Source organism: Calliopsis andreniformis, unplaced genomic scaffold (assembly GCF_051401765.1).
Source record: "Calliopsis andreniformis isolate RMS-2024a unplaced genomic scaffold, iyCalAndr_principal scaffold0001, whole genome shotgun sequence".
Taxonomy (NCBI): domain Eukaryota; kingdom Metazoa; phylum Arthropoda; class Insecta; order Hymenoptera; family Andrenidae; genus Calliopsis; species Calliopsis andreniformis.
Window position 1 is genome coordinate 15949935 of NW_027480422.1, and position 144179 is coordinate 16094113.

Here is a 144179-nt window from a genome sequence, read left to right on the forward strand (position 1 = left end):
CCCTAACTAATCGATCTGATGGAGCAACGCCCTAGAGTGAAGCCTAGGTTGCCCGGAACGTAGAAATGACCAGTACTTTCACACTGGTTGCAGTTATTCCTGTTATACAATGGAAAAACTGTTGCATTTTTATTGTATTTTATGCTTCTGGTGTAGTATTCAAAGTCCCTAACTATGCGATTTGGTGGAACAACGCCCTACAGTTAAGCCTAGGTTGCCCGGAACGTAGAAATGACCATTACCTTCAGACTGGTTTCAATTATTCGTTTTATACGATGGAAAAACTGTTGCATTTTTATTATATATTATGCTTCTGGCGTTGACTTCTTAGGTCCTAACTGTTCGATCTGGTGGAGCACCTCAATAGAGTGAAGCCTAGGTTGCCGGAACGTAGAAATGACCATTACCTCGCACTGTTTGCAAATATACATTATATACCATGGAAAAGCTGTTGTATCTATTTTGTATTTTATGCTTCTGGCGCTGGCTTTTTAGGTCCTACCTATTCTATCAGGTGGAGCAACGCCCTAGAGTGGAGTCTAGGTTACCCGGAACATAGAAATGTCCCGTACTTTCACACTGGTGGCAGCTTTCCTGTTATACGATGGATAAACTGTTGCATTTTTATTGTATTTTAAGCTTCTGGCGTTGTATTCAAAGTCCCTAAATATTCGATATGGTGGAGCAACGACCTGCAGTGAAGCCTAGCTTGCCCGGAACGTAGAAATGACCATTACCTTCACACTGTTTGCAAATATACATTATATACCATGGAAAAGCTGTTGTATCTATTTTGTATTTTATGCTTCTGGCGCTGACTTCTTAGGTCCTAACTATTGGATCTGGTGGAGTAACGCCCTGCAGTGAAGCCTAGGTTGTCCGGAACGTAGAAATGACCATTACCTTCACACTGTTTGCAAATATACATTATATACCATGGAAAAGCTGTTGCATCTATTTTGTATTTTATGCTTCTGGCGCTTACTTCTAAGGCCCTGTGTATTCGATCTCGTGGAGCAATGTCTCAGAGTTAAGTCTAGGATGCCCGGAACGTAGAAATGGTCACTACTTTCACACTGGTTGCAATTATTCGTTTTATACGATGGAAAAACTGTTGTATTTATATTGTATTTTATGTTTCTGGCGTTGACTTCTAAGGCCGCAGCTATTCGATGTGGTGGAACGACGCCCTAGAGTGAAGCCTAGGTTGCCCGGAACGTAGAAATGACCTTTACTTTCACACTGTTTGCAAATATACTTTATATACGATATAAAAGCTGTTGTATTTATATTGTATTTTCTGTTTCGGGCGCTGACATCTAAGGCCCTAACTATTCGATGTGGTGGAGCAACGCCCAAGAGTGATGCCTAGGTTGCCCGGAACGTAGAAATGACCATTACCTTCACACTGTTTGTGATTATTCATTTTATACGATGGTAAAACTGTTGTACTTATTTTGTATTTTATTCTTCTGGCGTTGAATTCTAAGTCCCGAGCTATTCGATCTGGTGGAGCGAAGCCCTAGAATGAAGCCTAGGTTACCCGAAACGTAGAAATGACCAGTACTTTCACACTGGTTGCAGTTGATCCTGTTATACAATGGAAAAACTCTTGCATTTTTATTGTATTTTATGCTTCTGGCGTTGTATTCACAGTCCCTAACTATGCGATCTGGTGGAGCAACGCCCTACAGTTAAGCCTAGGTTGCCCGGAACGTAGAAATGACCTTTACTTTCACGCTCTTTGCAAATATACATCATAGTCGATGGAAAAGCTGTTGTATTTATATTGTATTTTATGCTTATGGCGTTGACTTCTTAGGCGTTAACTATTAGATCTGGTGGAACAACGCCCTAGAGTGAAGCCTAGGTTGCTCGGAACGTAGAAATGACCTTTACCTTCACACTGTTTGCAAATATACATTATACACGATGGAAGAGCTGTTGTATTTATATTGTATTTTATGCTTCGGGCGTTGACTTCTAAGGCCCTAACTATTCGATCTGATGGAGCAACGCCCTAGAGTGAAGCCTAGGTTGCCCGGAACGTAGAAATGACCAGTACTTTCACACTGGTTGCAGTTATTCCTGTTATACAATGGAAAAACTGTTGCATTTTTATTGTATTTTATGCTTCTGGTGTAGTATTCAAAGTCCCTAACTATGCGATTTGGTGGAACAACGCCCTACAGTTAAGCCTAGGTTGCCTGGAACGTAGAAATGACCATTACCTTCAGACTGGTTTCAATTATTCGATTTATACGATGGAAAAACTGTTGCATTTTTATTATATATTATGCTTCTGGCGTTGACTTCTTAGGTCCTAACTATTCGATCTGGTGGAGCAATGCCTCAGAGTTAAGTCTAGGATGCCCGGAACGTAGAAATGGCCATTACTCTCCTACTGGTTGGAATTATTCGATTTATACGATGGAAAAACTGTTGTATTTGTATTGTATTTTATGCTTCTGGCGTTGACTTCTTAGGCCCTAACTATTCGATCTGGTGGAGCACCTCCCTACAGTGAAGCCTAGGTTGCCCGGAACGTAGAAATGACCATTACCTCGCACTGTTTGCAATCATTCATTTTATACGATGGAAATGCTGTTGTATTTATATTGTATTTTATGCTTCTGGAGTTGACTTCTAAGGCCGTAGCTATTCGATGTGATGGAGCAACGCCCAAGAGTGATGCCTAGGTTGCCCGGAACGTAGAAATGACCATTACCTTCACACTGTTTGCGATTATTCATTTTATACGATGGTAAAACTGTTGTACATATATCTTATTTTATGCTAGTGGCGTTGACTTCTTAGGCCCTAACTATTCGATCAGGTGGAGCAACGCCCTAGGGTGAAGCCTAAGTTGCCAGGAACGTATAAATGACCATAACTTTCATACTGGTTGCAATTATTCGTTTTATACGATGGAAAAGCTGTTGTATTTATTTTGTATTTGGTGCTTGTGGCATTTACTTCTTAGGCCCTAACTGTTGGATGTGGTGGATCAACGCCCAAGAGTGAAGCATAGGTTGCCCGGAACGTAGAAATGACCATCACCTTCACTCTGGTTGCAATTATTCCTTTTATACGATGGAAAAACTGTTGTATTTGTATTGTATTTTATGTTTCTGGCGTTGACTTCTAAGGCCACAGCTATTCGATGTGGTGGAGAAACGCCCTTGAGTGAAGCCTAGGTTGCCCGGAACGTAGAAATGGCCATTACTTCCACTCTGTTTGCAATTATTCACATTATACAGTGGAAAGACTGTTGTATGTTTGTTGTATTTTATGCTCCTGGCATTGACTTCTAAGGCCCTAACTATTCGATGTGGTGGAGCAATGCCCTAGAGCGAAGCCTAGATTGACCGGAACGTGGTAATGACCATCACTTTCACATTTGTTGCAATTATTCTAGTTATACGATGGATAAACTGTTGTATTTTTATTGTATTTTAGGTTTCGGGCGTTCACTTCTAAGGCCCTAGCTATTCCATCTGGTGGAGCAACGGCCAGTGGTGAAGCCTAGGTTGCTCGGAACGTAGAAATGACCATAACTTTCACACTGGTTTCAATTATTCGTTTTATACAATGGAAAAACTGTTCTATTTATTTTGTATTTTATGCTTCGGGCGTTGACTTCTAAGGCCCTAACTATTCGATCTGGTGGTGCAACGCGCTAGAGTGAAGCCTAGGTTGCCCGGAACGAAGAACTGACCATTACGTTCACACTGTTTGCGATTATTCATTTTATACGATGGTATAACTGTTGTATATATATCGTATTTTATGCTTCTGGCGTTGACTTCTTAGGCCCTAACTATTCGGACAGGTGGAGCAACGCACTAGGGTGAAGCCTAGGTTGCCCGGAACGTAGAAATGACCTGTACTTTCACACTGGTTGCAATTATTCCTGTTATACGATGGGAAAACTGTTGTACTTATGTTGTATTTTATGCTTCTGGCGTCGAATTCTAAGTCCCTAACTATTCGATCTGGTGGAGCAACGCCCTAGAGTGAAGCCTAGCTTGCCCGGAACGTAGAAATGACCGTTACTTTCACACTGTTTGCAAATATACATTATACACGATGGAAAAGCTGTTGTATTTATATTGCACATCATGCTTCTGGCGTTGACTTCTAAGTCCCTAGCTATTCGATGTGGTCCAAAAACGCCCTTGAGTGAAGCCTAGGTTGCCCGGAACGTAGAAATGACCATTACTTCCACACTGTTTGCAATTATTCGTTTTATACGACGGAAAATCTGTTGTATATATATTCTATTTTATGCTTCAGGCGTAGACTTCTAAGGTCCTATCTATTCGATCTGGTGGAGCAACGACATAGAGTGAAGCCTAGGATGCACGGAACGTAGAAATGACCATCACTTTCACACTGGTTGCTATTATACCTGTTGTACAATGGAAAAGCTGTAGCATTTATTTTGTATTTTATGCTTCTGGCTTTAACTTCTAATGCCGTAGCTATTCGATGTGGTGGAGCAACACTCTAGGGTGAAGCCTGGGTTGCCCGGAACGTAGAAATGACCATAACTTTCATACTGGTTGCAATAATTCGTTTTATACGATGGAAAAACTGTTGTATTTTTATTGTATTTTATGCTTCAGGCGTTGACTTCTAACGACCTAGCTATTCGACCTCTTGGAGCAACGTCCAAGTGTGAAGCCTATGTTGCCCGGAACGTAGAAATGACCAATTGCTTTCACACTGGCTGCAATTATTCCTTCTTTACGATGGAAAAACTGTTGTATTTATATTGTATTTTATGCTTCTGGCGTTGAATTCTTAGGCCCTAACTATTCGATCTGGTGGAGCAACGCCCTAGAGTGAAGCCTAGGTTGCCCGGAATGAAGAAATGACCATCGCCTTCACATTGGCGGCAATTATTCTTGTTATACAATGGAAAAACTGTTGTATTTATTTTGTATATTATGCTTCAGCCGTTGACTTCTAAGGCCGTAGCTATTCGATGTGGTGGAGCAATGCCCTAGAGTGAAGCCTAGGTTGCCCGGAAAGTGGAAATGACCATTACTTCCACACTGTTTGCAATTATTCATTTTATGCAATGGAAAAACTGTTGTATTTATATTGTGTTTTATGCTTCTGGCGTTGACATCCTGGGCCCTAACTATTCTATCTGGAGGAGCAACGCCCTATACTAAAGCCTAGGTTGCCAGGAATGCAGAAATGACCATCACTTTCACACTGGTGGCAATTATTCCTGTTATACGATGGAAAAACTTTTGTATTTTTATTTTTATTTTATGCTGCGGTCGTTGACTTCTAAGGTCCTAACTATTGGATCTGGTGGAGCAACGCCTTAGGGTGAAGCGTAGGTTGCCCGGAACGAAGAAATGACCATAACTTTCATACTGGTTGCAATTATTCCTGTTACACGGTGGAAAAGCTGTAGTATTTATATTGTATTTAATGCTTCTGGCGTTGACTTCTAAGGCCGTAGCTATTCGATGCGGTGTAGCAACGGCCTAGAGTGATGCCTAGGTTGCCCGAAACGTAGAAATGACCATTACTTTCACTCCGGTTGCAATTATTCATGCTATACGATGGAAAAACTGTTGTATTTTTATTGTATTTTATGCTTCTGGCGTTGACTTCTTAGGCCCTATATATTCGATCCGGTGGAGCATCGCCCTAGAGTGAAGCCTAGGTTGCCCGCAACGTAGAAATGGCCGTTACTTCCACAATGTTTGCAATCTTTAATTGTATACGATGGAAAAACTGTTGCATTTATATTGTATTTTATGCTTCTGGCGTTGACTTCTAAGGCCGTAGCTAATCGATGTGGTGGAGCAACACCCTAGAGTGCCGCCTATGTTGCAGGGAACGTTGAAATGACCATCACTTTCACTCTGGTTGCAATTATTCATTTTATACGATGGAAAAACTGTTGTATTTATATTGTATTTTATTCTTCTGGCATTGACTCTTAAGGCCCTGACTATTCGATGTGGTGGAGCAACGCCCTAGAGTGCAGCCTATGTTGCACGGAACGTAGAAATGACCACAAGATTCACTCTGGTTGCAATCATTCGTTTTATACAATGGAAAAATTGTTATACTAATTTTGTATTTTATGCCTCTGGCGTTGACTTCTAAGGCGCTAGCTATCCGATCTGGTGGAGCAACACCCTAGAGTGTAGCCTAGGTCGCCCGGAACGTAGAAATGACCATCACTTTCACTATGGTTGCAAGTATTCCTGTTATACGATAGAAAAACTGATCGATTTTTATTGTACTTTATGCTTCTGGCGTTGACTTCTAAGGCCCTATCTATTCGATCTGGCGGAGCAATGCCTCAGAGTTAAGTCTAGGATGCACGTAACGTTGAAATGGCCATTAGTTTCACACTGGTTGCAATTGTTGATTTTATACGATGGAAAAGCTGTTGTATTTATATTGTATTTTATGCTTCTGGCGTTGTCTTCTTAGGACCTAACTATTCCATCTGGTGGAGCAACGCCCTAGAGTGAAGTCTAGATTGCCCGGAACGTAGAAATGACCATAACTCTCACACTGGTTGCAATTATCCGTTTTATACGATGGAAAAGCTGTAGTATTTATATTGTATTTTATGCTTCTGGCGTTGACTTCTAAGGCCCTAACAATTCGATCTGGTAGGGCAACGCCCTGGAGTGATGCCCAGATTGCCCGGAACGTAGAAATGACCATTACCTTTACGCTTGTTGCAATTATTCCTGATATACGATGAAAAAACTGCTGTATTTTTATTGTATTCTATGCTTCTGGCGTTGACTTCTTAGGCCCTAAATATTCGATCCGGCGGAGTGTCGCCCTAGAGTGAAGCCTAGGTTGCCCGGAACGTAGAAATGACCGTTACTTTCACAATGTATGCAATCATTAATAGTATACGATGGAAAAACTGTTGTATTTTTATTGTATTTTATGCTTCTGGCGTTGACTTCTAAGGCCGTAGCTAATCGATGTGGTGGATCGACGCCCTAGAGTGCAGCCTATGTTGCACGGAACGTTGAAATGACCATAAGTTTCACTCTGGTTGCAATCATTCGTTTTATACAATGGAAGAACTGTTCTATTAATTTTATATTTTATGCTTCGGGCGTTGACTTCTAAGGCCATTACTATTCGATCCGGTGGAGCTACGACCTAGAGTGAAGTCTAGATTGCCCGGAACGTAGAAATGACCATTACTTTCACACTGTTTGCAATTATTCATTTTATACGATGGAAAATCTGTTGTATTTATATTGTATTTTATTCTTCTTGCATTGACCTTTAAGGCCCTAACTATTCGATCTGGTGGAGCAACGCCCTAGAGCGAAGCCTAGGTTGCCCGGAACGTAGAAATGACCATTAGTTTCACACTGGTTGCAATTATTCATTTTATACGATGGAGAAACTGTTGTATTTATGTTGTATTTCATGCTTCTGGCGTTGTCTTCTTAGGACCTAACTATTCCATCTGGTGGAGCAACGTCCTAGAGTGAAGCCTAGGTTGCCCGGAACGTAGAAATGACCATTACTTTCACACAGTTTGCAATTATTCATTTTATACAATGGAAAAACTGTTGTATTTGTATTGTATTTTATGCTTCTGGCGTTGTATTCTTAGGCCCTAACTGTTCGATCTGGTGGAACAACGCCCAAGAATGAAGCCTAGGTTGCCCGGAACGTAGAAATGACCATTACTTTTACACTGGTTGCTCTTATTCGTTTTATATGATGGAAAAACTGTTGTATTTTTATTGTATTTTATGCTTCTGGCGTTGACTTCTTAGGCCCTGAATATTCGATACGGTGGAGCGTCGCCCAAGAGTGAAGCCTAGGTTGCCCGGAACGTAGAAATGACCGTTACTATCACAATGTTTGCAATCATTAATAGTATACGATGGAAAAACTGTTGTATTCATATTGTATTTTATGCTTCTGGCTTTGACTTCTAAGGCCGTAACTAATCGATGTGGTGGAGCAACGCACTAGAGTGCAGCCTATGTTGCACGGAACGTTGAAATGACCATAAGTTTGACTCTGATTGCAATCATTCGTTTTATACAATGGAAAAACTGTTCTATTAATTTTATATCTTATGCTTCGGGCGTTAACTTCTAAGGCCCGAACTATTCGATCCGGTGGAGCAACGCCCTAGAGTGAAGTCTAGATTGCCCGGAACGTAGAAATGACCATTACTTTCACACTGTCTGCAATTATTCCTGTTATACTATGGAGGAACTGTTGTATTTTTATTGTATTTTATGCTTCTGGCGTTGACTTCTTAGGCCCTAAATATTCGGTCCGGTGGAGCATCGCCCTAGAGTGAAGCCTAGGTTGCCCGGAACGTAGAAATGACCGTTACTTTCACTATGTTTGCAATCATTAATTGTATGCGATGGAAAAAGTGTTGTATTTTTATTTTATTTTATGCTTCTGGCGTTGACGTCTAAGGCCCTAACTACTCGATCTGGTAGAGCAACGCCCTAGAGTGAAGCCAAAGTTTACCGGAGCGTAGAAATGACTATTACCTTCACACTGTTTGCAATTATTCCTGTTATGCGATGGAAAAACTGTTGGATTTTTATTGTATTTTATGCTTCTGGCGTTGACTTCTTAGGCCCTAAATATTCGATGTGGTGGAGCAACGCCCTAGAGTGAAGCCTAGGTTGCCCGGAACGTAGTAATGACTAATACTTTCACACTGTTTGCAATTATTCATTTTATACGATGGAAAAACTGTTGTGTTTGTATATTATTTTATTCTTCTGGCATTGACTTTTAAGGCCCTAGCTGTTCGATCTGGTGGAAGAACGCCCTAGAATGAAGCCAAGGTTGCCCGGAACGTAGAAATGGCCATCACTTTCACACTGTTTGCAACTATTCCTGTTATACGATGGAAAAACTGTTGTATTTATATTGTATTTTATGTCTCGGGCGTTGACTTCTAAGACCCTAGCTATTCGGTCTGGTGGAGCAACGGCCTAGAGAGAATCCTAGGTTGCCCGAAACGTAGAAATGACCATTACTTTCACTCCGGTTGCAATTATTCATGCTATACGATGGAAAAACTGTTGAATTTTTATTGTATTTTATGCTTCTGGCGTTGACTTCTTAGGCCCTATATATTCGATCCGGTGGAGCATCGCCCTAGAGAGAAGCCTAGGTTGCCCGGAACGTAGTAATGACAAATACTTTCACACTGTTTGCAATTATTCATTTTATACGATGGAAAAACTGTTGTATTTATATTTTATTTTATTCTTCTGGCATTGACTTTTAAGGTCCTAACTGTTCGATGTGGTGGAACAACGCCCTAGAATGAAGCCTAGGTTGCCCGGAACGTAGAAATGACCATTACCTTTACACTGGTTGCTATTATTCGTTTTATATGATGGAAAAACTGTTGTATTTATATTGTATTTTATGCTTCTGGCGTTGACTTCTTAGGCCCTAGCTGTTCGATCTGGTGGAAGAACGCCCTCGAATGAAGCCAAGGTTGCCCGGAACGTAGAAATGGCCATCACTTTCACACTGTTTGCAACTATTCCTGTTATACGATGGAAAAACTGTTGTATTTATATTGTATTTTATGTTTCGGGCGTTGACTTCTAAGACCCTAGCTATTCGGTCTGGTGGAGCAACGCCCTAGAGAGAATCCTAGGTCGCCCGAAACGTAGAAACGACCATTACTTTCACTCCGGTTGCAATTATTCATGCTATACGATGGAAAAACTGTTGTATTTTTATTGTATTTTATGCTTCTGGCGTTGACTTCTTAGGCCCTATATATTCGATCCGGTGGAGCATCGCCCTAGAGTGAAGCCTAGGTTGCCCGGAACGTAGAAATGGCCGTTACTTTCACAATGTTTGCAGTTATTCATTTCATACGATGGAAAAACTGTTGTATTTATATTGTATTTTATGCTTCTGGCGTTGACTTCTTAGGCCCTAACTGTTCCATCTGGTAGAACAACGACCTAGAATGAAGCCAAGGTTGCCCGGAGTGTAGAAATGGCCATCACTTTCACACTGGTTTCAATTATTCATGCTATACGATGGAAAAACTGTTGTATTTATATTGTATTTTATGCTTCTGACGTTGACTTCTAAGGCCCTAACAATTCGATCTGGTAGGGCAACGCCCTCGAGTGATGCCTAGATTGCCCGGAACGTAGAAATGACCATTACCTTTACGCTTGTTGCAATTATTCCTGATATACGATGAAAAAACTGCTGTATTTTTATTGTACTTTATGCTTGTGGCGTTGACTTCTTAGGCCCTAAATATTCGGTCCGGTGGAGCATCGCCCTAGAGTGAAGCCTAGGTTGCCCGGAACGTAGAAATGACCGTTACTTTCACAATGTTTGCAATCATTAATTGTATGCGATGGAAAAGTGTTGTATTTTTATTTTATTTTATGCTTCTGGCGTTGACGTCTAAGGCCCTAACTACTCGATCTGGTAGAGCAACGCCCTAGAGTGAAGCCTAGGTTTACCGGAGCGTAGAAATGACTATTATCTTCACACTGTTTGCAATTATTCCTGTTATGCGATGGAAAAACTGTTGGATTTTTATTGTACTTTATGCTTCTGGCGTTGACTTCTAAGGCCCTATCTATTCGATCTGGTGGAGCAATGCCTCAGAGTTAAGTCTAGGATGCCCGTAACGCTGAAGTGGCCATTACTTTCACACTGGTTGCAATTATTCGTTTTAGACGATGGAAAAGCTGTTGTATTTATATTGTATTTTATGCATCTGGCGTTGACTTCTAGGCCCTAAATATTCGATCCAGTGGAGCAACGCCCTAGAGTGAAGTCTAGATTGCCCGGAACGTAGAAATGACCATTACTTTCACACTGTTTGCAATTATTCATTTTATACGATGAAAAAACTGTTGCATTTATATTGTATTTTACTCTTCTGGCATTGACTTTTAAGGCCCTGACTATTCGATGTGGTGGCGCAACGCCCTAGAGTGAAGCCTAGGTTGCCCGGAACGTAGAAATGACCATTAGCTTCACACTGTTTGCAACTATTCCTGTTATACGATGGAAAAACTGTTGTATTTATATTGTATTTTATGTCTCGGGCGTTGACTTCTAAGACCCTAGCTATTCGGTCTGGTGGAGCAACGGCCTAGAGAGAATCCTAGGTTGCCCGAAACGTAGAAATGACCATTACTTTCACTCCGGTTGCAATTATTCATGCTATACGATGGAAAAACTGTTGAATTTTTATTGTATTTTATGCTTCTGGCGTTGACTTCTTAGGCCCTATATATTCGATCCGGTGGAGCATCGCCCTAGAGAGAAGCCTAGGTTGCCCGGAACGTAGTAATGACAAATACTTTCACACTGTTTGCAATTATTCATTTTATACGATGGAAAAACTGTTGTATTTATATTTTATTTTATTCTTCTGGCATTGACTTTTAAGGTCCTAACTGTTCGATGTGGTGGAACAACGCCCTAGAATGAAGCCTAGGTTGCCCGGAACGTAGAAATGACCATTACCTTTACACTGGTTGCTATTATTCGTTTTATATGATGGAAAAACTGTTGTATTTATATTGTATTTTATGCTTCTGGCGTTGACTTCTTAGGCCCTAGCTGTTCGATCTGGTGGAAGAACGCCCTCGAATGAAGCCAAGGTTGCCCGGAACGTAGAAATGGCCATCACTTTCACACTGTTTGCAACTATTCCTGTTATACGATGGAAAAACTGTTGTATTTATATTGTATTTTATGTTTCGGGCGTTGACTTCTAAGACCCTAGCTATTCGGTCTGGTGGAGCAACGCCCTAGAGAGAATCCTAGGTCGCCCGAAACGTAGAAACGACCATTACTTTCACTCCGGTTGCAATTATTCATGCTATACGATGGAAAAACTGTTGTATTTTTATTGTATTTTATGCTTCTGGCGTTGACTTCTTAGGCCCTATATATTCGATCCGGTGGAGCATCGCCCTAGAGTGAAGCCTAGGTTGCCCGGAACGTAGAAATGGCCGTTACTTTCACAATGTTTGCAGTTATTCATTTCATACGATGGAAAAACTGTTGTATTTATATTGTATTTTATGCTTCTGGCGTTGACTTCTTAGGCCCTAACTGTTCCATCTGGTAGAACAACGACCTAGAATGAAGCCAAGGTTGCCCGGAGTGTAGAAATGGCCATCACTTTCACACTGGTTTCAATTATTCATGCTATACGATGGAAAAACTGTTGTATTTATATTGTATTTTATGCTTCTGACGTTGACTTCTAAGGCCCTAACAATTCGATCTGGTAGGGCAACGCCCTCGAGTGATGCCTAGATTGCCCGGAACGTAGAAATGACCATTACCTTTACGCTTGTTGCAATTATTCCTGATATACGATGAAAAAACTGCTGTATTTTTATTGTACTTTATGCTTGTGGCGTTGACTTCTTAGGCCCTAAATATTCGGTCCGGTGGAGCATCGCCCTAGAGTGAAGCCTAGGTTGCCCGGAACGTAGAAATGACCGTTACTTTCACAATGTTTGCAATCATTAATTGTATGCGATGGAAAAGTGTTGTATTTTTATTTTATTTTATGCTTCTGGCGTTGACGTCTAAGGCCCTAACTACTCGATCTGGTAGAGCAACGCCCTAGAGTGAAGCCTAGGTTTACCGGAGCGTAGAAATGACTATTATCTTCACACTGTTTGCAATTATTCCTGTTATGCGATGGAAAAACTGTTGGATTTTTATTGTACTTTATGCTTCTGGCGTTGACTTCTAAGGCCCTATCTATTCGATCTGGTGGAGCAATGCCTCAGAGTTAAGTCTAGGATGCCCGTAACGCTGAAGTGGCCATTACTTTCACACTGGTTGCAATTATTCGTTTTAGACGATGGAAAAGCTGTTGTATTTATATTGTATTTTATGCATCTGGCGTTGACTTCTTAGGCCCTAAATATTCGATCCAGTGGAGCAACGCCCTAGAGTGAAGTCTAGATTGCCCGGAACGTAGAAATGACCATTACTTTCACACTGTTTGCAATTATTCATTTTATACGATGAAAAAACTGTTGCATTTATATTGTATTTTACTCTTCTGGCATTGACTTTTAAGGCCCTGACTATTCGATGTGGTGGCGCAACGCCCTAGAGTGAAGCCTAGGTTGCCCGGAACGTAGAAATGACCATTAGCTTCACACTGTTTGCAATTATTCATTTTATACGATGGAAAAACTGTTGTATTTGTATTGTATTTTATGCTTCTGGCGTTGACTTCTTAGGCCCGAACTGTTCGATCTGGTAGAACAACGACCTAGAATGAAGCCAAGGTTGCCCGGAATGTAGAAATGGCCATCACTTTCTCACTGGTTTCAATTATTCATGCTATACGATGGAAAAACTGTTGTATTTATATTGTATTTTATGCTTCTGGCGTTGACTTCTAAGGCCCTAACAATTCGATCTGGTAGGGCAACGCCCTGGAGTGATGCCCAGATTGCCCGAAACGTAGAAGTGACCATTACCTTTACGCTTGTTGCAATTATTCCTGATATACGATGAAAAAACTGCTGTATTTTTATTGTATTTTATGCATGTGGCGTTGACTTCTTAGGCCCTAACTATTCGATCCGGTGGAGCAACGCCCTAGAGTGAAGTCTAGATTGCCCGGAACGTAGAAATGACCATTACCTTCACACTGTTTGCAATTATTCATTTTATACGATCGAAATACTGTTGTATTTATATTGTATTTTATTCTTCTGGCATTGACTTTTAAGGCCCTAACTATTCGCTGTGGTGGAGCAACGCCCTAGAGTGAAGCCTAGGTTGCCCGGAACTTAGTAATGACTAATACTTTCACACTGTTTGCAATTATGCATTTTATATGATGGAAAAACTGTTGTATTTATATTGTATTTTATGCTTCTGGCGTTGACTTCTTAGGCCCTAGCTATCCGATCTGGTGGAGCAACACCCTAGAGTGTAGCCTAGGTCGCCCGGAACGTAGAAACGACCATCACTTTCACTCTGGTTGCAATTATTCCTGTTATACGATAGAAAAACTGATCGATTTTTATTGTACTTTATGCTTCTGGCGTTGACTTCTAACGCCCTATCTATTCGATCTGGTGGAGCAATGCCTCAGAGTTAAGTCTAGGATGCACGTAACGTTGAAATGGCCATTAGTTTCACACTGGTTGCAATTATTCATTTTATACGGTGGAAAAACTGTTGTATTTATATTGTATTTTATGCTTCTGGCGTTGTCTTCTTAGGACCTGACTATTCCATTTGGTGGAGCAACGTCCTAGAGTGAAGTCTAGGTTGCCCGGAACGTAGAAATGACCATTACTTTCACACAGTTTGCAATTATTCATTTTATACGATGGAAAAACTGTTGTATTTGTATTGTATTTTATGCTTCTGGCGTTGTCTTCTTAGGCCCTAACTGTTCGATCTGGTGGAACAACGCCCTAGAATGAAGCCTAGGTTGCCCGGAACGTAGAAATGACCATCACTTTCACACTGTTTGCAATTATTCCTGTTATACGATGGAAAAACTGTTGTTTTTATATTGTATTTTATGTTTCGGGCGTTGACTTCTAAGGCCCTAACTGTTCGATCTGGTGGAGCAACGCCCTAGAGTGTAGCCTAGGTCGCCCGGAACGTAGAAATGACCATCACTTTCACTCTGGTTGCAATTATTCCCGTTATACGATGGAAAAACTGATGCATTTTTATTGTATTTTATGCGTCTGGAGTTGTTTTCTAAGGCTCTAACTATCCGACCTGGTGGAGCAACGCCCTAGAGTGAAGCCTAGGTTGCACGGAACGTAGAAATGCCCATTACTTTCACACAGGTTGTAATTATTCCTGTTATACGATGGAACAACTGTTGTATTTTTATTTTATTTTATGCTTCTGGCGTTGACTTCTAAGGCCCTAACTATTCGATCTGGTGGAGCATCGCCCTAGAGTGAAGCCTAGGTTGCCCGGAACGTAGAAATGACCGTTACTTTCTCAATGTTTGCAATCATTAATTGTATGCGATGGAAAAAGTGTTGTATTTTTATTCTATTTTATGCTTCTGGCGTTGAAGTCTAAGGCCCTAACTATTCGATCTGGTGGAGTAACGCCCTAGAGTGAAGCCTGGGTTGACCGGAGCGTAGAAATGACCATAAGTTTCACTCTGGTTGCAATCATTCGTTTTATACAATGGAAAAGCTGTTTTATTAATTTTGTATTTTATGGTTCGGGCGTTGACTTCTAAGGCCCTAGCTATCCGATCTGGTGCAGCAACGCCCTAGAGTGTAGCCTAGGTCGCCCGGAACGTAGAAATGGCCATCACTTTCACTCTGGTTTCAATTATTCATGCTATACGATGGAAAAACTGTTGTATTTTTATTGTATTTTATGCTTCTGGCGTTGACTTCTTAGGCCCTAAATATTCGATCCGGTGGAGCATCGCCCTAGAGTGAGGCCTAGGTTGCCCGGAACGTAGAAATGACCGTTACTATCACAATGTTTGCAATCATTAATTGTATACGATGGAAGAACTGTTGTATTTATATTGTATTTTATGCTTCTGGCGTTGACTTCTATGGCCGTAGCTAATCGTTGTGGTGGAGCAATGCCCTAGAGTGCAGCCTGTGTTGCACGGAACGTATAAATGATCATAAGTTTCACTCTGGTTGCAATCATTCGTTTTATACAATGGAAAAACTGTTCTATTAATTTTGTATTTTATGCTTCGGGCGTTGACTTCTAAGGGCCTAGCTATTCGATCTGGTGGAGCAACGTCCTAGAGTGTAGCCTAGGTCGCCCGGAACGTAGAAATGGCCATCACTTTCAATCTGGTTGCAATTATTCCTGTTATACGATGGAAAAACTGTTGTATTTTTATTTTATTTTATGCTTCTGGCGTTGACTTCTAAGGCCCTAGCTATTCGATCTGGCGGAGCAACGCCCTAGAGTGAAGCCTAGGTTGCACGGAACGTAGAAATGCCCATTACTTTCACACAGGTTGTAATTATTCCTGTTATACGATGGCACAACTGTTGTATTTTTATTTTATTTTATGCTTCTGGCGTTGACTTCTAAGGCCCTAGCTATTCGATCTGGTGGAGCAAAGACATAGAGTGAAGCCTAGGTTGCCAGGAACTCAGAAATGACCGTCACTTTCACAATTTTTGCAATCGTTAATTGTATACGATGGAAAAACTGTTGTATTTATATTGTATTTTATGCTTCTGGCGTTGACTTCTAAGGCCGTAACTAATCGTTGTGGTGGAGCAATGCCCTAGAGTGCAGCCTATGTTGCACGGAACGTAGAAATGACCATAAGTTTCACTCTGGTTGCAATCATTCGTTTTATACAATGGAAAAACTGTTCTATTAATTTTGTATTTTATGCTTCGGGCGTTGACTTCTAAGGCCCTAGCTATCCGATCAGGTGCAGCAACGCCCTAGAGTGTAGCCTAGGTCGCCCGGAACGTAGAAATGACCATCACTTTCACTCTGGTTGCAATTATTCCTGTTATACGATGGAAAAACTGTTGTATTTTTATTGTATTTTATGCTTCTGGCGTTGGCTTCTTAGGCCCTAAATATTCGATCCGGTGGAGCATCGCCCTAGAGTGAGGCCTAGGTCGCCCGGAACGTAGAAATGGCCATCACTTTCACTCTGGTTGCAATTACTCCTGCTATTCGATGGAACAACTGTTGTATTTTTATTGTACTTTATGCTTCTGGCGTTGCCTTCTTAGGCCCTAAATATTCCATCCGGTGGAGCATCGCCCTAGAGTGAAGCCTAGGTTGCCCGGAACGCAGAAATGACCGTTACTTTCACAATGTTTGCAATCGTTAATTGTATACGATGGAAAAACTGTTGTATTTATATTGTATTTTATGCTTCTGGCGTTGACTTCTAAGGCCGTAACTAATCGATGTGGTGGAGCAACGCCCTAGAGTGCAGCCTATGTTGCACGGAACGTAGAAATGACCATAAGTTTCACTCTGGTTGCAATCATTCGTTTTATACAATGGAAAAACTGTTCTATTAATTGTGTATTTTATGCTTCGGGCGTTGACTTCTAAGGCCCTAGCTATCCGATCAGGTGCAGCAACGCCCTAGAGTGTAGCCTAGGTCGCCCGGAACGTAGAAATGACCATCACTTTCACTCTGGTTGCAATTATTCCTGTTATACGATGGAAAAACTGTTGTATTTTTATTGTATTTTATGCTTCTTGCGTTGGCTTCTTAGGCCCTAAATATTCGATCCGGTGGAGCATCGCCCTAGAGTGAGGCCTAGGTTGCCCGGAACGTAGAAATGACCGTTACATTCACAATGTTTGCAATCATTAATTGTATACGATGGAAGAACTGTTGTACTTATATTGTATTTTATGCTTCTGGCGTTGACTTCTATGGCCGTAGCTAATCGTTGTGGTGGAGCAATGCACTAGAGTGCAGCCTGTGTTGCACGGAACGTATAAATGACCATAAGTTTCACTCTGGTTGCAATCACTCGTTTTATACAATGGAAAAACTGTTCTATTAATTTTGTATTTTATGCTTCGGGCGTTGACTTCTAAGGCCCTAACTATTGGATATGGTGGACCAACGCCCTAGACTGAAGCGTAGGTTGCCAGGAACGTAGAAATGACCATCACTTGCACACTGTTTGCAGTTATTCCTGTTATACGATGGAAAAACTGTTGCACATATATCGGATTTTATGCTTCTGGCGTTGACTTCTTAGGCCCTAACTATTCGATCTGGTGGAGCAACACCCTAGAGTGAAGCCTAGCTTGCCCGGAACGTAGAAATGACCATAACTTTCTCACTGGTTGCAATTAATCGTTCTATACAATGGAAAAACTGTTCTATTTATTTTGTATTTTACGCTACGGGCGTTGACTTCTAAGGCCCTAAACATTGAATCTGGTGGACCAACGCCCTAGAAAGAAGCCTAGGTTACCCGGAACGTAGAAATGACCATTACTTTCACACTGGTTGCAATTGTACGTTTTATACGATGCAAAAACTGTTGTATTTATTTTGTATTTGGTGCTTCTGGCGTTGACTTCGTAGGCCCCAGCTATTGGATCTGGTGGACCAACGCCCTAGAATGAAGCCTAGGTAGCCCGGAACGTGAAATGACCATATCTTTCACACTGGTTGCAATTACTCCTGTTATACGATGGAAAAACTGTTGTATTTAAACTGTAATTTATGCTTCGGGCATTGACTTCTATGGCCCTACCTCTTCGATCTGGTGGAGCAACGCCCTAGAGTGAAGCCTAGGTTGCCCCGTACGTTGAAATGACCATAACTTTCGTACTGGTTGCAATTATTCGTTTTATACGATGGAAAAACTGTTGTATTTAAACTGTATTTTATGCTTCGGGCGTTGACTTCTAAGGCCCTAGCTATTCGATTTGTTGGAGCAACGCCCTAGAGTGTAGCCTAGGTTGCCCGGAACGTAGATATGACCATAACTTTCACATTGGTTGCAATTATTCGTTTTATGCAATGGAAAAACTGTTCTATTAATTTTGTATTTAATGCTTCGGGCGTTGACTTCTAAGGCCCTAACTATTCGATCTGGTGGAGAAACGCCCTATAGTGAAGCCTAGGTAGCCCGGAACGTAGAAATGGCGACCACTTTCGCACTGGTTGCAATTATTCGTTTTAGACGATGGAAAAACTATTGTATTTATTTTGTATTTTATGCCTCTGGCGTTGACTTCTATGGCCCTACCTCTTCGATCTGGTGGAGCAACGCCCTAGAGTGAAGCCTAGGTTGCCCCGTACGTTGAAATGACCATAACTTTCGTACTGGTTGCAATTATTCGTTTTATACGATGGAAAAACTGTTGTGTTTAAACTGTATTTTATGCTTCGGGCGTTGACTTCTAAGGCCCTAACTATTCGATCTGGTGGAGCAACGCCCTAGAGTCAAGCCTAGGTTGCCCGGAACGCAGAAATGACCGTTACTATCACAATGTTTGCAATTATTCATTGTGTACGATGGAAAAGCTGTTGTATTTATATAGTATTTTATGCTTCGGGCGCTGACTTCTAAGACCCTAAATATTCGATCTGGCGGAGCACCGCCCTAGAGTGAAGCCTAGGATGCGCGGAACATGGAAAAGACCATTACCTTCACACTGGTTGCAATTACTCCTGTTATACGATGTAAAAGCCGTTGCATCTTTGTTGTATTTTATGCTTCGGGCGCCGACGTCTAAGGACTTAGCTATTCGATCTGTTGGAGCAACGCCCCGGAGCGAAGACTAGGTTGCCCGGAACGTGGAAATGACCATTACCTTCACAGTAGATGCAATTATTCCTGTTATACGATGGAAAAACTGTGGTACTTTTCCTCTATTTTAGGCTTCAGGCGTTTACTTCTAAGGCCGTAGCCATTCGATGTGGTGGAGCTACGCCCTAGAGTGAAGCCTAGGTTGTCCAGAACGTAGAAATGGCCATTACTTTCCCACCGTAAGCAATTATTCATTTTATACGATGGCAAAGCTGATGTACTTATATTGTATTTAATGCTTCGGGCGTTGACTTCTAAGGCCCTAACTATTCGATCTGGTGGAGCAACTCCCTATAGTGAAGCCTAGGTAGCCCGGAACGTAGAAATGACCATCACTATCAATCTGGTTGCAATTATTCCTGTTATCCGATGGAAAAACAGATTTATCTTTATTGTATTTTATGCGTCGGGCGTTGACTTCTAAGGCCCTAGCTATTCGATTTGGTGGAGCAACGCCCTAGAGTGAAGCCTAGGTTGCACGGAACGTAGAAATGACCATCACTATCACACTTGTTGCAATTACTCCTGTTATACGATGGAAAAACTGTTATATCTTTAACGTATTTTATGCTTCGGGCATTGACTTCTATGGCCCTACCTCTTCGATCTGGTGGAGCAACGACCTAGATTCAAGCCTAGATTGCCCGTAACGTAGATATGACCATTACTTTCACACTGGTTGCAATTATTCGTCTTATACGATGGAAGAACTGTTGTATTTATATTGTATTTTATGTTTCGGGCGCTGACTTCTAAGGCCCTAGCTATTCGATCTGGTGGAGCAACGCCCTAGAGTCAAGACTAGGTTGCCCGGAACGCAGAAATGACCGTTACTATCACAATGTTTGCAATTATTCATTGTATACGATGGAAAAACTGTTGTATTTATATAGTATTTTATGCTTCGGGCGTTGACTTCTAAGGCCCTAGCTATTCCATTTGGTGGAGCAACGCCCTAGAGTGGAGCCTAGGTTGCCTGAAACGTAGAAATGTCCATTACTTTCACAGTGGTTGCAATTATTCATGCTATACGATGGAAAAGATGTTGTATTTTTTTTGTATTTTATGCTTCTGGCGTTGACTTCTAAGTTCCTAGCTATTCGATCTCGTGGGGCTACGTCCAAGAGTGAAGCTAGGTTGCCCGCAACGTAGAAATGACCATGACTTTCACACTTGTTGCAATTACTCCTGTTATACGATGGAAAAACTGTTATACTTTTATCGTATTTTATGCTTTGGGCGTTGACTTCTATGGCCGTACCTCTTCGATCTGGTGGAGCAACGCCCTAGATTCAAGCCTAGATTGCCCGGAACGTAGATGTGACCATTACTTTCACACTGGTTGCAATTATTCGTTTTATACGATGGAAAAGCTGTTGTATTTATTTTGTATTTAGTGCTTCTGGCGTTGACTTCTTAGGCCCTAACTATTGGATCTGGTGGACCAACGCCCTAGAGTGAAGCCTAGGTGGCCCGGAACGTGGAAATGACCATCACTTTCACACTGGTTGCAATTATTCCCGGTATACGATGGAAAAGTTGTTGCATTTATATTGTATTTTATGCTTCTGGCATTGACTTTTAAGGCCCTAACTATTGGATGTGGTGGAGCAACGCCCTAGAGTGAAGCCTAGGTTGACGGGAGCGTAGAAATGACCATTACCTTCACACTTGTTGCAGTTACTCATTTTATACGATGGAAAAACTGTTATATCTTTATCGAATTTTATGTTTCGGGCGTTGACTTCTATGGCCCTACCTCTTCGATCTGGTGGAGCAACGCCCTAGCGTCAAGCCTAGATTGCCCGGAACGTAGATATGGCCATTACTTTGACACTGGTTGCAATTATTCGTTTTATACGATGGAAAAACTGTTGTATTTATTTTGTATTTTATGCTTCGGGCGTTGACTTCTAAGGCCCTAACTATTCGATCTGGTGGAGCAACGCCCTAGAGTGAAGCCTAGGTTGCTTGGAACGTAGAAATGACCATCACTTTCACACTTGTTGCAATTACTCCTGTTATACGATGGAAAAACTGTTATACCTTTATCGTATTTTATGCTTCGGGCATTGACTTCTATGGCCCTACCTCTTCGATCTGGTGGAACAACGCCCTAGAGTGAAGCCTAGGTTGCCCGTAACGTAGAAATGACCATCACTTTCACACTTGTTGCAATTACTCCTGTTATACGATGGAAAAACTGTTATACTTTTATCGTATTTTATGGTTTGGGCGTTGACTTCTATGGCCCTACCTCTTCGATCTGGTGGAGCAACGCCCTAGATTCAAGCCTAGATTGCCCGGAACGTAGATATGACCATTACTTTCACACTGGTTGCAATTATTCGTTTTGTACGATGGAAAAACTGTTGTATTTATTTTGTATTTGGTGCTTCTGGCGTTGACTTCTTAGGCCCTAACTATTGGATCTGGTGGACCAACGCCCTAGAGTGAAGCCTAGGTGTCCCGGAACGTGGAAATGACCATCAGCTTCACACTAGTTGCAATTATTCCCGTTATACGATGGAAAAACTGTTGTATTTGTATTGTATTTTATGCTTATGGCGTTGACTTTTAAGGCCCTAACTATTCGATGTGGTGGAGCAACGCCCTAGAGTGAAGCCTAGGCTGACGGGAGCGTAGAAATGACCATTACCTTCACACTGTTTGGAATTATTCCTGTTATACGATGGAAAACTGTTGGATTTTTTTTGTATTTTATGCTTCTGGCGTTGACTTCTAAGGCCGCAGCTATTCGATGTGGTGGAGCAACGCCCTAGAGTGAAGCCTAGGTTGTCTGAAACGTAGAAATGTCCATTACTTTCACACTGGTTGCAATTATTCCTGTTATAAGATGAACAAACTGTTGCATTTTTATTGTAATTTATGCTTCTGGCGTTGACTTCTAAGGCCCTATGTATTCGATCTGGTGGAGCGATACCTCAGAGTTAAGTCTAGAATGGCCGGAACGTAGAAGTGGCCATTACTTTCACACTGGTTGCAATTATTCGTGATATACGATGGAAAAACTGTTGTACATATATCGTATTTTATGCTTCTGGCGTTGACTTCTTAGGCCCTAACAATTCGATCTGGAAGAGCAACGCCCTAGGGTGAAGCCTAGGTTGCACGGAACGTAGAAATGACCATCACTAACACACTTGTTGCAATTACTCCTGTTATACGATGGAAAAACTGTTATATCTTTAACGTATTTTATGCTTCGGGCATTGACTTCTATGGCCCCTACCTCTTCGATCTGGTGGAGCAACGCCCTAGAGTGAAGCCTAGATTGCCCCGTACGTTGAAATGACCATAACTTTCATACTGGTTGCAATTACTCCTGTTATACGATGGAAATACTGTTATATCTTTAACGTATTTTATGCTTCGGGCATTGACTTCTATGGCCCTACCTCTTCGACCTGGTGGAGCAACGCCCTAGTTTCAAGCCTAGATTGCCCGGAACGTAGATATGACCATAACTTTCACACTGATTGCAATTATTCGTTTTATACGATGGAAAAACTGTTGTATTTATTTTGTATTTGGTGCTTCTGGCGTTGACTTCCTAGGCCCTAACTGTTCGATCAGGTGGACCAACGCCCTAGAGTGAAGCCTAGGTGGCCTGGAACGTGGAAATGACCATCACTTTCACACTTGTTGCAATTACTCCTTTTATACGATGGAAAAACTGTTATATCTTTATCGTATTTTATGGTTCGGGCATTGACTTCTAAGGCCCTAACTATTCGATCTGGTGGAGCAACGCCCTAGAGTCAAGACTAGGTTGCCCGGAACGCAGAAATGACCGTTACTATCACAATGTTTGCAATTATTCATTGTATACGATGGAAAAACTGTTGTATTTATATAGTATTTTATGCTTCGGGCGTTAACTTCTTGGGCCCTAACTATTCGATCTGGTGGAGCAACGCCCTAGAGTGAAGCCTAGGTTGCCCGGAACGTAGAAGTGACCATTACTTTCACACTGGTTGCAATTATTCGTGATATACGATGGAAAAACTGTTGTACATATATCGTATCTTATGCTTCTGGCGTTAACTTTTTAGGCCCTAACTATTCGATCTTGTGGAACAGCGCCCTAGAGTGAAGCCTAGGTGGCCCGGAACGTGGAAATGACCATCACTTTCACAATTGTTGCAATTATTCCCGGTATACGATGGAAAAACTGTTGTATTTATATCGTATTTTATGCTTCGGGCATTGACTTCTATGGCCCTACCTCTTCGATCTGGTGGAGCAACGCCCTAGAGCCAAGCCTAGATTGCCCGGAACGTAGATACGACCATTACTTTCACACTGGTTGCAATTAATCCTGTTATACGATGGAAAAACTGTTATATCTTTAACGTATTTTATGCTTCGGGCATTGACTTCTATGGCCCTACCTCTTCGATCTGGTGGAGCAACGCCCTCGAGTGAAGCCTAGATTGCCCGGAACGTAGATGTGACCATTACTTTCACACTGGTTGAAATTATTCGTTTTATACGATGGAAAAAGTGTTGTATTTATTTTGTATTTGGTGCTTCTGGCGTTGACTTCTTAGGCCCTAACTATTGGATCAGGTGGACCAACGCCCTAGAGTGAAGCCTAGGTGGCCCGGAACGTGGAAATGACCATCACTTTCACACTGGTTGCAATTATTCCCGGTATACGATGGAAAAATTGTTGCATTTATATTGTATTTTATGCTTCTGGCGTTGACTTTTAAGGCCCTAACTATTCGATGTGGTGGAGCAACGCCCTAGAGTCAAGACTAGGTTGACGGGAGCGTAGAAATAACCATTACCTTCACAGTGTTTGGAATTATTCCTGTTATACAATAGAAAAACAGTTGGATTTTTATTGTATTTTATGTTTCTGGCGTTGACTTCTATGGCCCTACCTCTTCGATCTGGTGGAGCAACGTCCTAGAGTCAAGCCTAGATTGCCCGGAACGTAGGTATGACCATTACCTTCACACTGTTTGGAATTAATCCTGTTATACGATGGGAAACTGTTGGATTTTTTTTGTATTTTATGCTTCTGGCGTTGACTTCTAAGGCCGCAGCTATTCGATGTGGTGGAGCAACGCCCTAGAGTGAAGCCTAGGTTGCCTGAAACGTAGAAATGTCCATTACTTTCACACTGGTTGCAATTATTCGTTTTATACGATGGAAAAACTGTTGTATTTATTTCGTATTTGGTGCTTCTGGCGGTGACTTCTATGGCCCTACCTCTTCGATCTGGTGGTGCAACGCCCTAGAGTGAACCCTAGGTTGCCCCGTACGTTGAAATGACCATAACTTTCATACTGGTTGCAATTATTCGTCTTATACGATGGAAAAACTGTTGTATTTAAACTGTGTTTTATGCTTCTGGCGTTGACTTCTAAGGCCCTAATTATTCGATGTGGTGGAGCAACGCCCAGGAGCAAAACCTAGGTTGCACGGACCGTAGAAATGACCATAACCTTCACACTGGTTGCAATTATTCATTTTATACAATGGAAAAGCTGTTCTACTAATTTTGTATTTTATGCTTCGGGCGTTGACTTCTAAGGCCCTCACTATTGGATCTGGTGGACCAACGCCCTAGACTGAAGCGTAGGTTGCCAGGAACGTAGAAATGACCATCACTTTCACACTGTTTGCAATTATTCCTGTTATACGATGGAAGAACTGTTGTATTTATATTGTATTTTATGCTTCGGGGGTTGACTTCTATGGCCCTAACTATTCAATCTGGTGGAGCACCGCCCTAGAGTCAAGCCTAGGTTGCCCGGAACGCAGAAATGACCATTACTTTCACACTGGTTGCAATTATTCGTTCTATACAATGGAAAAACTGTTCTATTTATTTTGTATTTTATGCTTCGAGCGCTGACTTCTAAGGCCCTATGTATTCGATCTGGTGGAGCGATGCCTCAGAGTGAAGTCTAGGATGCCCGGAACGTAGAAGTGACCATTACTTTCACACTGGTTGCAATTATTCGTGATATACTATGGAAAAACTGTTGTACATATATCGTATTTTATGCTTCTGGCGTTGACTTCTCTGGCCCTAACTATTCGATCTGGTAGAGCAACGCCCTAGGGTGAAGCCTAGGTTGCCCGGAACGTAGAAGTGGCCATTACTTTCACACTGGTTGCAATTATTCGTTTTATACGATGGAAAAACTGTTGTACGTATATAGCATTTTATGCTTCTGGCGTTAACTTCTTAGGCCCTAACTATTCGATCTTGTGGAACAGCGCCCTAGAGTGAAGCCTAGGTTGCCCGGAACGTAGAACTGACCATTACCTTCACACTGGTTGCAATTACTCCAGTTATACGATGGAAAATCTGTTGTATTTATATTGTATTTTATGCTTCTTGCGTTCACTTCTTAGGCCCTAACTATTCGACCTGATGGAGCACCGCCCTAGAGTGAAGCCGAGGTTGCCTGGAACGTAGAAATGACCATTACCTTCACACTGGTTGCAATTGTTCGTTTTATACGATGGAAAAACTGTTGTACATATATCGTACTTTCTGCTTCTGGTGTTGACTTCTTAGGCCCTAACTATTCGATCTGGTGGAGCAACGCCCTAGAGTGAAGCCTAGGTTGCCCGGAACGTAGATGTGACCATAACTTTCACACTGGTTGCAATTATCCCTTTTATACGATGGAAAAGCTGTTGTATTTTTATTGTATTTTATGCTTCAGACGTTGACCTCTAAGGCCGCAGCTATTCGATGTGGTGGAGCAACGCCCTAGACTGAAGCCTAGGTTGCCCGGAACGTAGAAATGGCCATTACTTTCACACTGGTTGCAATTATTCGTTTTATACGATGGAAAAACTGTTGTACATATATCGTATTTTATGATTCGGGCGTTGACTTCTATGGCCCTACCTCTTCGATCTGGTGGAACAACGCCCTAGAGTGAAGCCTAGGTTGCCCGTAACGTAGAAATGACCATCACTTTCACACTTGTTGCAATTACTCCTGTTATACGATGGAAAAACTGTTATACTTTTATCGTGTTTTATGGTTTCGGCGTTGACTTCTATGGCCCTACCTCTTCGATCTGGTGGAGCAACGCCCTAGATTCAAGCCTAGATTGCCCGGAACGTAGATATGACCATTACCTTCACACTGTTTGGAATTATTCTTGTTATACGATGGAAAAACTGTGGTATTTATATTGTATTTTATGCTTCTGGCGTTGACTTCTAAGGCCCTATATATTCGATCTGGTGGAGCGATACCTCAGAGTTAAGTCTAGGATGGCCGGAACGTAGAAGTGGCCATTACTTTCACACTGGTTGCAATTATTCGTGATATACGATGGAAAAACTGTTGTACATATATCGTATTTTATGCTTCTGGCGTTGACTTCTTAGGCCCTAACTATTCGATCTGGTAGAGCAACGCCCTAGGCTGAAGCCTAGGTTGCCCGGAACGTAGAAGTGGCCATTACTTTCACACTGGTTGCAATTATTCGTTTTATACGATGGAAAAACTGTTGTATTTATTTTGTATTTGGTGCTTCTGGCGTTGACTTCTTAGGCCCTAACCATTGGATCTGGTGGACCAACGCCCTAGAGTGAAGCCTAGGTGACCCGGAACGTGGAAATGACCATGACTTTCACACTGGTTGCAATTATTCCCGTTATACGATGGAAAAACTGTTGTATTTATATTGTATTTTATGCTTCTGGCGTTGACTTTTAAGGCCCTAACTATTCGATGTGGTGGAGCAATGCCCTAGAGTGAAGCCTAGGTTGACGGGAGCGTAGAAATGACCGTCACTTTCACACTTGTTGCAATTACTCCTGTTATACGATGGAAAAACTGTTATATCTTTATCGTATTTTATGCTTCTGACGTTGACTTCTTAGGCCCTAACTATTGGATCTGGTGGACCAACGCCATAGAGTGAAGCCTAGGGGGCCCGGAACGTGGAAATGACCATCACTTTCACACTTGTTGCAATTATTCCCAGTATACGATGGAAAAACTGTTGTATTTATATCGTATTTTATGCTTCGGGCATTGACTTCTATGGCCCTACCTCTTCGATCTGGTGGAGCAACGCCCTAGAGTCAAGCCTAGATAGCCCGGTACGTAGATACGACCATTACTTTCACACTGGTTGCAATTACTCCTGTTATACGATGGAAAAACTGTTATATCTTTAACGTATTTTATGCTTCGGGCATTGACTTCTATGGCCCTACCTCTTCGATCTGGTGGAGCAACGCCTTCGAGTGAACCCTAGATTGCCCCGAACGTAGATGTGACCATTACTTTCACACTGGTTGAAATTATTCGTTTTATACGATGGAAAAACTGTTGTATTTATTTTGTATTTGGTGCTTCTGGCGTTGACTTCTTAGGCCCTAACTATTGGATCTGGTGGATCAACGCCATAGAGTGAAGCCTAGGAGGCCCGGAACGTGGAAATGACCATCACTTTCACACTGGTTGCAATTATTCCCGGTATACGATGGAAAAATTGTTGCATTTATATTGTATTTTATGCTTCTGGCGTTGACTTTTAAGGCCCTAACTATTCGATGTGGTGGATCAACGCCCTAGAGTGAAGCCTAGATTGCCCGGGACGTAGATATGACCATTACCTTCACACTGTTTGGAATTATTCCTGTTATACGATGGAAAACTGTTGGATTTTTTTTGTATTTTATGCTTCGGGCGTTGACTTCTAAGGCCCTAACTATTCGATCTGGTGGAACAACGCCCTATAGTGAAGCCTAGGATGCCCGGAACGTAGATATGACCATTACCTTCACACTGGTTGCAATTATCCGTTTTATACGATGGAAAAACTGTTGTATTTAAACCGTATTTTATGCTTCTGGCGTTGACTTCTAAGGCCCTACCTCTTCGATCTGGTGGTGCAACGCCCTAGCGTGAACCCTAGGTTGCCCCGTACGTTGAAATGACCATAACTTACATACTGGTTGCAATTATTCGTTTTATACGATGGAAAAATTGTTGTATTTAAACCGTATTTTATGCTTCTGGCGTTGACTTCTAAGGCCCTAATTATTCGATGTGGTGGAGCAACGCTCTGGAGCAAAACCTAGGTTGCACGGACCGTAGAAATGACCATAACTTTCACACTGGTTGCAATTATTCATTTTATACAATGGAAAAGCTGTTCCATTAATTTTGTATTTTATGCTTCGGGCGTTGACTTCTAAGGCCCTCACTATTGGATCTGGTGGACCAACGCCCTAGACTGAAGCGTAGGTTGCCAGGAACGTAGAAATGACCATCACTTTCACACTGTTTGCAATTATTCCTGTTATACGATGGAAGAACTGTTGTATTTATATTGTATTTTATGTTTCGGGGGTTGACTTCTAAGGCCCTAACTATTCAATCTGGTGGAGCACCGCCCTAGAGTCAAGCCTAGGTTGCCCGGAACGCAGAAATGACCATTACTTTCACACTGGTTGCAATTATTCGTTCTATACAATGGAAAAACTGTTCTATTTATTTTGTATCTTATGCTGCGGGCGTTGACTTCTAAGGCCCTAACTATTGGATCTGGTGGACCAACGCCCTAGAATGAAGCCTAGGTTGCCCGGAATGTGAAATGACCATATCTTTCACACTGGTTGCAATTATTCCTGTTATACGGTGGAAAAACTGTTGTATTTATGTTATATTTTATGCTTCTGGCGTTGACTTCTAAATCCCTAACAGTTCGATGTGGTGGAGCAACGACCTAGAGTGAAGCCTAAGTTTCCGGGAACGTAGAAATGACCATAACTTTCACACTGGTTGCAATTATTCGTTTTATACAATGGAAAAACTGTTCTATATATTTTCTATTTTATGCTTCGGGCGTTGACTTCTAAGGCACTAACTATTCGATCTGGACGAGCAACGCACTAGAGTGAAGCCTAGGTTGTCCGGAACATAGACAAGACCATATCCTTCACACTGGTTGCAATTATTCCTGTTATACGATGGAAAAGCTGTTGTATTTATATTGTATTTTATTCTTCTGGCGTTGACTTCTAAATCCCTAACTATTCGGTCTGGTGGAGCAGCGACCTAGAGTGAAGCCTAGGTTGCCCGGAACGTAGAAATGACCATAACTTTCACACTGGTTGCAATTATTCGTTTTATACAATGGAAAGATTGTCCTATTTATATTGTATTTTATGCATCTGGCATTCACTTCTAAGGCCCTAACTATTCGATGTGGTGGTGCAACGCCCAGTGCGAAACCTAGGTTCTCCGGAACGTAGAAATGACAATTACTTTCACACGGGTTGCAATTATTCCTGTTATACGATGAACAAACTGTTGGATTTTTATTGTACTTTATGCTTCGGGCATTGATTTCTATGGCCCTACCTCTTCGATCTGGTGGAGCAACGCCCTAGAGTGAAGCGTAGGTTGCCCCGTACGTTGAAATGACCATGACTTTCATACTGGTTGCAATTATTCCCGGTATACGATGGAAAAATTGTTGCATTTATATTGTATTTTATGCTTCAGGCGTTGACTTTTAAGGCCCTAACTATTCGATGTGGTGGAGCAACGCCCTAGAGTGAAGCCTAGATTGCCCGGAACGTAGATATGACCATTACCTTCACACTGTTTGGAATTATTCCTGTTATACGATGGAAAACTGTTGGATTTTTTTTGTATTTTATGCTTCGGGCGTTGACTTCTAAGGCCCTAACTATTCGATCTGGTGGAACAACGCCCTATAGTGAAGCCTAGGTTGCCCGGAACGTAGATATGACCATTACCTTCACACTGGTTGCAATTATCCATTTTATACGATGGAAAAACTGTTGTATTTAAACCGTATTTTATGCTTCTGGCGTTGACTTCTAATGCCCTACCTCTTCGATCTGGTGGTGCAACGCCCTAGAGTGAACCCTAGGTTGCCCCGTACGTTGAAATGACCATAACTTACATACTGGTTGCAATTATTCGTTTTATACGATGGAAAAATTGTTGTATTTAAACCGTATTTTATGCTTCTGGCGTTGACTTCTAAGGCCCTAATTATTCGATGTGGTGGAGCAACGCCCTGGAGCAAAACCTAGGTTGCACGGACCGTAGAAATGACCATAACTTTCACACTGGTTGCAATTATTCATTTTATACAATGGAAAAGCTGTTCTATTAATTTTGTATTTTATGCTTCGGGCGTTGACTTCTAAGGCCCTCACTATTGGATCTGGTGGACCAACGCCCTAGACTGAAGCGTAGGTTGCCAGGAACGTAGAAATGACCATCACTTTCACACTGTTTGCAATTATTCCTGTTACACGATGGAAGAACTGTTGTATTTATATTGTATTTTATGATTCGGGGGTTGACTTCTAAGGCCCTAACTATTCAATCTGGTGGAGCACCGCCCTAGAGTCAAGCCTAGGTTGCCCGGAACGCAGAAATGACCATTACTTTCACACTGGTTGCAATTATTCGTTTTATACGATGGAAAAACTGTTGTATTTATTTTGTATTTGGTGCTTCTGGCGTTGACTTCTTAGGCCCTATCTATTGGATCTGGTGGACCAACGCCCTAGAGTGAAGCCTAGGTGGCCCGGAACGTGGAAATGACCATCACTTTCACACTGGTTGCAATTATTCCCGTTATACGATGGAAAAACTGTTGTATTTATATTGTATTTTATGCTTCTGGCGTTGACTTTTAAGGCCCTAACTATTCGATGTGGTGGAGCAACGCCCTAGAGTCAAGACTAGGTTGACGGGAGCGTAGAAATAACCATTACCTTCACAGTGTTTGGAATTATTCCTGTTATACAATAGAAAAACAGTTGGATTTTTATTGTATTTTATGTTTCTGGCGTTGACTTCTATGGCCCTACCTCTTCGATCTGGTGGAGCAACGTCCTAGAGTCAAGCCTAGATTGCCCGGAACGTAGGTATGACCATTACCTTCACACTGTTTGGAATTAATCCTGTTATACGATGGGAAACTGTTGGATTTTTTTTGTATTTTATGCTTCTGGCGTTGACTTCTAAGGCCGCAGCTATTCGATGTGGTGGAGCAACGCCCTAGAGTGAAGCCTAGGTTGCCTGAAACGTAGAAATGTCCATTACTTTCACACTGGTTGCAATTATTCGTTTTATACGATGGAAAAACTGTTGTATTTATTTCGTATTTGGTGCTTCTGGCGGTGACTTCTATGGCCCTACCTCTTCGATCTGGTGGTGCAACGCCCTAGAGTGAACCCTAGGTTGCCCCGTACGTTGAAATGACCATAACTTTCATACTGGTTGCAATTATTCGTCTTATACGATGGAAAAACTGTTGTATTTAAACTGTGTTTTATGCTTCTGGCGTTGACTTCTAAGGCCCTAATTATTCGATGTGGTGGAGCAACGCCCAGGAGCAAAACCTAGGTTGCACGGACCGTAGAAATGACCATAACCTTCACACTGGTTGCAATTATTCATTTTATACAATGGAAAAGCTGTTCTACTAATTTTGTATTTTATGCTTCGGGCGTTGACTTCTAAGGCCCTCACTATTGGATCTGGTGGACCAACGCCCTAGACTGAAGCGTAGGTTGCCAGGAACGTAGAAATGACCATCACTTTCACACTGTTTGCAATTATTCCTGTTATACGATGGAAGAACTGTTGTATTTATATTGTATTTTATGCTTCGGGGGTTGACTTCTATGGCCCTAACTATTCAATCTGGTGGAGCACCGCCCTAGAGTCAAGCCTAGGTTGCCCGGAACGCAGAAATGACCATTACTTTCACACTGGTTGCAATTATTCGTTCTATACAATGGAAAAACTGTTCTATTTATTTTGTATTTTATGCTTCGAGCGCTGACTTCTAAGGCCCTATGTATTCGATCTGGTGGAGCGATGCCTCAGAGTGAAGTCTAGGATGCCCGGAACGTAGAAGTGACCATTACTTTCACACTGGTTGCAATTATTCGTGATATACTATGGAAAAACTGTTGTACATATATCGTATTTTATGCTTCTGGCGTTGACTTCTCTGGCCCTAACTATTCGATCTGGTAGAGCAACGCCCTAGGGTGAAGCCTAGGTTGCCCGGAACGTAGAAGTGGCCATTACTTTCACACTGGTTGCAATTATTCGTTTTATACGATGGAAAAACTGTTGTACGTATATAGCATTTTATGCTTCTGGCGTTAACTTCTTAGGCCCTAACTATTCGATCTTGTGGAACAGCGCCCTAGAGTGAAGCCTAGGTTGCCCGGAACGTAGAACTGACCATTACCTTCACACTGGTTGCAATTACTCCAGTTATACGATGGAAAATCTGTTGTATTTATATTGTATTTTATGCTTCTTGCGTTCACTTCTTAGGCCCTAACTATTCGACCTGATGGAGCACCGCCCTAGAGTGAAGCCGAGGTTGCCTGGAACGTAGAAATGACCATTACCTTCACACTGGTTGCAATTGTTCGTTTTATACGATGGAAAAACTGTTGTACATATATCGTACTTTCTGCTTCTGGCGTTGACTTCTTAGGCCCTAACTATTCGATCTGGTGGAGCAACGCCCTAGAGTGAAGCCTAGGTTGCCCGGAACGTAGATGTGACCATAACTTTCACACTGGTTGCAATTATCCCTTTTATACGATGGAAAAGCTGTTGTATTTTTATTGTATTTTATGCTTCAGACGTTGACCTCTAAGGCCGCAGCTATTCGATGTGGTGGAGCAACGCCCTAGACTGAAGCCTAGGTTGCCCGGAACGTAGAAATGGCCATTACTTTCACACTGGTTGCAATTATTCGTTTTATACGATGGAAAAACTGTTGTACATATATCGTATTTTATGATTCGGGCGTTGACTTCTATGGCCCTACCTCTTCGATCTGGTGGAACAACGCCCTAGAGTGAAGCCTAGGTTGCCCGTAACGTAGAAATGACCATCACTTTCACACTTGTTGCAATTACTCCTGTTATACGATGGAAAAACTGTTATACTTTTATCGTGTTTTATGGTTTCGGCGTTGACTTCTATGGCCCTACCTCTTCGATCTGGTGGAGCAACGCCCTAGATTCAAGCCTAGATTGCCCGGAACGTAGATATGACCATTACCTTCACACTGTTTGGAATTATTCTTGTTATACGATGGAAAAACTGTGGTATTTATATTGTATTTTATGCTTCTGGCGTTGACTTCTAAGGCCCTATATATTCGATCTGGTGGAGCGATACCTCAGAGTTAAGTCTAGGATGGCCGGAACGTAGAAGTGGCCATTACTTTCACACTGGTTGCAATTATTCGTGATATACGATGGAAAAACTGTTGTACATATATCGTATTTTATGCTTCTGGCGTTGACTTCTTAGGCCCTAACTATTCGATCTGGTAGAGCAACGCCCTAGGCTGAAGCCTAGGTTGCCCGGAACGTAGAAGTGGCCATTACTTTCACACTGGTTGCAATTATTCGTTTTATACGATGGAAAAACTGTTGTATTTATTTTGTATTTGGTGCTTCTGGCGTTGACTTCTTAGGCCCTAACCATTGGATCTGGTGGACCAACGCCCTAGAGTGAAGCCTAGGTGACCCGGAACGTGGAAATGACCATGACTTTCACACTGGTTGCAATTATTCCCGTTATACGATGGAAAAACTGTTGTATTTATATTGTATTTTATGCTTCTGGCGTTGACTTTTAAGGCCCTAACTATTCGATGTGGTGGAGCAATGCCCTAGAGTGAAGCCTAGGTTGACGGGAGCGTAGAAATGACCGTCACTTTCACACTTGTTGCAATTACTCCTGTTATACGATGGAAAAACTGTTATATCTTTATCGTATTTTATGCTTCTGACGTTGACTTCTTAGGCCCTAACTATTGGATCTGGTGGACCAACGCCATAGAGTGAAGCCTAGGGGGCCCGGAACGTGGAAATGACCATCACTTTCACACTTGTTGCAATTATTCCCAGTATACGATGGAAAAACTGTTGTATTTATATCGTATTTTATGCTTCGGGCATTGACTTCTATGGCCCTACCTCTTCGATCTGGTGGAGCAACGCCCTAGAGTCAAGCCTAGATAGCCCGGTACGTAGATACGACCATTACTTTCACACTGGTTGCAATTACTCCTGTTATACGATGGAAAAACTGTTATATCTTTAACGTATTTTATGCTTCGGGCATTGACTTCTATGGCCCTACCTCTTCGATCTGGTGGAGCAACGCCTTCGAGTGAACCCTAGATTGCCCCGAACGTAGATGTGACCATTACTTTCACACTGGTTGAAATTATTCGTTTTATACGATGGAAAAACTGTTGTATTTATTTTGTATTTGGTGCTTCTGGCGTTGACTTCTTAGGCCCTAACTATTGGATCTGGTGGATCAACGCCATAGAGTGAAGCCTAGGAGGCCCGGAACGTGGAAATGACCATCACTTTCACACTGGTTGCAATTATTCCCGGTATACGATGGAAAAATTGTTGCATTTATATTGTATTTTATGCTTCTGGCGTTGACTTTTAAGGCCCTAACTATTCGATGTGGTGGATCAACGCCCTAGAGTGAAGCCTAGATTGCCCGGGACGTAGATATGACCATTACCTTCACACTGTTTGGAATTATTCCTGTTATACGATGGAAAACTGTTGGATTTTTTTTGTATTTTATGCTTCGGGCGTTGACTTCTAAGGCCCTAACTATTCGATCTGGTGGAACAACGCCCTATAGTGAAGCCTAGGATGCCCGGAACGTAGATATGACCATTACCTTCACACTGGTTGCAATTATCCGTTTTATACGATGGAAAAACTGTTGTATTTAAACCGTATTTTATGCTTCTGGCGTTGACTTCTAAGGCCCTACCTCTTCGATCTGGTGGTGCAACGCCCTAGCGTGAACCCTAGGTTGCCCCGTACGTTGAAATGACCATAACTTACATACTGGTTGCAATTATTCGTTTTATACGATGGAAAAATTGTTGTATTTAAACCGTATTTTATGCTTCTGGCGTTGACTTCTAAGGCCCTAATTATTCGATGTGGTGGAGCAACGCTCTGGAGCAAAACCTAGGTTGCACGGACCGTAGAAATGACCATAACTTTCACACTGGTTGCAATTATTCATTTTATACAATGGAAAAGCTGTTCCATTAATTTTGTATTTTATGCTTCGGGCGTTGACTTCTAAGGCCCTCACTATTGGATCTGGTGGACCAACGCCCTAGACTGAAGCGTAGGTTGCCAGGAACGTAGAAATGACCATCACTTTCACACTGTTTGCAATTATTCCTGTTATACGATGGAAGAACTGTTGTATTTATATTGTATTTTATGTTTCGGGGGTTGACTTCTAAGGCCCTAACTATTCAATCTGGTGGAGCACCGCCCTAGAGTCAAGCCTAGGTTGCCCGGAACGCAGAAATGACCATTACTTTCACACTGGTTGCAATTATTCGTTCTATACAATGGAAAAACTGTTCTATTTATTTTGTATCTTATGCTGCGGGCGTTGACTTCTAAGGCCCTAACTATTGGATCTGGTGGACCAACGCCCTAGAATGAAGCCTAGGTTGCCCGGAATGTGAAATGACCATATCTTTCACACTGGTTGCAATTATTCCTGTTATACGGTGGAAAAACTGTTGTATTTATGTTATATTTTATGCTTCTGGCGTTGACTTCTAAATCCCTAACAGTTCGATGTGGTGGAGCAACGACCTAGAGTGAAGCCTAAGTTTCCGGGAACGTAGAAATGACCATAACTTTCACACTGGTTGCAATTATTCGTTTTATACAATGGAAAAACTGTTCTATATATTTTCTATTTTATGCTTCGGGCGTTGACTTCTAAGGCACTAACTATTCGATCTGGACGAGCAACGCACTAGAGTGAAGCCTAGGTTGTCCGGAACATAGACAAGACCATATCCTTCACACTGGTTGCAATTATTCCTGTTATACGATGGAAAAGCTGTTGTATTTATATTGTATTTTATTCTTCTGGCGTTGACTTCTAAATCCCTAACTATTCGGTCTGGTGGAGCAGCGACCTAGAGTGAAGCCTAGGTTGCCCGGAACGTAGAAATGACCATAACTTTCACACTGGTTGCAATTATTCGTTTTATACAATGGAAAGATTGTCCTATTTATATTGTATTTTATGCATCTGGCATTCACTTCTAAGGCCCTAACTATTCGATGTGGTGGTGCAACGCCCAGTGCGAAACCTAGGTTCTCCGGAACGTAGAAATGACAATTACTTTCACACGGGTTGCAATTATTCCTGTTATACGATGAACAAACTGTTGGATTTTTATTGTACTTTATGCTTCGGGCATTGATTTCTATGGCCCTACCTCTTCGATCTGGTGGAGCAACGCCCTAGAGTGAAGCGTAGGTTGCCCCGTACGTTGAAATGACCATGACTTTCATACTGGTTGCAATTATTCCCGGTATACGATGGAAAAATTGTTGCATTTATATTGTATTTTATGCTTCAGGCGTTGACTTTTAAGGCCCTAACTATTCGATGTGGTGGAGCAACGCCCTAGAGTGAAGCCTAGATTGCCCGGAACGTAGATATGACCATTACCTTCACACTGTTTGGAATTATTCCTGTTATACGATGGAAAACTGTTGGATTTTTTTTGTATTTTATGCTTCGGGCGTTGACTTCTAAGGCCCTAACTATTCGATCTGGTGGAACAACGCCCTATAGTGAAGCCTAGGTTGCCCGGAACGTAGATATGACCATTACCTTCACACTGGTTGCAATTATCCATTTTATACGATGGAAAAACTGTTGTATTTAAACCGTATTTTATGCTTCTGGCGTTGACTTCTAATGCCCTACCTCTTCGATCTGGTGGTGCAACGCCCTAGAGTGAACCCTAGGTTGCCCCGTACGTTGAAATGACCATAACTTACATACTGGTTGCAATTATTCGTTTTATACGATGGAAAAATTGTTGTATTTAAACCGTATTTTATGCTTCTGGCGTTGACTTCTAAGGCCCTAATTATTCGATGTGGTGGAGCAACGCCCTGGAGCAAAACCTAGGTTGCACGGACCGTAGAAATGACCATAACTTTCACACTGGTTGCAATTATTCATTTTATACAATGGAAAAGCTGTTCTATTAATTTTGTATTTTATGCTTCGGGCGTTGACTTCTAAGGCCCTCACTATTGGATCTGGTGGACCAACGCCCTAGACTGAAGCGTAGGTTGCCAGGAACGTAGAAATGACCATCACTTTCACACTGTTTGCAATTATTCCTGTTACACGATGGAAGAACTGTTGTATTTATATTGTATTTTATGATTCGGGGGTTGACTTCTAAGGCCCTAACTATTCAATCTGGTGGAGCACCGCCCTAGAGTCAAGCCTAGGTTGCCCGGAACGCAGAAATGACCATTACTTTCACACTGGTTGCAATTATTCGTTTTATACGATGGAAAAACTGTTGTATTTATTTTGTATTTGGTGCTTCTGGCGTTGACTTCTTAGGCCCTATCTATTGGATCTGGTGGACCAACGCCCTAGAGTGAAGCCTAGGTGGCCCGGAACGTGGAAATGACCATCACTTTCACACTGGTTGCAATTATTCCCGTTATACGATGGAAAAACTGTTGTATTTATATTGTATTTTATGCTTCTGGCGTTGACTTTTAAGGCCCTAACTATTCGATGTGGTGGAGCAACGCCCTAGAGTGAAGCCTAGGTTGACGGGAACGTAGAAATGACCATTACCTTCACACTGTTTGGAATTATTCCTGTTATACGATGAAACAACTGTTGTATTTTTATTTTATTTTATGCTTCTGGCGTTGACGTCTAAGGCCCTAACTATTCGATCTGGTGGAGCAACGCCCTAGAGTGAAGCCTAGGATTACCGGAGCGTAGAAATGACTATTACCTTCACACTGTTTGCAATTATTCCCGTCATGCGATGGAAAAACTGTTGGATTTTTATTGTACTTTATGCTTCTGGCGTTGACTTCTAAGGCCCTATCTATTCGATCTGGTGGAGCAATGCCTCAGAGTTAAGTCTAGGATGCCCGTAACGCTGAAATGGCCATTACTTTCACACTGGTTGCAATTATTCGTTTTAGACGATGGAAAAGCTGTTGTATTTATATTGTATTTTATGCATCTGGCGTTGACTTCTTAGGCCCTAACTATTCGATCCAGTGGAGCAACGCCCTAGAGTGAAGTCTAGATTGCCCGGAACGTAGAAATGACCATTACTTTCACACTGGTTGCAATTACTCCTGTTATACGATGGAAAAACTGTTATATCTTTAACGCATTTTATGCTTCGGGCATTGACTTCTATGGCCCTACCTCTTCGATCTGGTGGAGCAACGCCCTCGAGTGAAGCCTAGGTTGCCCCGTACGTTGAAATGACCATAACTTTCATACTGGTTGCAATTGCTCCTGTTATACGTTGGAAATACTGTTATACCTTTAACGTATTTTATGCTTCGGGCATTGACTTCTATGGCCCTACCTCTTCGATCTGGTGGAGCAACGACCTAGATTCAAGACTAGATTGCCCGGAACGTAGATATGACCATTACTTTCACACTGGTTGCAATTATTCGTTTTATACGATGGAAAAACTGTTGTATTTATTTTGTATTTGGTGCTTCTGGCGTTGACTTCTTAGGCCCTAACTATTGGATCTGGTGGACCAACGCCCTAGAGTGAAGCCTAGGTGGCCCGGAACGTGGAAATGACCATCACTTTCACACTGGTTGCAATTATTCCCGTTATACGATGGAAAAACTGTTGTATTTATATTGTATTTTATGCTTCTGGCGTTGACTTCTAAGGCCGCAGCTATTCGATGTGGTGGAGCAACGCCCTAGAGTGAAGCCTAGGTTGCCTGAAACGTAGAAATGTCCATTACTTTCACACTGGTTGCAATTATACCTGTTATACGATGAAACAACTGTTGTATTTTTATTTTATTTTATGCTTCTGGCGTTGACGTCTAAGGCCCTAACTATTCGATCTGGTGGAGCAACGCCCTAGAGTGAAGCCTAGGTTTACCAGAGCGTAGAAATGACTATTACCTTCACACTGTTTGCAATTATTCCCGTCATGCGATGGAAAAACTGTCGGATTTTTATTGTACTTTATGCTTCTGGCGTTGACTTCTAAGGACGTAGCTATTCGATCTGGTGGAACGACGACCTAGACTGAAGCCAAGGTTGCCCGGAACGTAGAAATGGCCATTACTTTCACACTGTTTGCAATTGTTCCTGTTATACTATGGAAAAACTGTTGTATTTTTATTGTATTTTATGCTTCTGGCGTTGACTTCTTAGGCCCTAACTATTCCATCCAGTGGAGCAACGCCCTAGAGTGAAGTCGAGATTGCCCGGAACGTAGAAATGACCATTACTTTCACACTGTTTGCAATTATTCATTTTATACGATGGAAATACTGTTGTATTTATATTGTATTTTATTCTTCTGGTGTTGACTTTTAAGGCCCTAACTATTCGATGTGGTGGCGCAACGCCCTAGAGTGAAGCCTAGGTTTCCCGGAACGTAGAAATGACCATTAGTTTCACACTGTTTGCAATTATTCCTGTTATACTATGGAAAAACTGTTGTATATTTATTGTATTTTATGCTTCTGGCGTTGACATCTTAGGCCCTAAATATTCGATCCGGTGGAGCATCGCCCTAGAGTGCAGCCTGTGTTGCACGGAACGTATAAATGACCATAAGTTTCTCTCTGGTTGCAATCATTCGTTTTATAAAATGGAAAAGCTGTTCTATTAGTTTTGTATTTTATGCTTCGGGCGTTGACTTCCAAGGACGTAGCTATTCGATCTGGTGGAACAACGCCATAGAGTGACGCCTAAGTTGCCCGGGCCGTAGAAATGACCATTCCTTTCACACTGGTTGCAATTATTCGTTTTTTACGATGGAAAAACTGTTGTATTTATTTTGTATTTGGTGCTTCTCGCGTGGACTTCTTAGGCCCCAACTATTGGATCTGGTGGACCAACGCCCTAGAGTGTTGCCTCGGTTGCCCGGAACGTAGAAATGACCATTACTTTCACACTGCTTGCAATTATTCATTTTATACGATGGTAAAACTGTTGTACTGATACTGTATTTTATTTTTCTGGCATTCACTTTTAAGGCCCTAACTATTCGATGTGGTGGAGCAACGCCCTAGAGTGAAGCATAGGTTGACCGGAACGCAGAAATGACCAGTACTTTCACACTGGTTGCAATTGTTCCTGTTATACGATGGAAAAACTGTTGCATTTATATTGTATTTTATGCTTCTGGCGTTGACTCCTAAGGCCCTAACTATTCAATCTGGTGGAGCAACGCCCTAGAGTGAAGAATAGGTTGCCCGGAATCGTGAAATGACCATTACATTTACACAGGTTGCTATTATTCGTTCTATATGATGGAAAAACTGTTGTATTTATATTGTATTTTATGCTTCTGGCGTTGACTTCTTAGGCCCTAACTGTTCGTTCTGGTAGAACAACGACCTAGAATGAAGCCAAGGTTGCCCGAAACGTAGAAATGGCCATCACTTTCACTCTGGTTTCAATTATTCATGCTATACGATGGAAAAACTGTTGTATTTTTATTGTATTTTATGCTTCTGGCGTTGACTTCTTAGGCCCTAAATATTCGATCCGGTGGAGCATCGCCCTAGAGTGAGGCCTAGGTTGCCCGGAACGTAGAAATGACCGTTACTTTCACAATGTTTACAATCATTAATTGTATACGATGGAAAAACTGTTGTATTTATATTGTATTTTATGCTTCTGGCGTTGACTTCTATGGCCGTAGCTAATCGCTGTGTTGGAGCAATGCCCTAGAGTGCAGCCTATGTTGCACGGAACGTATAAATGACCATAAGTTTCACTCTGGTTGCAATCATTCGTTTTATACAATGGAAAAACTGTTCTATTAATTTTGTATTTTATGCTTCGGGCGTTGACTTCTAAGGGCCTAGCTATTCGATCTGGTGGAGCAACGGCCTAGCGTGTAGCCTAGGTCGCCCGGAACGTAGAAATGACCATCACTTGCAATCTGGTTGCAATTATTCCTGTTATACGATGGAAAAACTGTTGTATTTTTATTTTATTTTATGCTTCTGGCGTTGACTTCTAAGGCCCTAGCTATTCGATCTGGTGGAGCAACGCCCTAGAGTCAAGCCTAGGTTGCACGGAAAGTAGAAAAGATACATTATTTTCGCACTGATTGCAACTATTCATTTTATACGATGGAAGATCTGTTGCATTTATATTGTATTTTATGCTTCTGGCGTTGACTTCTAAGGACGTAGCTATTCGATCTGGTGGAACAACGCCATAGAGTGAAGCCTAAGTTGCCCGGGCCGTAGAAATGACCATTACTTTCACACTGGTTGCAATTATTCGTTTTTTACGATGGAAAAACTGTTGTACTTATATTGTATTTTGTTCTTCGGGCGTTGAATTCTAAGTCCCTAGCTATTCGACCTGGTGGAGCAACGCCCTAGAGAGGTGCCTAGTTCGCCCGGAACGTGGAAGTGGCCATCACTTTCACACTGGTTGCAATTATTCGCTTTATGCAATGGAAAAACTGTTCTATTAATTTTGTATTTAATGCTTCGGGCGTTGACTTCTAAGGCCCTACCTCTCCGATCTGGTGGAGCAACGCCCTAGATTCAAGCCTAGATTGTTCGGAACATAGATATGACCATTACTTTCACACTGGTTGCAATTATTCGTTTTATACGATGGAAAAACTGTTGTATTTATTTTGTATTTGGTGCTTCTGGCGTTGACTTTTAAGGCCCTAACTATTCTATGTGGTGGAGCAACGCCCTAGAGTGAAGCCTAGGTTGACGGGAGCGTAGAAATGACCATTACCTTCACACTGTTTGGAATTAGTCCTGTTATGCGATGGAAAACTGTTGGATTTTTATCGTATTTTATGCTTCTGGCGTTGACTTCTAAGGCCGTAGCTATTCGATGTGGTGGAGCAACGCCCTAGAGTGAAGCCTAGGTTGCACGAAGCGTAGAAATGACTATAACTTTCACACTGGATGCAATTACTCCTGTTATACGATGGAAAAACTGTTACACTTTTATCGTATTTTATGCTTCGGGCATTGACTTCTATGGCCCTACCTCTTCGATCTGGTGGAGCAACGCCCTAGATGCAAGCCTAGATTGCCCGGAACGTAGATATGACCATTACTTTCACACTGGATGCAATTATTCGTGATATACGATGGAAAAACTGTTGCATTTATTTTGTATTTTATGCTTCGGGCGTTGACTTCTAAGGCCCTGGCTATTGGATTTGGTGGAGCAACGCCCTAGAGTGGAGCCTAGGTTGCCTGAAACGTAGAAATGTCCATTACTTTCACAGTGGTTGCAATTATTCATGCTATACGATGGAAAAGGTGTTGTATTTTTATTGTACTTTATGCTTCTGGCGTTAACTTCTCGTGCCCTAACTATTCGATCTGGTGGAGCAACGCCCTAGAGTGAAGCCTAGGTTGCCCGGAACGTAGAAATGACCATTACTTCCACACTATTTGCAATTATTCATTTTATACGATGAACAAACTGTTGGATCTTTATTGTACTTTATGCTTCTGGCGTTGACTTCTAAGGCCCTATGTATTCGATCTGGTGGAGCGATGCCACAGAGTTAAGTCTAGGATGCCCGGAACGTAGAAGTGACGATTACTTTCACACTGGTTGCAATTATTCGTGATATACGATGGAAAAACTGTTGTACATATATCCTATTTTATGCTTCTGGCGTTGACTTCTCAGGCCCTAACTATTCGATCTGGTAGAGCAACGCCCTAGGGTGAAGCCTAGGTTGCCCGGAACGTAAAAGTGGCCATTACTTTCACACTGGTTGCAATTATTCGTTTTATACGATGGAAAAACTGTTGTACGTATACCGTATTTTATGCTTCTGGCGTTAACTTCTTAGGCGCTAACTATTCGATCTTGTGGAACAGCGCCCTAGAGTGAAGCCTAGGTTGCCCGGAAAGTAGAAATGACCATTACTTTCACACTGGTTGCAATTACTCCAGTTATACGATGGAAAATCTGTTGTATTTATATTGTATTTTATGCTTCTTGCGTGCACTACTTAGGCCCTAACTATTCGACCTGATGGAGCACCGCCCTAGAGTGAAGCCGAGGTTGCCTGGAACGTGGAAATGACCATTACCTTCACACTGGTTGCAATTATTCGTTTTATACGATGGAAAAACTGTTGTACATATATCGTATTTTATGCTTCTGACGTTGACTTCTTAGGCCCTAACTATTCGATCTGGTGGAGCAACGCCCTAGAGTGAAGCCTAGGTTGCCCGGAACGTAGCAATGACCATAACTTTCACACTGGTTGCAATTATCCCTTTTATACGATGGAAAAGCTGTTGTATTTTTATTGTACTTTATGCTTCTGGCGTTTACTTCTAAGTCCCCCGCTATTCGATCTGGTGGAGCAACGCCCTAGAGTGAAGCCTAGGTTGCCCGGGACGTAGAAATGGCCGTTACTTTCACAATGTTTACAATCATTAATTGTATACGATGGAAAAACTGTTGTATTTATATTGTATTTTATGCTTCTGGCGTTGACTTCTATGGCCGTAGCTAATCGCTGTGTTGGAGCAATGCCCTAGAGTGCAGCCTATGTTGCACGGAACGTATAAATGACCATAAGTTTCACTCTGGTTGCAATCTTTCGTTTTATACAATGGAAAAACTGTTCTATTAATTTTGTATTTTATGTTTCGGGCGTTGACTTCTAAGGACGTAGCTATTCGATCTGGTGGAACGACGACCTAGAATGAAGCCAAGTTTGCCCGGAACGTAGAAATGGCCATTACTTTCACACTGTTTGCAATTGGTCCTGTTATACTATGGAAAAACTGTTGTATTTTTATTGTATTTTATGCTTCTGGCGTTGACTTCTTAGGCCCTAACTATTCCATCCAGTGGAGCAACGCCCTAGAGTGAAGTCGAGATTGCCCGGAACGTAGAAATGACCATTACTTTCACACTGTTTGCAATTATTCATTTTATACGATGGAAATACTGTTGTATTTATATTGTATTTTATTCTTCTGGTGTTAACTTTTAAGGCCCTAACTATTCGATGTGGTGGCGCAACGCCCTAGAGTGAAGCCTAGGTTTCCCGGAACGTAGAAATGACCATTAGTTTCACACTGTTTGCAATTATTCCTGTTATACTAAGGAAAAACTGTTGTATTTTTATTGTATTTTATGCTTCTGGCGTTGACATCTTAGGCCCTAAATATTCGATCCGGTGGAGCATCGCCCTAGAGTGCAGCCTGTGTTGCACGGAACGTATAAATGACCATAAGTTTCTCTCTGGTTGCAATCATTCGTTTTATAAAATGGAAAAGCTGTTCTATTAGTTTTGTATTTTATGCTTCGGGCGTTGACTTCCAAGGACGTAGCTATTCGATCTGGTGGAACAACGCCATAGAGTGAAGCCTAAGTTGCCCGGGCCGTAGAAATGACCATTCCTTTCACACTGGTTGCAATTATTCGTTTTTTACGATGGAAAAACTGTTGTATTTATTTTGTATTTGGTGCTTCTCGCGTGGACTTCTTAGGCCCCAACTATTGGATCTGGTGGACCAACGCCCTAGAGTGTTGCCTCGGTTGCCCGGAACGTAGAAATGACCATTACTTTCACACTGCTTGCAATTATTCATTTTATACGATGGTAAAACTGTTGTACTGATACTGTATTTTATTTTTCTGGCATTCACTTTTAAGGCCCTAACTATTCGATGTGGTGGAGCAACGCCCTAGAGTGAAGCCTAGGTTGACCGGAACGCAGAAATGACCAGTACTTTCACACTGGTTGCAATTGTTCCTGTAATACGATGGAAAAACTGTTGCATTTATATTGTATTTTATGCTTCTGGCGTTGACTCCTAAGGCCCTAACTATTCAATCTGGTGGAGCAACGCCCTAGAGTGAAGAATAGGTTGCCCGGAATCTTGAAATGACCATTACATTTACACAGGTTGCTATTATTCGTTCTATATGATGGAAAAACTGTTGTATTTATATTGTATTTTATGCTTCTGGCGTTGACTTCTTAGGCCCTAACTGTTCGTTCTGGTAGAACAACGACCTAGAATGAAGCCAAGGTTGCCCGAAACGTATAAATGGCCATCACTTTCACTCTGGTTTCAATTATTCATGCTATACGATGGAAAAACTGTTGTATTTTTATTGTATTTTATGCTTCTGGCGTTGACTTCTTAGGCCCTAAATATTCGATCCGGTGGAGCATCGCCCTAGAGTGAGGCCTAGGTTGCCCGGAACGTAGAAATGACCGTTACTTTCACAATGTTTACAATCATTAATTGTATACGATGGAAAAACTGTTGTATTTATATTGTATTTTATGCTTCTGGCGTTGACTTCTATGGCCGTAGCTAATCGCTGTGTTGGAGCAATGCCCTAGAGTGCAGCCTATGTTGCACGGAACGTATAAATGACCATAAGTTTCACTCTGGTTGCAATCTTTCGTTTTATACAATGGAAAAACTGTTCTATTAATTTTGTATTTTATGCTTCGGGCGTTGACTTCTAAGGGCCTAGCTATTCGATCTGGTGGAGCAACGGCCTAGCGTGTAGCCTAGGTCGCCCGGAACGTAGAAATGACCATCACTTGCAATCTGGTTGCAATTATTCCTGTTATACGATGGAAAAACTGTTGTATTTTTATTTTATTTTATGCTTCTGGCGTTGACTTCTAAGGCCCTAGCTATTCGATCTGGTGGAGCAACGCCCTAGAGTCAAGCCTAGGTTGCACGGAAAGTAGAAAAGATACATTATTTTCGCACTGATTGCAACTATTCATTTTATACGATGGAAGATCTGTTGCATTTATATTGTATTTTATGCTTCTGGCGTTGACTTCTAAGGACGTAGCTATTCGATCTGGTGGAACAACGCCATAGAGTGAAGCCTAAGTTGCCCGGGCCGTAGAAATGACCATTACTTTCACACTGGTTGCAATTATTCGTTTTTTACGATGGAAAAACTGTTGTACTTATATTGTATTTTGTTCTTCGGGCGTTGAATTCTAAGGCCCTACCTCTCCGATCTGGTGGAGCAACGCCCTAGATTCAAGCCTAGATTGTTCGGAACATAGATATGACCATTACTTTCACACTGGTTGCAATTATTCGTTTTATACGATGGAAAAACTGTTGTATTTATTTTGTATTTGGTGCTTCTGGCGTTAACTTCTTAGGCCCTAACTATTGGATCTGGTGGACCAACGCCCTAGAGTGAAGCCTAGGTGGCCCGGAACGTGGAAATGACCATGACTTTCACACTGGTTGCAATTATTCGCTTTATGCAATGGAAAAACTGTTCTATTAATTTTGTATTTAATGCTTCGGGCGTTGACTTCTAAGGCCCTACCTCTCCGATCTGGTGGAGCAACGCCCTAGATTCAAGCCTAGATTGTTCGGAACATAGATATGACCATTACTTTCACACTGGTTGCAATTATTCGTTTTATACGATGGAAAAACTGTTGTATTTATTTTGTATTTGGTGCTTCTGGCGTTAACTTCTTAGGCCCTAACTATTGGATCTGGTGGACCAACGCCCTAGAGTGAAGCCTAGGTGGCCCGGAACGTGGAAATGACCATGACTTTCACACTGGTTGCAATTATTCCCGTTATACGATGGAAAAACTGTTGTATTTCTATTATATTTTATGCTTCTGGCGTTGACTTCTAAACCCCTAACTATTCGATGTGGTGGAGCAACGACCTAGAGTGAAGCCTAAGTTGCCCGGAACGTAGAAATGACGATAACTTTCAGACTGGTTGCAATTATTCGTTTTATACAATGGAAAAACTGTTCTATTTATTTTGTATTTTATGCTTCAGGCGTTGACTTCTTAGGCCCTAACTATTCGATCAGGTGGAGCAACGCCCAAGGGTGAAGCCTAGGTTGCGCGGAACGTAGAAATGACCATCACCTTCACACGGTTTGCGATTATTCATTTTATACGGTGGTAAAACTGTTGTACATATATCGTATTTTATGCTCCTGGCGTTGACTTCCTGGGCCCTAACTATTGGATCTGGTGGACCAACGCCCTAGAGTGAAGCCTTGGTTGCCCGGAACGTGGTAATGACCGTCACTTTGACACTGGTTGCAATTATTCCCGTTATACACCGGAAAAACTGTTGTATTTTTACTGTATTTTATGTTTCGGGCGTCGACTTCTAAGGCACTATTTATTCGATCTGGTGGAGCAACGCCCTAGAGCGAAGCCTGGGATGCCCGAAACGTAGACATGACCATTACTTTCACTCTGGTTGCAATTATTCATGCTATACGATGGAAGAACTGTTGTATTTTTATTGAATTTTATGCTTCTGGCGTTGACTTCTTAGGCCCTAACCATTCGATCTGGTGGAGCAACGCCCTAGAGTGAAGCCTAGGTTGCTCCGAACTTAGAAATGACCATAGCTTTCATACTGGTTGCAATTATTCGTTTCATACGATGGAAAAACTGTTGTATTTATACTGTATTTTATGTTTCTGGCGTTGACTTCTTAGGCCCTAACTATTCGATCTGGTGGAACAGCGCCCTAGAATGAAGCCTGAGTTGCCCTGAACGTAGAAATGACCATCACTTTCACACTGGTTGCAATTATTCGTTTTATACAATGGAAAAACTGTTCTATTAATTGTGTATTTTATGCTTCGGGCGTTGACTTCTAAGGCCCTAGCTATCCGATCAGGTGCAGCAACGCCCTAGAGTGTAGCCTACGTCGCCCGGAACGTAGAAATGACCATCACTTTCACTCTGGTTGCAATTATTCCTGTTATACGATGGAAAAACTGTTGTATTTTTATTGTATTTTATGCTTCTGGCGTTGGCTTCTTATGCCCTAAATATTCGGTCCGGTGGAGCATCGCCCTAGAGTGAGGCCTAGGTTGCCCGGAACGTAGAAATGACCGTTACTTTCACAATGTTTGCAATCATTAATTGTATACGATGGAAGAACTGTTGTATTTATATTGTATTTTATGATTCTGGCGTTGACTTCTATGGCCGTAGCTAATCGTTGTGGTGGAGCAATGCACTAGAGTGCAGCCTGTGTTGCACGGAACGTATAAATGACCATAAGTTTCACTCTGGTTGCAATCATTCGTTTTATACAATGGAAAAACTGTTCTATTAATTTTGTATTTTATGCTTCGGGCGTTGACTTCTAAGGCCCTAACTATTGGATATGGTGGACCAACGCCCTAGACTGAAGCGTAGGTTGCCAGGAACGCAGAAATGACCATCACTTGCACACTGTTTGCAATTATTCCTGTTATACGATAGAAAAACTGTTGCACATATATCGGATTTTATGCTTCTGGCGTTGACTTCTTAGGCCCTAACTATTCGATCTGGTGGAGCAAGACTCTAGAGTGAAGCCTAGCTTGCCCGGAACGTAGAAATGACCATAACTTTCTCACTGGTTGCAATTAATCGTTCTATACAATGGAAAAACTGTTCTATTTATTTTGTATTTTACGCTACGGGCGTTGACTTCTAAGGCCCTAACCATTGAATCTGGTGGACCAACGCCCTAGAAAGAAGCCTAGGTCACCCGGAACGTAGAAATGACCATTACTTTCACACTGGTTGCAATTGTACGTTTTATACGATGCAAAAACTGTTGTATTTATTTTGCATTTGGTGCTTCTGGCGTTGACTTCGTAGGCCCCAGCTATTGGATCTGGTGGACCAACGCCCTAGAATGAAGCCTAGGTAGCCCGGAACGTGAAATGACCATATCTTTCACACTGGTTGCAATTATTCCTGTTATACGATGGAAAAACTGTTCTCTATATTTTCTATTTTATGCTTCGGGCGTTGACTTCTAAGGCACTAACTATTCGATCTGGTCGAGCAACGCACTAGAGTGAAGCCTAGGTTGCCCGGAACATAGACAAGACCATATCCTTCACAGTGGGTGCAATTATTCCTGTTATACGATGGAAAAACTGTTGTATTTAAACTGTAATTTATGCTTCTGGCGTTGACTTCTAAGGCCCTAACTATTCGATGTGGTGGAGCAACGCCCTGGAGTGAAGCCTAGGTTGCACGGAACGTAGAAATGACCATCACTTTCACACTGTTTGCAATTATTCCTGTTATACGACGGAAGACCTGTTGTATTTATATCGTATTTTATGCATCGGGCGTTGACTTCTAAGGCCCTAACTATTCGATCTGGTGGAGCAACGCCCTAGAGTCAAGACGAGGTTGCCCGGAACGCAGAAATGACCGTTACTATCACAATGCTTGCAATTATTCATTGTATACGATGGAAAAACTGTTGTATTTATATAGTATTTTATGCTTCGGGCGTTGACTTCTAAGGCCCTATGTATTCGATCTGGTGGAGCGATTCCTCAGAGTTAAGTCTAGGATGCCCGGAACGTAGCAGTGACCATCACTTTCAATCTGGTTGCAATTACTCGTGTTATACGATGGAAAAACTGTTGTATTTTTATTTTATTTTATGCTTCTGGCGTTGACTTCTAAGGCCCTAGCTATTCGATCTGGTGGAGCAACGCCCTAGAGTGAAGCCTAGGTTGCACGGAACGTAGAAATGCCCATTACTTTCACACAGGTTGTAATTATTCCTGTTATACGATGGCACAACTGTTGTATTTTTATTTTATTTTATGCTTCTGGCGTTGACTTCTAAGGCCCTAGCTATTCGATCTGGTGGAGCAAAGACATAGAGTGAAGCCTAGGTTGCCAGGAACTTAGAAATGACCATCACTTTCACACTGTTTGCAATCATTCCTGTTATACTATGGAAAAACTGTTGTATTTATATGGTATTTTATGCATCTGGCGTTGACTTCTAACGCCCTAACTATTCGATCTGGTGGAGCAACGCCCTACAGTGAAGCCGAGGTTGCCCGGAACGTAGAAATGACCGTTACTTTCACAATGTTTGCAATTATTCATTTTATACGATGGAAAAACTGTTGTATTTATATTGTATTTTATGCTTCTGGCGTTGACTTCTAAGGCCGTAACTAATTGATGTGGTGGAGCAACGCCCTAGAGTGCAGCCTATGTTGCACGGAACGTAGAAATGACCATAAGTTTCACTCTGGTTGCAATCATTCGTTTTATACAATGGAAAAACTCTTCTATTAATTTTGTAGTTTATGCTTCGGGCGTTGACTTCTAAGGCCCTAGCTATCCGATCAGGTGCAGCAACGCCCTAGAGTGTAGCCTAGGTCGCCCGGAACGTAGAAATGACCATCACTTTCACTCTGGTTGCAATTATTCCTGTTATACGATGGAAAGACTGTTGTATTTTTATTGTACTTTATGCTTCTGGCGTTGCCTTCTTAGGCCCTAAATATTCCATCCGGTGGAGCATCGCCCTAGAGTGAAGCCTAGGTTGCCCGGAACGCAGAAATGACCGTTACTTTCACAATGTTTGCAATCGTTAATTGTATACGATGGAAAAACTGTTGTATTAATATTGTATTTTATGCTTCTGGCGTTGACTTCTAAGGCCGTAACTAATCGATGTGGTGGAGCAACGCCCTAGAGTGCAGCCTATGTTGCACGGAACGTAGAAATGACCATAAGTTTCACTCTGGTTGCAATCATTCGTTTTATACAATGGAAAAACTGTTCTATTAATTGTGTATTTTATGCTTCGGGCGTTGACTTCTAAGGGCCTAGCTATCCGATCAGGTGCAGCAACGCCCTAGAGTGTAGCCTAGGTCGCCCGGAACGTAGAAATGACCATCACTTTCACTCTGGTTGCAATTATTCCTGTTATACGATGGAAAAACTGTTGTATTTTTATTGTATTTTATGCTTCTGGCGTTGGCTTCTTAGGCCCTAAATATTCGGTCCGGTGGAGCATCGCTCTAGAGTGAGGCCTAGGTTGCCCGGAACGTAGAAATGACCGTTACTTTCACAATGTTTGCAATCATTAATTGTATACGATGGAAGAACTGTTGTATTTATATTGTATTTTATGCTTCTGGCGTTGACTTCTATGGCCGTAGCTAATCGTTGTGGTGGAGCAATGCACTAGAGTGCAGCCTGTGTTGCACGGAACGTATAAATGACCATAAGTTTCACTCTGGTTGCAATCATTCGTTTTATACAATGGAAAAACTGTTATATTAATTTTGTATTTTATGCTTCGGGCGTTGACTTCTAAGGCCCTAACTATTGGATATGGTGGACCAACGCCCTAGACTGAAGCCTAGGTAGCCCGGAACGTGAAATCACCATATCTTTCTCACTGGTTGCAATTATTCCTGTTATACGATGGAAAAACTGTTCTCTATATTTTCTATTTTATGCTTCGGGCGTTGACTTCTAAGGCACTAACTATTCGATCTGGTCGAGAAACGCACTAGAGTGAAGCCTAGGTTGCCCGGAACATAGACAAGACCATATCCTTCACACTGGTTGCAATTATTCCTGTTATACGATGGAAAAACTGTTGTATTTAAACTGTAATTTATGCTTCTGGCGTTGACTTCTAAGGCCCTAACTATTCGATGTGGTGGAGCAACGCCCTGGAGTGAAGCCTAGGTTGCACGGAACGTAGAAATGACCATCACTTTCACACTGTTTGCAATTATTCCTGTTATACGACGGAAGACCTGTTGTATTTATATTGTATTTTATGCATCGGGCGTTGACTTCTAAGGCCCTAACTATTCGATCTGGTGGAGCAACGCCCTATAGTCAAGACGAGGTTGCCCGGAACGCAGAAATGACCGTTACTATCACAATGCTTGCAATTATTCATTGTATACGATGGAAAAACTGTTGTATTTATATAGTATTTTATGCTTCGGGCGTTGACTTCTAAGGCCCTATGTCTTCGATCTGGTGGAGCGATTCCTCAGAGTTAAGTCTAGGATGCCCGGAACGTAGCAGTGACCACTACTTTCACACTGGTTGCAATTATTCGTGATATACGATAGAGAAACTGTTGTACATATATCGTATTTTATGCTTCTGGCGTTGACTTCTTAGGCCCTAACTATTCGATCTGGTAGCGCAACGCCCTAGGGTGAAGCCTAGGTTGCCCGGGACGTAGAAGTGGCCATTACTTTCACACTGGATGCAATTATTCGTTTTATACGATGGAAAAACTGTTGTATTTATTTTGTATTTGGTGCTTCTGGCGGTGACTTCTTAGGCCCTAACTATTGGATCTGGTGGAACAGCGCCATAGAGTGAAGCCTAGGTTGCCCGGAACGTAGAAATGACCATCATTTTCACACTTGTTGTAATGACTCCTGTTATACGATGGAAAAGCTGTTATATCTTTATCGTATATTATGCTTCGGGCATTGACTTCTATGGCCCTACCTCTTCGATCTGGTGGAGCATTGCCCTAGAGTGAAGCCTAGGTTGCTCCGTACGTTGAAATGACCATAACTCTCATACTGGTTGCAAATATTCGTTTTATACGATGGAAAAACTCTTGTATTTAAACTGTATTTTATGCTTCTGGCGTTGACTTCTAAGGCCCTAACTATTCGATGTGGTGGAGCAACGCCCTGGAGCGAAACCTAGGTTGCACGGACCGTAGAAATGACCTTAACTTTCACACTGGTTGCAATTATTCATTTTATACAATTGAAAAGCTGTCCTATTAATTTTGTATTTTATGCTTCGGGCGTTGACTTCTAAGGCCCTAACTATTGGATCTGGTGGACCAACGCCCTAGAGTCAAGCCGAGGTTGCCCGGAACGCAGAAATGACCGTTACTATCACAATGTTTGCAATTATTCATTGTATACGATGGAAAAGCTGTTGTATTTATATAGTATTTTATGCTTCGGGCGTTGACTTCTAAGGCCCTAGCTATTCGATTTGGTGGAGCAACGCCCTAGAGTGTAGCCTAGTTTGCCCGGAACGTAGATATGACCATAACTTTCACACTGGTTGCAATTATTCGTTTTATGCAATGGAAAAACTGTTCTATTAATTTTGTATTTAATGCTTCGGGCGTTGACTTCTAAGGCCCTAACTATTCGATCTGGTGGAGAAACGCCCTATAGTGAAGCCTAGGTAGCCCGGAACGTAGAAATGGCGACCACTTTCGCACTGGTTGCAATTATTCGTTTTAGACGATGGAAAAACTATTGTATTTATTTTGTATTTTATGCCTCTGGCGTTGACTTTGTTACGTCCTAACTAGACGGTGGTGACCTCGAGCGGCAGAGATCAACCTTATGGGTTCTTGCTCTTTTTAAGTGCTAAAGCACACCTTGAGTAAACTTTCTCTTATAAATAAGGGAAGGGGAGGATGGAAAGTGAACTGTATTGCTTGTTTGGGTTTAACAATTGTAAATGTATTTGGTGGGTCGTTGTTTACATACCAACCCCTTCTTCTTAGGTTTGTGAGTATAAAGTTGCGGACGCCACCTCGCCTGTGTAGCCGGTCGCGGGTCGCTCGGGGTTGCTTCGCGTTGCTAGTTCCTTCGTCTCGCGCACTTCTCTACTTTGTACTTCGCGGAGTCACTCTACGCGGTCAAGAGATGGCGGATTCGATCTGCGCGGAATTCTTAACTATTCCCCTCGACTCTTTACGCCATATTCCGTTGCTACGCGTTACGCCCTCACTGTTACGATGTTACAGTTCTCGCGTCGCGGCGATGGTCAGAGATTCCCTCTGATCTCCGGGTGGCTGAGCCTGATTTACAGGACTCTAACGACTCTAAATGACTCCAACAAAAGACCGTCGATCGATTGGCTCGCCTGCTCTTTATAATATTCCTTTTGGGTCATTCTTCGTAATACCCAAAAGGAAAACGCTTATCTGTTATTTTCTTACATCAGCTCGGCGGTGTCGGTTATACTCGCTCGCATAACAATGTTGTGAAATGCATCAGCATTTCTCGCTTATTGACAACGGAAAAGGGGACCAGGTGAAGGCCGGATGTAACAACTTCTTAGGCCCTAACTATTCGATCAGGTGGACCAACGCCCCAGAGTGTAGCCTAGGTTGCTCGGAACGTAGATATGACCATAACTTTCACACTGGTTGCAATTATACGTTTTATACGATGGAAAGACTGTTGTATTTATTTTGTACTTTAAGCTTCTGGCGATGATTTCTAAGGTCCTAACTCTTCGATCTGGTGGAGCGAAGCCTCAGAGCTAAGTCCAGGTCGCTCGGAACGTAGAAATGACCATTACCATCACACTGGTTGCAATTATTCCTGCTATACGGTGGAAAAACAGTTGTATCTTCATTGTATTTTATGCTTCGGGCGCTGACTTCTAAGACCCTAAATATTCGATCTGGCGGAGCACCGCCCTAGAGTGAAGCCTAGGATGCGCAGAACATGGAAAAGACCATTACCTTCACACTGGTTGCAATTACTCCTGTTATACGATGTAAAAGCCGTTGCATCTTTGTTGTACTTTATGCTTCGGGCGCCGACGTCTAAGGACCTAGCTATTCGATCTGTTGGAGCAACGCCCCGGAGCGAAGACTAGGTTGCCCGGAACGTAGAAATGACCATTACCTTCACAGTAGATGCAATTATTCCTGTTATACGATGGAAAAACTGTGGTACTTTTCTTCTATTTTAGGCTTCAGGCGTTTACTTCTAAGGCCGTAGCCATTCGATGTGGTGGAGCTACGCCCTAGAGTGAAGCCTAGGTTGTCCGGAACGTAGAAATGGCCATTACTTTCCCACTGTAAGCAATTATTCATTTTATACGATGGCAAAGCTGATGTACTTATATTGTATTTAATTCTTCTGGCGTTGAATTCTAAGTCCCTAGCTATTCGATCTGGTGGAGCAACGCCCTAGAGTGGTGCCTAGGTTGCCCGGGACGTGGAAATGGCCATCGCTTTCACACTGGTTGCAATTATTCGTTTTATGCAGTGGAAAAACTGTTCTATTAATTTTGTATTTAATGCTTCGGGCGTTGACTTCTAAGGCCCTAACTATTCGATCTGGTGGAGCAACTCCCTATAGTGAAGCCTAGGTAGCCGGAACGTAGAAATGACCATCACTATCAATCTGGTTGCAATTATTCCTGTTATACGATGGAAAAACAGATTTATCTTTATTGTATTTTATGCGTCGGGCGTTGACTTCTAAGGCCCTAGCTATTCGATTTGGTGGAGCAACGCCCTAGAGTGAAGCCTAGATTGCACGGAACGTAGAAATGACCATCACTATCACACTTGTTGCAATTACTCCTGTTATACGATGGAAAAACTGTTCTATATATTTTCTGTTTTATGCTTCGGGCGTTGACTTCTAAGGCCCTAACTATTGGATCTGGTGGAGCAACGCCCTAGAGTGAAGCCTAGCTTGCCCGGAACGTAGAAATGACCATAACTTTCTCACTGGTTGCAATTATTCGTTCTATACAATGGAAAAACTGTTGTATTTATTTTGTATTTGGTGCTTCTGGCGTTGACTTCGTAGGCCCCAGCTATTGGATCTGGTGGACCAACGCCCTAGAATGCAGTCTAGGTTGCCCGGAACGTGAAATGACCATATCTTTCACACTGGTTGCAATTATTCCTGTTATACGATGGAAAAACTGTTCTATATATTTTCTATTTTATGCTTCGGGCGTTGACTTCTAAGGCACTAACTATTCGATCTGGACGAGCAACGCACTAGAGTGAAGCCTAGGTAGCCCGGAACATAGACAAGACCATATCCTTCACACTGGTTGCAATTATTCCTGTTATACGATGGAAAAACTGTTGTATTTAAGCTGTAATTTATGCTTCTGGCATTGACTTCTAAGGCCCTAACTATTCGATGTGGTGGAGCAACGCCCTGGAGTGAAGCCTAGGTTGCACGGAACGTAGAAATGACCATCACTTTCACTCTGGTTGCAATTATTCCTGTTGTACGATGGAAAAACTGTTGTATTTTTATTGTATTTTATGCGTCGGGCGTTGACTTCTAAGGCCCTAACTATTGGATCAGGTGGTCCAACACCCTAGACTGAAGCGTAGGTTGCCAGGAACGTAGAAATGACCATCACTTTCACACTCTTTGCAATTATTCCTGTTATACGACGGAAGACCTGTTGTATTTATATTGTATTTTATGCATCGGGCGTTGACTTCTAAGGCCCTAACTATTCGATCTGGTGGAGCAACGCCCTAGAGTGTAGCCTAGGTCGCCCGGAACGTAGAAATGGCCATCACTTTCACTCTGGTTGCAATTACTCCTGCTATTCGATGGAACAACTGTTGTATTTTTATTGTACTTTATGCTTCTGGCGTTGCCTTCTTAGGCCCTAAATATTCCATCCGGTGGAGCATCGCCCTAGAGTGAAGCCTAGGTTGCCCGGAACGCAGAAATGACCGTTACTTTCACAATGTTTGCAATCGTTAATTGTATGCGATGGAAAAACTGTTGTATTTATATTGTATTTTATGCTTCTGGCGTTGACTTCTAAGGCCGTAACTAATCGGTGTGGTGGAGCAACGCCCTAGAGTGCAGCCTATGTTGCACGGAACGTAGAAATGACCATAAGTTTCACTCTGGTTGCAATCATTCGTTTTATACAATGGAAAAACTGTTCTATTAATTGTGTATTTTATGCTTCGGGCGTTGACTTCTAAGGCCGTAGCTAATCGATGTGGTGCAGCAACGCCCTAGAGTGTAGCCTAGGTCGCCCGGAACGTAGAAATGACCATCACTTTCACTCTGGTTGCAATTATTCCTGTTATACGATGGAAAAACTGTTGTATTTTTATTGTATTTTATGCTTCTGGCGTTGGCTTCTTAGGCCCTAAATATTCGATCCGGTGGAGCATCGCCCTAGAGTGAGGCCTAGGTTGCCCGGAACGTAGAAATGACCGTTACTTTCACAATGTTTGCAATCATTAATTGTGTACGATGGAGGAACTGTTGTATTTATATTGTATTTTATGCTTCTGGCGTTGACTTCTATGGCCGTAGCTAATCGTTGTGGTGGAGCAATGCACTAGAGTGCAGCCTGTGTTGCACGGAACGTATAAATGACCATAAGTTTCACTCTGGTTGCAATCATTCGTTTTATACAATGGAAAAACTGTTCTATTAATTTTGTATTTTATGCTTCGGGCGTTGACTTCTAAGGCCCTAGCTATCCGATCAGGTGCAGCAACGCCATAGAGTGAAGCCTAGGGGGCCCGGAACGTGGAAATGACCATCACTTTCACACTTGTTGCAATTATTCCCAGTATACGATGGAAAAACTGTTGTATTTATATCATATTTTATGCTTCGGGCATTGACTTCTATGGCCCTACCTCTTCGATCTGGCGGAGCAACGCCCTAGAGTCAAGCCTAGATTGCCCGGAACGTAGATACGACCATTACTTTCACACTGGTTGCAATTACTCCTGTTATACGATGGAAGAACTGCTATATCTTTAACGTATTTTATGCTTCGGGCATTGACTTCTATGGCCCTACCTCTTCGATCTGGTGGAGCAACGCCCTCGAGTGAACCCTAGATTGCCCGGAACGTAGATGTGACCATTACTTTCACACTGGTTGAAATTATTCGTTTTATACGATGGAAAAACTGTTGTATTTATTTTGTATTTGGTGCTTCTGGCGTTGACTTCTTAGGCCCTAACTATTGGATCTGGTGGACCAACGCCCTAGAGTGAAGCCTAGGAGGCCCGGAACGTGGAAATGACCATCACTTTCACACTGGTTGCAATTATTCCCGGTATACGATGGAAAAATTGTTGCATTTATATTGTATTTTATGCTTCTGGCGTTGACTTTTAAGGCCCTAACTATTCGATGTGGTGGAGCAACGCCCTAGAGTGAAGCCTAGGTTGACGGGAGCGTAGAAATAACCATTACCTTCACAGTGTTTGGAATTATTCCTGTTATACAATAGAAAAACTGTTGGATTTTTATTGTATTTTATGTTTCTGGCGTTGACTTCTATGGCCCTACCTCTTCGATCTGGTGGAGCAACGTCCTAGAGTCAAGCCTAGATTGCCCGGAACCTAGATATGACCATTACCTTCACACTGGTTGCAATTATCCGTTTTATACGATGGAAAAACTGTTGTATTTAATTTGTATTTTATGCTTCGGGCGTTGACTTCTAAGGCCCTAACTATTCGATCTGGTGGAACAACGCCCGAGAGTGAAGCCCAGGAGGCCAGGAACGTGGAAATGACCATGACCTTCACACTGGTTGCAATTATTCCCGTTATACGATGGACAAAACTGTTGTATTTATTTTGTATTTTATGCTTCGGGCGTTGACTTCTAAGGCCCTAACTATTCGATCTGGTGGAGCAACGCCCTAGAGTGAAGCCTAGGTTGCTTGAAACGTAGAAATGACCATCACTTTCACACTTGTTGCAATTACTCCTGTTATACGATGGAAAAACTGTTATATGTTTATCGTATTTTATGCTTCGGGCATTGACTTCTAAGGCCCTAACTATTCGATCTGGTGGAGCAACGCCCTAGAGTCAAGACTAGGTTGCCCGGAACGCAGAAATGACCGTTACTATCACAATGTTTGCAATTATTCATTGTATACGATGGAAAAACTGTTGTATTTATATAGTATTTTATGCTTCGGGCGTTAACTTCTTGGGCCCTAACTATTCGATCTGGTGGAGCAACGCCCTAGAGTGAAGCCTAGGTTGCCCGGAACGTAGAAGTGACCATTACTTTCACACTGGTTGCAATTATTCGTGATATACGATGGAAAAACTGTTGTACATATATCGTATTTTATGCTTCTGGCGTTAACTTTTTAGGCCCTAACTATTCGATCTTGTGGAACAGCGCCCTAGAGTGAAGCCTAGGTAGCCCGGAACGTAGAAGTGACCATTACTTTCACACTGGTTGCAATTATTCGTTTTATACGATGGAAAAACTGTTGTACATATATCGTATTTTATGATTCGGGTGTTGACTTCTATGGCCCTACCTCTTCGATCTGGTGGAACAACGCCCTAGAGTGAAGCCTAGGTTGCCCGTAACGTAGAAATGACCATCACTTTCACACTTGTTGCAATTACTCCTGTTATACGATGGAAAAACTGTTATACTTTTATCGTATTTTATGGTTTGGGCGTTGACTTCTATGGCCCTACCTCTTCGATTTGGTGGAGCAACGCCCTAGATTCAAGCCTAGATTGCCCGGAACGTAGATATGACCACTACCTTCACACTGTTTGGAATTATTCCTCTTATACGATGGAAAACTGTTGGATTTTTTTTGTATTTTATGCTTCTGGCGTTGACTTCTAAGGCCGCAGCTATTCGATGTGGTGGAGTAACGCCCTAGAGTGAAGCCTAGGTTGCCTGAAACGTAGAAATGTCCATTACTTTCACACTGGTTGCAATTATTCCTGTTATAAGATGAACAAACTGTTGCATTTTTATTGTAATTTATGCTTCTGGCGTTGACTTCTAAGGCCCTATGTATTCGATCTGGTGGAGCGATACCTCAGAGTTAAGTCTAGGATGGCCGGAACGTAGAAGTGGCCATTACTTTCACACTGGTTGCAATTATTCGTGATATACGATGGAAAAACTGTTGTACATATATCGTATTTTATGCTTCTGGCGTTGACTTCTTAGGCCCTAACTATTCGATCTGGTAGAGCAACGCCCTAGGGTGAAGCCTAGGTTGCCCGGAACGTAGAAGTGGCCATTACTTTCACACTGGTTGCAATTATTCGTTTTATACGATGGAAAAACTGTTGTATTTATTTTGTATTTGGTGCTTCTGGCGTTGACTTCTTAGGCCCTAACTATTGGATCTGGTGGACCAACGCCCTAGAGTGAAGCCTAGGTGGCCCGGAACGTGGAAATGACCATGACTTTCACACTGGTCGCAATTATTCCCGTTATAGGATGGAAAAACTGTTGTATTTATATTGTATTTTATGCTTCTGGCGTTGACTTTTAAGGCCCTAACTATTCGATGTGGTGGAGCCACGCCCTAGAGTGAAGCCTAGGTTGACGGGAGCGTAGAAATGACCGTCACTTTCACACTTGTTGCAATTACTCCTGTTATACGATGGAAAAACTGTTATATCTTTATCGTATTTTATGCTTCTGACGTTGACTTCTTAGGCCCTAACTATTGGATCTGGTGGACCAACGCCATAGAGTGAAGCCTAGGGGGCCCGGAACGTGGAAATGACCATCACTTTCACACTTGTTGCAATTATTCCCAGTATACGATGGAAAAACTGTTGTATTTATATCGTATTTTATGCTTCGGGCATTGACTTCTATGGCCCTACCTCTTCGATCTGGTGGAGCAACGCCCTAGAGTCAAGCCTAGATTGCCCGGAACGTAGATACGACCATTACTTTCACACTGGTTGCAATTACTCCTGTTATACGATGGAAAAACTGCTATATCTTTAACGTATTTTATGCTTCGGGCATTGACTTCTATGGCCCTACCTCTTCGATCTGGTGGAGCAACGCCCTCGAGTGAACCCTAGATTGCCCGGAACGTAGATGTGACCATTACTTTCACACTGGTTGAAATTATTCGTTTTATACGATGGAAAAACTGTTGTATTTATTTTGTATTTGGTGCTTCTGGCGTTGACTTCTTAGGCCCTAACTATTGGATCTGGTGGACCAACGCCCTAGAGTGAAGCCTAGGAGGCCCGGAACGTGGAAATGACCATCACTTTCACACTGGTTGCAATTATTCCCGGTATACGATGGAAAAATTGTTGCATTTATATTGTATTTTATGCTTCTGGCGTTGACTTTTAAGGCCCTAACTATTCGATGTGGTGGAGCAACGCCCTAGAGTGAAGCCTAGGTTGACGGGAGCGTAGAAATAACCATTACCTTCACAGTGTTTGGAATTATTCCTGTTATACAATAGAAAAACTGTTGGATTTTTATTGTATTTTATGTTTCTGGCGTTGACTTCTATGGCCCTACCTCTTCGATCTGGTGGAGCAACGTCCTAGAGTCAAGCCTAGATTGCCCGGAACGTAGATATGACCATTACCTTCACACTGGTTGCAATTATCCGTTTTATACGATGGAAAAACTGTTGTATTTAATTTGTATTTTATGCTTCGGGCGTTGACTTCTAAGGCCCTAACTATTCGATCTGGTGGAACAACGCCCTATAGTGAAGCCTAGGTTGCCCGGAACGTAGAAATGACCATCATTTTCACACTTGTTGCAATTACTCCTGTTATACGATGGAAAAACTGTTATATCTTTATCGTATTTTCTGCTTCGGGCATTGACTTCTATGGCCCTACCTCTTCGATCTGGTGGTGCAACGCCCTAGAGTGAACCCTAGGTTGCCCCGTACGTTGAAATGACCATAACTTACATACTGGTTGCAATTATTCGTTTTATACGATGGAAAAATTGTTGTATTTAAACCGTATTTTATGCTTCTGGCGTTGACTTCTAAGGCCCTAATTATTCGATGTGGTGGAGCAACGCCCTGGAGCAAAACCTAGGTTGCACGGACCGTAGAAATGACCATAACTTTCACACTGGTTGCAATTATTCATTTTATACAATGGAAAAGCTGTTCTATTAATTTTGTATTTTATGCTTCGGGCGTTGACTTCTAAGGCCCTCACTATTGGATCTGGTGGACCAACGCCCTAGACTGAAGCGTAGGTTGGCAGGAACGTAGAAATGACCATCACTTTCACACTGTTTGCAATTATTCCTGTTATACGATGGAAGAACTGTTGCATTTATATTGTATTTTATGATTCGGGGGTTGACTTCTAAGGCCCTAACTATTCAATCTGGTGGAGCACCGCCCTAGAGTCAAGCCTAGGTTGCCCGGAACGCAGAAATGACCATTACCTTCACACTGGTTGCAATTATTCGTTCTATACGATGGAAAAACTGTTCTATTTATTTTGTATCTTATGCTGCGGGCGTTGACTTCTAAGGCCCTAACTATTGGATCTGGTGGACCAACGCCCTAGAATGAAGCCTAGGTTGCCCGGAATGTGAAATGACCATATCTTTCACACTGGTTGCAATTATTCCTGTTATACGGTGGAAAAACTGTTGTATTTATGTTATATTTTATGCTTCTGGCGTTGACTTCTAAATCCCTAACAGTTCGATGTGGTGGAGCAACGACCTAGAGTGAAGCCTAAGTTGCCGGGAACGTAGAAATGACCATAACTTTCACACTGGTTGCAATTATTCGTTTTATACAATGGAAAAACTGTTCTATATATTTTCTATTTTATGCTTCGGGCGTTGACTTCTAAGGCACTAACTATTCGATCTGGACGCGCAACGCACTAGAGTGAAGCCTAGGTTGTCCGGAACATAGACAAGACCATATCCTTCACACTGGTTGCAATTATTCCTGTTATACGATGGAAAAACTGTTGTATTTATATTGTATTTTATTCTTCTGGCGTTGACTTCTAAATCCCTAACTATTCGGTCTGGTGGAGCAGCGACCTAGAGTGAAGCCTAGGTTGCCCGGAACGTAGAAATGACCATAACTTTCACACTGGTTGCAATCATTCGTTTTATACAATGGAAAGACTGTCCTATTTATATTGTATTTTATGCATCTGGCATTCACTTCTAAGGCCCTAACTATTCGATCAGGCGGAACAACGCCCCAGAGTGATGCCTAGGTCGCCCGGAACGTAGAAATGACCATCACTTTCAACCTGGTTGCAATTATTCCTGTTATACGATGGAAAAACAGATGTATCTTTATTGTATTTTATGCGTCGGGCGTAGACTTCTAAGGCCCTAGCTTTTCGATTTGGTGTAGCACCGCCCTAGAGTGAAGCCTAGGTTGCACCGAACATAGAAATGACCATCACTATCACACTTGTTGCAATTAGTCCTGTTATACGATGGAAAAACTGTTATATCTTTAACGTATTTTATGCTTCGGGCGTTGACTTCTAAGGCCCTAACTATTCGATCTGGTGGAGCGACGCCCTAGAGTGAAGCCTAGGTAGCCCGGTACGCAGAAATGGCGAACACTTTCGCACTGGTTGCAATTATTCGTTTTAGACGATGGAAAAACTGTTGTATTTATTTTGTATTTTATGCCTCTGGCATTGACCTCTATGGCCCTACCTCTTCGATCTGGTGGACCAACGCCCTAGCGTCAAGCCTAGATTGCCCGGAACTTAGATATGACCATTACTTTCACACTGGTTGCAATTATTCGTTTTAGACGATGGAAAAGCTGTTGTATTTATATTGTATTTTATGCATCTGGCGTTGACTTCTTAGGCCCTAACTATTCGATCCAGTGGAGCAACGCCCTAGAGTGAAGTCTAGATTGCCCGGAACGTAGAAATGACCATTACCTTCACACTGGTTGCAATTACTCCTGTTATACGATGGAAAAACTGTTATATCTTTAACGCATTTTATGCTTCGGGCATTGACTTCTATGGCCCTACCTCTTCGATCTGGTGGAGCAACGCCCTCGAGTGAAGCCTAGGTTGCCCCGTTCGTTGAAATGACCATAACTTTCATACTGGTTGCAATTGCTCCTGTTATACGATGGAAATACTTCTATACCTTTAACGTATTTTATGCTTCGGGCATTGACTTCTATGGCCCTACCTCTTCGATCTGGTGGAGCAACGCCCTAGATTCAAGACTAGATTGCCCGGAACGTAGATATGACCATTACTTTCACACTGGTTGCAATTATTCGTTTTATACGATGGAAAAACTGTTGTATTTATTTTGTATTTGGTGCTTCTGGCGTTGACTTCTTAGGCCCTAACTATTGGATCTGGTGGACCAACGCCCTAGAGTGAAGCCTAGGTGGCCCGGAACGTGGAAATGACCATCACTTTCACACTGGTTGCAATTATTCCCGTTATACGATGGAAAAACTGTTGTATTTATATTATATTTTATGCTTCTGGCGTTGACTTTTAAGGCCCTAACTATTCGATGTGGTGGAGCAACGCCCTAGAGTGAAGCCTAGGTTGACGGGAGCGTAGAAATGACCATTACCTTCACACTGTTTGTAATTATTCCTGTTATACGATGGAAAACTGTTGGATTTTTATTGTATTTTATGCTTCTGGCGTTGACTTCTAAGGCCGCAGCTATTCGATGTGGTGGAGCAACGCCCTAGAGTGAAGCCTAGGTTGCCTGAAACGTAGAAATGTCCATTACTTTCACACTGGTTGCAATTATACCTGTTATACGATGAAACAACTGTTGTATTTTTATTTTATTTTATGCTTCTGGCGTTGACGTCTAAGGCCCTAACTATTCGATCTGGTGGAGCAACGCCCTAGAGTGAAGCCTAGGTTTACCGGAGCGTAGAAATGACTATTACCTTCACACTGTTTGCAATTATTCCCGTCATGCGATGGAAAAACTGTTGGATTTTTATTGTACTTTATGCTTCTGGCGTTGACTTCTAAGGCCCTATCTATTCGATCTGGTGGAGCAATGCCTCAGAGTTAAGTCTAGGATGCCCGTAACGCTGAAATGGCCATCACTTTCACACTGGTTGCAATTATTCGTTTTGCACGATGGAAAAACTGTTGTATTTTTATTGTATTTTATGCTTCTGGCGTTGACTTCGTAGGCCCTAACTATTCCATCCAGTGCAGCAACGCCCTAGAGTGAAGTCGAGATTGCCCGGAACGTAGAAATGACCGTTACTTTCACACTGTTTGCAATTATTCTTTTTATACGATGGAAAAACTGTTGTATTTATATTGTATTTTATTCTTCTGGCATTGACTTTTAAGGCCCTAACTGTTCGATCTGGTAGAACAACGACCTAGAATGAAGCCAAGGTTGCCCGGAAAGTAGAAATGGCCATCACTTTCACTCTGGTTTCAATTATTCATGCTATACGATGGAAAAACTGTTGTATTTTTATTGTATTTCATGCTTCTGGTATTGACTTCTTAGGCCCTAAACATTCGATCCGGTGGAGCATCGCCCTAGAGTGAGGCCTAGGTTGCCCGGAACGTAGAAAGGACCGTTACTTTCACAATGTTTGCAATCATTAATTGTATACGACGGAAAAACAGTTGTATTTATATTGTATTTTATGCTTCTGGCGTTGACTTCTAAGGCCGTAGCTATTCGATCTGGTAGAACAACGACCTAGAGTGAAGCCTCAGTTGCCCGAGCCGTAGAAGTGACCATTACTTTCACACTGTTTGCAATTATTCATTTTATACGATAGAAAAACTGTTGTATTTATATTGTATTCTTTTATTCGGGCATTGACTTCTATGGCCCTACCTATTCGATCTGGTGGAGCAACGCCCTAGAGTGAAGCCAAGGTTGCCCGGAACGTAGAAATGACCGTTACTTTCACAATGTTTGCAATTATTCATTTTATACGATGGAAAAACTGTTGTATTTATATTGTATTTTATGCTGCTGGCGTTGACTTCTAAGGCCGTAGCTATTCGATCTGATGGAACAACGCCATAGAGTGAAGCCTCAGTTGCCCGAGCCGTAGAAATGACCATTACTTTCACACTGTTTGCAATTATTCATTTTATACGATGGAAAAGCTGTTGTATTTATATTGTATTCTTTTATTCGGGCATTGACTTCTATGGCCCTACCTATTCGATCTGGTGGAGCAACGCCCTAGAGTCAAGCCTAGGTTGCACGGAACGTAGAAACGATACATTATTTTCGCACTGGTTGCAACTATTCATTTTATACGATGGAAGATCTGTTGCATTTATATTGTATTTTATGCTTCTGGCGTTGACTTCTAAGGACGTAGCTAGTCGATCTGGTGGAACAACGCCGTAGAGTGAAGCCTAAGTTGCCCGGGCCGTAGAAATGACCATTCCTTTCACGCTGGTTGCAATTATTCGTTTTTTACGATGGAAAAACTGTTGTATTTATTTTGTATTTGGTGCTTCCCGCGTGGACTTCTTAGGCCCCAACTATTGGATCTGGTGGACCAACGCCCTAGAGTGTTGCCTAGGTTCCCCGGAACATAGAAGTGACCATTACTTTCACACTGCTTGCAATTATTCATTTTATACGATGGTAAAACTGTTGTACTGATATTGTATTTTATTTTTCTGGCATTCACTTTTAAGGCCCTAACTATTCGATGTGGTGGAGCAACGCCCTAGAGTGAAGCCTAGGTTGACCGGAACGCAGAAATGATCATAACTTTCATACTGTTTGCAATTATTCATGCTATACGATGGAAAAACTGTTGTATTTTTATTGTATTCAATGCTCCTGGCGCTGACTTCGAAGTCCCCAGCTATTCGATCTGATGGAGCAACGCCCTAGGGCGAATCCTAGGTTGCCCGGAACGTAGAAATGACCAGTACTTTCACACTGGTTGCAATTGTTCCTGTTATACGATGGAAAAACTGTTGCATTTATATTGTATTTTATGCTTCTGGCGTTGACCCCTAAGGCCCTAACTATTCAATCTGGTGGAGCAACGCCCTAGAGTGAAGAATAGGTTGCCCGGAATGTTGAAATAACCAGTACTTTCACACTGGTTGCAGTTGCTCCTGTTATACCATGGAAAAACTGTTGGATTTTTATTGTATTTTATGCATCTGGCGTTGAACTCTAAGTCCCTAGCTATTCGATCTGGTGGAGCAACGCCCTAGAGTGAAGCCTAGGTATCCCGGAACGTAGAAATGACCATTAGTTTCACACTGTTTACAATTATTCATTTTATACGGTGGAAAAACTGTTGTATTTATATCGTATCTTATGCTTCTGGCGTTGTCTTCTTAGGCCCTAACTGTTCGATCTGGTGGAACTACGCCCTAGAATGAGGCCTAGGTTGCCCGGAACGTAGAAATGACCATTACATTTACACAGGTTGCTATTATTCGTTCTATGTGATGGAAAAACTGTTGTATTTATATTGTATTTTATGCTTCTGGCGTTGACTTCTTAGGCCCTAACTGTTCGTTCTGGTAGAACAACGACCTAGAATGAAGCCAAGGTTGCCCGAAACGTAGAAATGGCCATCGCTTTCACACTGTTTGCAATTATTCCTGTTATACGATGGAAAAACTGTAGTATTTATATGGTATTTTATGCATCTGGCGTTGGCTTCTAACGCCCTACCTATTCGATCTGGTGGTGCGACGCCCTAGAGTCAAGCCTAGGGTGCACGGAACGTAGAAAAGATACATTATTTTCGCACTGATTGCAACTATTCATTTTATACGATGGAAGATCTGTTGCATTTATATTGTATTTTATGCTTCTGGCGTTGACTTCTAAGGACGTAGCTATTCGATCTGGTGGAACAATGCCATAGAGTGAAGCCTAAGTTGCCCGGGCCGTAGAAATGACCAATACTTTCACACTGGTTGCAATTATTCGTATTTTACGATGGAAAACCTGTTGTATTTATTTTGTATTTGGTGCTTCTCGCGTTGACTTCTTAGGCACCAACAACTGGATCTGGTGGACCAACGCCCTAGAGTGATGCCTACGTTGCCCCGAACGTAGAAATGACCATTACTTTCACACTGCTTGCAATTATTCATTTTATACGATGGAAAAACTGTTGCATTTATATTGTATTTTATGCTTCTGGCGTAGACTTCTAAGGCCCTAACTATTCAATCTGGTGGAGGAACGCCCTAGAGTGAAGAATAGGTTGCCCGGAATGTAGAAATGACCAGTACTTTCTCACTGGTTCCAGTTACTGCTGTTATACCATGGAAAAACTGTTGGATTTTTATTGTATTTTATGCTTCTGGCGTTGAATTCTAAGTCTCTAGCTATTCGATCTGGTGGAGCAACGAGCTAGAGTGAAGCCTAGGTTTCCGGGAACGTAGAAATGACCATTGCTTTCACACTGTTTGCAATTATTCCTGTTATACGATGTAAAAGCTGTTGTACGTATATCGTATTTTATGCTTCTGGCGTTGATTTCTAAGGTCCTAACTATTCGATATGGTGGAACAACGCCATAGAGTGAAGCCTAAGTTGCCCGGAACGTAGAAATGACCATAACTTTCACACTGGTGCTATTATTCGTTTTATACGATGGAAAAACTGTTGTACTTATATTGTATTTTATGCTTCTCGCGTTGACTTCTAAGGCCCTAGCTATTCGATCTGGTGGAGCAACGCCCTAGAGTGAAGCCTAGGTATCCCGGAACGTAGAAATGACCATTAGTTTCACACTGTTTACAATTATTCATTTTATACGGTGGAAAAACTGTTGTATTTATATCGTATCTTATGCTTCTGGCGTTGTCTTCTTAGGCCCTAACTGTTCGCTCTGGTGGAACTACGCCCTAGAATGAGGCCTAGGTTGCCCGGAACGTAGAAATGACCATTACATTTACACAGGTTGCTATTATTCGTTCTATGTGATGGAAAAACTGTTGTATTTATATTGTATTTTATGCTTCTGGCGTTGACTTCTTAGGCCCTAACTGTTCGTTCTGGTAGAACAACGACCTAGAATGAAGCCAAGGTTGCCCGAAACGTAGAAATGGCCATCGCTTTCACACTGTTTGCAATTATTCCTGTTATACGATGGAAAAACTGTAGTATTTATATGGTATTTTATGCATCTGGCGTTGGCTTCGAACGCCCTAACTATTCGATCTGATGGAGCAGCGCCCTAGAGTGAAGCTAAGGTTGCCCGGAACCTAGAAATGACCGTTACTTTCACAATGTTTGCAATTATTCATTTTATACGATGGAAAAACTGTTGTATTTATATTGTATTTTATGCTTCTGGCGTTGATCTCTGAGGCCGTAGCTATTCGATGTGGTGGAGCAACGCCATAGAGTGAAGACTAAGTTGCCCGGGCCGTAGAAATGACCATTGCTTTCACACTGTTTGCAATTATTCCTGTTATACGATGGAAAAACTGTGGTACGTATATCGTATTTTATGCTTCTGGCGTTGATTTCTAAGGTCCTAACTATTCGATCTGGTGGAGCAACGCCCTAGAGTGAAGCCTAGGTTTACCGGAGCGTAGAAATGACCATTACTTTCACACTGTTTGCAATTATTCATTTTATACGATGGAAAAGCTGTTGTACTTATATTGTATTTTATGCTTCTCGCGTTGACTTCTAAGGCCCTAGCTATTCGATCTGGCGGAGCAACGTCCTAGAGTGACGCCTAGGTTGCCCGGAACGTAGAAATGACCATAACTTTCACACTGGTTGCAATTATCCCTTTTATACGATGCAAGAACTGTTGTATTTTTATTGTATTTTATGCTTCTGGCGTTGACTTCTTAGGCCCTAGCTATTCGATCCGGTGGAGCAACGCCCTAGAGTGAGGCCTAGGTTGCCCGGAACGTAGAAATGACCGTTATTTTCACAATGTTTGCAACCATTAATTGTATACGATGGAAAAACTGTTGTATTTATATTGTATTTTATGCTTCTGGCGTTGACGTCTAAGGCCCTAACTATTCGATCTGGTGGAGCAACGCCCTAGAGTGAAGCCTAGGTTTACCGGAGCGTAGAAATGACTATTACCTTCACACTGTTTGCAATTATTCCCGTCATGCGATGGAAAAACTGTTGGATTTTTATTGTACTTTATGCTTCTGGCGTTGACTTCTAAGGCCCTATCTATTCGATCTGGTGGAGCAATGCCTCAGAGTGAAGTCTAGGATGCCCGTAAGGCTGAAATGGCCATCACTTTCACACTGGTTGCAATTATTCGTTTTGCACGATGGAAAAACTGTTGTATTTTTATTGTATTTTATGCTTCTGGCGTTGACTTCGTAGGCCCTAACTATTCCATCCAGTGCAGCAACGCCCTAGAGTGAAGTCGAGATTGCCCGGAACGTAGAAATGACCGTTACTTTCACACTGTTTGCAATTATTCTTTTTATACGATGGAAAAACTGTTGTATTTATATTGTATTTTATTCTTCTGGCATTGACTTTTAAGGCCCTAACTGTTCGATCTGGTAGAACAACGACCTAGAATGAAGCCAAGGTTGCCCGGAAAGTAGAAATGGCCATCACTTTCACTCTGGTTTCACTTATTCATGCTATACGATGGAAAAACTGTTGTATTTTTATTGTATTTCATGCTTCTGGTATTGACTTCTTAGGCCCTAAACATTCGATCCGGTGGAGCATCGCCCTAGAGTGAGGCCTAGGTTGCCCGGAACGTAGAAATGACCGTTACTTTCACAATGTTTGCAATTATTCATTTTATACGATGGAAAAACTGTTGTATTTATATTGTATTTTATGCTGCTGGCGTTGACTTCTAAGGCCGTAGCTATTCGATCTGATGGAACAACGCCATAGAGTGAAGCCTCAGTTGCCCGAGCCGTAGAAATGACCATTACTTTCACACTGTTTGCAATTATTCATTTTATACGATGGAAAAGCTGTTGTATTTATATTGTATTCTTTTATTCGGGCATTGACTTCTATGGCCCTACCTATTCGATCTGGTGGAGCAACGCCCTAGAGTCAAGCCTAGGTTGCACGGAACGTAGAAACGATACATTATTTTCGCACTGGTTGCAACTATTCATTTTATACGATGGAAGATCTGTTGCATTTATATTGTATTTTATGCTTCTGGCGTTGACTTCTAAGGACGTAGCTAGTCGATCTGGTGGAACAACGCCGTAGAGTGAAGCCTAAGTTGCCCGGGCCGTAGAAATGACCATTCCTTTCACGCTGGTTGCAATTATTCGTTTTTTACGATGGAAAAACTGTTGTATTTATTTTGTATTTGGTGCTTCCCGCGTGGACTTCTTAGGCCCCAACTATTGGATCTGGTGGACCAACGCCCTAGAGTGTTGCCTAGGTTCCCCGGAACATAGAAGTGACCATTACTTTCACACTGCTTGCAATTATTCATTTTATACGATGGTAAAACTGTTGTACTGATATTGTATTTTATTTTTCTGGCATTCACTTTTAAGGCCCTAACTATTCGATGTGGTGCAGCAACGCCCTAGAGTGAAGCCTAGGTTGACCGGAACGCAGAAATGATCATAACTTTCATACTGTTTGCAATTATTCATGCTATACGATGGAAAAACTGTTGTATTTTTATTGTATTCAATGCTCCTGGCGCTGACTTCGAAGTCCCCAGCTATTCGATCTGATGGAGCAACGCCCTAGGGCGAATCCTAGGTTGCCCGGAACGTAGAAATGACCAGTACTTTCACACTGGTTGCAATTGTTCCTGTTATACGATGGAAAAACTGTTGCATTTATATTGTATTTTATGCTTCTGGCGTTGACCCCTAAGGCCCTAACTATTCAATCTGGTGGAGCAACGCCCTAGAGTGAAGAATAGGTTGCCCGGAATGTTGAAATAACCAGTACTTTCACACTGGTTGCAGTTGCTCCTGTTATACCATGGAAAAACTGTTGGATTTTTATTGTATTTTATGCATCTGGCGTTGAACTCTAAGTCCCTAGCTATTCGATCTGGTGGAGCAACGCCCTAGAGTGAAGCCTAGGTATCCCGGAACGTAGAAATGACCATTAGTTTCACACTGTTTACAATTATTCATTTTATACGGTGGAAAAACTGTTGTATTTATATCGTATCTTATGCTTCTGGCGTTGTCTTCTTAGGCCCTAACTGTTCGATCTGGTGGAACTACGCCCTAGAATGAGGCCTAGGTTGCCCGGAACGTAGAAATGACCATTACATTTACACAGGTTGCTATTATTCGTTCTATGTGATGGAAAAACTGTTGTATTTATATTGTATTTTATGCTTCTGGCGTTGACTTCTTAGGCCCTAACTGTTCGTTCTGGTAGAACAACGACCTAGAATGAAGCCAAGGTTGCCCGAAACGTAGAAATGGCCATCGCTTTCACACTGTTTGCAATTATTCCTGTTATACGATGGAAAAACTGTAGTATTTATATGGTATTCTATGCATCTGGCGTTGGCTTCTAACGCCCTAACTATTCGATCTGATGGAGCAACGCCCTAGAGTGAAGCTAAGGTTGCCCGGAACCTAGAAATGACCGTTACTTTCACAATGTTTGCAATTATTCATTTTATACGATGGAAAAACTGTTGTATTTATATTGTATTTTATGCTTCTGGCGTTGACTTCTAAGGCCGTAGCTATTCGATCTGATGGAACAACGCCATAGAGTGAAGCCTCAGTTGACCGAGCCGTAGAAATGACCATTACTTTCACACTGTTTGCAATTATTCATTTTATACAATGGAAAAGCTGTTGTATTTATATTGTATTCTATTCTTCGGGCATTGACTTCTATGGCCCTACCTATTCGATCTGGTGGTGCAGCGCCCTAGAGTCAAGCCTAGGGTGCACGGAACGTAGAAAAGATACATTATTTTCGCACTGATTGCAACTATTCATTTTATACGATGGAAGATCTGTTGCATTTATATTGTATTTTATGCTTCTGGCGTTGACTTCTAAGGACGTAGCTATTCGATCTGGTGGAACAATGCCATAGAGTGAAGCCTAAGTTGCCCGGGCCGTAGAAATGACCAATACTTTCACACTGGTTGCAATTATTCGTATTTTACGATGGAAAACCTGTTGTATTTATTTTGTATTTGGTGCTTCTCGCGTTGACTTCTTAGGCACCAACAACTGGATCTGGTGGACCAACGCCCTAGAGTGATGCCTACGTTGCCCCGAACGTAGAAATGACCATTACTTTCACACTGCTTGCAATTATTCATTTTATACGATGGAAAAACTGTTGCATTTATATTGTATTTTATGCTTCTGGCGTAGACTTCTAAGGCCCTAACTATTCAATCTGGTGGAGGAACGCCCTAGAGTGAAGAATAGGTTGCCCGGAATGTAGAAATGACCAGTACTTTCTCACTGGTTCCAGTTACTGCTGTTATACCATGGAAAAACTGTTGGATTTTTATTGTATTTTATGCTTCTGGCGTTGAATTCTAAGTCTCTAGCTATTCGATCTGGTGGAGCAACGAGCTAGAGTGAAGCCTAGGTTTCCGGGAACGTAGAAATGACCATTGATTTCACACTGTTTGCAATTATTCCTGTTATACGATGTAAAAGCTGTTGTACGTATATCGTATTTTATGCTTCTGGCGTTGATTTCTAAGGTCCTAACTATTCGATATGGTGGAACAACGCCATAGAGTGAAGCCTAAGTTGCCCGGAACGTAGAAATGACCATAACTTTCACACTGGTGCTATTATTCGTTTTATACGATGGAAAAACTGTTGTACTTATATTGTATTTTATGCTTCTCGCGTTGACTTCTAAGGCCCTAGCTATTCGATCTGGTGGAGCAACGCCCTAGAGTGAAGCCTAGGTATCCCGGAACGTAGAAATGACCATTAGTTTCACACTGTTTACAATTATTCATTTTATACGGTGGAAAAACTGTTGTATTTATATCGTATCTTATGCTTCTGGCGTTGTCTTCTTAGGCCCTAACTGTTCGCTCTGGTGGAACTACGCCCTAGAATGAGGCCTAGGTTGCCCGGAACGTAGAAATGACCATTACATTTACACAGGTTGCTATTATTCGTTCTATGTGATGGAAAAACTGTTGTATTTATATTGTATTTTATGCTTCTGGCGTTGACTTCTTAGGCCCTAACTGTTCGTTCTGGTAGAACAACGACCTAGAATGAAGCCAAGGTTGCCCGAAACGTAGAAATGGCCATCGCTTTCACACTGTTTGCAATTATTCCTGTTATACGATGGAAAAACTGTAGTATTTATATGGTATTTTATGCATCTGGCGTTGGCTTCGAACGCCCTAACTATTCGATCTGATGGAGCAGCGCCCTAGAGTGAAGCTAAGGTTGCCCGGAACCTAGAAATGACCGTTACTTTCACAATGTTTGCAATTATTCATTTTATACGATGGAAAAACTGTTGTATTTATATTGTATTTTATGCTTCTGGCGTTGACTTCTAAGGCCGTAGCTTTTCGATCTGATGGAACAACGCCATAGAGTGAAGCCTCAGTTGACCGAGCCGTAGAAATGACCATTACTTTCACACTGTTTGCAATTATTCATTTTATACGATGGAAAAGCTGTTGTATTTATATTGTATTCTTTTCTTCGGGCATTGACTTCTATGGCCCTACCTATTCGATCTGGTGGAGCAACGCCCTAGAGTCAAGCCTATGGTGCACGGAACGTAGAAAAGATACATTATTTTCGCACTGATTGCAACTATTCATTTTATACGATGGAAGATCTGTTGCATTTATATTGTATTTTATGCTTCTGGCGTTGACTTCTAAGGACGTAGCTATTCGATCTGGTGGAACAATGCCATAGAGTGAAGCCTAAGTTGCCCGGGCCGTAGAAATGACCAATACTTTCACACTGGTTGCAATTATTCGTATTTTACGATGGAAAACCTGTTGTATTTATTTTGTATTTGGTGCTTCTCGCGTTGACTTCTTAGGCACCAACTACTGGATCTGGTGGACCAACGCCCTAGAGTGATGCCTACGTTGCCCCGAACGTAGAAATGACCATTACTTTCACACTGCTTGCAATTATTCATTTTATACGATGGAAAAACTGTTGCATTTATATTGTATTTTATGCTTCTGGCGTTGACTTCTAAGGCCCTAACTATTCAATCTGGTGGAAGAACGGCCTAGAGTGAAGAATAGGTTGCCCGGAATGTAGAAATGACCAGTACTTTCTCACTGGTTGCAGTTACTGCTGTTATACCATGGAAAAACTGTTGGATTTTTATTGTATTTTATGCTTCTGGCGTTGAATTCTAAGTCTCTAGCTATTCGATCTGGTGAATCAACGAGCTAGAGTGAAGCCTAGGTTTCCGGGAACGTAGAAATGACCATTGCTTTCACACTGTTTGCAATTATTCCTGTTATACGATGTAAAAGCTGTTGTACGTATATCGTATTTTATGCTTCTGGCGTTGATTTCTAAGGTCCTAACTATTCGATATGGTGGAACAACGCCATAGAGTGAAGCCTAAGTTGCCCGGAACGTAGAAATGACCATAACTTTCACACTGGTGCTATTATTCGTTTTATACGATGGAAAAACTGTTGTACTTATATTGTATTTTATGCTTCTCGCGTTGACTTCTAAGGCCCTAGCTATTCGATCTGGCGGAGCAACGCCCTAGAGTGACGCATAGGTTGCCCGGAACGTAGAAATGACCATAACTTTCACACTGGTTGCAATTATCCCTTTTATACGATGGAAAAGCTGTTGTATCTTTATTGTACTTTATGCTTCTGGCGTTAACTTCTTGGGCCCTAACTATTCGATCTGGTGGAGCAACGCCCTAGAGTGAAGCCTAGGTTGCCCGGAACGTAGAAATGACCATGACTTTCACACTGTTGGCAATTATTCATTTTATACGATGGAAAAGCTGTTGTATTTATATTGTACTTTATGCTTCTGGCGTTGATCTCTGAGGCGGTAGCTATTCGATGTGGTGGAGCAACGCCATAGAGTGAAGACTAAGTTGCCCGGGCCGTAGAAATGACCATTACTTTCACACTGGTTGCAATTATTCGTTTTTTACGATGGAAAAACTGTTGTATTTATTTTGTATTTGGTGCTTCTCGCGTTGACTTCTTAGGCACCAACTACTGGATCTGGTGGACCAACGCCCTAGAGTGATGCCTATGTTGCCCGGAACGTAGAAATGACCTTTACTTTCGCACTGCTTGCAATTATTCATTTTATACGATGGAAAAACTGTTGCATTTATATTGTATTATATGCTTCTGGCGTTGACTTCTAAGGCCCTAACTATTCGATCTGGCGGAGCAACGCCCTAGAGTGACTCCTAGGTTGCCCGGAACGTAGAAATAACCATAACTTTCACACTGGTTGCAATTATCCCTTTTATACGATGCAAGAACTGTTGTATCTTTATTGTATTTTATGCTTCTGGCGTTGACTTCTTAGGCCCAAGCTATTCGATCTGGTGGAGCAACGCCCTAGAGTGAGGCCTAGGTTGCCCGGAACGTAGAAATGACCGTTATTTTCACAATGTTTGCAATCATTAATTGTATACGATGGAAAAACTGTTGTATTTATATTGTATTTTATGCTTCTGGCGTTGACTTCTAAGGACGTAGCTATTCGATCTGGTGGAACAACGCCATAGAGTGAAGCCTAGGTTGACCGGAACGCAGAAATGATCATAACTTTCATACTGTTTGCAATTATTCATGCTATACGATGGAAAAACTGTTGTATTTTTATTGTATTCAATGCTCCTGGCGCTGACTTCGAAGTCCCCAGCTATTCGATCTGATGGAGCAACGCCCTAGAGCGAATCCTAGGTTGCCCGGAACGTAGAAATGACCAGTACTTTCACACTGGTTGCAATTGTTCCTGTTATACGATGGAAAAACTGTTGCATTTATATTGTATTTTATGCTTCTGGCGTTGAACTCTAAGTCTCTAGCTATTCGATCTGGTGGAGCAACGAGCTAGAGTGAAGCCTAGGTTGCCCGGAACATAGAAATGGCCATTGCTTTCACACTGTTTGCAATTATTCATTTTATACGAAGGAAAAAGCTGTTGTACTTATGCTGTATTTTATGCTTCTGGCGTTGAATTCTAAGTCCCTAGCTATTCGATCTGGTGGAGCAACGCCCTAGAGTGAAGCCTAGGTATCCCGGAACGTAGAAATGACCATTAGTTTCACACTGTTTACAATTATTCATTTTATACGGTGGAAAAACTGTTGTATTTATATCGTATCTTATGCTTCTGGCGTTGTCTTCTTAGGCCCTAACTGTTCGATCTGGTGGAACTACGCCCTAGAATGAGGCCTAGGTTGCCCGGAACGTAGAAATGACCATTACATTTACACAGGTTGCTATTATTCGTTCTATGTGATGGAAAAACTGTTGTATTTATATTGTATTTTATGCTTCTGGCGTTGACTTCTTAGGCCCTAACTGTTCGTTCTGGTAGAACAACGACCTAGAATGAAGCCAAGGTTGCCCGAAACGTAGAAATGGCCATCGCTTTCACACTGTTTGCAATTATTCCTGTTATACGATGGAAAAACTGTAGTATTTATATGGTATTTTATGCATCTGGCGTTGGCTTCTAACGCCCTAACTATTCGATCTGATGGAGCAACGCCCTAGAGTGAAGCTAAGGTTGCCCGGAACCTAGAAATGACCGTTACTTTCACAATGTTTGCAATTATTCATTTTATACGATGGAAAAACTGTTGTATTTATATTGTATTTTATGCTTCTGGCGTTGACTTCTAAGGCCGTAGCTATTCGATCTGATGGAACAACGCCATAGAGTGAAGCCTCAGTTGACCGAGCCGTAGAAATGACCATTACTTTCACACTGTTTGCAATTATTCATTTTATACGATGGAAAAGCTGTTGTATTTATATTGTATTCTTTTCTTCGGGCATTGACTTCTATGGCCCTACCTATTCGATCTGGTGGAGCAACGCCCTAGAGTCAAGCCTAGGGTGCACGGAACGTAGAAAAGATACATTATTTTCGCACTGATTGCAACTATTCATTTTATACGGTGGAAGATCTGTTGCATTTATATTGTATTTTATGCTTCTGGCGTTGACTTCTAAGGACGTAGCTATTCGATCTGGTGGAACAATGCCATAGAGTGAAGCCTAAGTTGCCCGGGCCGTAGAAATGACCAATACTTTCACACTGGTTGCAATTATTCGTATTTTACGATGGAAAACCTGTTGTATTTATTTTGTATTTGGTGCTTCTCGCGTTGACTTCTTAGGCACCAACAACTGGATCTGGTGGACCAACTCCCTAGAGTGATGCCTACGTTGCCCCGAACGTAGAAATGACCATTACTTTCACACTGCTTGCAATTATTCATTTTATACGATGGAAAAACTGTTGCATTTATATTGTATTTTATGCTTCTGGCGTAGACTTCTAAGGCCCTAACTATTCGATCTGGTGGAGCAACGCCCTAGAGTGAAGCCTAGGTTGCCCGGAACGTAGAAATGACCATGACTTTCACACTGTTGGCAATTATTCATTTTATACGATGGAAAAGCTGTTGTACTTATATTGTATTTTATGCTTCTGGCGTTGACTTCTAAGTCCCTAGCTATTCGATCTGGCGGAGCAACGCCCTAGAGTGATGCCTAGGTTGCCTGGAATGTAGAAATGACCAGTACTTTCACACTGGTTGCAATTATTCGTTTTATACAATGGAAAAACTGTTCTATTTATTTTGTCTTTTATGCTTCGGGCGTTGACTTCTAAGGCCCTAACTATTCGATCTGGCGGAGCAACGCCCTAGAGTGAAGCCTAGGTTACCCGGAATGTAGAAATGACCAGTACCTTCACACTGTTTGCAATTATTCATTTTATACGATGGAAAAACTATTATACCTTTATTGTATTTTATGCTTCGGGCGTTGACTTCTAAGGCCCTAACTATTGTATCTGGTGGAGCAATGACCTGGAGTCAAGCCGAGGTTGCCCGGAACGTAGAAATGACCATAACTTTCACACTGGTTGCAATTACTCCAGTTATACGATGGAAAATCTGTTGTATTTATATTGTATTTTATGCTTCTTGCGTTCACTACTTAGGCCCTAACTATTCGACCTGATGGAGCACCGCCCTAGAGTGAAGCCGAGGTTGCCTGGAACGTAGAAATGACCATTACCTTCACACTGGTTGCAATTATTCGTTTTATACGATGGAAAAACTGTTGTACATATATCGTATTTTATGCTTCTGGCGTTGACTTCTCAGGCCCTAACTATTCGATCTGGTAGAGCAACGCCCTAGGGTGAAGCCTAGGTTGCCCGGAACGTAGAAGTGGCCATTACTTTCACACTGGTTGCAATTATCCCTTTTATACGATGGAAAAGCTGTTGTATTTTTATTGTACTTTATGCTTCTGGCGTTAACTTCTCGTGCCCTAACTATTCGATCTGCTGGAGCAACGCCCTAGAGTGAAGCCTAGGTTGCCCGGAACGTAGAAATGACCGTTACTTACACACTGTTTGCAATTATTCATTTTATACGATGGAAAAACTGTGGTATTTTTATTGTGTTTTATGCTTCAGGCGATGACCTCTAATGCCGTAGCTATTCGATGTGGTGGAGCAACGCCCTAGTGTGAAGCCTAGGTTTCCCGACACGTAGAAATGACCATTACTTTCACACTGTTTGCAATTATTCATGCTATACCAAGGAAAACCTGTTGTATTTATACTGTATTTCAGGCATCTGGCGTTGACTTCTTAGGCCCTAACTATTCGATCTGGTGTAGCAACGCCCTAGAGTGAAGCCTAGATTGCCCGGAACGCAGAAATGACCATAACTTTCACACTGGTTGCAATTATACGTTTTATACAATGGAAAAACTGTTGTATTTATTTTGTATTTTATGCTTCGGGCGTTGACTTCTAAGGCCCTAACTATTGAATCTGGTGGACCAACGCCCTAGGAAGAAGCCTAGGTTACCCGGAACGTAGAAATGACCATTACTTTCACACTGGCTGCAATTATACGTTTTATACGATGCAAAAACTGTTGTATTTATTTTGTATTTGGTGCTTCTGGCGTTGACTTCGTAGGCCCTAGCTATTCGATCTGGTGGACCAACGCCCTAGAATAAAGCCTAGGTTGCCCGGAACGTGGAAATGACCATATCTTTCACACTGGTTGCAATTATTCCTGTTATACGATGGAAAAACTGTTATATTTCAATTATATTTTATGCTTTTGGCGTTGACTTCTAAACCCCTAACTATTCGATGTGGTGGAGCAACGACCTAGAGTGAAGCCTAAGTTGCCCGGAACGTAGAAATGACGATAACTTTCACACTGGTTGCAATTATTCGTTTTATACATTGTAAAGACTGTTCTATATATTTTCTATTTTATGCTTCGGGCGTTGACTTCTAAGGCACTAACTATTCGATCTAGACGAGCAACGCGCTGGAGTGCAGCCTAGGTTGTTCCGAACGTAGAAATGACCATAGCTTTCATACTGGTTGCAATTATTCGTTTCATACGATGGAAAAACTGTTGTATTTATACTGTATTTTATGTTTCTGGCGTTGACTTCTTAGGCCCTAACTATTCGATCTGGTGGAACAGCGCCCTAGAATGAAGCCTGAGTTGCCCTGAACGTAGAAATGACCATCACTTTCACACTGGTTGCAATTATTCGTTTTATACAATGGAAAAACTGTTCTATTAATTTTGTATGTTATGCTTCGGGCGTTGACTTCTAAGGCCCTAACTATTCGATCTGGTGGAGCAACGCCCTAGAGTGAAGCATAGGTTGCGCGGAACGTAGAAATGATCATAACTTTCACACTGGTTGCTATTATTCGTTTTATACGATGGAAAAACTGTTGTATTTATATTGTATTTTATGCTTCGGGCGTTGACTCCTATGGCCGTAGCTATTCGATTTGGTGGAGCAGCGCCCTAGAGTGAAGCCAAGGTTGCACGGAACGTAGATATGACCATAACTTTTACACTGGTTGCAATTATTAGTTTCATGCAATGGAAAAACTGTTCTATTAATTTTGTATTTAATGCTTCGGGCGTTGTCTGCCAAGGCCCCGACTATTCGATCTGGTGGAGTAACGCCATAGTGTCAAGCCTAGGTTGCCCGGAACGTAGATATTACCATTACTTTCACACTGGTTGCAATTATTCTTTTTATACGATGGAAAAACTGTTGTATTTATATTGTATTTTATGCTTCTAGCGTTGACTTCATAGGCCCTATCCATTCGACCTGGTGGAGCAACGCCCTAGAGTGAAGCCTAGGATGCCCGAAACGTAGACATGACCATTACTTTCACTCTGGTTGCAATTATTCATGCTATACGATGGAAAAACTGTTGTATTTTTATTGTATTTTATGCTTCTGGCGTTGACTTCTTAGGCACTAACCATCCGATCTGGTGGAGCAACGCCCTAGAGTGAGAACTAGGTTGCTCCGAACGTAGAAATGACCATAGCTTTCATACTGGTTGCAATTATTCGTTTCATACGATGCAAAAACTGTTGTATTTATACTGTATTTTATGCTTCTGGCGTTGACTTCTTAGGCCCTAACCATTCGATCTGGTGGAGCAACGCCCCAGAGTGAAGACTAGGTTGCTCCGAACGTAGAAATGACCATAGCTTTCATACTGGTTGCAATTATTCGTTTCATACGATGCAAAAACTGTTGTATTTATACTGTATTTTATGCTTCTGGCGTTGAATTCTAACTCCCTAGCTATTTGATCTGATGGAGCAACGCCCTAGAGTGAAGCCTAGGTTGCCCGGAACGTAGAAATGACCATTACTTTCACACTGGTTGCAATTACTCCAGTTATACGATGGAAAATCTGTTGTATTTATATTGTATTTTATGCTTCTTGCGTTCACTACTTAGGCCCTAACTATTCGACCTGATGGAGCACCGCCCTAGAGTGAAGCCGAGGTTGCCTGGAACGTAGAAATGACCATTACCTTCACACTGGTTGCAATTATTCGTTTTATACGATGGAAAAACTGTTGCACTTATGTTGTATTTTATGCTTCTGGCGTTGAATTCTAAGTCCCTAACTATAGGATCAGGTGGAGCAACGCCCTGGGGTGAATCCTAGGTTGCGAGGAACGCAGGAAAGATCATAGCTTTCACACTGCTTTCAATTATTCGTGTTATACAATGGAAAAACTGTTGTATTTATTTTGTATTTTATGCTTCGGGCGTTGACTTCTAAGGCTCTAACTATTGAATCTGGTTGACCAACGCCCTTGGAAGAAGCCTAGGTTACCCGGAACGTAGAAATGACCATTACTTTCACACTGGCTGCAATTATACGTTTTATACGAAGCAAAAACTGTTGTATTTCTATTATATTTTATGCTTCTGGCGTTGACTTCTAAACCCCTAACTATTCGATGTGGTGGAGCAACGACCTAGAGTGAAGCCTAAGTTGCCCGGAACGTAGAAATGACGATAACTTTCACACTGGTTGCAATTATTCGTTTTATACAATGGAAAAACTGTTCTATATATTTTCTATTTTATGCTTCGGGCGTTGACTTCTAAGGCACTAACTATTCGATCTGGACGAGCAACGCGCTAGAGTGCAGCCTGGGTTGCCCGGATCATAGAAATGACCATAACTATCACACTGGTTGCAATTATTCGTTTTATACAATGGAAAAACTGTTCTATTTATATTGTATTTTATGCATCTGGCATTCACTTCTAAGGCCCTAACTATTCGATGTGGTGGTGCAACGCCCTAGTGCGATACCTAGGTTGTCCGGAACGTAGAAATGACAATTACTTTCACAATGGTTGCAATTGTTCCTGATATACGATGAACAAACTGTTGGATTTTTATTGTACTTTATGCTTCTGGCGTTGACTTCTAAGGCCCTATGTATTCGATCTGGTGGGGCGATGCCTCAGGGTTAAGTCTAGGATACCCGGAACGTAGAAGTGACCATTACTTTCACACTGGTTGCAATTATTCGTGATATACGGTGGAAAAACTGTTGTACATATATCGTATTTTATGCTTCTGGCGTTGACTTCTTAGGCCCTTACTATTCGATCTGGTGGAGCAACGCCCAGGGGTGAAGCCTAGGTTGCCCGGAAAGTAGAAATGACCATTACCTCCACACTGTTTGCAATTATTCATTTTATACAATGGAAAAACTGTTGTATTTATATTGTTTTTTATAGTTATGGCGTTGACTTCTAAGGCCGTAGCTATTCGATGGGGTGGAGCAATGCCCTAGAGTGAAGCCTAGGATGCCCGCAACGTAGAAATGACCATATTTTTCACACTGTTTGCAATTATTCCTGTTATACGATTGAAAAACTGTTGTATTTATATTGTATTTTATGCTTCTGGCGTTGACTTCTAAGGCCGCAGCTATTCGATGTGGTGGAGCAATGCCCTAGAGTGAAGACTAGGATGCCCGCAACGTAGAAATGACCATGTCTTTCACACTGGTTGCAATTATTCCTGTTATGCAAGTGAAAAACTGTTGTATTTATATTGCATTTTATGCTTCTGGCGTTGACTTCCTGGGCCCTAACTATTCTATCTGGAGGAGCAACGCCCTAGAGTGAAGCCTAGGTTGCCCGGAATGCAGAAACGACCATCACTTCCACACTGGTGGCAATTATTCCTGTTATACGATGGACAAACTGTTGGATTTTTAATGTACTTTATGCTCCTGGCGTTGACCTCTAAGGCCCTATGTATCCGATGTGGTGGAGCAATGCCTCAGTGTTAAGTCTAGGATGCCCGGAACGTAGAAATGTCCGTTACCTACACACTGGTTGCAATTACTCATTTTATGCGATGGAAAAACTGTTGTACATATATCGTATTTTATGCTTCTGGCATTGACTTCTTAGGCCCTTACTATTCGATCTGGTGGAGCAACGCCCAGGGGTGAAGCCTAGGTTGCGCGGAACGTAGAAATGACCATTGCCTTCACACTGTTTGCAAATATACATTATATACGATGGAAAAGCTGTTGTATCTATTTTGTATTTTATGCTTCTGGGGTTGACTTCTAGGCCCTAACTATTCGATGTGGTGGAGCAACGTCCTAGAGTGAAGCCTAGGTTGCCCGGAACGTAGAAATGACCATGTCTTTCACACTGGTTGCAATTATACCTGTTATACGATGGAAAAACTGTTGTACTTATATAATATTTTATGCTTCAGGCGTTGACTTCTAAGGGCGTAGCTATTCGATGTGGTGGAGAAGCGCCCTAGAGTGAAGCCTAGGTTGCCCGGAAAGTAGAAATGATCATTACCTCCACACTGTTTGCAATTATTCATTTTATACAATGGAGAAACTGTTGTATTTATATTGTTTTTTATAGTTATGGCGTTGACTTCTAAGGCCGTAGCTATTCGATGTGGTGGAGCAATGCCCTAGAGTGAAGCCTAGGATGCCCGCAACGTAGAAATGACCATATTTTTCACACTGTTTGCAATTATTCCTGTTATACGATTGAAAAACTGTTGTATTTATATTGTATTTTATGCTTCTGGCGTTGACTTCTAAGGCCGCAGCTATTCGATGTGGTGGAGCAACGCCCTAGAGTGAAGCCTAGGTTGCCTGGAACGTAGAAATGACCATGTCTTTCACACTGGTTGCAATTATTCCTGTTATACAAGTGAAAAACTGTTGTATTTATATTGCATTTTATGCTTCTGGCGTTGACTTCCTGGGCCCTAACTATTCTATCTGGAGGAGCAACGCCCTAGAGTGAAGCCTAGGTTGCCCGGAATGCAGAAACGACCATCACTTCCACACTGGTGGCAATTATTCCTGTTATACGATGGACAAACTGTTGGATTTTTAATGTACTTTATGCTCCTGGCGTTGACCTCTAAGGCCCTATGTATTCGATGTGGTGGAGCAATGCCTCAGTGTTAAGTCTAGGATGCCCGGAACGTAGAAATGTCCGTTACCTACACACTGGCTGCAATTACTCATTTTATGCGATGGAAAAACTGTTGTACATATATCGTATTTTATGCTTCTGGCATTGACTTCGTAGGCCCTAACTATTCGATCTGGTGGAGCAACGACCAGGGGTGAAGCCTAGGTTGCGCGGAACGTAGAAATGACCATTGCCTTCACACTGTTTGCAAATATACATTATATACGATGGAAAAGCTGTTGTATCTATTTTGTATTTTATGCTTCTGGGGTTGACTTCTAGGCCCTAACTATTCGATGTGGTGGAGCAACGTCCTAGAGTGAAGCCTAGGTTGCCCGGAAAGTAGAAATGACCATTACCTCCACACTGTTTGCAATTATTCATTTTATACAATGGAGAAACTGTTGTATTTATATTGTTTTTTATATTTATGGCGTTGACTTCTAAGGCCGTAGCTATTCGATGTGGTGGAGCAATGCCCTAGAGTGAAGCCTAGGATGCCCGCAACGTAGAAATGACCATATTTTTCACACTGTTTGCAATTATTCCTGTTATACGATTGAAAAACTGTTGTATTTATATTGTATTTTATGCTTCTGGCGTTGACTTCTAAGGCCGCAGCTATTCGATGTGGTGGAGCAACGTCCTAGAGTGAAGCCTAGACTGCCCGGAACGTAGAAATGACCATAGCTTTCACACTGGATGCAATTATTCCTGTTATACAAGTGAAAAACTGTTGTATTTATATTGTATTTTATGCTTCTGGCGTTGACTTCTTAGGCCCTATCTATTCGATCTGGCGGAGCAACGCCCTAGAGTGTAGCCCAGGTTGCCCGGAATGTAGAAATGAACATCACTTTCACACTGGTTGCAATTATTCTTGTTATACGATCGAAAAACTGTTGTATTGATTTTGCATTTTATGCCTCTGGCGTTGACTCCTAAGGCCGTAGCTATTCGATGTCGTGGAGCAACGCCCTAGAGTGAAGCCTAGGCTGCCTGGAACGTAGAAATGACCATGTCTTTCACACTGGTTGCAATTATTCCTGTTATACGATGGAAAAACTGTTGTACTTATATAATATTTTATGCTTCAGGCGTTGACTTCTAAGGGCGTAGCTATTCGATGTGGTGGAGAAGGGCCCTAGAGTGAAGCCTAGGTTGCCCGGAAAGTAGAAATGGCCATTACCTCCACACTGTTTGCAAATATACATTATATACGATGGAGAAGCTGTTGTATCTATTTTGTATTTTATGCTTCTGGCGCTGACTTCTTAGGTCCTAACTATTGGATCTGGTGGAGCAACGCCCAGGGGTGAAGCCTATGTTGCGCGGAACGTAGAAATGACCATAACTTTCACACTTGTTTCAATTATTCGTTTTATACAATGGAAAAACTGATCTATTTATTTTGTATTTTATGCTTCGGGCGTTGACTTCTAAGGCCCTAACTATTCGATCTGGTGGAGCAACGCCCTAGAGTGAAGCCTAGGTTGCCCGGAACATAGAAATGACCATTACCTTCACACTGTTTGCGATTATTCATTTTATACGATGGCAAAACTGTTGTACATATATCGTATTTTATGCTTCTGACGTTGACTTCTTGGGGCCTAACTATTCGATCCGGTGGAGCAACGCCCTAGGGTGAAACGTAGGTTGCACGGAACGTGGAAATGACCATAACTTTCACACTGGTTTCAATTATTCGTTTTATACAATGGAAAAACTGTTCTATTTATTTTGTATTTTATGCTTCGGGCGTTGACTTCTAAGGCCGCAGCTATTCGATGTGGAGGAGCAACGCCCTAGAGTGAAGCCCAGGCTGCCAGGAACGTAGAAGTGACCATTACTTTCATACTGGTTGCAGCTTTCCTGTTATACGATGGAAAAACTATTGTATTTATATCGTATTTTATGCTTCTCGCGTTGACTTATATGGCCGTAGCTATTCGATGTGGTGGAGCAATGCCCTAGAGTGAAGTCTAGGTTGCCCGGAACATAGAAAAGAAAATTACCTTCACACTGGTTGCAATTATTCATGTTATACGATGGAAAAACTATTGCATCTTTATTGTATTTTATGGTTCGGGCGCTGACTTATAAGAACCTAAATATTCGATCTGGTGGAGCAACGCCCTAGAGTGTAGCCGAGGTTGCCCGGAACGTAGAAATGACCATAACTCTCACACTCGTTGCAATTATTCCTGTAATACGATGGAAAAACTGTTGTACTTATGTTGTATTTTATGCCTGTGGCGTCGAATTCTAAGTCCCTAACTGTTCGATCTGGTGGAGCAACCCCCTAGAGTGAAGCCTAGGTTGCCCGGAACGTAGAAATGACCATCATCTTCTCTCTGGTTACAATTAATCCTTTTATACGATGGAAAAACTGTTGTATTTATATTGTGTTTTATGCTTCTGGCGTTGACTTCGAAGGCCCTAACTATTGGATCTGCTGGAGCAACGACCTACAGTGATCCCTAGGCTGCGCGCAACGTAGAAATGGCCAGTACTTTCACACTGTTTGCAATTATTCATTTTATACGATGGAAAAGCTGTTGTATTTATATTGTATTTTATGCTTCTGGCGTTGACTTCTAAGGCCCTAACTATTGAATCTGGTTGACCAACGCCCTAGGAAGAAGCCTGGGTTGCCCGGAACGTAGAAATGACCATTACTTTCACACTGGTTGCAATTACTCCAGTTATACGATGGAAAATCTGTTGTATTTATATTGTATTTTATGCTTCTTGCGTTCACTACTTAGGCCCTAACTATTCGACCTGATGGAGCACCGCCCTAGAGTGAAGCCGAGGTTGCCTGGAACGTAGAAATGACCATTACCTTCACACTGGTTGCAATCGTTCGTTTTATACGATGGAAAAACTGTTGTACTTATGTTGTATTTTATGCTTCTGGCGTTGAATTCTAAGTCCCTAACTATTGGATTAGGTGGAGCAACGCCCTGGTGTGAAACCTAGGTTGCGAGGAACGCAGGAAAGATCATAGCTTTCACACTGCTTTCAATTATTCGTGTTATACAATGGAAAAACTGTTCTATTTATTTTGTATTTTATGCTTCGGGCGCTGACTTCTAAGACCCTAACTATTCGATCTTGTGGAGCAACGCCCTAGAGGGAAACCTAGGTTGCCCGGAAAGTAGAAATGACCATTACTTTCACACTGGTTGCAATTATTCTTGTTATACGATCGAAAAACTGTTGTATTTATTTTGCATTTTATGCCTCTGGCGTTGACTCCTAAGGCCGTAGCTATTCGATGTGTTAGAGCAACGCCCTAGAGTGAAGCCTAGGTTGCCTGGAACGTAGAAATGACCATGTCTTTCACACTGGTTGCAATTATTCCTGTTATACAAGTGAAAAACTGTTGTATTTATACTGCATTTTATGCTTCTGGCGTTGACTCCTAAGGCCGTAGCTATTCGACGTGTTGGAGCAACGCCCTAGAGTGAAGCCTAGGTTGCCTGGAACGTAGAAATGACCATGTCTTTCACACTGGTTGCAATTATTCCTGTTATACGATGGACAAACTGTTGGATTTTTAATGTACTTTATGCTCCTGGCGTTGGCCTCTAAGGCCCTATGTATCCGATCTGGTGGAGCAATGCCTCAGTGTTAAGTCTAGGATGCCCGGAACGTAGAAATGTCCGTTACTTTCACACTGGTTGCAATTACTCATTTTATGCGATGGAAAAACTGTTGTACATATATCGTATTTTATGATTCTGGCATTGACTTCTAGGCCCTAACTATTCGATCAGGTGGAGCAACGCCCTAGGGTGAAGCCTAGGTCGCCCGGAACGTAGAAATGACCATTGCCTTCACACTGTTTGCAAATATACATTATATACGATGGAAAAGCTGTTGTATCTATTTTGTATTTTATGCTTCTGGCGCTGACTTCTTAGGGCCTAACTATTGGATCTGGTGGAGCAACGCCCAGGGGTGAAGCCTAGGTTGCGCGGAACGTAGAAATGACCATAACTTTCACACTGGTTTCAATTATTCGTTTTATACAATGGAAAAACTGATCTATTTATTTTGTATTTTATGCTTCGGGCGTTGGCTTCTAAGGCCCTAACTATTCGATCTGGTGGAGCAACGCCCTAGAGTGAAGCCTAGGTTGCCCGGAACATAGAAATGACCATTACCTTCACACTGTTTGCGATTATTCATTTTATACGATGGCAAAACTGTTGTACATATATCGTATTTTATGCTTCTGACGTTGACTTCTTAGGCCCTAACTATTCGATCAGGTGGAGCAACGCCCTAGGGTGAAGCGTAGGTTGCCCGGAACGTGGAAATGACCATAACTTTCACACTAGTTTCAATTATTCGTTTTATACAATGGAAAAACTGTTCTATTTATTTTGTATTTTATGCTTCGGGCGTTGACTTCTATGGCCCTAACTATTCGATCTGGTGGAGCAACGCCCTAGAGTGAAGCCTAGGTTGCCCGGAACGTAGAAATGACCATTACCTTCACACTGTTTGCGATTATTCATTTTATGCGATGGTAAAACTGTTGTACATATATCGTATTTTATGCTTCTGGCGCTGACTTCTTAGGCCCTAACTATTCGATCAGGTGGAGCAACGCCCTAGGGTGAAGCCTAGGATGCCCGGAACGTAGAAATGACCATAACTTTCACACTGGTTGCAATTACTCGTTTTATACGATGGAAAAACTATTGTATTTATATTGTATTTTATGCTTCTGGCGTTGACTTCTAAGGACCTAACTATTCGATCTGGTGGAGCAACGCCCTGGAGTGAAGCCTAGGTTGCCCGGAACGTGGAAATGACCATAACTATCAGACTGGTTGCAATTACTCGTTTTATACGATGGAGCGACTGTTGTATTTATATTGTATTTTATAGTTATGGCGTTGTGTTCTAGGGCCGTAGCTATTGGATGTGGTCGAGCAACGCCCTAGAGTGAAGCCTAGGATGCCCGCAGCGTAGAAATGACCATATCTTTCACACTGCTTGCAATTATTCATATTATACAGTGGAAAAACAGTTGTTTTTATATTGCATCTTATGCTTCTGGCATTGACTTCTAAGGCCCTAACTATTCGATGTGGTGGAGCAACGCCCAGGGGTGAAGCCTAGGTTGCCCGGAACGTAGAAATGACCATAGCTTTCACACTGGTTGCAATTATTCCTGTTATACAAGTGAAAAACTGTTGTATTTATATTGTATTTTATGCTTCTGGCGTTGACTTCTTAGGCCCTATCTATTCGATCTGGCGGAGCAACGCCCTAGAGTGTAGCCTAGGCTGCCCGGAATGTAGAAATGTCCATCACTTTCACACTGGTTGCAATAATTCTTGTTATACGATCGAAAAACTGTTGTATTTATTTTGCATTTTATGCCTCTGGCGTTGACTCCTAAGGCCGTAGCTATTCGATGTGGTGGAGCAACGCCCTAGAGTGAAGCCTAGGTTGCCTGGAACGTAGAAATGACCATGTCTTTCACACTGGTTGCAATCATTCCTGTTATACGATGGAAAAACTGTTGTACTTATATAATATTTTATGCTTCAGGCGTTGACTTCTAAGGGCGTAGCTATTCGATGTGGTGGAGAAACGCCCTAGAGTGAAGCCTAGGTTGCCCGGAAAGTAGAAATGACCTTTACCTCCACACTGTTTGCAATTATTCATTTTATACAATGGAGAAACTGTTGTATTTATATTGTTTTTTATAGTTATGGCGTTGACTTCTAAGGCCGTAGCTATTCGATGTGGTGGAGCAATGCCCTAGAGTGAAGCCTAGGATGCCCGCAACGTAGAAATGGCCCTTACTTTCACACTGTTTGCAAATATACATCATATACTATAGAAAAGCTGTTGTATTTATGTTGTATTTTATGCTTCTGGCGTTGACTTCTTAGGCCCTAACCATTCTATCTGGAGGAGCAACGCCCTAGAGTGAAGCCTAGGTTGCCCGGAATGCAGAAATGACCATCACTTTCACACTGGAGGCAATTATTCCTGTTATACGATGGACAAACTGTTGGATTTTTAATGTACTTTATGCTTCTGGCGTTGACATCTAAGGCCCTATGTATTCGATCTGGTGGAGCAATGCCTCAGTGTTAAGTCTAGGATGCCCGGAACGTAGAAATGTCCGTTACTTTCACACTGGTTGCAATTACTCATTTTATGCGATGAAAAAACTGTTGTACATATATCGTATTTTATGCTTCTGGCATTGACTTCTTAGGCCCTAACTATTCGATCTGGTGGAGCAACGCCCAGGGGTGAAGCCTAGGTTGCGCGGAACGTAGAAATGACCATAACTTTCACACTGGTTTCAATTGTTCGTTTTATACAATGGAAAAACTGTTCTATTTATTTTGTATTTTATGCTTCGGGCGTTGACTTCTAAGGCCCCAACTATTCGATCTGGTGGAGCAACGCCCTAGAGTGAAGCCTAGGTTGCCCGGAATGTAGAATTGACCATTACCTTCGCACTGGTTGCAATTATTCCTGTTATACGATGGAAAAACTGTTGTACTTATATTATATTTTATGCTTCAGGCGTTGACTTCTAAGGGCGTAGCCATTCGATGTGGTGGAGAAACGCCCTAGAGTGAAGCCTAGGTTGCCCGGAAAGTAGAAATGACCATTACCTCCACACTGTTTGCTATTATTCATTTTATACAATGGAGAAACTGTTGTATTTATATAGTTTTTTATAGTTATGGCGTTGACTTCTATGGCCGTAGCTATTCGATGTGGTGGAGCAATGCCCTAGAGTGAAGCCTAGGATGCCCGCAACGTAGAAATGACCATATTTTTCACACTGTTTGCAATTATTCCTGTTATACGATTGAAAAACTGTTGTATTTATATTGTATTTTATGCTTCTGGCGTTGACTTCTAAGGCGGCAGCTATTCGATGTGGTGGAGCAACGCCCTAGAGTGAAGCCTAGGTTGCCCGGAACATAGAAATGACCATTACCTTCACACTGTTTGCGATTATTCATTTTATACGATGGCAAACCTGTTGTACATATATCGTATTTTATGCTTCTGACGTTGACTTCTTAGGCCCTAACTATTCGATCAGGTGGAGCAACGCCCTAGGGTGAAGCGTAGGTTGCCCGGAACGTGGAAATGACCATAACTTTCACACTAGTTTCAATTATTCGTTTTATACAATGGAAAAACTGTTCTATTTATTTTGTATTTTATGCTTCGGGCGTTGACTTCTATGGCCCTAACTATTCGATCTGGTGGAGCAACGCCCTAGAGTGAAGCCTAGGTTGCCCGGAACGTAGAAATGACCATTACCTTCACACTGTTTGCGATTATTCATTTTATGCGATGGTAAAACTGTTGTACATATATCGTATTTTATGCTTCTGGCGCTGACTTCTTAGGCCCTAACTATTCGATCAGGTGGAGCAACGCCCTAGGGTGAAGCCTAGGATGCCCGGAACGTAGAAATGACCATAACTTTCACACTGGTTGCAATTACTCGTTTTATACGATGGAAAAACTATTGTATTTATTTTGTATTTTATGCTTCTGGCGTTGACTTCTAAGGCCCTAACTATTCGATCTGGTGGAGCAACGCCCTGGAGTGAAGCCTAGGTTGCCCGGAACGTGGAAATGACCATAACTATCAGACTGGTTGCAATTACTCGTTTTATTCGATGGAGCGACTGTTGTATTTATATTGTATTTTATAGTTATGGCGTTGTGTTCTAGGGCCGTAGCTATTGGATGTGGTCGAGCAACGCCCTAGAGTGAAGCCTAGGATGCCCGCAGCGTAGAAATGACCATATCTTTCACACTGCTTGCAATTATTCATATTATACAGTGGAAAAACAGTTGTTTTTATATTGCATCTTATGCTTCTGGCATTGACTTCTAAGGCCCTAACTATTCGATGTGGTGGAGCAACGCCCAGGGGTGAAGCCTAGGTTGCCCGGAACGTAGAAATGACCATAGCTTTCACACTGGTTGCAATTATTCCTGTTATACAAGTGAAAAACTGTTGTATTTATATTGTATTTTATGCTTCTGGCGTTGACTTCTTAGGCCCTATCTATTCGATCTGGCGGAGCAACGCCCTAGAGTGTAGCCTAGGTTGCCCGGAATGTAGAAATGACCATCACTTTCACACTGGTTGCAATTATTCTTGTTATACGATCGAAAAACTGTTGTATTTATTTTGCATTTTATGCCTCTGGCGTTGACTCCTAAGACCGCAGCTATTCGATGTGGTGGAGCAACGCCCTAGAGTGAAGCCTAGGTTGCCTGGAACGTAGAAATGAACATGTCTTTCACACTGGTTGCAATTATTCCTGTTATACGATGGAAAAACTGTTGTACTTATATAACATTTTATGCTTCAGGCGTTGACTTATAAGGGCGTAGCTATTCGATGTGGTGGAGAAACGCCCTAGAGTGAAGCATAGGTTGCCCGGAAAGTAGAAATGACCATTACCTCCACACTGTTTGCAATTATTCATTTTATACAATGGAGAAACTGTTGTATTTATATTGTCTTTTATAGTTATGGCGTTGACTTCTAAGGCTGTAGCTATTCGATGTGGTGGAGCAATGCCCTAGAGTGAAGCCTAGGATGCCCGCAACGTAGAAATGGCCCTTACTTTCACACTGTTTGCAAATATACATCATATACTATAGAAAAGCTGTTGTATTTATGTTGTATTTTATGCTTCTGGCGTTGACTTCTTAGGCCCTAACCATTCTATCTGGAGGAGCAACGCCCTAGAGTGAAGCCTAGGTTGCCCGGAATGCAGAAATGACCATCACTTTCACACTGGTGGCAATTACTCCTGTTATACGATGGACAAACTGTTGGATTTTTAATGTACATTATGCTTCTGGCATTGACTTCTAAGGCCCTATGTATTCGATCTGGTGGAGCAATGCCTCAGTGTTAAGTCTAGGATGCCCGGAACGTAGAAATGTCCGTTACTTTCACACTGGTTGCATTTACTCATTTTATGCGATGGAAAAACTGTTGTACATATATCGTATTTTATGCTTCTGGCATTGACTTCTTAGGCCCTAACTATTCGATCTGGTGGAGCAACGCCCAGGGGTGAAGCCTAGGTTGCGCGGAACGTAGAAATGACCATAACTTTCACACTGGTTTCAATTTTTCGTTTTATACAATGGAAAAACTGTTCTATTTATTTTGTATTTTATGCTTCGGGCGTTGACTTCTAAGGCCCCAACTATTCGATCTGGTGGAGCAACGCCCTAGCGTGAAGCCTAGGTTGCCCGGAACGTAGAAATGACCATTGCCTTCACACTGTTTGCAAATATGCATTTTATACAATGGAGAATCTGTTGTATTTATATTGTTTTTTATAGTTGTGGCGTTGACTTCTAAGGCCGTAGCTATTCGATGTGGTGGAGCAACGCCCTAGAGTGAAGCCTAGGTTGCCCGGAACGTAGAAATGACCATAGCTTTCACACTGGTTGCAATTATTCCTGTTATACAAGTGAAAAACTGTTGTATTTATATTGTATTTTATGCTTCTGGCGTTGACTTCCTGGGCCCTAACTATTCCATCTGGTGGAGCAACGCCCTAGAGTGAAGCCTAGGTTGCCCGAAACGTGGAAATGACAATTACTTTCACTCTGGTTGCAATTATTCCAGCTATACGATGGACAAACTGTTGGATTTTGATTGTACTTTATGCTTCAGGCGTTGACTTCTTAGGCCCTAACTGTTCGCTCTGGTGGAACAACGCCCTAGGGTGAAGCCTAGGTTGCCCAGAACGTAGAAATGACCATTACCTTCACACTGTTTGCGATTATTCATTTTATACGATGGTAAAGCTGTTGTACATATATCGTATTTTATGCTTCTGGCGCTGACTTCTTAGGCCCTAACTATTCGATCAGGTGGAGCAACGCCCTAGGGTGAAGCCTAGGATGCCCGGAACGTAGAAATGACCATAACTTTCACACTGGTTGCAATTACTCGTTTTATACGATGGAAAAACTATTGTATTTATATTGTATTTTATGCTTCTGGCGTTGACTTCTAAAGCCCTAACTATTCGATCTGGTGGAGCAACGCCCTGGAGTGAAGCCTAGGTTGCGCGGAACGCAGAAATGACCATTACCTTCACACTGCTTGCAAATATACGTTATATACGATGGAAAAGCTGTTGTATCTATTTTGTATTTTATGCTTCTGGCGCTGACTTCTTAGGTCCTAACCATTGGATCTGGTGGAGCAACGCACAGGGGTGAAGTCTAGGTTGCGCGGAACGTAGAAATGACCATAACTTTCACACTGGTTTCAATTATTCGTTTTATACAATGGAAAAACTGTTCTATTTATTTGGTATTTTATGCTTCGGGCGTTGACTTCTAAGGCCCTAACTATTCGATCTGGTGGAGCAACGCCCTGGAGTGAAGCCTAGGTTGCCCGGAACGTGGAAATGACCATAACTATCAGACTGGTTGCAATTACTCGTTTTATTCGATGGAGCGACTGTTGTATTTATATTGTATTTTATAGTTATGGCGTTGTGTTCTAGGGCCGTAGCTATTGGATGTGGTCGAGCAACGCCCTAGAGTGAAGCCTAGGATGCCCGCAGCGTAGAAATGACCATATCTTTCACACTGCTTGCAATTATTCATATTATACAGTGGAAAAACAGTTGTTTTTATATTGCATCTTATGCTTCTGGCATTGACTTCTAAGGCCCTAACTATTCGATGTGGTGGAGCAACGCCCAGGGGTGAAGCCTAGGTTGCCCGGAACGTAGAAATGACCATAGCTTTCACACTGGTTGCAATTATTCCTGTTATACAAGTGAAAAACTGTTGTATTTATATTGTATTTTATGCTTCTGGCGTTGACTTCTTAGGCCCTATCTATTCGATCTGGCGGAGCAACGCCCTAGAGTGTAGCCTAGGTTGCCCGGAATGTAGAAATGACCATCACTTTCACACTGGTTGCAATTATTCTTGTTATACGATCGAAAAACTGTTGTATTTATTTTGCATTTTATGCCTCTGGCGTTGACTCCTAAGGCCGCAGCTATTCGATGTGGTGGAGCAACGCCCTAGAGTGAAGCCTAGGTTGCCTGGAACGTAGAAATGAACATGTCTTTCTAACTGGTTGCAATTATTCCTGTTATACGATGGAAAAACTGTTGTACTTATATAATATTTTATGCTTCAGGCGTTGACTTATAAGGGCGTAGCTATTCGATGTGGTGGAGAAACGCCCTAGAGTGAAGCATAGGTTGCCCGGAAAGTAGAAATGACCATTACCTCCACACTGTTTGCAATTATTCATTTTATACAATGGAGAAACTGTTGCATTTATATTGTTTTTTATAGTTATGGCGTTGACTTCTAAGGCCGTAGCTATTCGATGTGGTGGAGCAACGCCCTAGGGTGAAGCCTAGGATGCCCGGAACGTAGAAATGACCATAACTTTCACACTGGTTGCAATTACTCGTTTTATACGATGGAAAAACTATTGTATTTATATTGTATTTTATGCTTCTGGCGTTGACTTCTAAAGCCCTAACTATTCGATCTGGTGGAGCAACGCCCTGGAGTGAAGCCTAGGTTGCGCGGAACGCAGAAATGACCATTACCTTCACACTGCTTGCAAATATACGTTATATACGATGGAAAAGCTGTTGTATCTATTTTGTATTTTATGCTTCAGGCGCTGACTTCTTAGGTCCTAACCATTGGATCTGGTGGAGCAACGCCCAGGGGTGAAGTCTAGGTTGCGCGGAACGTAGAAATGACCATAACTTTCACACTGGTTTCAATTATTCGTTTTATACAATGGAAAAACTGTTCTATTTATTTGGTATTTTATGCTTCGGGCGTTGACTTCTAAGGCCCTAACTATTCGATCTGGTGGAGCAACGCCCTAGAGTGAAGCCTAGGTTGCCCGGAACATAGAAATGACCATTGCCTTCACACTGTTTGCAAATATACATTTTATACAATGGAGAATCTGTTGTATTTATATTGTTTTTTATAGTTATGGCGTTGACTTCTAAGGCCGTAGCTATTCGATGTGGTGGAGCAACGCCCTAGAGTGAAGCCTAGGTTGCCCGGAAGGTAGAAATGACCATAGCTTTCACACTGGTTGCAATTATTCCTGTTATACAAGTGAAAAACTGTTGTATTTATATTGTATTTTATGCTTCTGGCGTTGACTTCCTGGGCCCTAACTATTCCATCTGGTGGAGCAACGCCCTAGACTGAAGCCTAGGTTGCCCGAAACGTGGAAATGACCATTACTTTCACTCTGGTTGCAATTATTCCAGCTATACGATGGACAAACTGTTGGATTTTGATTGTACTTTATGCTTCAGGCGTTGACTTCTTAGGCCCTAACTGATCGCTCTGGTGGAACAACGCCCTAGGGTGAAGCCTAGGTTGCCCAGAACGTAGAAATGACCATTACCTTCACACTGTTTGCGATTATTCATTTTATACGATGGTAAAACTGTTGTATTTATATTGTATTTTATGCTTCTGGCGTTGACTTCTAAAGCCCTAACTATTCGATATGGTGGAGCAACGCCCTGGAGTGAAGCCTAGGTTGCGCGGAACGTAGAAATGACCATTACCTTCACACTGCTTGCAAATATACGTTATATACGATGGAAAAGCTGATGTATCTATTTTGTATTTTATGCTTCTGGCGCTGACTTCTTAGGTCCTAACCTTTGGATCTGGTGGAGCAACGCCCAGGGGTGAAGTCTAGGTTGCGCGGAACGTAGAAATGACCATAACTTTCACACTGGTTTCAATTACTCGTTTTATACAATGGAAAAACTGTTCTATTTATTTTTATTTTATGCTTCGGGCGTTGACTTCTAAGGCCCTAACTATTCGATCTGGTGGAGCAACGCCCTAGAGTGAAGCCTAGGTTGCCCGGAACATAGAAATGACCATTACCTTCACACTGTTTGCGATTATTCATTTTATACGATGGCAAAACTGTTGTACACATATCGTATTTTATGCTTTTGGCGTTGACTTCTTAGGCCCTAACTATTCGATCAGGTGGAGCAACGCCCTAGGGTGAAGCGTAGGTTGCCCGGAACGTAGAAATGACAATCACTTTCGCACTGGTTGCAATTATTCTTGTTATACGATCGAAAAACTGTTGTATTTATTTTGTATTTTGTGCCTCTGGCGTTGACTCCTAAGGCCGTAGCTATTCGATGTGGTGGAGCAACGCCCTAGAGTGAAGCCTAGGTTGCCCGGAACGTAGAAATGACCATGTGTTTCACACTGGTTGCAATTACTCCTGTTATACGACGGAAAAACTGTTGTACTTATATTATATTTTATGCTTCAGGCGTTGACTTCTAAGGGCGTAGCTATTCGATGTGGTGGAGCGACGCCCTAGAGTGAAGCCTAGGTTGCTTGGAACGTAGAAATGACCATGTCTTTCACACTGGTTGCAATTATTCCTATTATACGATGGAAAAACTGTTGTACTTATATAATATTTTATGCTTCAGGCGTTGACTTCTAAGGGCGTAGCTATTCGATGTGGTGGAGAAACGCCCTAGAGTGAAGCCTAGGTTGCCCGGGAAGTACAAATGACCAGTACCTCCACACTGTTTGCAATTATTCATTTTATACAATGGAGAAACTGTTGTATTTATATTGTTTTTTATAGTTATGGCGTTGACTTCTTAGGCCCTAACTATTCGCTCTGGTGGAGCAACGCCCCAGGGTGAAGCCTAGGTTGCCCGGAACGTAGAAATGACCATTACCTTCACACTGTTTGCGATTATTGATTTTATACGATGGTAAAACTGTTGCACATATATCGTATTTTATGCTTCTGGCGTTGACTTCTTAGGCCCTAACTATTCGATCAGGTGGAGCAACGCCCTAGGGTGAAGCGTAGGTTGCCCGAAACGTAGAAATGACCAAAACTTTCATACTGGTTGCAATTATTCGTTTTATACGATGGAAAAACTGTTGTATTAATTTTGTACTTGGTGCTTCTGGCGTTGACTTCTTAGGCCCTAACTATTCGATGTGGTTGAGCAACGCCCTAGAGTGAAGCCTAGATTGCCCGGAACGTTGAAATGACCATAACTTTCATACTGGTAGCAATTATTCGTTTTATACGATGGAAAAACTGTTGTATTTATATTGTATTTTATGCTTCAGCGTTCACTTCCAAGGCCCTAACTATTCGGTCTGGTGGAACAACGCCCTAGGGTGATGCCTAGGTTGCCCGGATCGTAGAAATGACTCTTACTTGCACACTGGTTGCAATTATTCGCTTCATACGATGGAAAAACTGTTGTATTTATTTTGTATTTGGTGCTTCTGGCGTTGACTTCTTAGGCCCTAACTGTTAGATGTGGAGGACCAACGCCCTAGAGTGAGGCCTAGGTCGCCCGGAACGTAGAAATGACCATATCTTTCAGACTGGTTGCAATTATTCCTGTTATACGATGAAAAAAATGTTGTACTTTTATTGTATTTTATGCTTCAGGCGTTGACTTCTAAGGCCCTAACTATTCGAAGTGGTGGAGCAACGCCCTTGAGCGAAGCCTAGGTTGCCCGAAACGTAAAAATGACCTGTACTTTCACACTGGTTGCAATTATTCCTGTTATACGATGGAAAAACTGTTTTACTTATGTTGTATTTTATGCTTCTGGCGTCGAATTCTAAGTCCCTAACTATTCGGTCTGGTGGAGCGACGCACTAGAGTGAAGCCTAGGTTGCCCGGAACGAAGAAATGACCGTTACTTTCACACTGTTTGCAAATGTACACTATATACGATGGAAAAGCTGTTGTATTTATATTGTATTTTATGCTTCTGGCGTTCACTTCTTAGGCCCTAACTATTTGATCTGGTGGAGCACCGCCCTGTAGTGAAGCCTAGGTTGCCCGGAACGTAGAAATGACTATTACTTCCACACTGTTTACGATTATTCATATTATACAGTGGAAAGACTGTTGTATTTATATTGTATTTTATGCTTCTGGCATTGACTTCTAAGGCCCTAACTATTCGATGTGGTTGAGTAACGAGCTAGAGTGAAGCCTAGATTGCCCGGAGCGTAGAAATGACCAGAACTTTCATACTGGTTGCAATTATTCGTTTTACACGATGGAAAAACTGTTGTGTTTATTTTGTATTTGGTGCTTCTGGCGTTGACTTCTTAGGCCCTAACTGTTGGATGTAGTGGACCAAAGCCCTAGAGTGAAGCCTAGGTTGCCCGGAACGTAGAAATGATCGTTACTTTTACACTGTTTGCAAATGTACATTATATACCATGGAAAAGCTGTTGTATTTATATTGTATTTTATGCTTCTGGCGTTTACTTCTTAGGCCCTAACTATTTGATCCGGTGGAGCACCGCCCTGTAGTCAAGCCTAGGTTGCCCGGAACGTGGAAATGACCATAACTTTCACACTGGTTTCAATTATTCGTTTTATACAATGGAAAAACTGTTCTATTTATTTTGTATTTTATGCTTCGGGCGTTGACTTCTATGGCCCTAACTATTCGATCTGGTGGAGCAACGCCCTAGAGTGAAGCCTAGGTTGCCCGGAACGTAGAAATGACCATTACTTTCACTCTGGTTGCAATTATTCCAGCTGTACGATGGACAAACTGTTGGATTTTGATTGTACTTTATGCTTCAGGCGTTGACTTCTTAGGCCCTAACTATTCGCTCTGGTGGAGCAACGCCCCAGGGTGAAGCCTAGGTTGCCCGGAACGTAGAAATGACCATTACCTTCACACTGTTTGCGATTATTGATTTTATACGATGGTAAAACTGTTGTACATATATCGTATTTTATGCTTCTGGCGTTGACTTCTTAGGCCCTAACTATTCGATCAGGTGGAGCAACGCCCTAGGGTGAAGCGAAGGTTGCCCGGAACGTAGAAATGACCAAAACTTTCATACTGGTTGCAATTATTCGTTTTATACGATTTAAAAACTGTTGTATTTATTTTGTATTTGGTGCTTCTGGAGTTGACTTCTTAGGCCCTAACTATTCGATGTGGTTGAGCAACGCCCTAGAGTGAAGCCTAGATTGCCCGGAACGTTGAAATGACCATAACTTTCATACTGGTAGCAAGTATTCGTTTTATACGATGGAAAAACTGTTGTATTTATATTGTATTTTATGCTTCAGCGTTCACTTCCTAGGCCCTAATTATTCGCTCTGGTGGAACAACGCCCTAGGGTGATGCCTAGGTTGCCCGGATCGTAGAAATGACTATTACTTGCACACTGGTTGCAATTATTCGTTTCATACGATGGAAAAACTGTTGTATTTATTTTGTATTTGGTGCTTCTGGCGTTGACTTCTTAGGCCCTAACTGTTACATGTGGAGGACCAACGCCCTAGAGTGAAGCCTAGGTCGCCCGGAACGTAGAAATGACCATATCTTTCAGACTGGTTGCAATTATTCCTGTTATACGATGAAAAAAATGTTGTATTTTTATTGTATTTTATGCTTCAGGCGTTGACTTCTAAGGCCCTAACTATTCGAAGTGGTGCAGCAACGCCCTTGAGCGAAGCCTAGGTTGCCCGGAACGTAAAAATGACCTGTACTTTCACACTGGTTGCAATTATTCCTGTTATACGATGGAAAAACTGTTGTACTTATGTTGTATTTTATGCTTCTGGCGTCGAATTCTAAGTCCCTAACTATTCGATCTGGTGGAGCGACGCCCTAGAGTGGAGCCTAGGTTGCCCGGAACGTAGAAACGACCGTTACTTTCACACTGTTTGCAAATGTACATTATATACCATGGAAAAGCTGTTGTATTTATATTGTATTTTATGCTTCTGGCGTTGACTTCTTAGGCCCTAACTATTTGATCCGGTGGAGCACCGCCCTGTAGTGAAGCCTAGGTTGCCCGGAACGTAGAAATGACCATTACTTTCACACTGGTTTCAATTATTAGTTTTATACAATGGAAAAACTGTTCTATTTATTTTGTATTTTATGCTTCGGGCGTTGACTTCTATGGCCCTAACTATTCGATCTGGTGGAGCAACGCCCTAGAGTGAAGCCTAGGTTGCCCGGAACGTAGAAATGACCATTACTTTCACTCTGGTTGCAATTATTCCAGCTGTACGATGGACAAACTGTTGGATTTTGATTGTACTTTATGCTTCAGGCGTTGACTTCTTAGGCCCTAACTATTCGCTCTGGTGGAACAACGCCCCAGGGTGAAGCCTAGGTTGCCCGGAACGTAGAAATGACCATTACCTTCACACTGTTTGCGATTATTGATTTTATACGATGGTAAAACTGTTGTACATATATCGTATTTTATGCTTCTGGCGTTGACTTCTTAGGCCCTAACTATTTGATCTGGTGGAGCACCGCCCTGTATTGAAGCCTAGGTTGCCCGGAACGTAGAAATGACTATTACTTCCACACTGTTTGCAATTATTCATATTATACAGTGGAAAAACTGTTGTATTTATATTGTATTTTATGCTTCTGGCATTGACTTCTAAGGCCCTAACTATTCGATGTGGTTGAGCAACGCCCTAGAGTGAAGCCTAGATTGCTCGGAACGTAGAAATGACCAGAACTTTCAGACTGGTGGCAATTATTCGTTTTATACGATGGAAAAACTGTTGTGTTTATTTTGTATTTTATGCTTCAGCGTTCACTTCCTAGGCCCTAACTATTCGCTCTGGTGGAACAACGCCCTAGGGTGATGCCTAGGTTGCCCGGATCGTAGAAATGACTATTACTTGCACACTGGATGCAATTATTCTTGTTATACGATGGAAAAACTGTTGTATATATTTTGTATTTTATGACTCTGGCGTTTATTCCTAAGGCCGTAGCTATTCGATGTGGTGGAGCAACGCCCTAGAGGGAAGCCTAGGTTGCCCGGAACGTAGAAATGACCATTACTTGCACACTGGATGCAATTATTCTTGTTATACGATGGAAAAACTGTTGTATTTATTTTGTATTTTATGACTCTGGCGTTTACTCCTAAGGTCGTAGCTATTCGATGTGGTGGAGCAACGCCCTAGAGGGAAGCCTAGGTTGCCCGGAACGTAGAAATGACCATGTCTTTCACACTGGTTGCAATTATTAGTGTTATACGATGGAAGAACTGTTGTATTTATATTGTATTTTATGCTTCTGGCGTTGACTTCTAAGGCCGCAGCTATTCGATGTGGTGCAGCAACGCCCTAGAGTGAAGCTTAGGATGCCCGGAACGTAGAAATGGCCATACCTTTCACACTGGTTGCAATTATTCTTGTTATACAAGGGAAAAACTGTTGTATTTATATTGTATTTTATGCTTCTGGCGTTGACTTGTTAGGCCCTAACTATTCGATCTGGAGGAGCAACGCCCTAGAGAGAAGCCTAGATTGCGCGGAATGTAGAAATGACCATAACTATCAGACTGGTTGCAATTATTCGTTTTATACAATGGAAAAACTGTTGTATTTATATTGTATTTTATGCCTCTGGCGTTTACTCCTAAGGCCGTAGCTATTCGATGTTGTGGAGCAACGCCCTAGAGGGAAGCCTAGGTTGCCCGGGACGTAGAAATGACCATCACCTTCACTCTGGTTGCAATTATTCATTTTATACAATGGAAAAACTGTTGTATTCATATTGTTTTTTATAGTTATGGCGTTGACTTCTAAGGCCGGAGCTATTCGATGTGGTGGAGCAACGCCCTAGAGTGAAGCCTAGTTTGCGCGGAACGTAGAAATGACCACACCTTTCACACTGGTTGCAATTATTCCTGTTATACGATGGTAAAGCAATTGTATTTATATTGTATTTTATGCTTCTGGCGTTGAGTTGTTAGGCCCTAACTATTCGATCTGGTGGAGCGACGCCCTAGAGAGAAGCCTAGATTGCGAGGAACGTAGAAATGGCCATAACTATCAGACTGGTAGCAATTATTCGTTTTATACGATGGAAAGACTGTTGTATTTATATTGTCTTTTATAGTTATGGCGTTGTCTTCTATCGCCGTAGCTATTCGATGTGGTTGAGCGACGCCCTAGAGTGAAGCCTAGTTTGCCCGGATCGTAGAAATGACCATTACTTGCACACTGGATGCAATTATTCGTTTTATACGATGGAAAAACTGTTGTATTTATTTTGTATTTGGTGCTCCTGTCGTTGACTTCTTAGGCCATAACTATTGGATCAGGTGGACCAACGCCCTAGAGTGAAGCCTAGGTTGGCGGGAACTTAGAAATGACCATCACCTTCACTCTGGTTGCAATTATTCCTGTTATACGATGGAAAACCTGTGGTATTTATATTGTATTTTATGCTTCTGGCGTAGGCTTCTTAGGCCCTAACTATTCGATCTGGGGGAACCACGCCCTAGACTGAAGCCTAGGTTGCCCGGAACGTAGAAATGACCATCACTTTCACACTGGTTGCAATTATTCCTGTTATACGATGGAAAAACTGTTGTATTTATATAGTTTTTTATGCTTCTGGTGTACACTTCTTAGGCCCTAGCTATTCGATCTGGAGGAACAACGCCCTAGACTGAAGCCTAGGTTGCCCGGAACGTAGAAATGACCATCACTTTCACACTGGTTGCAATTATTCTTGTTATACGATGAAAAAACTGTTGTATTTATTTTGTATTTTATGCCTCTGGCGTTTACTCCTAAGGCCGTAGCTATTCGATGTGGTGGAGCAACGCCCTAGAGTGAAGCCTAGGTTGCCGCAACGTAGAAATGACCAGAACTTTCATACTGGTTGCAATTATTCGTTTTATACGATGGAAAAACTGTAGTATTAATTTTGCATTTGGTGCTTCTGGCGTTGACTTCTTAGGCCCTAACTATTCGATGTGGTTGAGCAACGCCCTACAGTGAAGCCTAGATTGCCCGGAACGTTGAAATGACCATAACTTTCATACTGGTAGCAATTATTCGTTTTATACGATGGAAAATCTGTTGTATTTATATTGTATTTTATGCTTCAGCGTTCACTTCCTAGGCCCCAACTATTCGCTCTGGTGGAACAACGCCCTAGGGTGATGCCTAGGTTGCCCGGATCGTAGAAATGACTATTACTTGCACACTGGATGCAATTATTCTTGTTATACGATGGAAAAACTGTTGTATTTATTTTGTATTTTATGACTCTGGCGTTTACTCCTAAGGCCGTAGCTATTCGATGTGGTGGAGCAACGCCCTAGAGGGAAGCCTAGGTTGCCCGGAACGTAGAAATGACCATTACTTGCACACTGGATGCAATTATTCTTGTTATACGATGGAAAAACTGTTGTATTTATTTTGTATTTTATGACTCTGGCGTTTACTCCTAAGGCCGTAGCTATTCGATGTGGTGGAGCAACGCCCTAGAGGGAAGCCTAGGTTGCCCGGAACGTAGAAATGACCATGTCTTTCACACTGGTTGCAATTATTAGTGTTATACGATGGAAGAACTGTTGTATTTATATTGTATTTTATGCTTCTGGCGTTGACTTCTAAGGCCGCAGCTATTCGATGTGGTGGAGCAACGCCCTAGAGTGAAGCCTAGGTTGCCCGGAACGTAGAAATGACCGTTACTTTTACACTGTTTGCAAATGTACATTATATACCATGGAAAAGCTGTTGTATTTATATTGTATTTTATGCTTCTGGCGTTTACTTCTTAGGCCCTAACTATTTGATCCGGTGGAGCACCGCCCTGTAGTCAAGCCTAGGTTGCCCGGAACGTGGAAATGACCATAACTTTCACACTGGTTTCAATTATTCGTTTTATACAATGGAAAAACTGTTCTATTTATTTTGTATTTTATGCTTCGGGCGTTGACTTCTATGGCCCTAACTATTCGATCTGGTGGAGCAACGCCCTAGAGTGAAGCCTCGGTTGCCCGGAACGTAGAAATGACCATTACTTTCACTCTGGTTGCAATTATTCCAGCTGTACGATGGACAAACTGTTGGACTTTGATTGTACTTTATGCCTCAGGCGTTGACTTCTTAGGCCCTAACTATTCGCTCTAGTGGAACAACGCCCCAGGGTGAAGCCTAGGTTGCCCGGAACGTAGAAATGACCATTACCTTCACACTGTTTGCGATTATTGATTTTATACGATGGTAAAACTGTTGTACATATATCGTATTTTATGCTTCTGGCGTTGACTTCTTAGGCCCTAACTATTCGATCAGGTGGAGCAACGCCCTAGGGTGAAGCGTAGGTTGCCCGGAACGTAGAAATGACCAAAACTTTCATACTGGTTGCAATTATTCGTTTTATACGATTTAAAAACTGTTGTATTTATTTTGTATTTGGTGCTTCTGGAGATGACTTCTTAGGCCCTAACTATTGGATGTGGTTGAGCAACGGCCTAGAGTGAAGCCTAGATTGCCCGGAACGTTGAAATGACCATAACTTTCATACTGGTAGCAAGTATTCGTTTTATACGATGGAAAAACTGTTGTATTTATATTGTATTTGGTGCTTCTGGCGTTGACTTCTTAGGCCCTAACTGTTAGATGTGGAGGACCAACGCCCTAGAGTGAAGCCTAGGTCGCCCGGAACGTAGAAATGACCATATCTTTCAGACTGGTTGCAATTATTCCTGTTATACAATGAAAAAAATGTTGTATTTTTATTGTATTTTATGCTTCAGGCGTTGACTTCTAAGGCCCTAACTATTCGAAGTGGTGGAGCAACGCCCTTGAGCGAAGCCTAGGTTGCCCGGAACGTAAAAATGACCTGTACTTTCACACTGGTTGCAATTATTCCTGTTATACGATGGAAAAACTGTTGTACTTATGTTGTATTTTATGCTTCTGGCGTCGAATTCTAAGTCCCTAACTATTCGATCTGGTGGAGCGACGCCCTAGAGTGGAGCCTAGGTTGCCCGGAACGTAGAAATGACCGTTACTTTCACACTGTTTGCAAATGTACACTATATACGATGGAAAAGCTGTTGTATTTATATTGTATTTTATGCTTCTGGCGTTGACTTCTTAGGCCCTAACTATTTGATCTGGTGGAGCACCGCCCTGTAGTGAAGCCTAGGTTGCCCGGAACGTAGAAATGACTATTACTTCCACACTGTTTGCAATTATTCAAATTATACAGTGGAAAAACTGTTGTATTTATATTGTATTTTATGCTTCTGGCATTGACTTCTAAGGCCCTAACTATTCGATGTGGTTGAGCAACGCCCTAGAGTGAAGCCTAGATTGCCCGGAACGTAGAAATGACCAGAACTTTCATACTGGTGGCAATTATTCGTTTTATACGATGGAAAAACTGTTGTGTTTATTTTGTATCTGGTGCTTCTGGCGTTGACTTCTTAGGCCCTAACTGTTGGATGTAGTGGACCAAAGCCCTAGAGTGAAGCCTAGGTTGCCCGGAACGTAGAAATAACCGTTACTTTTACACTGTTTGCAAATGTACATTATATACCATGGAAAAGCTGTTGTATTTATATTGTATTTTATGCTTCTGGCGTTGACTTCTTAGGCCCTAACTATTTGATCCGGTGGAGCACCGCTCTGTAGTGAAGCCTAGGTTGCCCGGAACGTGGAAATGACCATAACTTTCACACTGGTTTCAATTATTAGTTTTATACAATGGAAAAACTGTTCTATTTATTTTGTATTTTATGCTTCGGGCGTTGACTTCTATGGCCCTAACTATTCGATCTGGTGGAGCAACGCCCTAGAGTGAAGCCTAGGTTGCCCGGAACGTAGAAATGACCATTACTTTCACTCTGGTTGCAATTATTCCAGCTGTACGATGGACAAACTGTTGGATTTTGATTGTACTTTATGCTTCAGGCGTTGACTTCTTAGGCCCTAACTATTCGCTCTGGTGGAACAACGCCCCAGGGTGAAGCCTAGGTTGCCCGGAACGTAGAAACGACCATTACCTTCACACTGTTTGCGATTATTGATTTTATACGATGGTAAAACTGTTGTACATATATCGTATTTTATGCTTCTGGCGTTGACTTCTTAGACCCTAACTATTCGATCAGGTGGAGCAACGCCCTAGGGTGAAGCCTAGGTTGCCGCAACGTAGAAATGACCAGAACTTTCATACTGGTTGCAATTATTCGTTTTATATGATGGAAAAACTGTAGTATTAATTTTGCATTTGGTGCTTCTGGCGTTGACTTCTTAGGCCCTAACTATTCGATGTGGTTGAGCAGCGCCCTACAGTGAAGCCTAGATTGCCCGGAACGTTGAAGTGACCATAACTTTCATACTGGTAGCAATTATTCGTTTTATACGATGGAAAATCTGTTGTATTTATATTGTATTTTATGCTTCAGCGTTCACTTCCTAGGCCCCAACTATTCGCTCTGGTGGAACAACGCCCTAGGGTGATGCCTAGGTTGCCCGGATCGTAGAAATGACTATTACTTGCACACTGGATGCAATTATTCTTGTTATACGATGGAAAAACTGTTGTATTTATATTGTATTTTATGCTTCTGGCGTTGACTTCTAAGGCCGCAGCTATTCGATGTGGTGGAGCAACGCCCTAGAGTGAAGCTTAGGATGCCCGGAACGTAGAAATGGCCATACCTTTCACACTGGTTGCAATTATTCTTGTTATACAAGGGAAAAACTGTTGTATTTATATTGTATTTTATGCTTCTGGCGTTGACTTGTTAGGCCCTAACTATTCGATCTGGAGGAGCAACGCCCTAGAGAGAAGCCTAGATTGCGCGGAATGTAGAAATGACCATAGCTATCAGACTGGTTGCAATTATTCGTTTTATACAATGAAAAAACTGTTGTATTTATATTGTATTTTATGCCTCTGGCGTTTACTCCTAAGGCCGTAGCTATTCGATGTTGTGGAGCAACGCCCTAGAGGGAAGCCTAGGTTGCCCGGGACGTAGAAATGACCATCACCTTCACTCTGGTTGCAATTATTCATTTTATACAATGGAAAAACTGTTGTATTCATATTGTTTTTTATAGTTATGGCGTTGACTTCTAAGGCCGGAGCTATTCGATGTGGTGGAGCAACGCCCTAGAGTGAAGCCTAGTTTGCGCGGAACGTAGAAATGACCACACCTTTCACACTGGTTGCAATTATTCCTGTTATACGATGGTAAAGCAATTGTATTTATATTGTATTTTATGCTTCTGGCGTTGAGTTGTTAGGCCCTAACTATTCGATCTGGTGGAGCGACGCCCTAGAGAGAAGCCTAGATTGCGAGGAACGTAGAAATGGCCATAACTATCAGACTGGTAGCAATTATTCGTTTTATACGATGGAAAGACTGTTGTATTTATATTGTCTTTTATAGTTATGGCGTTGTCTTCTATCGCCGTAGCTATTCGATGTGGTTGAGCGACGCCCTAGAGTGAAGCCTAGTTTGCCCGGATCGTAGAAATGACCATTACTTGCACACTGGATGCAATTATTCGTTTTATACGATGGAAAAACTGTTGTATTTATTTTGTATTTGGTGCTCCTGTCGTTGACTTCTTAGGCCATAACTATTGGATCAGGTGGACCAACGCCCTAGAGTGAAGCCTAGGTTGGCGGGAACTTAGAAATGACCATCACCTTCACTCTGGTTGCAATTATTCCTGTTATACGATGGAAAACCTGTGGTATTTATATTGTATTTTATGCTTCTGGCGTAGGCTTCTTAGGCCCTAACTATTCGATCTGGGGGAACCACGCCCTAGACTGAAGCCTAGGTTGCCCGGAACGTAGAAATGACCATCACTTTCACACTGGTTGCAATTATTCCTGTTATACGATGGAAAAACTGTTGTATTTATATAGTTTTTTATGCTTCTGGTGTACACTTCTTAGGCCCTAGCTATTCGATCTGGAGGAACAACGCCCTAGACTGAAGCCTAGGTTGCCCGGAACGTAGAAATGACCATCACTTTCACACTGGTTGCAATTATTCTTGTTATACGATGAAAAAACTGTTGTATTTATTTTGTATTTTATGCCTCTGGCGTTTACTCCTAAGGCCGTAGCTATTCGATGTGGTGGAGCAACGCCCTAGAGTGAAGCCTAGGTTGCCCGGAACGTAGAAATGACCATTACTTCCACACTGTTTGCAATTATTCATATCATACAGTGGAAAAACTGTTGTATTTATATGGCATTTTATGCTTCTGGCATTGACTTCTAAGGCCCTAACTATTTGTTGTGGTGGAGCAACGCCCTAGAGTGAAGCCTAGGTTGCCCGGAACGTAGAAATGACCATAGCTTTCACACTGTTTGCAATTATTCCTGTTATACGATTGAAAAACTGTTGTATTTATATTGTATTTTATGCTTCTGGCAGTGACTTCTAAGGCCGCAGCTATTCGATGTGGTGCAGCAACGCCCTAGAGTGAAGCCTAGGTTTCCCGGAACCTAGAAATGACCATACCTTTCACACTGGTTGCAATTATTCTTGTTATACGATGGAAAAGCTGTTGTATTTGTATTGTATTTTATGCTTCTGGCGTAGACTTCTTAGGCCCTAGCTATTCGATCAAGTGGAATGACGCCCTAGAGTGAAGCCTAGGTTGCCCGTATCGTAGAAATGACCATATCTTTCACACTGGTTGCAATTATTCCTGTTATACGATGGAAAAACTGGTGTATTTCTATTGTATTTTATGCTTCTGGCGTTGACTTCTTACGCCCTAACTATTCGATCTGGTGGAGCAACGCCCTAGGGTGAAGCCTAGGTTGCCCGGAACGTAGAAATGAGCATAACCTTCATACTGGTTGCAATTATTCGTTTTATACGATGGAAAGACTGTTCTATTTATATTGTATTTTATAGTTATGGCGTTGTCTTCTAGGGCCGTAGCTATTCGATGTGGTTGCGCAACGCCCTAGAGTGAAGCCTAGGTTGCCCGGAACGTAGAAATGACCATAACTTTCATACCTGTTGCAATTATTCGTTTTATACCGTGGAAAAGCTGTTGTATTTATATTGTATTTTATGCGTCTGGAGTTGTTTTCTAAGGCCCTAACTATTCGGCCTGGTGGACCAACGGCCTAGAGTGACGCCTAGGTTGCACGGAACGTAGAAATGCCCATTACTTTCACACTGGTTGTAATTATTCCTGTTATACGATGGAATAACTGTTGTATTTTTATTTTATTTTGTGCTTCTGGCGTTGACTTCTCAGGTCCTAGCTATTCGATCTGGTGGAGCAACGCTCTGGAGTGAAGCCTAGGTTGCCCGGAACTTAGAAATGACCATCACCTTCACTCTGGTTGCAATTATTCCTGTTATACGATGGAAAAACTGTGGTATTTATATTGTTTTTTATGCTTCTGGCGTTGACTTCCTGGGCCCTAACGATTCTATCTGGAGGAGCAACGCCCTAGAGTGAAGCTTAGGATGCCCGGAACGTAGAAATGACCATACCTTTCACACTGGTTGCAATTATTCCCGTTATACAAGGGAAAAACTGTTGTATTTATATTGTATTTTATGCTTCTGGCGTTGACTGGTTAGGCCCTTACTATTCGATCTGGAGGAGCAACGCCCTAGAGAGAAGCCTAGATTGCGCGGAATGTAGAAATGACCATTACTTGCACACTGGATGCAATTATTCTTGTTATACGATGGAAAAACTGTTGTACTTATTTTGTATTTTATGACTCTGGCGTTTACTCCTAAGGCCGTAGCTATTCGATGTGGTGGAGCAACGCCCTAGAGGGAAGCCTAGGTTGCCCGGAACGTAGAAATGACCATCACCTTCACTCTGGTTGCAATTATTCCTGTTTTACGATGGAAAAGCTGTGGTATTTATATTGTATTTTATGCTTCTGGCGTAGGCTTCTTAGGCCCTAACTATTCGATCTGGTGTAACCACGCCCTAGACTGAAGCCTAGGTTTCCCGGAACGTAGAAATGACCATCACTTTCACACTGGTTGCAATTATTCCTGTTATACGATAGAAAAAGTGTTGTATTTATATTGTATTTTATGCTTCTGACGTTGACTTCTAAGGCCGCAGCTATTCGATGTGGTGGAGCAACGCCCTAGAGTGAAGCCTAGGTTGCTTGGAACGTAGAAATGACCATACCTTTCACACTGGTTGCAATTATTCCTGTTATACAAGGGAAAAACTGTTGTATTTATAGTGTATTTTATGCTTCTGGCGTTGACTTCCTGGGCCCTAACTATTCTATCTGGAGGAGCGACGCCCTAGAGTGAAGCCTAGGTTGCCCGGAACGCAGAAATGACCATGTCTTTCACACTGGTTGCAATTATTCCTGTTATATGATGGAAAAACTGTTGTATTTATATTATATTTTATGCTTCAGACGTTGACTTCTAAGGCCGTAGCTATTGCATGTGGTGGAGAAACGCTCTAGAGTGAAGCATAGGTTGCCCGGAAAGTAGAAATGACCATTACCTCCACACTGTTTGCAATTATTCATTTTATACAATGGAAAAACTGTTTTATTTCTATTGTATTTTATGCTTCTGGCGTTGACTTCTTAGGCCCTAACTATTCGATCTGGTGGAGCAACGCCCTAGGGTGAAGCCTAGGTTGCGCGGAACGTAGAAATGACCATACCTTTCACACTGGTTGCAATTATTCCTGTTATACGATGGACAAACAGTTGTATTTATATTGTATTTTATGCTTCTGCCGTTGACTTCCTGGGCCCTAACTATTCTATCTGGAGGAGCGACGCCCTAGAGTGAAGCCTAGGTTGCCCGGAATGCAGAAATGACCATCACTTTCACACTGGTGGCAATTATTCCTGTTATACGATGGAGACTGTTGGATTTTTAATGTACTTTATGCTTCTGGCGTTGACTTCTAAGGTCCTATGTATTCGATCTGGTGGAGCAATGCATCAGTGTTAAGTCTAGGATGCCCCGAACGTAGAAATGGCCGTTACCTTCACACTGGTTGCAATTACTCATTTTATACGATGGAAAAACTGTTGTACATATATCGTATTTTATGCTTCTGGCATTGACTTCTTAGGCCCTAACTATTCGATCTGGTGGAGTAACGCCCTAGGGTGAAGCCTAGGTAGCCCGGAACGTAGAAATGACCATAACTATCAGACTGGTTGCAATTATTCGTTTTATACGATGGAAAGACTGTTGTATTTATATTGTATTTTATAGTTATGGCGTTGTCTTCTAGGGCCGCAGCTATTCGATGTGGTGGAGCAACGCCCTAGAGTGAAGCCTAGGTTACCCGGAACGTAGAAATGACCATCACCTTCACTCTGGTTGCAGTTATACCTGTTATACGATGGAAATACTGTGGTATTTATATTGTATTTTATGCTTCTGGCGTAGGCTTCTTAGGCCCTAATTGTTCGATCTGGGGGAACCACGCCCTAGACTGAAGCCTAGGTTGCCCGGAACGTAGAAATGACCATCACTTTCACACTGGTTGCAATTATTCCTGTTATACGATGGAAAAACTGTTGTATTTATGTTGTATTTTATGCTTCTGGTGTAGACTTCTTAGGCCCTAGCAATTCGATCTGGAGGAACAACGCCCTAGAGTGAAGCCTAGGCTGCTCGGAATGTAGAAATGACCATCACTTTCACAATGGCTGCAATTATTCTTGTTATACGATGGAAAAACTGTTGTATTTATTTTGTATTTTATTCCTCTGGCGTTGACTCCTAAGGCCGTAGCTATTCGATGTGTTGGAGCAACGCCCTAGAGTGAAGCCTAGGTTACCCGGAACGTAGAAATGACCATGTCTTTCACACTGGTTGCAATTATTCGTGTTATACGATGGAAAAACTGTTGTATTTCAATTGTATTTTATGCTTCTGGCGTTTACTTCTTAGGCCCTAAATATTCGATTTGGTGGAGCAACGCCCTAGGGTGAAGCCTAGGTTGCCCGTAACGTAGAAATGACCATAACTTTCATACTGGTTGCAATTATTCGTTTTATACCGTGGAAAAACTTTTGTATTTATATTGTATTTTATGAGTCTCGAGTTGTTTTCTAAGGCCCTAACTATTCGGCCAGGTGGACCAACGCCCTAGAGTGAAGCCTAGGTTGCACGGAACGTAGAAATGCCCATTACTTTCACACTGGTTGTAATTATTCCTGTTATACGATGGAATAACTCTTGTATTTTTATTTTATTTTGTGATTCTGGCGTTGACTTCTAAGGCCGTAACTAGTCGATGTGGTTGAGCAACGCCCTAGAGTGAAGCCTAGGTTGCCCGGAACGTAGAAATGACCATTACTTCCACACTGTTTGCAGTTATTCATATTATACAGTGGAAAAACTGTTGTATTTATATTGCATTTTATGCTTCTGGCATTGACTTCTAAGGCCCTAACTATTCGATGTGGTGGAGCAACGCCCTAGATTGAAGCCTAGGTTGCCCGGAACGTAGAAATGACCATTACTTCCACACTGTTTGCAATTATTCATTTTATACAATGGAGAAACTGTTGTATTTATAATGTATTTTATAGTTATGGCGTTGACTTCTAAGGCCGTAGCTATTCGATGGGGTGAAGCAATGCCCTAGAGTGAAGCCTAGGTTGCCCGGAATGTAGAAATGACCATAACTATCAGTATGGTTGCAATTATTCGTTTTATACGATGGAAAGACTGTTGTATTTATATTGTATTTTATAGTTATGGCGTTGTCTTCTAGGGCCGTAGCTATCCGATGTGGTTGAGCAACGCCCTATTATGAAGCCTAGGTTGCCCGGAACGTAGAAATGACCATTACTTCCACACTGTTTGCAGTTATTCATATTATACAGTGGAAAATCTGTTGTATTTATATTGCATTTTATGCTTCTGGCATTGACTTCTAAGGCCCTAACTATTCGATGTGGTGGAGCAACGCCCTAGAGTGAAGCCTAGGTTGCCCGGAACGTAGAAATGACCATAGCTATCACACTGGTTGCAATTATTCCTGTTATACGATGGAAAAACTGTTGTATTTATATTATATTTTATGCTTCAGACGTTGACTTCTAAGGCCGTAGCTATTCGATGTGGTGGAGAAACGCCCTAGAGTGAAGCCTAGGATGCCCGCAACGTAGAAATGACCATATCTTTCACACTGTTTGCAATTATTCCTGTTATACGATTGAAAAACCTTTGTATTTATATTGTATTTTATGCTTCTGGCGTTGACTTCTAAGGCCCTAACTATTCGATCTGGTGGAGCAACGCCCTAGCGTGAAGTCTAGGCTGCGGGAACGTAGAAATGACCTTTACTTTCACACTGTTTCAAAATATACATCATACACGATGGACAAGCTGTTGTATCTATTTTGTATTTTATGCTTCTGGCATTGACTTCTATGGCCCTAACTATTCGATGTGGTGGAGCAACGCCCTAGAGTGAAGCCTAGGTTGCCCGGAACGTAGAAATGACCATAGCTTTCACACTGGTTGCAATTACTCCTGTTATACAAGGGAAAAACTGTGGTACTTATATTGTATTTTATGCTTCTGGCGTTGACTTCTTAGGCCCTAACTATTCGATCTGGTGGAGCAACGCCCTAGAGTGAAGCCTAGGTTGACCGGAATGAAGAAATGACTATCACTTTCACACTGGTGGCAATTATTCCTGTTATACGATGGAAAAACTTTTGTATTTATATTGTATTTTATGCTTCTGGCGTTGACTTCTAAGGTCCTAACTATTCGAACTGGGGGAACCACGCCCTAGACTGAAGCCTAGGTTGCCCGGAACGTAGAAATGACCATCACTTTCACACTAGTTGCAATTATTCCTGTTATACGATGGAAAAACTGTTGCATCTATTTTGTATTTTATGCTTCTGGCGTTGACTTCTTAGGTCCTAACTATTGGATCTGGCGGAGCAACGCCCTCTGGTGTCGCCCAGGTTGCCCGGAACGTAGAAATGACCATAACTTTCATACTGGATGCAATTATTCGTATTATACGATAGAAAAACTGTTGTATTTATATTGTATTTTATGCTTCTGGCGTTGACTTCTTAGGCCCTAGCTATTCGATCTGGTAGAGCAACGCCCTAGAGTGAAGCCTAGGTTGCCTGGAACGTAGAAATGACCATGTCTTTCACACTGGTTGCAATTACTCCTGTTATACGATGGAAAAACTGTTGTATTTATATTATATTTTATGCTTTAGGCGTTGACTTCTAGGGCCGTAGCTATTCGATGTGGTGGAGAAACGCCCTAGAGTGAAGCCTAGGTTGCCCGGAAAGTAGAAATGACCATTACCTCCACACTGTTTGCAATTATTCATTTTATACAATGGAAAAACTGTTGTATTTATATTGTATTTTATAGTTATGGCGTTGACTTCTAAGGCCGTAGCTATTCGATGTGGTGGAGCAACGCCCCAGAGTGAAGCCTAGGTTGCCCGGAACGTAGAAATAACCATTACTTCCACACTGTTTGCTATTATTCATTTTATACAATGCAAAAACTGTTGGATTTATAATGTATTTTATAGTGATGGCGTTGACTTCTAAGGCCGTAGCTATTCGACGGGGTGGAGCAATGCCCTAGAGCGAAGCCTAGGTTGCCCGGAACGAAGAAATGACCATAACTTTCATACTGATTGCAATTATTCGTATTATACGATGGGAAAACTGTTGTATCTATTTTGTATTTTATGCTTCTGGCGTTGACTTCTTAGGCCCTAACTATTCGATCTGGTGGAGCAACGCCCTAGGGTGAAGCCTAGGTTGCCCGGAACGTAGAAATGACCATAACTATCAGTATGGTTGCAATTATTCGTCTTTTCGATGGAAAGACTGTTGTATTTATATTGTATTTTATAGTTATGGCGTTGTCTTCTAGGGCCGTAGCTATTCGATGTGGTTGAGCAACGCCCTAGAATGAAGCCTAGGTTGTCCGGAACGTAGAAATGACCATTACTTCCACACTGTTTGCAGTTATTCATATTATACATTGGAAAAACTGTTGTATTTATATTGCATTTTATGCTTCTGGCATTGACTTCTAAGGCCCTAACTATTCGATGTGGTGGAGCAACGCCCTAGAGTGAAGCCTAGGTTGCCCGGAACGTGGAAATGACAATAGCAATCACACTGGTTGCAATTATTCCTGTTATACGATGGAAAAACTGTTGTATTTATATTATATTTTATGCTTCAGAGGTTGACTTCTAATGCCGTAGCTATTCGATGTGGTGGAGAAACGCCCTAGAGTGAAGCCTAGATTGCCCGAAAAGTAGAAATGACCATTACCTCCACACTGTTTGCAATTATTCATTTTATACAATGGAAAAACTGTTGTATTTATATTGTTTTTTATAGTTATGGCGTTGACTTCTAAGGCCGTAGCTATTCGATGTGGTGGAGCAATGCCCTACAGTGAAGCCTAGGATGCTCGCAACGTAGAAATGACCATACCTTTCACACTGTTAGCAATTATTCCTGTTATACGATTAAAAAACTGTTGTATTTATATTGTATTTTAAGCTTCTGGCGTTGACTTCTAAGGCCGCAGCTATTCGATGTGGTGGAGCAACGCCCTAGCGTGAAGCCTAGGTTGCTCGGAACGTAGAAATAACCATTACTTCCACACTGTTTGCAATTATTTATTTTATACAATGCAAAAGCTGTTGTATTTATAATGTATTTTATAGTTATGGCGTTGACTTCTAAGGCCGTAGCTATTCGATGGGGTGGAGCAATGCCCTAGCGTGAAGCCTAGGTTGCCCGGAACGAAGAAATGACCGTAACTTTCATACTGATTGCAATTATTCGTATTATACGATGGGAAAACTGTTGTATCTATTTTGTATTTTATGCTTCTCGCGTTGACTTCTTAGGCCCTAACTATTCGATCTGGTGGAGCAACGCCCTAGAGTGAAGCCCAGGTTGCCCGGAAAGTAGAAATGACCATCACTTTCACACTGGTTGCAATTATTCTTGTTATACGATGGAAAAACTGTTGTATTTATATTATATTTTATGCTTCAGGCGTTGACTTCTAGGGCCGTAGCTATTCGATGTGGTGGAGAAACGCCCTAGAGTGAAGCCTAGGTTGCCCGGAAAGTAGAAATGACCATTACCTCCACACTGTTTGCAGTTATTCATTTTATACAACGGAAAAACTGTTGTATTTATATTGTTTTTTTTAGTTATGGCGTTGACATCTAAGGCCGTAGCTATTCGATGTGGTGGAGCAATGCCCTAGTGTGAAGCCTAGGATGCCCGCAACGTAGAAATGACCATATCTTTCACACTGTTTGCAATTATTCCTGTTATACGATTGTAAAACTGTTGTATTTATATTGTATTTTATGCTTCTGGCGTTGACTTCTAAGGCCGTAGCTATTCGATCTGGTGGAGCAACGCCCTAGCGTGAAGTCTAGGCTGCGGGAACGTAGAAATGACCTTTACTTTCACACTGTTTCAAAATATACATCATATACGATGGACAAGCTGTTGTATCTATTTTGTATTTTATGCTTCTGGCATTGACTTCTATGGCCCTAACTATTCGATGTAGTGGAGCAACGCCCTAGAGTGAAGCCTAGGTTGCCCGGAACGTAGAAATGACCATAGCTTTCACACTGGTTGCAATTACTCCTGTTATACAAGGGAAAAACTGTTGTACTTATATTGTATTTTATGCTTCTGGCGTTGACTTCTTAGGCCCTAACAATTCGATCTGGTGGAGCAACGCCCTAGAGTGAAGCCTAGGTTGCCCGGAATGTAGAAATGACCGTCACTTTCACACTGGATGCAATTATTCTTGTTGTACGATGGAACAACTGTTGTATTTATAATGTATTTTATAGTTATGGCGTTGACTGCTTTGGCCGTAGCTATTCGATGGGGTGGAGCGATGCCCTATAGTGAAGCCTAGGATGCCCGGAACGTAGAAAGGACCATACCTTTCACACTGGTTGCAATTATTCCTGTTATACAAGGGAATAACTGTTGTATTTATATTGCAGTTTATGCTTCTGGCGTTGACTTCTTAGGCCCTAACTATTCGAACTGGGGGAACCACGCCCTAGACTGAAGCCTAGGTTGCCCGGAACGTAGAAATGACCATCACTTTCACCCTAGTTGCAATTATTCCTGTTATACGATGGAAAAACTGTTGCATCTATTTTGTATTTTATGCTTCTGGCGTTTCTTCTTAGGTCCTAACTATTGGATCTGGCGGAGCAACGCCCTCTGCTGTCGCCCAGGTTGCCCGGAACGTAGAAATGACCATAACTTTCATACTGGATGCAATTATTCGTATTATACGATAGAAAAACTGTTGTATTTATATTGTATTTTATGGTTCTGGCGTTGACTTCTTAGGCCCTAGCTATTCGATCTGGTAGAGCAACGCCCTAGAGTGAAGCCTAGGTTGCCTGGAACGTAGAAATGACCATGTCTTTCACACTGGTTGCAATTATTCCTGTTATACGATGGAAAAGCTGTTGTATTTATATTATATTTTATGCTTTAGGCGTTGACTTCTAGGGCCGTAGCTATTCGATGTGGTGGTGAAACGCCCTAGAGTGAAGCCTAGGTTGCCCGGAAAGTAGAAATGACCATTACCTCCACACTGTTTGCAATTATTCATTTTATACAATGGAAAAACTGTTGTATTTATATTGTTTTTTATAGTTATGGCGTTGACTTCAAAGGCCGTAACTATTCGATGTGGTGGAGCAACGCCCTAGAGCGAAGCCTAGGTTGCCCGAAACGTTGAAATGACCATGTCTTTCACACTGGTTGCAATTATTCCTGTTATACGATGGAAAAACTGTTGTATTTACATTGTATTTTATGCCTCTGGCGTCGACTTCTAAGGCCCTGACTATTCGATCTGGTGGAGCAACGCACTTGAGTGAAGCCTAGGTTGCCCGGAACGTAGAAATGGCCTTTACTTTCACACTGTTTCCAAATATACATCATATACGATGGAAAAGCTGTTGTATTTATATTGTATTTTATAGTTATGGCGTTGACTTCTAAGGCCGTAGCTATTCGATGTGGTGGAGCAACGCCGCAGAGTGAAGCCTAGGTTGCCCGGAACGTAGAAATAACCATTACTTCCACACTGTTTGCTATTATTCATTTTATACAATGCAAAAACTGCTGGATTTATAATGTATTTTATAGTGATGGCGTTGACTTCTAAGGCCGTAGCTATTCGATGGGGCGGAGCAATGCCCTAGAGTGAAGCCTAGGTTGCCCGGAACGAAGAAATGACCATAACTGTCATACTGATTGCAATTATTCGTATTATACGATGGGAAAACTGTTGTATCTATTTTGTATTTTATGCTTCTGGCGTTGACTTCTTAGGCCCTAACTATTCGATCTGGTGGAGCAACGCCCTAGGGTGAAGCCTAGGTTGCCCGGAACGTAGAAATGACCATAACTATCAGTATGGTTGCAATTATTCGTTTTATACGATGGAAAGACTGTTGTATTTATATTGTATTTTATAGTTATGGCGTTGTCTTCTAGGGCCGTAGCTATTCGATGTGGTTGAGCAACGCCCTAGAGTGAAGCCTAGGTTGCCCGGAACGTAGAAATGACCATTACTACCACACTGTTTGCAGTTATTCATGTTACACAGTGGAAAACCTGTTGTATTTATATTGCATTTTATGCTTCTGGCATTGACTTCTAAGGCCCTAACTATTCGATGTGGTGGAGCAACGCCCTAGAGTGAAGCCTAGGTTGCCCGGAACGTAGAAATGACCATAGCTATCACACTGGTTGCAATTATTCCTGTTATACGATGGAAAAACTGTTGTATTTATATTATATTTTATGCTTCAGACGTTGACTTCTAAGGCCGTAGCTATTCGATGTGGTGGATAAACGCCCTAGAGTGAAGCCTTGATTGCCCGGAAAGTAGAAATGACCATTACCTCCACACTGTTTGCAATTATTCATTTTATACAATGGAAAAACTGTTGTATTTATACTGTTTTTTATAGTTATGGCGTTGACTTCTAAGGCCGTAGCTATTCGATGTGGTGGAGCAATGCCCTACAGTGAAGCCTAGGATGCCCGCAACGTAGAAATGACCATATCTTTCACACTGTTAGCAATTATTCCTGTTATACGATTGAAAAACTGTTGTATTTATATTGTATTTTACGCTTCTGGCGTTGACTTCTAAGGCCGCCGCTATTCGATGTGGTGGAGCAACGCCCTAGCGTGAAGCCTAGGTTGCCCGGAACGTAGAAATAACCATTACTTCCACACTGTTTGCAATTATTCATTTTATACAATGCATAAACTGTTGTATTTATAATGTATTTTATAGTTATGGCGTTGTCTTCTAGGGCCGTAGCTAGTCGATGTGGTTGAGCAACGCCCTAGAGTGAAGACTAGGTTGCCCGGAACGTAGAAATGACCATTACTTCCACACTGTTTGCAATTATTCATATTATACAGTGGAAAAACTGTTGTATTTTTATTGTATTTTATGCGCCTGGAGTTGTTTTCTAAGGCCCTAACTATTCGATGTGGTGGAGCACCACCGTAGAGCGAAACCTAGGTTGCCCGGAACGTAGAAATGACCATTACTTTCACACTGGTTGCAATTATTCCTTATATACGATGGACAAACTGTTGGATTTTTAATGTTCTTTATGCTTCTGGCGTTGACTTCTTAGGCCCTAACTATTGGATCTGGTGGAGCAACGCCTAGGGTGAAGCCTAGGTTGCCCGGAACGTAGAAATGACCATGTCTTTCACACTGGTTGCAATTATTCCTGTTATACGATTGAAAAACTGCTGTATTTATATTGTATTTTACGCTTCTGGCGTTGACTTCAAAGGCCGCAGCTATTCGATGTGGTGGAGCAACGCCCTAGCGTGAAGCCTAGGTTGCCCGGAACGTAGAAATAACCATTACTTCCACACTGTTTGCAATTATTCATTTTATACAATGCAAAAACTGTTGTATTTATAATGGATTTTATAGTTATGGCGTTGACTTCTAAGGCCGTAGCTATTCAATGGGGTGGAGCAATGCCCTAGAGTGAAGCCTAGGTTGCCCGAAACGAAGAAATGACCATAACTTTCATACTGTTTGCAATTATTCATTTTATACAATGGAAAAACTGTTGTATTTATATTGTATTTTATAGTTATGGCGTTGTCTTCTAGGGCCGTGGCTATTCGATGTGGTTGAGCAACGCCCTAGAGAGAAGCCTAGGTTGCCCGGAACGTAGAAATGACCATAGCTATCACAGTGGTTGCAATTATCCCTGTTATACGATGGAAAAACTGTTGTATTTATATTATATTTTATGCTTCAGGCGTTGACATCTAGGGCCGTAGCTATTCGATGTGGTGAAGAAACGCCCTAGAGTGAAGCCTAGGTTGCCCGGAAAGTAGAAATGACCATTACCTCCACACTGTTTGCAATTATTCATTTTATACAATGGAAAAACTGTTGTATTTATATTGTTTTTTATAGTTATAGCGTTGACTTCTAAGGCCGTAACTATTCGATGTGGTGGAGCACTGCCCTAGAGTGAAGCCTAGGATGCCCGCAACGTAGAAGTGACCATATCTTTCACACTGTTTGCAATTATTCCTGTTATACGATTGAAAAACAGTTGTATTTATATTGTATTTTATGCCTCTGGCGTCGACTTCTAAGGCCCTAACTATTCGATCTGGTGGAGCAACGCACTAGAGTGAAGCCTAGGTTGCCCGGAACGTAGAAATAACCTTTACTTTCACACTGTTTCCAAATATACATCATATACGATGGAAAAGCTGTTGTGTTTATATTGTATTTTATAGTTATGGCGTTGTCTTCTAGAGCCGTAGCTATTCGATGTGGTTGAGCAACGCCCTAGAGTGAAGACTAGGTTGCCCGGGACGTAGAAATGACCATTACTTCCACACTGTTTGCAATTATTCATATTATACAGTGGAAAAACTGTTGTATTTTTATTGTATTTTATGCGCCTCGAGTTGTTTTCTAAGGCCCTAACTATTCGATGTGGTGGAGCACCACCGTAGAGCGAAACCTAGGTTGCCCGGAACGTAGAAATGACCATACCTTTCACACTGGTTGCAATTATTCCTGTTATACAAGGGAATAACTGTTGTATTTATATTGCAGTTTATGCTTCTGGCGTTGACTTCTTAGGCCCTAACTATTCGATCTGGGGGAACCACGCCCTAGACTGAAGCCTAGGTTGCACGGAACGTAGAAATGACCATCACTTTCACACTGGTTGCAATTATTCCTGTTATACGATCGAAAAACTGCTGTATTTATATTGTATTTTACGCTTCTGGCGTTGACTTCTAAGGCCGCAGCTATTCGATGTGGTGGAGCAACGCCCTAGCGTGAAGCCTAGGTTGCCCGGAAAGTAGAAATGACCATTACCTCCACACTGTTTGCAATTATTCATTTTATACAATGGAAAAACTGTTGTATTTATATTGTTTTTTATAGTTATGGCGTTGACTTCTAAGGCCGTAACTATTCGATGTGGTGGAGCACTGCCCTAGAGTGAAGCCTAGGATGCCCGCAACGTAGAAGTGACCATATCTTTCACACTCTTTGCAATTATTCCTGTTATACGATTGAAAAACTGTTGTATTTATATTGTATTTTATGCCTCTGGCGTCGACTTCTAAGGCCCTAACTATTCGATCTGGTGGAGCAACGCACTAGAGTGAAGCCTAGGTTGCCCGGAACGTAGAAATAACCTTTACTTTCACACTGTTTCCAAATATACATCATATACGATGGAAAAGCTGTTGTGTTTATATTGTATTTTATAGCTATGGCGTTGTCTTCTAGAGCCGTAGCTATTCGATGTGGTTGAGCAACGCCCTAGAGTGAAGACTAGGTTGCCCGGGACGTAGAAATGACCATTACTTCCACACTGTTTGCAATTATTCATATTATTCGGTGGAAAAACTGTTGTATTTTTATTGTATTTTATGCGCCTCGAGTTGTTTTCTAAGGCCCTAACTATTCGATGTGGTGGAGCACCACCGTAGAGCGAAACCTAGGTTGCCCGGAACGTAGAAATGACCATACCTTTCACACTGGTTGCAATTATTCCTGTTATACAAGGGAACAACTGTTGTATTTATATTGCAGTTTATGCTTCTGGCGTTGACTTCTTAGGCCCTAACTATTCGATCTGGGGGAACCACGCCCTAGACTGAAGCCTAGGTTGCCCGGAACGTAGAAATGACCATCACTTTCACACTAGTTGCAATTATTCCTGTTATACGATGGAAAAACTGTTGTATCTATTTTGTATTTTATGCTTCTGGCGTTGACTTCTTAGGTCCTAACTATTGGATCTGGCGGAGCAACGCCCTCTAGTGTCGCCCAGGTTGCCCGGAACGTAGAAATGACCATAACTTTCATACTGGTTGCAATTATTCGTATTATACGATAGAAAAACTGTTGTATTTATATTGTATTTTATGCTTCTGGCGTTGACTTCTTAGGCCCTAGCTATTCGATGTGGTGGAGCAACGCCCTAGCGTGAAGCCTAGGTTGCCCGGAACGTAGAAATAACCATTACTTCCACACTGTTTGCAATTATTCATTTTATACAATGCAAAAACTGTTGTATTTATAATGGATTTTATAGTTATGGCGTTGACTTCTAAGGCCGTAGCTATTCGATGGGGTGGAGCAATGCCCTAGAGTGAAGCCTAGGTTGCCAGAAACGAAGAAATGACCATAACTTTCATACTGTTTGCAATTATTCATTTTATACAATGGAAAAACTGTTGTATTTATATTGTATTTTATAGTTATGGCGTTGTCTTCTAGGGCCGTGGCTATTCGATGTGGTTGAGCAACGCCCTAGAGAGAAGCCTAGGTTGCCCGGAACGTAGAAATGACCATAGCTATCACAGTGGTTGCAATTATCCCTGTTATACAAGGGAAAAACTGTTGTATTTATATTGTATTTTATGCTTCTGGCGTTGACTTCTAAGGCAGTAACTATTCGATCTGGTGGAGCAACGCCCTAGCGTGAAGCCTAGGTTGCCCGGAACGTAGAAATATCCATTACTTCCACACTGTTTGCAATTATTCATTTTATACAATGGAAAAACTGTTGTATTTATAATGTATTTTATAGTTATGGCGTTGACTTCTATGGCCGTAGCTATTCGATGGGGTGGAGCAATGCCCTATAGTGAAGCCTAGGTTGCCCGGAACGTAGAAATGACCATACCTTTCACACTGGTTGCAATTATTCCTGTTATACAAGGGAATAACTGTTGTATTTATATTGCAGTTTATGCTTCTGGCGTTGATTTCTTAGGCCCTAACTATTCGATCTGGGGGAACCACGCCCTAGACTGAAGCCTAGGTTGCCCGGAACGTAGAAATGACCATCACTTTCACACTAGTTGCAATGATTCCTGTTATACGATGGAAAAACTGCTGTATCTATTTTGTATTTTATGCTTCTGGCGTTGACTTCTTAGGTCCTAACTATTGGATCTGGCGGAGCAACGCCCTCTGGTGTCGCCCAGGTTGCCCGGTACGTAGAAATGACCATAACTTTCATACTGGTTGCAATTATTCGTATTATACGATAGAAAAACTGTTGTATTTATATTGTATTTTATGCTTCTGGCGTTGACTTCTTAGGCCCTAGCTATTCGATCTGGTGGAGCAACGCCCTAGAGTGAAGCCTAGGTTGCCTGGAACGTAGAAATGACCATGTCTTTCACACTGGTTGCAATTATTCCTGTTATACGATGGAAAAACTGTTGTATTTATATTATATTTTATGCTTCAGGCGTTGACATCTAGGGCCGTAGCTATTCGATGTGGTGAAGAAACGCCCTAGAGTGAAGCCTAGGTTGCCCGGAAAGTAGAAATGACCATTACCTCCACACTGTTTGCAATTATTCATTTTATACAATGGAAAAACTGTTGTATTTATATTGTTTTTTATAGTTATAGCGTTGACTTCTAAGGCCGTAACTATTCGATGTGGTGGAGCACCACCGTAGAGCGAAACCTAGGTTGCCCGGAACGTAGAAATGACCATACCTTTCACACTGGTTGCAATTATTCCTGTTATACAAGGGAATAACTGTTGTATTTATATTGCAGTTTATGCTTCTGGCGTTGACTTCTTAGGCCCTAACTATTCGATCTGGGGGAACCACGCCCTAGACTGAAGCCTAGGTTGCACGGAACGTAGAAATGACCATCACTTTCACACTGGTTGCAATTATTCCTGTTATACGATCGAAAAACTGCTGTATTTATATTGTATTTTACGCTTCTGGCGTTGACTTCTAAGGCCGCAGCTATTCGATGTGGTGGAGCAACGCCCTAGCGTGAAGCCTAGGTTGCCCGGAAAGTAGAAATGACCATTACCTCCACACTGTTTGCAATTATTCATTTTATACAATGGAAAAACTGTTGTATTTATATTGTTTTTTATAGTTATGGCGTTGACTTCTAAGGCCGTAACTATTCGATGTGGTGGAGCACTGCCCTAGAGTGAAGCCTAGGATGCCCGCAACGTAGAAGTGACCATATCTTTCACACTGTTTGCAATTATTCCTGTTATACGATTGAAAAACTGTTGTATTTATATTGTATTTTATGCCTCTGGCGTCGACTTCTAAGGCCCTAACTATTCGATCTGGTGGAGCAACGCACTAGAGTGAAGCCTAGGTTGCCCGGAACGTAGAAATAACCTTTACTTTCACACTGTTTCCAAATATACATCATATACGATGGAAAAGCTGTTGTGTTTATATTGTATTTTATAGTTATGGCGTTGTCTTCTAGAGCCGTAGCTATTCGATGTGGTTGAGCAACGCCCTAGAGTGAAGACTAGGTTGCCCGGGACGTAGAAATGACCATTACTTCCACACTGTTTGCAATTATTCATATTATACGGTGGAAAAACTGTTGTATTTTTATTGTATTTTATGCGCCTCGAGTTGTTTTCTAAGGTCCTAACTATTCGATGTGGTGGAGCACCACCGTAGAGCGAAACCTAGGTTGCCCGGAACGTAGAAATGACCATACCTTTCACACTGGTTGCAATTATTCCTGTTATACAAGGGAATAACTGTTGTATTTATATTGCAGTTTATGCTTCTGGCGTTGACTTCTTAGGCCCTAACTATTCGATCTGGGGGAACCACGCCCTAGACTGAAGCCTAGGTTGCCCGGAACGTAGAAATGACCATCACTTTCACACTAGTTGCAATTATTCCTGTTATACGATGGAAAAACTGTTGTATCTATTTTGTATTTTATGCTTCTGGCGTTGACTTCTTAGGTCCTAACTATTGGATCTGGCGGAGCAACGCCCTCTAGTGTCGCCCAGGTTGCCCGGAACGTAGAAATGACCATAACTTTCATACTGGTTGCAATTATTCGTATTATACGATAGAAAAACTGTTGTATTTATATTGTATTTTATGCTTCTGGCGTTGACTTCTTAGGCCCTAGCTATTCGATCTGGTGGAGCAACGCCCTAGAGTGAAGCCTAGGTTGCCTGGAACGTAGAAATAACCATGTCTTTCACACTGGTTGCAATTATTCCTGTTAGACGATGGAAAAACTGTTGTATTTATATTATATTTTATGCTTCAGGCGTTGACTTCTAGGGCCGTAGCTATTCGATGTGGTGAAGAAACGCCCTAGAGTGAAGCCTAGGTTGCCCGGAAAGTAGAAATGACCATTACCTCCACACTGTTTGCAATTATTCATTTTATACAATGGAAAAACTGTTGTATTTATATTGTTTTTTATAGTTATGGCGTTGACTTCTAAGGCCGTAACTATTCGATGTGGTGGAGCACTGCCCTAGAGTGAAGCCTAGGATGCCCGCAACGTAGAAGTGACCATATCTTTCACACTGTTTGCAATTATTCCTGTTATACGATTGAAAAGCTGTTGTACTTATATTGTATTTTATGCCTCTGGCGTCGACTTCTAAGGCCCTAACTATTCGATCTGGTGGAGCAACGCACTAGAGTGAAGCCTAGGTTGCCCGGAACGTAGAAATAACCTTTTCTTTCACACTGTTTCCAAATATACATCATATACGATGGAAAAGCTGTTGTGTTTATATTGTATTTTATAGTTATGGCGTTGTCTTCTAGAGCCGTAGCTATTCGATGTGGTTGAGCAACGCCCTAGAGTGAAGACTAGGTTGCCCGGGACGTAGAAATGACCATTACTTCCACACTGTTTGCAATTATTCATATTATACGGTGGAAAAACTGTTGTATTTTTATTGTATTTTATGCGCCTCGAGTTGTTTTCTAAGGCCCTAACTATTCGATGTGGTGGAGCACCACCGTAGAGCGAAACCTAGGTTGCCCGGAACGTAGAAATGACCATACCTTTCACACTGGTTGCAATTATTCCTGTTATACAAGGGAATAACTGTTGTATTTATATTGCAGTTTATGCTTCTGGCGTTGACTTCTTAGGCCCTAACTATTCGATCTGGGGGAACCACGCCCTAGACTGAAGCCTAGGTTGCCCGGAACGTAGAAATGACCATCACTTTCACACTAGTTGCAATTATTCCTGTTATACGATGGAAAAACTGTTGTATCTATTTTGTATTTTATGCTTCTGGCGTTGACTTCTTAGGTCCTAACTATTGGATCTGGCGGAGCAACGCCCTCTAGTGTCGCCCAGGTTGCCCGGAACGTAGAAATGACCATAACTTTCATACTGGTTGCAATTATTCGTATTATACGATAGAAAAACTGTTGTATTTATATTGTATTTTATGCTTCTGGCGTTGACTTCTTAGGCCCTAGCTATTCGATCTGGTGGAGCAACGCCCTAGAGTGAAGCCTAGGTTGCCTGGAACGTAGAAATGACCATGTCTTTCACACTGGTTGCAATTATTCCTGTTATACGATGGAAAAACTGTTGTATTTATATTATATTTTATGCTTCAGGCGTTGACTTCTAGGGCCGTAGCTATTCGATGTGGTGAAGAAACGCCCTAGAGTGAAGCCTAGGTTGCCCGGAAAGTAGAAATGACCATTACCTCCACACTGTTTGCAATTATTCATTTTATACAATGGAAAAACTGTTGTATTTATATTGTTTTTTATAGTTATGGCGTTGACTTCTAAGGCCGTAACTATTCGATGTGGTGGAGCACTGCCCTAGAGTGAAGCCTAGGATGCCCGCAACGTAGAAGTGACCATATCTTTCACACTGTTTGCAATTATTCCTGTTATACGATTGAAAAGCTGTTGTATTTATATTGTATTTTATGCCTCTGGCGTCGACTTCTAAGGCCCTCACTATTCGATCTGGTGGAGCAACGCACTAGAGTGAAGCCTAGGTTGCCCGGAACGTAGAAATAACCTTTTCTTTCACACTGTTTCCAAATATACATCATATACGATGGAAAAGCTGTTGTGTTTATATTGTATTTTATAGTTATGGCGTTGTCTTCTAGAGCCGTAGCTATTCGATGTGGTTGAGCAACGCCCTAGAGTGAAGACTAGGTTGCCCGGGACGTAGAAATGACCATTACTTCCACACTGTTTGCAATTATTCATATTATTCGGTGGAAAAACTGTTGTATTTTTATTGTATTTTATGCGCCTCGAGTTGTTTTCTAAGGCCCTAACTATTCGATGTGGTGGAGCACCACCGTAGAGCGAAACCTAGGTTGCCCGGAACGTAGAAATGACCATACCTTTCACACTGGTTGCAATTATTCCTGTTATACAAGGGAATAACTGTTGTATTTATATTGCAGTTTATGCTTCTGGCGTTGACTTCTTAGGCCCTAACTATTCGATCTGGGGGAACCACGCCCTAGACTGAAGCCTAGGTTGCCCGGAACGTAGAAATGACCATCACTTTCACACTAGTTGCAGTTATTCCTGTTATACGATGGAAAAACTGTTGTATCTATTTTGTATTTTATGCTTCTGGCGTTGACTTCTTAGGTCCTAACTATTGGATCTGGCGGAGCAACGCCCTCTAGTGTCGCCCAGGTTGCCCGGAACGTAGAAATGACCATAACTTTCATACTTGTTGCAATTATTCGTATTATACGATAGAAAAACTGTTGTATTTATATTGTATTGTATGCTTCTGGCGTTGACTTCTTAGGCCCTAGCTATTCGATGTGGTGGAGCAACGCCCTTGAGTGAAGCCTAGGTTGCGCGGAACGTAGAAATCACCATAGCTATCACAGTGGATGCAATTATTCCTGTTATACAAGGGAAAAACTGTTGTATTTATATTGCATTTTATGCTTCTGGCGTTGACTTCTTAGGCCCTAACTATTCGATCTGGTGGAGCAACGCCCTAGAGTGAAGCCTAGGTTGCCTGGAACGTAGAAATGACCATGTCTTTCACACTGGTTGCAATTATTCTTGTTATACGATGGAAAAACTGTTGTATTTATATTATATTTTATGCTTCAGGCGTTGACTTCTAGGGCCGTAGCTATTCGATGTGGTGAAGAAACGCCCTATAGTGAAGCCTAGGTCGCCCGGAACGTAGAAATGACCATACCTTTCACACTGGTTCCCATTATTCCTGTTATACAAGGGAATAACTGTTGTATTTATATTGCAGTTTATGCTTCTGGCGTTGATTTCTTAGGCCCTAACTATTCGATCTGGGGGAACCACGCCCTAGACTGAAGCCTAGGTTGCCCGGAACGTAGAAATGACCATCACTTTCACACTAGTTGCAATTATTCCTGTTATACGATGGAAAAACTGCTGTATCTATTTTGTATTTTATGCTTCTGGCGTTGACTTCTTAGGTCCTAACTATTGGATCTGGCGGAGCAACGCCCTCTGGTGTCGCCCAGGTTGCCCGGTATGTAGAAATGACCATAACTTTCATACTGGTTGCAATTATTCGTATTATACGGTAGAAAAACTGTTGTATTTATCTTGTATTTTATGCTTCTGGCGTTGTCTTCTTAGGCCCTAGCTATTCGATCTGGTGGAGCAACGCCCTAGAGTGAAGCCTAGGTTGCCTGGAACGTAGAAATGACCATGTCTTTCACACTGGTTGCAATTATTCCTGTTATACGATGGAAAAACTGTTGTATTTATATTATATTTTATGCTTCAGGCGTTGACTTCTAGGGCCGTAGCTATTCGATGTGGTGAAGAAACGCCCTAGAGTGAAGCCTAGGTTGCCCGGAAAGTAGAAATGACCATTACCTCCACACTGTTTGCAATTATTCATTTTATACAATGGAAAAACTGTTGTATTTATATTGTTTTTTATAGTTATGGCGTTGACTTCTAAGGCCGTAACTATTCGATGTGGTGCAGCAATGCCCTAGAGTGAAGCCTAGGTCGCCCGCAACGTAGAAATGATCATAGCTATCACAGTGGTTGCAATTATCCCTGTTATACAAGGGAAAAACTGTTGTATTTATATTGTATTTTATGCTTCTGGCGTTGACTTCTAAGGCAGTAACTATTCGATCTGGTGGAGCAACGCCCTAGCGTGAAGCCTAGGTTGCCCGGAACGTAGAAATATCCATTACTTCCACACTGTTTGCAATTATTCATTTTGTACAATGGAAAAACTGTTGTATTTATAATGTATTTTATAGTTATGGCGTTGACTTCTATGGCCGTAGCTATTCGATGGGGTGAAGCAATGCCCTATAGTGAAGCCTAGGTTGCCCGGAACGTAGAAATGACCATACCTTTCACACTGGTTGCAATTATTCCTGTTATACAAGGGAATAACTGTTGTATTTATATTGCAGTTTATGCTTCTGGCGTTGATTTCTTAGGCCCTAACTATTCGATCTGGGGGAACCACGCCCTAGACTGAAGCCTAGGTTGCCCGGAACGTAGAAATGACCATCACTTTCACACTAGTTGCAATTATTCCTGTTATACGATGGAAAAACTGCTGTATCTATTTTGTATTTTATGCTTCTGGCGTTGACTTCTTAGGTCCTAACTATTGGATCTGGCGGAGCAACGCCCTCTGGTGTCGCCCAGGTTGCCCGGTACGTAGAAATGACCATAACTTTCATACTGGTTGCAATTATTCGTATTATACAGTGGAAAACCTGTTGTATTTATATTGCATTTTATGCTTCTGGCGTTGACTTCTAAGGCCCTAGCTATTCGATGTGGTGGAGCAACGCCCTAGAGTGAAGCCTAGGTTGCCCGGAACGTAGAAATGACCATAGCTATCACACTGGTTGCAATTATTCCTGTTATACGATGGAAAAACTGTTGTATTTATATTATATTTTATGCTTCAGACGTTGACTTCTAAGGCCGTAGCTATTCGATGTGGTGGATAAACACCCTAGAGTGAAGCCTAGATTGCCCGGAAAGTAGAAATGACCATTACCTCCACACTGTTTGCAATTATTCATTTTATACAATGGAAAAACTGTTGTATTTATATTGTTTTTTATAGTTATGGCGTTGACTTCTAAGTCCGTAGCTATTCGATGTGGTGGAGCAATGCCCTACAGTGAAGCCTAGGATGCCCGCAACGTAGAAATGACCATATCTTTCACACTGTTAGCAATTATTCCTGTTATACGATTGAAAAACTGTTGTATTTATACTGTATTTTATGAGTCTGGAGTTGTTTTCTAAGGCCCTAACTATTCGACCTGGTGGACCAACGCCCTAGAGTGAAGCCTAGGTTGCCTGGAACGTAGAAATGACCATGTCTTTCACACTGGTTGCAATTATTCTTGTTATACGATGGAAAAACTGTTGTATTTATATTATATTTTATGCTTCAGGCGTTGACTTCTAGGGCCGTAGCTATTCGATGTGGTGAAGAAACGCCCTATAGTGAAGCCTAGGTTGCCCGGAACGTAGAAATGACCATACCTTTCACACTGGTTGCCATTATTCCTGTTATACAAGGGAATAACTGTTGTATTTATATTGCAGTTTATGCTTCTGGCGTTGATTTCCTAGGCCCTAACTATTCGATCTGGGGGAACCACGCCCTAGACTGAAGCCTAGGTTGCCCGGAACGTAGAAATGACCATCACTTTCACACTAGTTGCAATTATTCCTGTTATACGATGGAAAAACTGTTGTATTTATATTGTATTTTATGGTTCTGGCGTTGACTTCTTAGGCACTAACTATTCGATCTGGTGGAGCAACGCCCTAGAGTGAAGCCTAGGTTCCCTGGAACGTAGAAATGACCATGTCTTTCACACTGGTTGCAATTATTTCTGTTATACGATGGAAAAACTGTTTTATTTATATTATATTTTATGCTTCAGGCGTTGACTTCTAAGGCCGTAACTAGTCGATGTGGTTGAGCGACGCCCTAGAGTGAAGCCTAGGTTGCGCGGAACGTAGAAATGACCATTACTTCCACACTGTTTGCAGTTATTCATATTATACAGTGGAAAACCTGTTGTATTTATATTGCATTTTATGCTTCTGGCATTGACTTCTAAGGCCCTAACTATTCGATGTGGTGGAGCAACGCCCTAGAGTGAAGCCTAGGTTGCCCGGAACGTAGAAATGACCATAGCTATCACACTGGTTGAAATTATTCCTGTTATACGATGGAAAAACTGTTGGATTTATATTATATTTTATGCTTCAGACGTTGACTTCTAAGGCCGTAGCTATTCGATGTGGTGGATAAACACCCTAGAGTGAAGCCTAGATTGCCCGGAAAGTAGAAATGACCATTACCTCCACACTGTTTGCAATTATTCATTCTATACAATGGAAAAACTGTTGTATTAATTATCGTTTTTTATAGTTATGGCGTTGACTTCTAAGGCCGTAGCTATTCGATGTGGTGGAGCAATGCCCTACAGTGAAGCCTAGGATGCCCGCAACGTAGAAATGACCATATCTTTCACACTGTTAGCAATTATTCCTGTTATACGATTGAAAAACTGTTGTATTTATATTGTATATTACGCTTCTGGCGTTGACTTCTAAGGCCGCAGCTATTCGATGTGGTGGAGCAACGCCCTAGCGTGAAGCCTAGGTTGCCCGGAACGTAGAAATAACCTTTACTTCCACACTGTTTCCAAATATACATCATATACGATGGAAAAGCTGTTGTGTTTATATTGTATTTTATAGTTATGGCGTTGTCTTCTAGGGCCGTAGCTATTCGATGTGGTTGAGCAACGCCCTAGAGTAAAGACTAGGTTGCCCGGGACGTAGAAATGACCATTACTTCCACACTGTTTGCAATTATTCATATTATACAGTGGAAAAACTGTTGTATTTTTATTGTATTTTATGCGCCTCGAGTTGTTTTCTAAGGCCCTAACTATTCGATGTGGTGGAGCACCACCGTAGAGCGAAACCTAGGTTGCCCGGAACGTAGAAATGACCATACCTTTCACACTGGTTGCAATTATTCCTGTTATACAAGGGAATAACTGTTGTATTTATATTGCAGTTTATGCTTCTGGCGTTGACTTCTTAGGCCCTAACTATTCGATGTGGGGGAACCACGCCCTAGACTGAAGCCTAGGTTGCCCGGAACGTAGAAATGACCATCACTTTCACACTAGTTGCAATTATTCCTGTTATACGATGGAAAAACTGTTGTATCTATTTTGTATTTTATGCTTCTGGCGTTGACTTCTTAGGTCCTAACTATTGGATCTGGCGGAGCAACGCCCTCTAGTGTCGCCCAGGTTGCCCGGAACGTAGAAATGACCATAACTTTCATACTGGTTGCAATTATTCGTATTATACGATAGAAAAACTGTTGTATTTATATTGTATTTTATGCTTCTGGCGTTGACTTCTTAGGCCCTAGCTATTCGATGTGGTGGAGCAACGCGCTAGAGTGAAGCCTAGGTTGCCCGGAACGTAGAAATCACCATAGCTATCACAGTGGATGCAATTATTCCTGTTATACAAGGGAAAAACTGTTGTATTTATATTGTATTTTATGCTTCTGGCGTTGACTTCTTAGGCCCTAACTATTCGATCTGGTGGAGCAACGCCCTAGAGTGAAGCCTAGGTTGCCCGGAATGTAGAAATGACCATCACTTTCACACTGGTTGCAATTATTCTTGTTATACGATGGAAAACTGTTGTATTTATATTTTATTTTATGCTTCAGGCGTTGACTTCTAGGGCCGTAGCTATTCGATGTGGTGGAGAATCGCCCTAGAGTGAAGCCTAGGTTGCCCGGCAAGTAGAAATGACCATTACCTCCACACTGTTTGCAGTTATTCATTTTATACAATGGAAAAACTGTTGTATTTATATTGTTTTTTATAGTTATGGCGTTGACTTCTAAGCCCGTAACTTTTCGATGTGGTGGAGCAATGCCCTAGAGTGAAGCCTAGGATGCCCGCAACGTAGAAATGACCATATCTTTCACACTGTTTGCAATTATTCCTGTTATACGATTGAAAAACTGTTGTATTTATATTGTATTTTATGCTTCTGGCGTTGACTTCTAAGTCCCTAAATATTCGATCTGGTGGAGCAACGCCCTAGCGTGAAGCCTAGGCTGCCCGGAACGTAGTAATAACCATTACTTCCACACTGTTTGCAATTATTCATTTTATACAATGGAAAAACTGTTGTATTTATAATGTATTTTATAGTTAGGGCGTTGACTTCTATGGCCGTAGCTATTCGATGGGGTGGAGCAATGCCCTAGAGTGAAGCCTAGGTTGCCCGGAACGTAGAAATGACCATACCTTTCACACTGGTTGCAATTATTCCTGTTATACAAGGGAATAACTGTTGTATTTATATTGCATTTTATGCTTCTGGCGTTGACTTCGTAGGCCCTAACTATTCGATCTGGGGGAACCACGCCCTAGACAGAAGCCTAGGTTGTCCGCAACGTAGAAATGACCATCACTTTCACACTAGTTGCAATTATTCCTGTTATACGATGGAAAAACTGTTGTATCTATTTTGTATTTTATGCTTCTGGCGTTGACTTCTTAGGTCCTAACTATTGGATCTGGCGGAGCAACGCCCTCCGGTGTCGCCCAGGTTGCCCGGAACGTAGAATTGACCATAACTTTCATACTGGCTGCAATTATTCGTATTATACGATAGAAAAACTGTTGTATTTATATTGTATTTTATGCTTCTGGCGTTGACTTCTAAGGCCCTAACTATTCGATCTGGTGGAGCAACGCCCTAGAGTGAAGCCTAGGTTGCCCGGAACGTAGAAATGACCATACCTTTCACACTGGTTGCAATTATTCCTGTTATACAAGGGAATAACTGTTGTATTTATATTGCAGATTATGCTTCTGGCGTTGACTTCTTAGGCCCTAACTATTCGATCTGGGGGAACCACGCCCTAGACTGAACCCTAGGTTGCCCGGAACGTAGGAATGACCATCACTTTCACACTGGTTGCAATTATTCCTGTTATACGATGGAAAAACTGTTGTATCTATTTTGTATTTTATGCTTCTGGCGTTGACTTCTTAGGCCCTAACTATTCGATCTGGTGGAACGACGCCCTAGAGTGAAGCCTAGGTTGCCCGTATCGTAGAAATGACCATATATTTCACACTGGTTGCAATTCTTCCTGTTATACGGTGGACAAACTGTTGGATTTTTATTGTACTGTTGCGAGCACCGGGTACATCTCCATGGCCTGCTACGCTCGCAACGAGGAATAGGAGGACATTCGAGGAACAACTGTCAGACAGAATTCTGACAGCTGTCAGGCAGTAAACACGACGAGCAAAATATCCGAATCGTTTACCTTATATCTGAGCTTAATAATACTGCGTATAGTTAATAATTGTAAATAAAGAAATTGTGATACCGTGTAAGCTTGATTCCGATGCCGCGACGCGTTAGAAATTACGGTGCGCGCGGGGAGCCGCCGGCGGCTCCCCACAAACGTAACATTGGTGTCAGAAGTGGGATTCGGGCCCCTTCTGCACGCTCGCGAAAGAGGATGGCCGACGTGGCATCCTCCAACGTGGGACAGGGGATGGCCGACGTGGCATCCTCCAACGAGGGACAGAGGATGGCCGACATGGCATCCTCCAACGTGGGACAGGGGATGGCCGGCGTGGCATCCTCCAACGTGGGACAGGGGATGGCCGGCGAGGCATCCTCCTACGAGGGAACAGGGTCGGCCGACATGGCGACCCCCTACGAGGGAGAGCGAGCCATGCAAAGGCTGCTCGGAAGATTTCAGCAGGCGCTGTCAGAACAACTAGAGGAACAGAGCTGAGACGCGGGCCCCGGGTGAACACGGGGAGGGGGGGATGCCGGGGGATCGTTGGTCGGGACTCTTCGGTAAGACGACCTAACCCAGGTCCACGCAGGCTCCTGGAGGGTTGCAGAGGACGTCGCGGCCTAAGGGTTCCCCGGGCGACACTCCCTCTCCAGGCAGGGAGGTGTCCGAGACGAGCCCACAAAGTCAAAAGACTCCAGGACCACAGTACAGGAACAAGAAAGGATGGGGACATGGAAAGCGTAGGAGTATTTTCGCCGGCGAGTGCAGGAAGAAGGACCAATAGAAGAAAGAAGAAAACCGACAACCAACCTCGTCCAAGAAGAAGAAGCGCCATCGCAGAAGGCTAGGGTGAGTCTCCCTTCTCATCTCCTCGTTCAACCTCGCCGTCCAGGGGCACAACGGCTACCATCGTGTGCCGCCCGGGGTTCGCAGTGCGGATCGGCCGACAGCGGGTGGGGGACTTAACCGTACGCGGGTCTGTTTCCCCACACCGGAGAAGTCTCGTTTTCCCGGGAAGGCGAGCCTCCGGGGCCGGTCCCTGGATATGTGGCGCACCTTTGGACCTATAAAGAGGTCCCCTTGCCATACGGGGAATAGTGATTCCCTGGTGGGAAACAAGGAGGTGCGTCCGGCCGAGGTATGTTTCGTGGAGAGAGACCGTAGGGAGCAGGGCCCGAGAAAACAGCAAGAAAGAAGGACGCAAGTATGAAGAGGACGGGCGAGGGCAGAAGAGCGAAGAAGAGGAATACGAAATTGGTCTTAGCACACTGCGCCTCGCCCAGGGTTTTGGCATGGTTTTTCCCTGGGACCGTGGACGAATGTCGAGGCGCAGCCTGGGGAAGGCCATGCAGGTATAAACTTTCTTGTACCTCTTTTCCAGGCAGCAATACAGACGCCGACTTGGAAGCCTACCTTGAGCGCGGTCGGGACGCCCGCTTTCCGAAGGAGGGGAGCAGTGTTGCGAGCACCGGGTACATCTCCATGGCCTGCTACGCTCGCAACGAGGAATAGGAGGACATTCGAGGAACAACTGTCAGACAGAATTCTGACAGCTGTCAGGCAGTAAACACGACGAGCAAAATATCCGAATCGTTTACCTTATATCTGAGCTTAATAATACTGCGTATAGTTAATAATTGTAAATAAAGAAATTGTGATACCGTGTAAGCTTGATTCCGATGCCGCGACGCGTTAGAAATTACGGTGCGCGCGGGGAGCCGCCGGCGGCTCCCCACAAACGTAACAGTACTTTATGCTTCTGGCGTTGACTTCTTAGGCCCTAACTATTGGATCTGGTGTAGCAACGCCTAGGGTGAAGCCTAGGTTTCCCGGAACGTAGAAATGACCATCACTTTCGCACTGGTTGCAATTATTCTTGTTATACGATGGAAAAACTGTTGTATCTATTTTGTATTTTATGCTTCTGGCGTTGACTTCTTAGGTCCTATCTATTGGATCTGGTGGAGCAACGCCCTCTGGTGTCGCCCAGGTTGCCCGGAACGTAGAAATGACCATAACTTTCATACTGGTAGCAATTATTCGTATTATACGATAGAAAAACTGTTGTATTTATATTGTATTTTATGCTTCTGGCGTTGACTTGTTAGGCCCTAACTATTCGATCTGGTGGAGCAACGCCCTAGAGTGAAGCCTAGGTTGCCTGGAACGTAGAAATGACCGTGTCTTTCACACTGGTTGCAATTATTCCTGTTATACGATGGAAAAACTGTTGTATTTATATTATATTTTATGCTTCTGGCGTTGACTTCTTAGACCCTAACTATTCGATCTCGTGGAGCAACGCCCCAGAGTGAAGCCTTGGTTGCCCGGAATGTAGAAATGACCATCACTTTCACACTGGCTGCAATTATTCTTGAAATACGATGGAAAAACTGTTGTATTTATATTATATTTTATGCTTCAGACGTTGACTTCTAAGGCCGTAGCTATTCGATGTGGTGGAGAAACGCCCTAGTGTGAAGCCTAGGTTGCCCGGAAAGTTGAAATGACCATTACCTCCACACTGTTTGCAATTATTCATTTTATACAATGGAAAAACTGTTGTATTTATATTGTTTTTTATAGTTATGGCCTTGACTTCTAAGGCCGTAGCTATTCGATGTGCTGGAGCAATGCCCTAGAGTGAAGCCTGGGATGCCCGCAACGTAGAAATGACCATACCTTTCACACCGGTTGCAATTATTCCTGTTATACGATGGAAAAGCTGTTGTATTTGTATTGTATTTTATGCTTCTGGCGTAGAGTTCTTAGGCGCTAACTATTCGATCTGGTGGAACGACGCCCTAGAGTGAAGCCTAGGTTGCCCGTATCGTAGAAATGACCATATATTTCACACTGGTTGCAATTATTCCTGTTATACGATGGAAAAACTGTTGTATTTCTATTGTATTTTATGCTCCTGGCGTTGACTTCTAAGGCCGTAGCTATTCGATGTGGTGGAGCAACGCCCTAGAGTGAAGCCTAGGTTGCCCGGAAAGTAGAAATGACCATTACCTCCACACTGTTTGCAATTATTCATTTTATACAATGGAAAAACTGTTGTATTTATATTGTATTTTATGCTTCTGGTGTCGACTTCCTAGGTCCTAGCTATTCGATCTGGAAGAACAACGCCCTAGAGTGAAGCCTAGGTTGCCCGGAACGTAGAAATGACCATCACTTTCACACTGGTTGCAATTATTCCTGTTATACGATGGAAAAACTGTTGTATTTATATAATATTTTATGCTTCTGGCGTTGACTTCTAAGGCCGTAGATATTCGATGTGGTGGAGAAACGCCCTAGAGTGAAGCCTAGGTTGCCCGGAAAGTAGAAATGACCATTACCTCCACACTGTTTGCAATTATTCATTTTATACAATGGAAAAACTGTTGTATTTATATTGTTTTTTATAGTTATGGCGTTGACGTCTAAGGCCGTAGCTATTCGATGTGGTGGAGCAATGCCCTAGAGTGAAGCCTAGGATGCCCGCAACGTAGAAATGACCATATCTTTCACACTGTTTGCAATTATTCCTGTTATACGATTGAAAAACTGTTGTATTTATATTGTACTTTATGCTTCTGGCGTTGACTTCTAAGGCCCTAACTACTCGATCTGGTGGAGCAACGCCCTAGAGTGAAGCCTAGGTTACACGGAACATAGAAATGACCAGTACTTTCACACTGGTTGCAATTATTCCTGTCATACGATGGAAAAACTGTTGCATTTTTATGGTATTTTATGCTTCTGGCGTTAAATTCTCAGTCCGTAACTAAGCGATCTGGTGGAGCAACGCCCTACAGTTAAGCCTAGGTTGCTCGGAACGTAGAAATGTCCATAACTTTCACACTGGTTGCAATTATTCCCGTTATACGATGAAAAAACTGTTCTACTTTTATTGTATTTTATGCTTCAGGCGTTGACTTCTAAGGCCGTAGCTAATCGATGTGGTGGGGCAACGCCCTAGAGTGAAGCCTAGGTTGCCCGGAACGCAGAGATGGCCATTACTTTCACGCTGGTTGCAATTATTCCTTTTATACGATGGAAAAACTGTTGTATTTTTATTTTATTTTATGCTACTGGTGTTGACTTCTATGGCCCTACCTATTCGATCTGGTGTAGCAACGCCCTAGAGTGAAGCCTAGGTTGCCCGGGACGTAGAAATGACCATCACCTTCACACTGGTTGTAATTATTCCTGTTATACGATGGAATAACTGTTGTATTAATTTTGTATTTTATGCTTCGGGCGCTGACTTCTAAGGCCCTACCTATTCGATCTGGTGTAGCAACGCCCTAGAGTGAAGCCTAGGTTGCCCGGGACGTAGAAATGACCATCACCTTCACACTGTTTGTAATTATTCCTGTTATACGATGGAATAACTGTTGTATTAATTTTGTATTTTATGCTTCAGACGTTGTCTTCTAAGGCCGTAGCTATTCGATGTGGTGGAGAAACGCCCTAGAGTGAAGCCTAGGTAGCCCGGAAAGTGGAAATGACCATTACCTCCACACTGTTTGCAATTATTCATTTTATACAATGGAAAAACTGTTGTATTTATATTGTTTTTTATAGTTATGGCCTTGACTTCTAAGGCCGTAGCTATTCGATGTGGTGGACCAATGCCCTAGAGTGAAGCCTAGGATGCCCGCAACTTAGAAATGACCATACATTTCACACTGGTTGCAATAATTCCTGTTATACGATGGAAAAGCTGTTGTATATGTATTGTATTTTATGCTTCTGGCGTAGACTTCTTAGGCGCTAACTATTCGATCTGGTGGGACAACGCCCTAGAGTGAAGCCTAGGTTGCCCGTATCGTAGAAATGACCACATATTTCACACTGGTTGCAATTATTCCTGTTATACGACGGAAAAACTGTTGTATTTCTATTGTATTTTATGCTTCTGGCGTAGACTTCTTAGGCCCTAACTATTCGATCTGGTGGAGCAACGCCCTAGAGTGAAGCCTAGGTTGCCTGGAACGTAGAAATGACCATAACTTTCATACTGTTTGCAATTACTCATTTTATACAATGGAAAAACTGTTGTATTTATAATGTATTTTATGCTTCTGGCGTTGACTTCTTAGGCCCTAACTATTCGATCTGGTGGAGCAACGCCATAGAGAGAAGCCTAGATTGCCCGGAATGTAGAAATGACCATTACCTTCTGGCTTGTTGCAATTATTCCTGTTATACGATGAAAAAACTGTTGCATTTTTATTGTATTTCATGCGTCTGGAGTTGTTTTCTAAGGCCCGAACTATTCGATGTGGTGGAGCAACGCCCTAGAGCGAAACCTAGGTTGCCCGGAACGTAGAAATGACCATTACATTCACACTGGTTGCAATTGTTCCTGTTATACGATGGACAAACTGTTGGATTTTTATTGTACTTTATGCTTCTGGCGTTGACTTCTTAGGCCCTAACTATTGGATCTGGTGGAGCAACGCCTAGGGTGAAGCCTAGGTTTCCCGGAACGTAGAAATGACCATTTCTTCCACACTGTTTGCAATTATTCATTTTATACAATGGAAACACTCTTGTATTTATAATGTATTTTATGCTTCTGGCGTTGACTTCTTAGGCCCTAACTATTCGATCTGGTTAAGCAAGGCCCTAGAGTGAAGCCTAGGTTGCCCGGAACGTAGAAATGACCATTACTTTCACACTGTTAGCAATTATTCATATTATACTGTGGAAAAACTGTTGTATTTATATTGCATTTTATGCTTCTGGCATTGACTTCTATGGACCTAACTATTCGATGTGGTGGAGCAACGCCCTAGAGTGAAGCCTAGGTTGCCCGGAACGTAGAAATGACCATAGCTATCACAGTGGTTGCAATTATTCCTGTTATACAAGGGAAAAACTGTTGTATTTATATTGTATTTTATGCTTCTGGCGTTGACTTCTTAGGCCCTAATCATTCGATCTGGTGGAGCAACGCCCTAGAGTGGAGCTAGGTTGCCCGGAATGTAGAAATGACCATCACTTTCACACTGGTTGCAATTACTCTTGTTATACGATGGAAAAACTGTTGTATTTATATTATATTTTATGCTTCCGGCGGTGACTTCTAGGGCCGTAGCTATTCGATGTGGTGGAGAAACGTCCTAGAGTGAAGCCTAGGTTGCCCGGAAAGTAGAAATGACCATTACCTCCACACTGTTTGCAACTATTCATTTTATACAATGGAAAAACTGTTGTATTTATATTGTTTTTTATAGTTATGGCGTTGACGTCTAAGGCCGTAGCTATTCGATGTGGTGGAGCAATGCCCTAGAGTGAAGCCTAGGATGCCCGCAACGTAGAAATGACCATATCTTTCACACTGTTTGCAATTATTCCTGTTATACGATTGAAAAACTGTTGTATTTATATTGTATTTTATGCTTCTGGCGTTGTCTTCTAAGGCCCTAACTATTCGATCTGGTGGAGCAACGCCCTAGAGTGAAGCCTAGGTTGCCCGGAATGTGGAAATGACCATGTCTTTCACACTGGTTGCAGTTATTCCTGTTATACGATGGTAAAACTGTTGTATTTATATTATATTTTATGCTTCAGACGTTGTCTTCTAAGGCCGTAGCTGTTCGATGTGGTGGAGCAACGCCCTAAAGTGAAGCCTAGGTTGCCCGGAACGTAGAAATGACCATAACTATCAGACTGGTTGCAATCATTCGTTTTATACGATGGAAAGACTGTTGTATTTATATTGTATTTTATAGTTATGGCGTTGTCTTCGAGGGCCGTAGCTGTTCGATGTGGTTGAGCAACGCCCTAGAGTGAAGCCTAGGTTGCCCGGAACGTAGAAATGACCATAGCTTTCACACTGGTTGCAATTATTCCTCTTATACAAGGGAAAAACTGTTGTATTTATATTGTATTTTATGCTTCTGGCCTTAAATTCTAAGTCCGTAACTAAGCGATCTGGTGGAGTAGCACCCTACAGTTAAGCCTACGTTGCCCGGAACGTAGAAATGACCATAACTTTCACACTGGTTGCAATTATACATTTTATACGATGGAAAAACTGTTGTACTTATGTTGTATTTTATTCTTTCGGGGTTGAATTCTAAGTCCTTAGCTATTCGATCTGGTGGAGCAACGCCCTAGAGTGAAGCCTAGGTTACACGGAACATAGAAATGACCAGTACTTTCACACTGGTTGCAATTATTCCTGTCATACGATGGAAAAACTGTTGCATTTTTATGGTATTTTATGCTTCTGGCGTTAAATTCTCAGTCCGTAACTAAGCGATCTGGTGGAGCAACGCCCTACAGTTAAGCCTAGGTTGCCCGGAACGTAGAAATGTCCATAACTTTCATACTGGTTGCAATTATTCCCGTTATACGATGAAAAAACTGTTCTACTTTTATTGTATTTTATGCTTCTGGTGTTGACGTCTATGGCCCTACCTATTCGATCTGGTGTAGCAACGCCCTAGAGTGAAGCCTAGGTTGCCCGGGACGTAGAAATGACCATCACCTTCACACTGGTTGTAATTATTCCTGTTATACGATGGAATAACTGTTGTATTAATTTTGTATTTTATGTTTCGGGCGCTGACTTCTAAGGCCCTACCTATTCGATCTGGTGTAGCAACGCCCTAGAGTGAAGCCTAGGTTGCCCGGGACGTAGAAATGACCATCACCTTCACACTGTTTGTAATTATTCCTGTTATACGATGGAATAACTGTTGTATTAATTTTGTATTTT